General features: G+C 34.8%; 1 protein-coding gene and 2 long non-coding RNA genes across 4 annotated transcripts; 1 reads left to right on the top strand and 2 right to left on the bottom strand.

Annotated features, from left to right (window-relative positions):
* Nucleotides 1-30,181: 30,181 nt before the first annotated feature.
* LOC128234059 (uncharacterized) lies at nt 30,182-39,123 on the bottom strand. Of its 2 annotated transcripts, none has more exons than XR_008260858.1 (6): nt 39,072-39,123; nt 34,284-34,444; nt 31,800-32,020; nt 31,292-31,378; nt 30,562-30,703; nt 30,182-30,333 (listed from the first exon to the last, which is right to left on the bottom strand). It is a non-coding gene; the product is annotated as an uncharacterized LOC128234059 (long non-coding RNA). The 2 variants fall into 2 exon arrangements; XR_008260859.1 differs by having other exon boundaries at nt 31,866-32,020.
* A 6,169-nt stretch (nt 39,124-45,292) lies between these two features.
* Nucleotides 45,293-55,345, top strand: LOC128234058 (uncharacterized). Its single transcript, XR_008260857.1, has 3 exons — nt 45,293-45,489; nt 45,645-45,727; nt 52,949-55,345. It is a non-coding gene; the product is annotated as an uncharacterized LOC128234058 (long non-coding RNA).
* Nucleotides 55,346-63,040: 7,695 nt separating this feature from the next.
* LOC128234056 (uncharacterized) lies at nt 63,041-132,457 on the bottom strand. Its single transcript, XM_052948019.1, has 10 exons — nt 132,414-132,457; nt 131,540-131,634; nt 119,182-119,251; nt 108,101-108,433; nt 91,811-91,942; nt 90,130-90,225; nt 79,737-79,859; nt 77,997-78,023; nt 77,688-77,777; nt 63,041-71,034 (listed from the first exon to the last, which is right to left on the bottom strand). Exons 3-10 carry the CDS (start codon nt 119,249-119,251, stop codon nt 71,024-71,026), a joined length of 882 nt encoding a protein of 293 aa, XP_052803979.1. The 5' UTR covers nt 131,540-131,634; nt 132,414-132,457; the 3' UTR covers nt 63,041-71,023.
* Between the last annotated feature and the right edge of the window lie 11,722 nt (nt 132,458-144,179).

The raw sequence follows: 144,179 nt of genomic DNA, 5'->3' as shown, positions 1-144,179 counted from the left end.
CAGCCTCTGACGGTTTACAGACAGAACTCTACAATTTAATCTGATTAACATAAAGTTGATTCTTTTAAATTCTTTAAATTATTCATACAAGGGCAGTAATGTCAGGTGCGTCCAGGTTTCCTGCTACATTAATTGGCTGAAAAACGTCCTCGATTCGGTGAGTATTAACACAGTTTTCTATATGTTTCAACGATATTCTTTAGAAACGACCTTGTGTACCGAATGAAGAGCAATTGCTTGTTTACGATGACGCTTGTTTAAGATGAAAATTATGTGTGTATTAAAATATCTAGTGAAAACTATTCACGTTCTTACTAGGCTTAACGACTCACTCAATGCATTTCATTCTTCAAAACTATGATTTAAACCCGTTCTTTTCGTGAAAACCTTATTCGATACCTTTTGTTGGTCAATGATAGCATTGCTACTGTTTTCCGAGTGCAGGTAGCCAGTTTTGGTGATAAATTGGCAAATATAAGGAAATGCTGACTGATGCATTCTGTACCTTTTAAGAACCTAAGTTCATCACAAATCTGGTAAATCTATGACACATCAAAATAACCATAAAAGGCGTCGATTGTTTTCCTAATCCATATAGGTGTACTATAAAACGTCTAAGAAAGGTCATTTTGATCAGAACTCTCTGTTTAAAGTAGATCAGTCATTATAGTTTGTAGGTAAATAGTAAGTCGAGACTGATTAGGTCTTGAATTGAAATAGTGTCTACTGAACTTGAGACGAACTTTATTTAAGACGTTATATTGTTGACTGTTTCCTGAAGGTTGTCTCCCTTTTTAATTTGCCAAATTTAAACAACATGCTTGAAGACATCTGCTTAATTTATAAGGCAAACGCTTTCTTATCATAAATTTCAGTTCCAAATAACAGACATGCTGGGAAAGAACGCTACTAGTGTGATGTATGTTGGCAGATAAATGCTTCATGTTCATTCAATGAATTACATATACAGCAAAAACATCATCCATACCAGTGCCATGTGTGTAAAAGGTGTAGAAAGTCATTTTCGACTAAGCTTGATCTAGAGAGACGCAAAGAAATGCGGGATAAAACAATACAACAGTACTTTTGCAAGTTTTATGAAAAGTTTACCATGTTTGATGATTTCATGATTGATCTGTGAATTCCTATGGAAATTATTTTCAAACAAACGTTTAATATTAAGTGTCTGTCTTTTATAACAACTCGACTTAATTCGAGTATGAACAAACTCGTTTAAAAGAAACAACATCGTTAATTATGTTTAGTTATAATGTACGGCCATAATAAATATTACACATTATAAAACTGAAATATTAGATTTTACTATTGACGATATCCTATCGATATTATGAAAATATTGTATGTAAGAAATTAAAAGTACATTTAATTGCACATATGTATCTTAAACTATAGTATTTGCATGTATGTGTATATGATAAAATACAAGGAGACATTGACAGTAAAGTCGTCCTTGAGCATCAATACAGAGAGTACCAAATACCAGCATGCATATAATTATTAGCAAAGGCAAAACGCCGTGACAATACTGTTTACAATGTCCAAGTGATAAACAATTATTCCAACAGTAAAATGGGAACAGTGAGTTTGATTGATTTTAGTTACAACTTATGTACCTTTCATAACAATCAGAAATATACTTAACTGAATACCGTGTGAAAGGTTAGTTTAAAATTTGCACATCTTATAATAAGATATATTCAAAGTACGCATACAAAAAAGAAAATTGTTAAGATTTAATAATGATACATTTTTTATATCCAACAAATGGATACAAATAGCAATATAACTCTTTAAAAAATCAATGAATATATAAAACTGTTGTCAGTTTGGACACAAACTAAAATAAGTTCTAAATCATGGATGTTGGTGAGGATTGGAAGAATATTCTAAGGGCCGAACCTCATACATCACTTTGCCATTTTCGTCTTAAAGGTGGACACGACTCTTTGAAGGAGACTTATGTGCAGTAAATTAAAGAGTTTTACTATGAGTGAAGGTTCACAATATATGCTATCATGCTAATTTATTTTATTGAAATATTTAACAGCTTTTAATCAGTGAAAAGTAAAAGACACTATCCATATTATTTAAAAAATGTCATTTTTTAAGCCTTAATTCTAATAAGTCTATGAAATATACCTAGTTTATGTCAAAAACACTTGAAACACTTAATTAAATGAGAACCTGGTTCCTTGTCATCTTTAAGCGTCGGGTTTTCCGTCTTTTTAAGTCAAGATCGTTCTCTTTTTTATTGTTTCATTTTTCACTCCCTGAAAGTATAAATTATAAATCAGTACACGTTCATATTGTATTAACTTATTAACAAAATTAATAATAGTGTGAAAATAAAACCAGAGCTGAAATGATTGGTAATAAGGATAGTTATAACGTGGCTTAGATTAACCAGATTTGAGATGAACCTGGGAACCTGGACGCACCTGACATTACTGCCCTTGTCATATATTAATTGAAGCACATATAGCATTAACTAAAAATAAAATCAACATTCATAATAGATAATGGAATAGACGGGTAACGGAGTAATTATTTATAACTCAAATATTTTCGTGCAAAACATGCCTCATCAGTCTGATTATCATTATATAATTATATATATAAATAGCTGTTTTACCTACAAAGCGAATAGTATAAGAAAAATTACCCGGGACCAACTTTCTTCCTGTTTCTGCAAATTTAATTTTATTTTAATGTTTGTAATACTCCCTTTAATCACCAGTAGCTTTAAATATTGTTCACATAATTTGCATAGCATATGTCCTTAGCTGATATATCACTTGTTCTTAACTAGTATGTGAATACCATTTACTGATGTAAAAATGAATACAACAGTTAATAAAAAGCAGTTAAAAGGTTCTGTGCCACAATTTCACAACATAAAGTACCGACGAATAAACGACTTCCATTCATTCTTAATACAATAGTTTGATCTCATCCTAGTTTATATGTTTGACTTTGATAGTTTGCCATAAACTGAACTATTTGATAGTAAAGCATCTAATATTTACATTTTGACGGATATGAATCTTTATATCTATAGTCGAAGGATCAACTTTCGAGTAGCTATTATTGTATGTATAAAGCAAATGAATTTAGCTTTGACGGTAGCTTGAAAATCGGAATAATTATTTGATAGTGATATGTATTTGTACTCATTTATATGATAATTAAAGAACTGAATTGCGTTACATGTATAAACTGTAAATATTTTAAGGATATTTGTATATTTTCCTCTTGTCGTTAAAAATGCTTTCAAATTGCTTCCTATATATTTTATGCTTAATTCCGGGGCCTTCACACATCTTGTGATAGTATAAGTTATGTTGATTTTTGAGTGATATTTCATAAAAATGATTTTCCAATTGATTTCACTGATAGTTCAATATTTAAATCAAATTAAATTAGTGAATTGTATTTTGTTTATTACTATATGCTTCCTTTATCGATTTTATTTAGGTCATGTTTTACTAATCATTTGATATTGTTGGCTCGGTTTCTATCACTGCCGGGGGAATGAATTTACAATCAATGATTAGAATGATCAATTTGACATAAACCATGATATCTGATATAACATTAAAGATTCATGTTTTTCCAAACGTCAAGTACTTATTTTACAGATCCACATTATTTTAATTGTGGCCTCATCTACAAAGATGTAGACGCCTAATTTTCGCTAATATCTAGAACTCTTAAAGCAAACGAGTGCGTAACAATCGAATCACTAATGTCTGTCTCTAATGGTGAACACATGCATACTATGTATTACATTTAAAATTGGATCTTTCCAAATGCTCATAGATTTTAGGTATTCACAGCCCGATTTTAGTACAAATTTTGAAAATAGGATGGCACTATTATTTTACGTTACAAAGGACTTAACAGTTAGTAATGGATTCTACTAAATGGACATTTTCTATACAAAACTCCAATATGGATAAAAAATAAGTGTTGAAACACGTGTAAAACAAATTGAATATATCTAATGTATTGTAATTGAACATTAGCATTATTAATGTTGGATGTAGTTTAATCATGATGGTTTGGATGTGAAACCGATTGAGGACACAAAATGGAGTTTACCCTTCTGTTAAATCACACGAAGAAAGCTGATTGCAAATAGAGTTAAATGAATATAGTGTTCACATAAGTTTTCTATTTTGACACTTCTTAAGTGAGTTGTCTGCATAACATATGTAAACAACACCAACACCAAACCATTTAAACCAGGATATCAATAACAGTAAATGAACCTTACATCCAATGCAGCCAGACAGAAAAAACGTAAACCGTTCAATCGAAACCAAACAACCAAAAAGTAAGTATATGTTATGATCAGTATAGAAATGTAAAGGATATTCAAATGCTTATGATTAAAATGTGCAAACTCCATATGTTTTACGGTTTGGGTTTCAAACTTCATGCACTTATTAAAAGCGATGAAAAAAGTGCTGTGTATAATAAATAGAGTTGTTTCTTTATTTCAGTGTAAGATCGTATTTTATTTCACGAGTGTCATAGAAAAACATATGCTCACGAGTGGGAAAGCTAGGAGTGAAAATATAGTTTTTCTATGATCACGAGTGAAATAAAATACGATCTTACACAAACAAATATATATTTCTGTGATGCTTATTTTCGGAGTTTTTATTTTTTTATTATTATTTCTTAATTACCCCCTTTTTTGAAAAAAGGTGTTATTTACGCCGCTACCCGTGGGGCGCCCCTCACGCAAAATTATAGCTGTCAACTTTTCTATTTCCGGTTTGTTGGGAAAAAGTTATCTGCTATTTATTCTTATATTTTATTATTCGCTCGTTTTTTAGTGAACAGTAAGCTTTTATGAACAGTAATCAATGAAGTTTTGTGAGTGCACATATGTTCTAATAAGATAACGAAAACACTTTTATTTTAAGCGGGACATGAATACATAACCAAATTACTACGCCGCCTTTTAATGAATGAAAATTTGAAAGAAAAGCATGAAAGAAACATCTATAAACGATCTATAAACAGAACTTCACCTTCTTAGTTACTTTTGTTTATTTTCCCTAATCTCCCGTATGTTTTCTACGTACAATATGGTTTATCTAACAATGTAGGCAGTAACCTTTGTATTCTCGAAGCAATGAAGGCAGTAGGTATGTTCATATTTAAATTGTTTCCTAACGTGTATGCGAATAGGCATGTTACTGAAGCCGCCATACGAGTAACAAGCTTTGAAACATTATCCGAGTCTCTTAGTTTTTGGATACTATTAGGAGTCATTAGATGAAATTGTTATGATTTCACCTTGTTTGGTCCAAATTTAAATATAGACACAACCACTTATAAGGGAATACACGTTATTACCAAAGGAACATAGAGGTGTTTTTTTCAAAGGAGGGAGTGGGTCGTTTTTCATCCATACATACTCCATTTTAATCTTATTTCTTCAAGCAAGAAAACCACTTGCCAGTTCATATATTTAACACTGATTCTTTATTTCAAATATGGTTATACGTTAACATTAGATATTTTCAGAAATAAGCTTAAAATAATCGTTTTAGGGAACAGTTATTACACCCTAGTATATATTTACATCTCTTCGACCGCAATTCATCGCATGACAATATTCATGAAAAAAAAAATGATTTTGTTATTGTTTGTATTGTGTCAGCAGGTGCCGTAAAAATTAAATTAACATTTTAGAAAGTGTTAAATTATGATATGTTAAATGTATCGTTGCCATAAGAGTTTCAATTTTATGTTTAAAAGTGATTTCATGTGGTTGGTCTTTTCCCTCGTTATCGTGACGTCATTTGATAAAACGTTTCCGGGTACAGTCTGTTTGTTCTGTTCACAGAATGGGTAGGAAATGATTAGTGAAAGGTTTTCTTAGTTGAAATAAAGTATTCTTTAAACATTTCTTGAATGAAATAATGCACTTTTAGCGTAAATATAAGTAATTGATTGCAGGATTAATGTCATTATCAGGGATATGAACGCAATGTGGCTGGTCAAAGTACGCGTGGAGTCCACACACTTTGACCAGCCCAATTGCGATCATGTCCCGATAATGACATAAATCTCGCAATTCATTCCTTAAACAAGTATATGCAAAAAATAAACCTTTAGGTCATTTATATTTGTCACGATGAATTCATTTTGAATTAGTGGTGGGTTTAGTAGATTTTACAGGCGATCTCTGTAACAAGTTTAATGAAAACATGACTTAGAAAATGTATTTATATTTACGCCGTTTCCATTTGATTCGAAATAAGTAGTTTTGCAGATTATCATTTATATAAATATAATCGAAGCCATGCCGCAAGAAACCTATTCTCTTCGGCGGCTTTTAATTGTTTTTATTTGCCGTTTAATCGTATTCAAAATAAACTAATTTTCTCTGTAGAATATATTAAACTTTTGTTTTCCCGCCGTCCAACCAAAGTACAAACATGTGAACTATCTAAATGAAGAGCATTGTTAAAACAGTATTTATAATATATACTATCCATAACTTGGTTGTATTATGGACCTTTAAACAGTGGTTTATTGGTTCTTGGTTGTATTGATAGACATGCATTTAAACATATCAAAAATAAAAACAATAAAAGATTTAACTCTTAAACAATTAAAATGTAAGGTACGGTTTACGGCGGCCCGGCTTTGAGAATGACATCTGAGGAAGTGTAGTGTAATTGTATTATCCCTATAAAGCCGGAATTTTTTTTGGTTACACTTGATGAATTCCTCTTAAGGGAACAGCTTTGAATCTCTGGTCATTTTAATGGTTGAAGTTAACCCAGAAATTATCTCCCTTCAATTCTTATTTTTTTATATACATGACTGATAAGAAAAGTCGTTGGGATTTAGGTCTTGCTTGATTAAAGGTTCTAATTGATAATCTTGGCTGGTGTTCTATATTGGTAAGTATTAGAATAAATAGGTGAAGTTCATTAAATATACAATGTGTTTTATTAGATGTGGCATTTTGTGATTTTTTGTGAAGTCTATATATTTAAATATACAGTTGTTTATAATAATACATATAATATCACTAACGACCTTACGGCGTGTTATTTTTTAAAACATCTGGGAACAATATTTGTTTTATAAGATTTGAAAGTAAATCATTTCTAAGTTGAACCAAACCTAGTTTACAAAGAAATATGTTGTTGATATTTACACTCTTGAAGTCACTTACAGCAGTTTCAGATGATAGTGGAGAGGATATCAAAGTACTAAAAAAGGGTTACATGTCACTTAATTTTAGATTACAAGTGTATTTCACATAAATATACAAGTTTGTTCATACATTTGTTAAGATTATTAGATACTCCAATGCCTTTAAGGTATGGTATAAAGTATAAACTGAACACAACAATTCAAATCAAATCATAAACGTTTGTAACAGAAATATTATAATCGGAGAATATTAGAAAATAATCAAAGTTTAACTAGACCAGCATATGTAATCTACTAATCAATGGTTTTTGTATGTATCATTTAACCTTCTTTTTATTTTCTAATGTTGAGTGTAACAGGGAAACTTGAAGTTTACCACTGTTATGGCCTGAATGCTACCCTCCTCGTCTACAGGGTGGAGAAACAAGGTTACTTATTGGTCAAGTGTACGGTAAAAATGTTAATGAAAGGTTTCGATTCAAGTAGGTATTTAAATGATGCGATTCTTATTACCTGGATAATTTTTGTCATATAAATACCATAAACCCTGCAATAATGAGCACATTCCAACATTAAAAAACTTCGTTCGTCTGAATTTTAAATGCGTTCATTCTTTTATTTCCACTCCATTAATTGCGTAAGCTTCATATAGGAACCAACGTTAACTAATGAGTAGTTTTAGTAAAATTTATAATAACGCATTTAAGCAGCCGTCAGTGAAATACCAAGGATTCTAAGGATATTTACTAAAGGTTCCAAAACGTCCATGTTCTTTATCAATTCTGTTTTTATTCATTTTTCGATTTGAAATAGGTATTAGAATTAAAACCGTAGCCTCTGAAACCTATTCAATGCATACCACGATATTATCACCGTATGCATTGGGTACGGCTAACCCAAATTTTAGTAATATATGGATCAGTAGCCGTGTTTTATGCCGACATTTTTCAACTCCGAGAAATCAGATGGTCAAGATCTTTCAAATTGAGTTTAGGGAATTAGAGATTATATATTCGCAGCAATACTATTAGCAATCAGCGATTTAAGACATTATGGTAAACTAGGAACATCTCTATCTAAAGAAGGGTAATTAATCATTTTGAAAATTAAAATCATCACGTGTATCATAAAGATTTATATTCAGTTTATCTTTCCTTACTGAGTTAGGATAATTGAGCAGTGTTCGCTTAAGCGCTTCAAGATCATTTATGACAATTAATGATAGCATGGCATGACAACAATATTTTTTTTGTAAATTGTTTTAGGTAAACAAGTGTTTAAAATTTGTTTTATTTTTGTTTTTGTTTTTTTTTTCAATTAGGAAGTAGCCGAATTTCGGCCTCTGCTAAACAAACAAGGTGTAAGGCCCTGCACGCGGCAGAGGTCTAATAGGACATTAAAGGGACATGATCAGCCAAATTCAAACATAACATGTTCAGTATTTTATTCAATAATATAACATAGTAGATTATAATAATTTCCACAGGTCTATCTATGGCACAATGATGAGGCGTGATTACAGCATAACCTAGAACTTAAAAAGAACATAAAACAAGTTTGATGTGTAAAATAATCACTAATGTTTCTCTTAAAGCTACACTCTCACAGATTTAATGTTTTTACAACTTAATGGAAGATTCAAGTTACATAAAACATGAAAATGGATAGGAGATAAATGCGGTTTTATAAATTAAATATGTATTAAAAATAATACATATTTTTAATACAAAGACACAAATTAAAGACAGCAGACTGTCAGGTCAAGATATAGATTTGTGGAGACATAACCTCAAAGGCATACAAAGACATAAGACTGTGAGATGCCCTGTAGGTACATTTTAATGATTAAGAATGGCTCATTAGTTCCACAAACTCTGCCAGAATTTACTTCATATCATCTAACTATTACGTAAAATATCAGAGGTCAAATTCTTAGGCAAAACTAGCAAGTGCATACATTCAAAAGACACATAGATCATAATATATCCGCATTAAACACATCTTTTTAACAATTAATTTGATTTAATTATTACCTGACAAGATGGAGCTTAAGAATATGGAACTTTATAGAATAATAAAGCAATACTTTTCATAAAATCAAAAGGCAGCAACAACAGTCACAGTATGTTTTAGCATATGCTATTTTAAACAATCCCTCGATATGGTCCAACTCGTACCCTACACATAAAAAATACAATTTGTATTTAAAGATAAATTCAGGCTATACATAGTTTTATGGTTAGTTAACAGCTACAAATTTACAAGAAGTGACACTCTTATTCAAACATTTAACATTTTTTTGTTTTTTTAACAATGTATCTTCTGGTTTCTATTTCTATGTACACTCAATCCAAATCTTGACAAGGCAAATATAACCTTTTAAATAGGTATACTAAAACTTTATTTTTCTACTTAATCCAATAAATTCCATGTACATGTTTGATATTTTTCTTTAAAATAATAAAGATACTTCAAACGGGTTGCAGCCTATCCTCTGATAAGAATGCAATTGTTTAGATATAAGGCATGTATTTATCTTTAAAGTATCATTGCTTGGATTCCTTGCATTACATCTTTCTGTTAGTAATACAATGACACATGTTAAATTCTCTACACTTAAACCTGATTTGTTTTAAATTTTGAAATTAGAAATACCTCACGACCGTTTGAGTAGATAAAGCCATACAACAACAATTTAAATGCCATGTAATATGCCATCTGCCATAAAACCTTAATTAGTAAAGTCACAAAAACAACATGGAATAGCCCTAGGTATGAGCTTTACATAACACAACTAATTAATTAATGCATGAAATTCAGGCAGTTGTAATTTGCTTCATGGATTATATATCTGTTTTAAATGATTAAATATGAATATGTCCAATGATTCATTGGCTGAGACATGAGTATTAACACTTACAAGAGCTGTCGTAAGACAGACAGCTTGCTTGACTACGCCGCTTTGTCTTAGAAGTGAAAACAATAATGATGTAATATGTGCTTGTCAAAAGCAATAGAAAAATCAAATTAAAAAGTAAACAAGAATCGTGATGTGACAATACTTGTTTTTTTAATGATTGGCAGAAGAAATTCAGTTTCAACTGCTGTCTTCTATTATTGTAACAGTGAACTTGATCCTATGGGCCCCAAACACAATCTCATTAAAGTCTTCCATAAACTCTTCCTACATATCAAGTTTGGTCATAGTATGTCTACCATAACTTAAGTTATTCAATACCAAAAAGTGTTGTTTTTTTAGTAACAGTGACATTGACCCTAACTTGCTCTTCTAACTGAATTTCTTCTGCCAATCATTAAAAAAAATCCCAACTTGCTGCTAAAGCCAAAGCAGATGCTGAGGCAAGTAGTATAGCCCTCCTTATTATTCAAATAGTCCAGCTAAGGGCTATTCCATTTAAAAATATAACCACTGGAGGGAAGGCATTTATTTAGTTTTTATGCCAACCCCATACAAAAGCAAATTTGCCTTTTGGGGTGCAAATTAGCGAAAAGACACCCACCCATAAACTATTAAAATATCTGCCAAACCCGGTGGTTATATGTTTTAGAAGAATAGCCCTGTTAATTACACTTAATATCGCCTTATTACAGCTTTGTTTTTGAAATAAGACATGAGATGTTTATCAATGTATATTAGAGAGGTCCAATATCTACCATTTTTGTTAAGGTCCCAGTCTAATCAAGATTTTCCAACTGGTATGTACTCCCATATTTTATTGAAATGATTCCCTCAACACCCTTATCTCTGTTACTTAAAAATACAGTTGTCATAACAGAGCCTGTCCTCTTTAAGTCCACAATTGTGCGATTAAATTAAAATGTGATTCTGTTCTTTCTTCTTCAAACAGCATTCATCGTGATTCTTGGACATCTTCAATCTTTTGGAAATAGAAAGAAGACCTTCATAGAAATTTATTTCCATTTTCAGTTTGATGTATTTCATCATTATGCCTATTAAATAATTATACAAATATGATCAAATTATTATAAAGATGATTTTGATTTATGTCATCTTCATTGCATCTAATCCATCAACATTATACTATCCCTTTACAATTGACCTTTTTTTTAAATATATATAAATACTGAATGTCTTATAAACATTACATGAAAAAGTATCATGACTTGCACCCATATCTGTTTTAACTGTGTTTATATCTGAAAAGAGTGCATAAATTAAAAGCTTCACATACAAATTTGCTTCATGTAATAAAGAAATATATAAAGATGCTATGAAGACAAACATGCACTTATTATAAATGACTAAACAATAAACCAGTCCATTATTTGAATAATTAAATTTTGAGATTTATAATGTTCAGTGAACATTTAATGTATTGCACTATCTCATGGTTGTTTAACATGTTAACTTATTTAGTAATTAAATATCCAGTTAATAAACATATTATTCTTGGGGTTTTAATGCTGTTACTTTTGTTATTCAATTAAATGAAGCAACATGTTTTTACATGTCAACTCAGCCCATTTCTAAATTTACCATTACCTGGTATGTTTTAATTGTGTTGAGATGGATGAGGTTAACGGAGCAACGGATGATGGAGCGGCTGACTGTGATTGTTGACATCTCTTGGCTTCACGAACTGTTTCAGAAAATTAATTGAAATTAATTCTTCTTGTATATTTATGTTTGTTTCCCATTAATGTTTTAAAAAACAACATAATGGCATTGCTCTTAAAGTATAAAGCATGACAGCAAAAGCAAATACTATAAAATAAGCATTTATATGAAAGAGACAGTCCAAATTTCATTATATCTACACATCTGTAGGATTTATCATGAAAACTGGGCACAAAATATTTGTTCTTTATATCTGAAGTTCTTATGTGTGAAGTTAACTGTATCACATTGCAATCAGAATTTGACCCATTCTTCCTTTTATTACCACTTTTGCACAATGCAACCATGAGATGCCAATCTCCTAAGGGATTAAGCTCAATAATTTAACAGAAAAATTACAATTAATTGAGTTTATGTTCAGAACAAGAGCTGTCACTGAAAGAAATGTATGCTCCCAAAAAGACATCCTGTTCAATGACAAACGCATGTGCCAATAAATCGAACAATCTGCCTGTGCATGAAAAAGTTACAGCCAGGAGCCAACCAATGATAGTGATTATGCATACATGCACCTTTCCATTATGATTAAACTTGACATGTCACTTTTAGGTAAGGATCTAGGACAGGACAGTTTGCAAGGCAATTTTAAAATCCCACCAGGCATGACCTGCAAGGACCTATCACAATGCATATGTTCACATGCAGCATTCAATACTGATAAACCTGTGATGATCTGTGACTGTAGGGACATGGTTCTTTCATTTGATACATTATCTTTATGTACTGAATACATATGCCATGTAATCAAATAAAACTATGCCCTACATTGCTGTTTCAGTATTTGTTTGGAGCACACCCAATATCAATGCAAAATCTGCATCGCACATTTTTGCCCAAGATACATGTTTACAAGCGGGGCCATGTATAAGGCATTTTGAATACAAAAGTTGACGTCATGCAATAACATCATTATGTAAGTAAATGATTGAGCACATAAATGAAATGACATACAGAATTATCATACCAACATTTCAACTAGTTTATAATAGTACATGTTTTCCTACCACAGATTCTTTATGAAAAAGAAATTTAGAAAGTAGTGTTCATACATTTTGATTTTTTTTATCCAATGTTCTTTCTTACAATGAATGTAGTCAAATTATGTCATTGAAAACATGAGAAAACTAATGGGACATAAATCATTCAGAAAATGAGGTGCCAAGGACAATCCGTTAAAAGAAAGAAGTTTGGAAAAAATTAATATACATAGAAAAAATATGATTATTTCATGTGTAGTAATTCTTTTGCAAGGCCCAGAATCGTGCAATGCCTATCATTTGGTAAACAGCACATTTTTCTGGCTTGTGGGAAAAGGCCGTGACCCTGTACTTTTGTTTTTAACTAATATACGATACTTTAAAGGAGGTTGCGATTATCAGTAACTTCTATTTCAATGAAATTTGCTGGAGTTCATATTAATCAGAAAAAGAAAGATACAGAAAAAGAAATGTTATATACTTCAATACTCTGTGTACAACACTGATGATGATTGAATAACTGGTTATATACAAAACATTCCATATAATCTACATTGCATCAGGGACTCACCATCATCTTCAGTTTAAGGGCTTTCATGTGCTGCAGAGCCTTGACCTGTGCCAGCTGCTATTGCCCTTCTCACCATTTCTATCTCATTGGCTGCAGACATATTTTTTTAAGTCTGCTTAGCACATCATAGCCGCTTGGCTATTATTCTATGCAGTTATGACATTAAACTATCCAATGTTCTTCTTTTACTTTTGATGAAAGGTTCTCTTCAAAGGACAAAAATGATAATCACAATTCTAATTGAAAAATATTTATAAGTCATTACATTTATGTGTACCTTTTCTTCTCGCAAAAAGAAGTATGCACAGTTCAAACATTTATATGCTCTTAATGTTGTTACTTGGGATGCCTCCAATGATGGCTCAAGGCACCTGCAGAGGAACATACTCGTCAGAAAGAATATGCATTCGAAGATAAAACATTGGATTATACACTCTTTTTTATCTTACTATTTGAACCAAATATAATACCATAGTTTTATGATAAATATTAGGTTTATCTTTAAAGTTCTTCCAACATATATTTATCCATATAAAGCATATAAACAAGGCAACCTGTAACTTAAGGATTTCATAAGAGAACAGATAACAGGTGGGATTTTTATTGTTGCTTGTGATAAAATACAAGGTACTTAATCTGTTCTTAATGAAATACCTTCTTTTTCATCAGAGGTTTGATAATTATAAATCTAAGACAATGGTACACATTGCATTATCACTAGTGTACAAGAATGATAAAATATAGGCTATATCTCAAGCAACTCCAGTAATACCCCACCCCCCTAAAGATCAGCCAGTGTTATACACTAGTACCTCTTCTTGACTTTAAGCTGAGAACAGTCCTTAACTTTTTTTCCTTTTCTTCTTTATGTAACAAAGTTGTATTAGTAGTTTAAAATAAAATTAAGTGCACATTGCATATGCATTATTACAAAATATTTGAATTTGCTTGACATTCGATTATTTTATAGCCATATTACATCTACTATAGCTGTTAAATAGATACATGTGGTTTACTTGTAACATTTTTGCTACCAGTGATAATCAAATATATCATCGGCTTCGACAGGTTATAATTTTCACCTACTGTAAAACCATTTTCAATTTTGTGTGGTATGAATCTCATTCATAATCCATTGTATTTCCCACCTTTTTACAAATGCATCTAAATCACATCTGGAAAACATCCTTAAGTATACATTGATCAAATACTGAGGGCAATATATCGGTACTATTTTGCAAAAAACTTTGGTCAGTCAATAAAAATTGATTTGCACTACATCTGAGTGCAATTGTTGTTTGTATCAGAATTTTAGGCATTGAAGTTCAAACTCTATGGAGATTAATTATGTTACTACCATATATTTTAATGTTTAAAGTAACACTCTTATTCAAAATCAATACAAACGCATGTATAACAAAAATAAATTTTAAGTGATAAACCTTTATTTTCTTCCTAAATAATGCATTTATGGTGAGTGCTAAAGATTAATTGTGATCTACTATGGTCTCATTGAGATACTGTGATTTCTGAACCTTTCTGTTAAATTAATCTTGGTACTTTAAACATGAAAACCATTGATTCAAACATTTTTTTAAACATTTGGTATATTAAAACAATTGTGTTAATTGTGATACACCTTATTTAGGAGTAAGAGTGTGCATAGTTTATCATGCAGATTGTTTTTTTCAAAGTTTACAAGCAAACTTAAGAGAAAAACATACATGTACTTTACATAAATGATAAGCATTCTTAGGCTAGCAGTTAATATCCTTATAAGAGACTATGCTCATCAAGGTATATAAATGCATAGGAGTGATTAATGCATAAGAGTGATTTAAGCAAGTTAGCAACCATCTTTGATTTTGTCAAATCAAATATAAAAATCTCACTGTCAGGTAGCTTTGAATATAACTATAAACAAGAAGTTAAGCTAGACACAGGGACGGACAGTGCGATTTTAATTCTTCACTCTCGGGGGCATAAAAATACACCTCAGAAATCAGTGAGATAAAATTGTTTTTACTCTACCATAAGAACTCAGGCCAGAGAACATTTGGATTCCTCTTCCAAAAGAATGGCGGAAATGAAAGATGGTGTGTACTCTCCCTTCTGATGCACTGTATACATGAATGAAACATGTGTATTAATCATTGTTATCACTAACTTCATGGAACATGACTTTATGACTCATTACATATAAACAGAAGTGTGTTACAGTAGTTGGAGTGGTTATCATTGCTGATGAAACAACACTATTATGATATTCAAAGACAAGCCGTAGTCAAAAAAAATTAAGGACTGCCAGATTATACAGAATGTGTAATGGTTTTACATCTATCGGCATACCGGTACATGCCACATCTCCCGGCAGGGAAAAAAAGAAATTTTACCACAGGCAAAAATGACACATTGAAACTTCTTCTGTATTCTCTTGTTGTGTCACACAATGTGCAATTTTGTTATGAAACAAAGCAGTTGTGAATGTGAATATATATATATATATATATATATATATATATATATATATATATATATATATATATATATATATATATATATATTGACAATTATAAAAACAACCCATTAAATTGTGACCGTTTGGCAACAAAGCATGTTGGTCAGATAGAGAAAAAATAGATTATAACAGTGAATTTGCACCGCATTAGTTAAGGGTATATTCTTGTGAAAATTGAAATGGGGCCAATTTCGGCACAATTAAGATGAAAAACACTATTTATATGACCATAGAGAAAGTTTTTAATGAATCACCAATTGTTTGTATTTTGAAAGTCATTTTGAAACTCATTTTCTTTACAAAATTGCAGTGTCCATTCATTTTGTCTTAAGGCTTGATGGGATAAAATAGTTTTGCAACTGTACCATTTAATTGCTTTGAATATTTTTGCTTTCCATGTCAAATATTTATTGTTAACCATAGATGCAAATAAGTCATTGCCTAAACATAAAAGTAAGTACCTTAACTGGTAAATAATCCATTGAAAAGAACTTATATATTGATAATTGGCTCCAAATACAATCTCCTGTAAAATCAACATTGCCTTTGCGAGCATATCCCTAGATCTTTCCTACGACGTTCCATCCTGAACATACTTTGGCTTGCACCAATTTGGAAATGCGGACAATGGGCCTGTAACAATTCAAAACAAAATTTTACAACTATAATTTTAAATTGGCTTCAGTAGTGCATGCAAAATGGGGTGGGACATCATTTCAAGATCTATTCAAAGACACAATTAAATCAGTGCCTGAATGTACAACAAGGCAGTCCAAAGGACAGCTATATCTCCCGCTGTTGTTTTTTAAGGTATATATTGTTTTTTCTCACAACCTGACTGGTACATTAAATCTGACCAAAGTTGTAGATAAACACTGGTCAAGAGTGGGAAAATAGGAAATACAAGTTGTTTGATCGGTAACCTTAATATTCTTGGACATCTGAACATAAGGATATTTATTAAAGTTATTCATATTGTGTGTAGTGTAGGACCTTCAAATGTTAGATGTGACCTTGACCATTGAGTAATGGACCCGGGTCAAGGTCACTGCAAATCATCTCAATGAGGAAACGTTTGTTCCAGGTAATATGGTACTCCATTACTGCATAAGTAAGTTATACCCCGGACACGAGCATGTGTACTATGACATTTAAATGTCAGATGTGACCTTGACCATTGAGGTATGAACCTGGGTCAAGGTCACTCCACATCATCTCAATTAGGACAACATTTGAATCAAGTTATATAGTAACCCATCAATGCATAATTAAGTTATTGCGCGGACTTGAGCATGTGAACTCTGACCTTTAAATGTCTTGTGTTACCTTGACCTTTGAAATATGGACCCGGATCAAGTTCACTGCACATCGTCTCAATAAGGACAACATTTCTACCAAGGAATATGGTAATCCATCAATGCATAAGTAAGTTAAAGCCCGGACACGAAATGTTACGAACAGACGGACGAAGTGCATTCCTATAATCCCCTCCCCACTCTGTTGCGGGGGATTAAAAACAGAAACTTTTAAACAATCATCATTCAATGTCATTGGACTTACAAATTCAAAAATATTACCACTCAAGTCAATTTACAAAATATCAAGGTTCTGAGTATCGGTCAAAGTGGCTTAAATATTGGCATTAAGGACCAGACATCAGATGATAAAAAAAACCCAGTAATTTCACAATGTTCATGTCCATGTGAGCTACCATGAGGCAGATAATATATAATGAAAATGAACACAACAATTATGTCACATCAGCACAGTTAACCCATTTAGAAATAGCACATAATGGGTTCCCAGTTAAAAATAGCATGGAATGATATGACCTTGCAAGTCATGTGATCATTTCATATCTTAAACTGTCAACTTTAAAGCATTGTAGCAATTTGCTGTGACTTTCAGCAGAGTAAACCTTCTCTGTGTCTATGTCGTGACTAGCCTTTCAGTATACTTTCCAAATCTGTGATATTTATATAATATGCAAATTATATAGATGAAAAGCATTCCTTTGGCTGCCATTTTATAGCACCTGCTGACATTGTATGGAAACACCATACCTTATTGTACCCAAAGACAATATAATAATTGGGTATTGGAACCATGAGTTCACTGAACCATATAATTGACTTTTACAGCAGGGTAAGTATACAGCCTTTATGCAGGTATTGATCTGTAATTCAATTTTTTTTCCACAACAATATATAAAAGCTATGTAAGTTCTAGACAATATTCTTAATTGTGTGCAATTGTATCATCTGGTGTCCCTTTAAAAAAATAAATAGTTTCATATCTAAATCATGCTCCAGTAAGAGTACTTAATTCTTTTAGGGGTTGGATTTGTATCAAAGCTGTTAATAAAACAGAACTGTCATATAATGAATACCACTGACACCAAAATGCATGATTTAGGTGTATAAATAGTGTTTTAGTTTACTACATGTATGTCTGTTTTGATGGATTTCTGCTACTGTTTGGAGAAACTAGTTTGGTCGTTAGCTTGTAAAAAGTAGTTTTGAACATTGTTTCACTGAAAGCAATACTATCTTTTGACTTTTAAATATTATAACCCTAGAGGGTATTTAGCCTTTCTCGTATGCAAGGCTCACACCTGTCATTTTTCGGCTGTGAATGTTAACAAATTCACAGACAGTCTAAAAAACAGACATTTTTTTCAAGTATTCTGTTTGTCATGTATAGTTTACTATGGGAAATTCGTCCCTCAAACTGTCGGAAGACAAACAATTGTAAAGAATTTGAAAAAGATGATCACACAAGTTATGCACCAGTCAATTTTAACCACACACCCCAGGTCCGGGGGTAAACCGAGGATAGCCGGGGAAATGGGCCGTGTTTTTACCATCCAGGTGGCCCCGCAGTGCCGGGTGAATGCGGTGGTTTTCTCTTCATGCCAAAAATAGCGGGGACGTGAGTCTTACCTAGGCTCCCTGTGGTGCGGAGACATTTGGCGGGGATTTTACCATCAGTTCGTCTCCCCAGGGTGGGGATTTTACCAGGGCTTGGCTGGACTGAAAGTCGAAGTCCCTGCTATTCCCCTGACGGGGCGGGGCGTGGTAACAATTAACTAGTGCATTTTATGCCACTTCCATGAGACAGCATTGTCAGATTCGGAGGAAATTGTGCAGAGACAATGAAAAATACCGTCATGTTTACATGTAATTGTTTATATAAACAGTCACTGATAACAGTCATTGAAATTAGACTTGAAGATAAACAAGCCCGAATGCTTTATTTAACATAAACACCTTGAGACAACCACCTAAAATAGAAAATGATGAAATCAAAGCATGTGTATATACAGCGTTAATATGAATGAACAATCCAGAAAAAAACATTTTTTTTATTGGAATTAAGTGCGCAAAGAATCATAATAAACATACAGATTATTTGGATAGTGACTAAAACATGTATTGCATGCAGAGCTGAATACTTGCCTTGGTCATACTTGTGAAGTTTCAGCTTGCTTGTTGAGTACTTTTTTGAAAAAAAAATGCTTCTTAATGTTAATACGCTTAAAATCATAATGTAGCACAGGCGGGAATGACGTCAGAAGATTCATGGGCAGTTTTGAGGTTTTGCAGTTATGTTGACCTACCTTCAAGATATTTATCAATATAAATCATCTTTACATTTGAATTGCAATTGTTCCGAAAAACAACTTAAACAATAAATAATTTGAGTTAGTCTTAGTGTTTATTCAATATAGCATACGTATGAATTATAATTGTATGACCATGCATGTATTTTCGTTTTTCAAGTATTCGGTATATGTGCCCTCCATAGCATAATTTTAATGGTGATTTACTTTCCACAAAATGAGCGATTTTTTACATAAAAATTGATGAGATCGTGAATCTGTTGTCACATTAACCTAAGATGTTTCATACGAAAGTTTAACTTACAACAAAAGAAGTGTGAAAAAAACAGTTAAAAAGTGTACGGATTTGTAACCTTAGCCAGTATATAGTCAAAGTAAAAATAAAAAAGAACGAACAAATGAAAAACATCAAATATTATTTTGGCATTTGGATCGATGCCATTTTCACCGTTGGCTACATTAAACTCAATTCAACAAGGTATTTAAATTACACACATTTGACACCACTTGTCCTATCATACTTTAATACAAACATGTAACCAAGTATGCGTAAGTCTCGTTACCGGCAACACATTTCCTTCTAGCATTCGGAACTCCTTGCCTTTTTTTTCAAAAACAACCACGGATGTATGCCGGTACATCAGATAAAGCAGTTCGTATTTTTTAAATTATATCGCTAATTAAATTTAGTGTTTAGAGTTGTATTAATTGATCTAAGTTTAAATTGATTACCAGTGAAGTGTATTATTGCAAACATAATTAAGATTTCCAAGAGTAAAGACAAAGTTTAACTGCTAAATAAAATTACTACGCGATCTACTTGCAGCGGACTTAAACGTACCTCTTTTTGAGTATGTAAACCGTCCTAATACATCCGAGGTTGTTTTTGAAAAAAATGGCCGAGGAGATCCGAATGTTCCTTCTAGTTCTATGCAGCCATTTTTGTTTCAGTCAGCATCACGGTAGTGTAGCACCACGCATGCCCACACCACGTGACTATTCCATATATGGTCAACACCGAAAAACTTACCACAGCCTAATGTATACTATATGTTGTTTCAATGTATTATCATGAGTAATCAAATCTGGAATATAACGTATAGGTCCTTTAAGGCAGCATCTATACTAATTGATTAAATGCGAAGAAAAAGAGACAACTAAAGAAAACATAAAATGTTCGAATGAAAATATTCAAAACCTTCAATTAGGTCGACACAACTGTTTACACTTTGGACTAGTTGTTCGTTTGTGAACCCTATTAAAGCGATTCCTCAAAGGCGATAACTCTGAGTCTTCTACATCTTGCAATAAACCTTTACCCTATCGACACAAAGACGTAACGTTATATATGCAAACGTCAAATTAACCGGGACAGGTAGTACAAATTATTGGATAGTACCTAGCAGTTATCATTTTTAAATAAACAAAATATAATGTTTACTATATGTGTACAAAACTATTACTGATAAGAAAACCTAACGGTAATTCTCTCTCACCCATGCTGCAAATAGGACAACCCGACCGGTTTACAAATTTTACTGCCAAAATAAAATCACTTTTTAAAGTAAAATAAATTGATACGCTAATGAAAACAAAACGCCTTACAAATCAATAATTAAACTTAAAAGCATGTAGTTTAAACAAATACGTTGCCTGCTGACACATTACAAACAAGAAATGTTTTTCAAACATTATGCCCCCCTCCCCCTGAGAGCCATTGTGTCAGGATTATTTGGGCAATTGAATGAAATATGCATGGACCGATATGACAGCTGATTTGTCATTGACATTGGATGCCTTTGAGACAGTTTTAAGAGTATGAAAATTCAAAATGTGAGGATTGTAGGTACAGTTTTAATCATGGCAAGATGATGACTGTTATTTGCAGATATAAATGTATCCTCTTAACAGCAGGGAATAAGTAAATATGACGTAAGTTTTAATGATGAATATGAGTTAGGACATTGACCTTTGACCTAAAAACCCAAAGGGGCCATCAACTGGTCACCCCCAACCTAAATGTTAAGTTTGAGGGCCATGGGTGCAGACATTGTCGAGTTATCAAACAGACAAGCTTTTTGCGTTCAAGTACACTCCGACCTTGACCTTTGATTTGACGACCCCTTAAATCAATAGGGTTCATCAACTGGTTAACACTCGACCGTTTACCATTAAAGGTCACTGTGAACTTGACCTTTGACCCGATGACTCATAAAGTCAATAGGGGTCATCTACTGGTCAGAACTTCATTTTAAGTTTGATAACCATACGTCTAGGAATTGTCGAGTTATCACTCGGACAAGCTTTGGTCTAACAACGGGCCGACTGACCGACCGACATGTGCAAGCTATACACCCCCTCTTCTCCGAAGGGGGTGGGTGCATTACATGATACGCGATGATTTGCGATCTGAAGATTTTGCGTTCATCGAAAAGTATTCGCAATTGCCGATTAGCCATTCATTGAAGGAATGGAAGTTGAGGTGTAAACATTAAATGTTGAATTGGTTTTATGATCATCCAGGTATATGTGCCATGAACATGTTAGTGATGGAAAGCAAAAAAAGTTGTCATTACGTAAATGATTTTACAAACTGCTTTATTATTAGCCCTGATTAACTACATAAATGGCATAACACAATCTAAATTTTATTATAAAACTAATCATGTCGTTAGAAAGTTGATCATTTAATATAACTACAAGCGGTTTCTTGGTAGACGGACAAGGCTGTCAAATAAGAACGAATTATCAAACATAGTTGTGTAAAGCGGAATTCTTGATAACCTGTTAATGGCTTTGTTATGTTCTTCCCTTTGATGCCTGAAATTAATTTGCAGGCTCAACATTGACAAGAATTTCAGCGTTAAAAATCTAAATGTATAAGTATTATACATTTTATACTTATACATTTTTCACCTATCCATATCTAGTCAAGGGAAATGAGATGTAAACAATATGAAGCGATTGAATGCCCTTGTTTGTTGCAGATAGTCAGAGGTTTTAACAGATTGGCGAGACCACACCACGCAAACATATCTTGCAAGAGTCCCGGCAGCCATCGGTTTGAGCAGTGAATCAGCCACAACATTTCCTCACATACCTAGTTTGAAAATACGCATATTGTTAAAAAAACTGGATATATAAATGTATGACGGTATATTAGAAAGAAGTCGCCTTCCAAAACACACAACATAAGTATATTCAATGCATTCTAACATTGAACATAACGATATGCATGCCAAAAATGTACAAGCTGTCTAAGGATTTAGTAAACAAACATTATTAAGGCATGATTAAAAAAAATCACAAACGCCTTTGAACAACCTTCTTTGCACGAATATCTACATATTCTAGTTTCACGCTTAGACCATTAAACAAACACTGTGTTGGCACTATTTTTTTCGATATGTTTTTAAGCGTAGGGTTCACTAATTCTTAATATTTTTCTGTTAGGTTTCCCATTCTATTTTAAAAGAAAGTTAAGTTATTTAGGATGGGTCTTATTTACACCTTAATGACCTGACACGTTTTTTCATTGGCTAAGCTTAGTATTTCTAGGCGATATGAATTTGGGACCACTCATCAAAATCTCACTGTTTTCATAGCAACAGACTGGGACCTGTGCAGTTCTATATTCGCCTATAGCCCAGTTTTGACAAAGCTGCAATTTTAGGATCATGTTAGTGATCTTGTATACGCTGTGACCTTGATAGTGTGTTATAACATTGGACATTTGACCTTGAAAGAGAATAATCAGTTAACCTTGGTAGATAACTAACAGATGTGTTCTAGTTTGTCTCAGAAAGGGGTTTGTTACCTTAGCATGAAAAGACAGAATAAGACACTTGTTCAGGCAGGAAAAGGCAGAGTATTTGCTAAAATACGATTTTAAGAAGCTCCTGTACCTCTAAGTAACTTAGGTGATTATGATATAACATTTTTATTACGAGTAATACGAGGTAGATTCTCTATTACGTTTTCTTCGTGTATAAGATGGAGTACTTTGAAATGCAAGTATGGAGAACCTCAACATATTTGATTAAACTAGTTGGAACCAGACAAGCCTGTCTCACTTTGCTCCTTTCAAACGCGTTTAAGCAACCATCGAAAATACATACGGAAGTGATTATACCTTATTATAGAACATCGTTACCTTTCATGAAAGTGGAAGGAAAACGTCCTATATGTAATCGTCATTTATAGGGAAACTAGTGAAATATAATACGAAGTATGTTTAATTTTATTTAAATATGTAACATTGAACATAATTGGATCATAATTTGATTCAAAACATATACATCCAAATTTTCAAATAAATAACAAATATCCGTACGCTAATTCACAACAAAATGCCGACATTAAATTAACATACACAAGCAATTTGAATATTAGACCAAACATAATGCCTCTAGTGTGTTCCAGATTGGACCTATCACCTAGTTTTTGACCCCATGTGACCAACTTTTACAAGCGGTCGATATTTCATCGAGGGGAACATTCTGACAAAAGTTGAATATAAAAATTCCGAATAAACACGGACATAGCCGAACTTTGACGGTTTAATCAACTTTCTAGGTCGTAGTTACTCGGTCGTCTCCGGCATGCGTAAATTATTTAGACTGGTACCTTGCATTATCACCGATAAAATTATTGGTGTCGGGTCGATTCGGCCGAGATATCATTTCGGCCTGATCCTTTTCGGCATACTTTTATTCATTAATGTTTGCTTTAAATCGTGTGAATTACGCTTTGAACTTTCATTATATATCAGTTAAATTTAAATTGTGTTAATTTCATGTGTCAAATGCATAATTTAAACTAGTATTCACAATATGCCGTAAATTCTCACATGCTTATTTACTACCACAGCGTGTATATAAATCGTTTTCACAGAAAGTAAATTTCTAAAATAACGAAAGGCGATCAGTCAATACAAAAAATCGAGAGAATAACTTTTTTTAATTTCCTGTTTTAAACATTAGGCTAATTCGTTTTATATGACGTTTTGGAAGTTTTACACGCATCAAAACGGTAATTGACGACAAATTTTAAGTAAAGTTAAATAAGAGTTGATATCATTAACAAATCTTTTTTTTTTCATAACTAAAATTTATCCGTATAGACTTCCCCATTGACAATTGTCAACATGTATCCCTATAGACGTCTAATTAAGGTTGCAAACTGTTTGCTCATGAAAGATCTATGTTTGAAATGTTTACTGTATTTATTCTAATTATTTCCAACTATAACATACTAGTTCAAACTCTTGACACCACAAAAAAGAATACGGTATTTCTTCACACTTTTGCTTGTGGCACAAATTAGTACACTTAAAAATTCAGAGCTTCAAGCAAAAATACTATTACAAGAACCAAACAAATTAATTACACATAGATGATCATCATAATACAAATTTCCATACACAAGTAAATAATGTCTCTATTAGAACTAGAAAATATTACATTTCAAAACATGACATTAAAACTATAACACATTAAGACATTTATAACATGTCTAGATAATGTCTATAGATTGAACACATTTAGGCATTTAAAACATGACTAGATAATGACTTTTCAAGAACTAGAACAGCTTCGAAACATAACATCAAAATGTCTTTTTTTATAACTAAATTTTATCCATATACACTTCCCCATTGACAATTGCAAACATGTATCCCTATAGACGCGGCCTCCACGTCTAATAAAACCAATCATTCTTAAGAAAATATATAGCAATCTTACTGCCTTGTTGTTCCATATAATGTTATGGTGGTTTGTTTAAAACAATCCTGGTTATAAACATGATGAATATCTCTGTTAAAAAACACGCAATTAACTATATATTCAATATGAAAAGTGAAGTTAGATAAACACGTATATATTATATCTTAATTGCACTATTGTCTTGGAAAGAGCAGTTTTTTTGCATTTTATCTGCAAACCAATGATATATGATTGCTGACAAAAAATCAGATCGTAATTTTCATATTTCCGTTCGAAAATTAATGTTTTATGGCTTCTAACGGTTTAAGAAAAATGCATAAAACATCATTTTTTTTTAACTTAAATATAAAAATCTGCGATATAATTTTTTATCAGCATTCTAATATAATTGGTTTCCATGGATTGTCGCAAAATTTGGCTCATTCCAAGACAAAAAAAAACTAGAAGCGCCGCAATGCGACGAAACCAGGTTTTTGTTATGTGCAATCAGAAATTGTAGCCAATTAATTTGTTGTATGACTTTATCTTTACTTTTATCAAAAAGAGACGTAACTGAAAATTGCTCTAATTAAGTATCTTACGTGTTTAGTTTCGCTGCAACATTCATACTAAGTCTCATGTGAATATCTTTTACCTATTTTTTTGCATATGACAATGATTTAACTTTCTGCAAGCCAACATCACTGAATACCAATGACAATTTATTTTTACAAAGCAAAATGTTTAATCTGTTATTAACACTTTTATAAAATGCAAATGTCAATTTCAATGTAAATTCACTGTTTGCTGAGCAATATTTGAGAAAATGGCTTAACATATCCAAGTAACTAAGTTGTTGGGCAGAAAAAACATTTTTCTATTTTTAGGAACAGTGACCTTAACCCCACCTCCCAAGCTAGCTCTTCACATAAGCTACCTTCGCTCTAAGTTTCATCAATATCTATCAATGCTAACTAAAGTTATTGGACAGAAACCATTTTTCTACTTTAGTAACAGTGACCTTGACGCCACACCCCTCAAAAGAAATTCCAAGCTTGCTCTTCACATAAGCTACTAGTACCTACACACAAAATTTCGTCAATATCTATCAATCCTAACTAAAGTTATTGGGCAGAAACCATTTTTCTATTTATAGTAACAGTGACCTTGACCTTAGCTCCACCCCCCTCAAAAGCAATCCCAAGCTAGCTCTGTACATAAGCTACCTACACACCAAGTTTTATCAATTACTATCAATGCTAACTAAAGTTATTGGGGGGACACCATTTTTAAATTTTTAGTAACAGTGACCTTGACCGTAGCCCCACCCCCCTCAAAAGCAATCCCAAACTAGCTCTTTACATTAGCTACCCACACATCAAGTTTAATCAATATCTATCAATGCTATCAAAAGTTATTTGGCAAAAAACATTTTTCTATTTCAAGTAACAGTGACATTGACCTTAGCCCCTCCCCACTCAAAAGCAATCCCAAGCTAGCTCTTCACATGCTACCTACACACAAAGTTTCATCAATATCTGTCAATGCTAACTTCAGTTATTGGGCGGAAACCATTTTTCTATTTTTAGTAATAGTGACCTTGACCTTAGCCCCTCCCCACTCAAAAGCAAATCCAAGCTAGCTCTTTACATAAGCTACCTACACACCAAGTTTCATCAATATCTATCAATGCTAACTAAAGTTATTGGGCAGAAACCATTTTCCTATTTTTAGTAACAGTGACCTTGACCTTAGCCCCACCCCCCTCAAAAGCAATCCCAAGCTAGCTCTTCCCATAAGCTACCTACACACCAAGTTTCATCAATATCTATCAATGCTAACTAAAGTTATTGAACAGAAACCAATGTTTGACGCCCGCCCGCCCAACGACAACCTCATTCTAATAACCCGGTTTTTGTTGAAAACCTGGTTAAAAAGATGTCAAAACGTTCAGTCTGTGAGAGTGCAGCTTTAAGATCAAGGCTTTGCTTAGTCTTACATGTGACACAGGTCGATATCCGCTTGAAGAGTTTCCAAATCACGCGTCACAATTGTTCACAATGCCATGACGACGCATGCTCCAGCCATGTACTTGAAACATCACGCTCTTTTTTAAAAGGTAAATTGTAAGTCCACTCAATAACAGCTTATATGTTTGGATTTTTTTTATGTGTTTTGTAAGTACTAGTAAACTTGATATTTAATGTTCATCTTGAATACAACAAAATACAGCTATGTTATATTAATAATAAATGCAATTTAAATGAGGACAGATCACTAAACCAAACGTCATCCCAAGATTTGAAACAAACAACAATGAAGGACATAACTATTTAAGATCTGTAGAACTATAATGATCTAGGAATGTCAACAGTGAATTCAAATTATTACAGCCATGAAGTCATTTATAAAACAATGCACACAACTTTTAGTGACTTAACACATGCTTTAGGTAAAAATGAACACTCTGGCCCTTGAAAACACATTTCAGTATATTTTTATTCTAATTAATTTCTTGTACATTAAATTGTCAACAATTTTATGTGACATTAGTAATTTTAGCCTCCTTTCACATAATGTTAGAGATTTGTTAACGTTTGCAATTGTTTCGTGTTAACCATTTAATTTTCGCAATAATTATCAAGCTATCACGTTAATATTCAGGAAACCTTTTTGGTAAGATAATTATTATAATACAAAATACTAGCTTGAAAGTGCCCAGAACTGCCACGTGTTGCCTTCTTTTAGCTGCGAAACTTTAACTGGTTATCTAGTTATGCTTTGCAAAATCCACTTAACAAGTTACATACTCACTTGTTAACTAAATAAGATTCGTGTTACCACTTAAATCTATAAATGCATTTTTGGGCTTTTAGCAGTAGCTGGTTATCTAGTTATGATTTGCGAATTTATAGATAAGTGGTAGTTCATTTTGGCAATCTACAGAAAATGTAGCGAGCGCTAAGACATTTGGTGTTTGCACTAAGTTGAACCACTAGCTCTGCCCTTTATGTAGTCACGTCGTATAAGTTAAACCACCCAGGCGTTAGTTTTATTGAAAGAGCGTCAGGTAATGGTAAATTGTTGTGTCTTTTTGAATGTTTAATAAAAGCAAATAGAATTGATACATGTTTGTACAAAACATGAATGTTTCTGGTACTTTTCATTTAAAAATCAACAAACTGTTGATATTTAGATTATTAGAATTACCTAGGTATGCTTGCATAGTATAGAACTTTACTGGGATGACCTCTTTTAGTTTTTGTATTCATAATGATCAACAAAAGATTGCAACTTTTGGTACTGAATTTGTTTGATTGGTTGTATATTATAAAGAGCAATTAACGGGAAGAAACGAAACTAAGATATTTGATTACAGTCACAAAGATATTTCAAGTGTGCGCTGTCAATACTATTTGATAGCTGATACGCATCTATTTTCAAATTCAGCTTATGCCATAAGCTTCAACTGCCTTCAGACAATGGCACCCTTAACTTATCTTAGTAACTTAAAGAATGCGCAGAGGGCAGAGCCATCTATGAAAAGGTGTCAGCTCACAATGGGATTCTCTTCTTTGTTTTATGTAAAATTTCTCCAGTTCACCACTAAATTTTGTATTTACAGAACAGATTTCAGCTTTTACGCTTTTTTCCCACATACACTTTTAATATGAACACTGTCTGTTGATTTTACACCAGAAACCATATCAAAATAGTTTTTTTCTTCTGCTATCATCATATTTTACAGTCACTATCTATAATGTCCATGTGACACAGTCATGGCCGCATCTCTGGGGTCATCTCTGAATCCATCCACCCAAGAAGCAAGTTCTGCAAAACATTCATAATCACATTAATGTCTTCAAATATGATATAAATAATGTGAATACTTGAAAATACAGACAAGAATGCAATGTTCACATCCTCAAATGCTACCTAAGTGGGTAGAAGCATTGTTTAAAGAACTTCATGAAGGGATTCAACAACCGGAAGCATTTTGTTGTAGGCAGACAACTTAGGGCTATTCCAGTAAAACATATAACCCACGGGGGGAAGAAAATTATTTAAATAGTATAAAGGCGGGTGTCTTTTTTCGCTAATTTGGACCCCAAAAGGGTAAATTTGCTTCTGTAGGGGGGTGGTATATTTTAAAAGTGCCTTCAACCTGGAGATTATATGTTTAAATGGAATAGCACTTATGGAATATGAATCCTGAACTTCTTTATGTACATTAATACTATTACTTTTCCTAACGCTTTAAGTGTAAATATCTAAGACAGAAATACCCTTTTTTTCCTTTTGCTATGAAAAATTCTGAGAAAAAGACAGTGATACTCATTGATGGAATAGGCCCTCTGACGGCTACATTTTCTGAGAAATGGAGATCAGACTAAATTTGATGTTTCTTCAAATATGATTAATAGATTTACATGAAATAAACAAACAACGTGATACAGTGTTTGTGTTATACTTGTTCATTTCCATGATTTAGTCTCTACTCTCCATTCAAAATGTGTAATTTTGAGCTTTATGATAGAAAAACTTTGAATTTCAAATAAAAATCATGCATTTCCATATTTGAAAAATGATCAAAAATGTAAGTTATAAAATTTGATTTATTTTTAGCATATACATCATAGATATACAATCATTAGCTTCAAAATGGTGACTAAAGAAAAACAAAAAATCCTTAAAAGACAGTATTAACTTTCTTATCTCTATACCCCCACCATCTAACACATTTAATCTGCCCTTACCCCCAGTAAAGAATGAAAGGTCCACAAGGTCTCTTACAAACAATGAAATCCTGTTTACTTATCTGATTTTTAAAGCATTAAAAGGGCTTTCTAAACATAATGGAACAACAATTAGTATTTGGTCTCCAATGCTGTCACAGTTATAATTTTACTAGCCTGGAAACAGATAGGCAGAAGTTAAACTTGCTGTAAAGGAGTCTGATAATAATCCTGGCTCTTGTTCAGCTGGAGATGTCAATTCCACATGGCTGGAAAACTGGCCCGGTGCACTGGATCTACATCATCCACAGTATCTGCAAGAGGAGGGTGTAAATCTGAAAAAACGCAATTTTAATCAATTTGAGAAAGTTGTTATCCATCATAAGTAGTGTGCAAGTAAGTAGATTTTAAATCATCTGAATTTAAGTATTCTAAAGGAGACAAGGTTTAGTCTGGGATATAAACTTTAATTTTGATGCAGAAACTGTAAATTTTGCTCAAAGAAGTATGGACTTATAGCAAGTGCATAGATGGCTTGTAGCTCAGGTTTATAGCTTTAATACCTGAAGTTTGTAAGGCTATAATTGAGAGCTTTGCTGTAAACTGCAGGGACTGTCCCCATGAGCCTCTTGTCTGTGAGGGGAAAGGTGGCTTAGGTGACTGGTGGTACCACTCGCAATTCTACCCAAACACAACACAGAGCACCTGAAAATGACAGAAAATGACAATGCACTTATGGAAACTATACTGGAAATACGCCTCAGTACACAGGTATTTATGAGTGTATCAAATGACACTCCCACACAAAAATTGTAAGGCGTCCAATACAGCAGTACTGTCAACAATGCCGAAACATGTATATCTGTCATCATGAGCTGTGCTCTTTCTGGTGTCAAAGACCGCAACTGAGCAATTTAATAGTAATGTCTGTTCCGAAAAAAGCAACAACAATTACTGGGCAGCCTTTGTCACCCAGTGCACACCCAGAGCATCAAGTTACTTTACAGTAGCCTCATAATGTTCTAAAAGTCACAACATGTATCAGAAAGCTGTTAAAAACTGCACAAAGCAGGCAAATATTTGAGAGGAAAGAAATCTGGTAGAAGTATAAAAAAAGAATTATGCCAAAGGCAAGCTTGATGATTTAGGCCCATATTTAATGTGTTACTCAGTTACATGGCAGAGTTAATTTAATCAAAGTAACAACATTAATTGAGTTATGGCCCCAAATTAATTCACTTACACAAACTCACACTTAATCAATCAATCATTAATCAATCAATGCACACCCACCTGGAAAGCTATGACATCCTTTGGAAGAGATGAATTTTGCTGTCCAGTAGACCGTTGGTGACCTAACTTAAATGTCCCGAACAGCAACTGCAATTAAAAAACATGTTTACAGTAAAAAATGAAGATGTCCACATGAAAACTAAGCATAGTATTGCATACAATTAAACATGTTGGCTGGGGGAAAACATTGAAATCCCCATCAGCCAAACACAATTTGCAGCGCGGGTCCTTGGCAGTCCCAAGAATCTCTTCCCATACCATAGCGGCCTTGTATGTTTGTTCACACAGCTGATCCTTACAATACATTCTCAATTTCCATGACACACCTTATTGTGAATAAAAAACAAAAAACTACCAGGAAATAAATGGAAATAATAGGATTTTTACCTAAATTATTAATATATATAAAACTAATATTAGTGTCAAACTGACTGAAATATCAGAAATGGATGAACAAGACAAGATTAAAATTTTGTTTTTTACAAAAATTGTCAACTTTTCAACAAACCTTACTATTCTTTTGCACAGAGACTTGAAAGTATGATGCAGATCCCAACAGCTGCCCCTGGCTTACTTTAAATAGTTGCCTGTGGCCTCAGTCGTCTGCTGCCCGCCTGGCACGTGTACAGTTGTCTAGGGCTTGAATGGTGCGGGAAATCTTCTCCTGTAACCGTGGTAACATCTGTCGCAGCAGATGACTGTCACTCTCACGTGCACGATCATATAAATCTGAAGGAGATGTATTATTAACATTTTTAACTCACATTTTAAGTTTATAAAACTTTGTTTACAAACAAGAGCACTAGAGTGGATCAATATTCCACTTATAAACATTTTAAGTGATATTTTCACTAATGTTATTTAATAGTAACGTTTTTTTCTTTTCTTTTTTTGCGTTTGATATGTTTGTTAACTGTTTTATTTGATGTTAATTAATATATGTTTCATTGTTTTGTGACATCACATGCATATTATATGCCATGATGAAAATAAAACTTGGAACTTGTTTTAAATTGTATGCCTTGTTTAAAACACATTTGGAATTACTAGGCTAAATACTTCAACCACTTTGTACGGTTTGATATTACAGTTGTATTAAAGGGACTGTACACTAGATTGGCACCAAAAAAAGTTTTTTTCTGTAATTAATCTCAGGACAATTATCTAATCGAATGTGTTACGCTTTGATATCATAATTGTAAAAAAAGTACCAAAATGTAAAAAAAAAATTGTGTCGGAGACCGGGTTCGAACCCGCGTCGCCAAAATTGAAGTCCAGCGTATTACTCATTGAGCTACAAAGGCTTATGTTAATAGGGTGACATAATTAAGCTATACACCTACCTCGGTAATATCATGTGATAACACCGACTAGCCAATCACGCATGAGGAATGAATTCTACCTGGTGGACATACCCAGTAATCTTTTTTAATGGAAAAATACGAAAAAACTGCTAAACTTAAATAAATTGTAAACTATGTGGTACTTCAGTTAGTAAGTTTCAATGCATTGTACACATCGATGCCAAGTTTATGTCAGTTTTCGACAAATTTTTTTTTGTGCTATTTTATCATACGTGAGACAGCCCCTTTAAACCTGTTGTGGATTTTATGACAATAATTTGTTTGGATACCGACAGATTGGACAACGAAGGTGAAAACAATTTTGAGCCTTTGGCAAATGATTTACGAAATAATCACAGATAGATTTGTTTCATTAGACTATACAATGCAATCGGCTTTATTTATAAGTCTGTACAATGTCACTTTAAACAATAAACAGGAAAATCACGTCTAGAAAAGAAGAATCCATGAATGAAAAACGTAAAAAATAAGGTAAGGTCTCAGAATGTTTTAAACCAAAATGGCGTAGCATATAAATATACTTTTTTGGTATATAACTATGTTATAGTTCATTTATTAAATACTCATTAATTAGGTGATTTCATATTGACCCAGTTATATGCACTCAGTCAGTATTTGCCTTCGCCCTTCAGACTAAGGCCAATACAGTTGACCTTGTACAAATAACTGGGCTAATATTAAATCACCTAATTAATAATATTATAGTACCATGGTGCATACATAATTAAGGAATTTTCTAGCAGAATGGACACAGGTGGTCTGATATGGACAGGAGATGTCCAATACAACTTACTTCAGGGCACTAACATCATGCACTTGTCACTTTTGATAGGTCAATCAAGGGGCATAAGTTAACAATTAATAAAAGATTGCTTAACATTTCCATATTGCCACTTGTAGGCATAACTTAACAATTAATAAAAGATTGCTAAACATGTCCATACTGCCACTTGTAGGCATAACTTAACAATTAATAAAAGATTGCTAAACATGTCCATACTGCCACTTGTAGGCATAATTAACTTAACAATTAATAAAAGATTGCTTAACATTTCCATATTGCCACTTGTAGGCATAACTTAACAATTAATAAAAGATTGCTAAACATGTCCATACTGCCACTTGTAGAGTTTTAACCAAGTTTTGGAATGGACAGGGTTCTGCAGAAATCAGTATATTGTAGCAGGCTGTTCAACATCGTGATTTTTTAACAGAAAATAATAGTAATTGTTTTTCATTGTAAGTAATATTGGGTTTTAGCCGGCAAATATGTCAAGTATGTTGGTAAGTGTCATCATATTTAAGTTTTAAACAAAACAAAATAGTTACTTGACAGTCTTAAAGCTGCACTCTCACAGATTGACTGTTTTGGCAACTATTTTATTTTTATGTCTTGGAATGAGCCAATTTTTGCGTAAATGTTTGGAAACCAGTGATATAAGACTGCTGACAAAAGAGCAGATTGCAGTTTTCATATTTTTCGTTTGAAAATTGATGTTTTTATGGCTAAAAGCGTTATGAATATATTCTTATCAGGCTTGTTCAGGAGAATCTGAATTTTGAGGAAAACATAATTCTGATTAAATAAGATTATGTGAACAAAAACATGTTTTTAACATGTTACCTACCTGGCCAGTTTCAGGTCTGTGGACTTCTGTGAGAAATGCTTGTGGAATAGTTTCTTCTCAATGCGTGACTTCACCATGGAAACAGACTGCTCTAAATTCCGAGCATCATTGACAGACTTCTGACACTGGACGAAACTGATGAAATGTTCCTTGTTCCTCTCCTGAATATGTACATTGCGAAACATTGTTTAATAGATTCTTGACTTGTGAATAACCTGTAGAAACTCAAAGTGGGCAATTCCTTAATACAGAATTGAAATTACACAATGCTGTTATAAAATCTTGAAAACATGCAGAGAACAAGATTCATGTTCAAAAAAGGCTAAAATTCATTTTAGGGCTGACAGGCTACACCCCAAGAACCCCTTAACACCCAATGAGGGAGGACCCCAACACTCCCACATACTTTAAGGGATATACTCTCCTACTTAAAAATATTTCTACAACCCTGATTGTGTATCTAGAAACAGAATAAAATGATTTAAAGTTTCATGCGAATATCTTGGTTATTAAGTTTTGAACATGTGATATTTTTGCATGACCTTTTCCAACTATATAGGGGCGTTACTTTACAAAAATTAAAGGAAGAGTTATGGGACTTGCTGTACATGTGTCTAGTATTTCCTGCAAAATATGTGCCATGTTTCATTTGAATATCTTGAACATTTTTGAAGTTATAGCAAAAGTAAAAAAAAATCACAACAATGCCAACGACACCAAGGTCATGACAATAACTTGACTTTTTGTTTATCAAAACACAGATAACTTATAATGATAAAAATAGAAACTAAAAATGTGTCCATAGGACACGGATGCCCCCACTTCGATTTTTTGTCACAGAAAATAAGCCATAATGATTATTCAGGATAATCTGCACAAGGGCAAATCCTTTTCAAAAATTAGATCGGATAAGATATTTTTTAAGTATTGTTGGGAAATAAAGGGCCCTAACTCCTAAATGATTAAAGCGATTTCCATGGCTATCGAACTTGATCAAGGTATTATGGTCACAAACATGTGTTAAAAGTTTGGTGAGGATTGGACAAACAGTTTTCAAGAATTAGATCGGAAACAATCTTCGGGACGTATTTTTCAAGTCTTTTTTTGCAAATAAAGGGCCGTAACTCCTAAATGACAAAAGCGATTTCCATGGCTATCGAACTTGATCAAGATATTATGGTCACAATCATGTATGTAAAGTTTGGTGAGGATTGGACACATACTTTTCAAGAATTAGATTGGAAACATATATTTTTGAAGTATTTTTGGCAAAAAAGGGCCGTAACTCCTAAATGACTAAAGCGATTTCCATGACTATCGAACTTGATCAAGATATTATGGTAACAAACATGTGTTTAAAGTTTGGTGAGGATTGGACAAACGGATTTCAAGAATTAGATCGGAAACAATCTTCGGGACGTACGTACGTACAGACAGACAGACGTACGTACGGACAAGGGCAACCCTATATGCCGCCACTTTGTGGGGGCATAATAATGATAGCAGGTTATAAATTCTACAGTCAAAGGGAAGTCACTGAGATTTGCATGAGTTTTGAACATGTGATATTTTTGCATGACCTTTTCCAACTATATAGGGGCGTTACTTTACAAAAATTAAAGGAAGAGTTATGGGACTTGCTGTACATGTGTCTAGTATTTCCTGCAAAATATGTGCCATGTTTCATTTGAATATCTTGAACATTTTTGAAGTTATAGCAAAAGTAAAAAAAAATCACAACAATGCCAACGACACCAAGGTCATGACAATAACTTGACTTTTTGTTTATCAAAACACAGATAACTTATAATGATAAAAATAGAAACTAAAAATGTGTCCATAGGACACGGATGCCCCCACTTCGATTTTTTGTCACAGAAAATAAGCCATAATGATTATTCAGGATAATCTGCACAAGGGCAAATCCTTTTCAAAAATTAGATCGGATAAGATATTTTTTAAGTATTGTTGGGAAATAAAGGGCCCTAACTCCTAAATGATTAAAGCGATTTCCATGGCTATCGAACTTGATCAAGGTATTATGGTCACAAACATGTGTTAAAAGTTTGGTGAGGATTGGACAAACAGTTTTCAAGAATTAGATCGGAAACAATCTTCGGGACGTATTTTTCAAGTCTTTTTTTGCAAATAAAGGGCCGTAACTCCTAAATGACAAAAGCGATTTCCATGGCTATCGAACTTGATCAAGATATTATGGTCACAATCATGTATGTAAAGTTTGGTGAGGATTGGACACATACTTTTCAAGAATTAGATTGGAAACATATATTTTTGAAGTATTTTTGGCAAAAAAGGGCCGTAACTCCTAAATGACTAAAGCGATTTCCATGACTATCGAACTTGATCAAGATATTATGGTCACAAACATGTGTTTAAAGTTTGGTGAGGATTGGACAAACGGATTTCAAGAATTAGATCGGAAACAATCTTCGGGACGTACGTACGTACAGACAGACAGACGTACGTACGGACAAGGGCAACCCTATATGCCGCCACTTTGTGGGGGCATAATAATGATAGCAGCTTATAAATTCTACAGTCAAAGGGAAGTCACTGAGATTTGCATTTTTACCATTTCTCATGATATATTTGCCTCCCTTAAATGTTGAAATTCTCACTAAATTATCTTTTTTTAACTCGCCTGTTATAACTATTTCAACACAATGTTGATATCATATGGTTATTTCTATTTTAAATATTAAAAAAAACAATGAGTTGGTTTATTTCACATAATTAAAGCCTGTCTCACACAGAACACACGGCTTATACGGTTGGCCACCCGTGTCAACCGTACATACAACCGAACCAACCGTGGCCTTATCCGAGTTACACTTGGGCCATTCGAGTGTATCCATGAAAGCCGTGTATGATTTTTAAAACTTTTAAAAAACAGGCACGGGTGCCATGTCCGTGTATGATCGTATTAGCGATCGTACAAGACCGTGAGAGACCGTGTGAGACCGTAGGAGACCGTATATACAACCGCACATGAAGTCCACTCCACGAGTAAGCTCAACCGTGTCACTATCGTATATAAATCGTATGGAATCGTGTGAAACCGTTCCCAAGTCCTACATCCAACACCCGGATTAACACTCGAATGTCACACGATCACCGTACGATTCACACGAGTGTACACACGGTTTTATACGATCGCCATACGACCAATACGGTTTCATACGATCGCCATACGACCAATACGGTTCAAGTACGAATTATACATGGTCAAGTACGACCAGACACGGTCTCTACGTCTGTACAAAGCTTGTGTATGATCATACAGCACTCGAACACAACAGAAAACACAACTACCTGCTGCCACCTTGAAACAACAGAGTACTTGCTACATAATGCCTCCAAAGAAGAAGAAGGTCCCCAAAAGAATCCCCACCATGGAAGATTCTACCAGCGAGAATACAAAAAGGGCCACAAAGGCCCTCCGACCACTTCTCCTTCTGTTGGCTTGTTCTTGTCTCCCCTCACGCCTTCTGGCCAAAATAATCTCAATGTCTATCAGTCTTATCATGATTTCTAATTCCCTTATTCTGTCATCTGCCATTTTTATAACTTCTCTGTTGAAAGTTCGAAAATTTATGAAGCCAAGCCATTAAAACGAGTCAATTTATATCAAAACATACTCGAACAAAAGTTGGTGGGACCGTATGTAAACCCTGTAAATGTCCAGTTAATCGAGAAAAAGTCGTGTTTAATCGTACTAGGCCGTAACAGACCGTACTAGACCGTACTTGCAACCGTACAACAATCATATGAAAATTGTTTGCAAATCGTGTTCAAACCATGACAAACCTTGCTTGACCGAGTATATCCGTGCTTTGTTCGTACATACTCGTGCTACATTCGAGTCTAAATCGTACTAACTCATGCCCAGGCACGGTTGGAGCTCAATACTCGTACCAGTCAACCCGTGTATAACCGAGTATACCGTATTGGAACCGTGTGCCCAACCGTGTTCTGTGTGAGACAGGCTTAAATTGCCAACTTATTTTGTCTTCAGATTATGAAGTAGTAGTTATACTTCCTCTTTATTTCCTGGATGGGCCTCAAATCTGTGCATATGCACTATGACATAAACAACGAATATGCCCATTTAAATGTTGATGGTAAAAACTTCAGAGCCTTTAAAGGAAGTTTGGGTCGGAGTATTTCTCCCTAAAAATGGGCTAAAACTACCAAAAATTAGTCCTTGTAAATGCAAAACTTCCATAACTAGGATAAACTGCTACTAAAAAGCAGTATTAGATCTAGTCGGGGGGGGGGGAATATATGATTTTGAGTACATTAATTTGGAATGGTTTTCTTGCAAAATACTCATATGATACACAGCATGTGGAAAATAGTGGGTTTTTTTAGAGTTGATGGACTTAATCTTCACACAGAGATAATCTTCCAAAATTGACGGCAAGATAACATTTAGTTTCAAATTTTAAATAGTTCTGCAGGTATATATCTTTGTTAAGATAAAAAACTACACCCCTGATCTTGGTGAAAATGTGTCTGCATCAGTAAATGAACTCAGGTCTGTATTGATAAGCAATAACAAATAAAATATCAGTATTGTGCAAACTCTTATTTATTGGTTGAATAACTATGCTTTGTTCAAAATTACAAACTTTACCATAATTAGAACAAATGTTGTTTGTTAATGTGAAGTCAGGTCACTAACCTTGTACATTAATGTAAGAATTCATGTAGGAATGCAAAAATCCTTGGAAGTGTTTGTAGCTTTAATATATTTCTGATTGATACCTGCAAAAACTGATGTAGACTCTTGTACAAGGACGGCTGTCTGGCCAGATCCCTGACTTCACCACCATCATACTTGAACCTGTAAACACAATATTACAGTTACCAATGTTAGATGACAACTGATGTACACTCTTGTACAAGGATGGCTGTCTGGCCAGATCCCTCACTTCACCACCATCATACTTGAACCTGTAAACACAATATTACAGTTACCAATGTTAGATGACAACTGATGTACACTCTTGTACAAGGATGGCTGTCTGGCCAGATCCATGACTTCTCCACCATCATACTTGAACCTGTAAACACAATATTACAGTTACCAATGTTAGATGACAACTGATGTACACTCTTGTACAAGGACAGCTGTCTGGTCAGATCCCTCACTTCTCCACCATCATACTTGAACCTGTAAACACAATATAACAGTTACCAATGTTAGATGACAACTGATCAACACTCTTGTACAAGGGTGGCTGTCTGGCCAGATCCCTGACTTCTCCACCATCATACTTGAACCTGTAAACACAATATAACAGTTACCAATGTTAGATGACAACTGATGTACACTCTTGAACAAGGACGGCTGTCTGGGCTGATCCCTGACTTCACCACCATCATACTTGTACCTGTAAACACAATATTACAGTTACCAATGTTAGATGACAACTGATGTACACTCTTGTGCAAGGATGGCTGTCTGGCCAGATCCCTGACTTCACCACCATCATACTTGAACCTGTAAACACAATATTACAGTTACCAATGTTAGATGACAACTGATGTACACTCTTGTGCAAGGATGGCTGTCTGGCCAGATCCCTGACTTCACCACCATCATACTTGTACCTGTAAACACAATATTACAGTTACCAATGTTAGATGACAACTGATGTACACTCTTGTGCAAGGATGGCTGTCTGGCAAGATCCCTGACTTCACCACCATCATACTTGAACCTGTAAACACAATATTACAGTTACCAATGTTAGATGACAACTGATGTACACTCTTGTGCAAGGATGGCTGTCTGGCCAGATCCCTCACTTCACCACCATCATACTTGAACCTGTAAACACAATATAACCGTTACAAGATGTTAGATGACATCTGATGTACACTCTTGTACAAGGACAGCTGTCTGGCCAGATCCCTGACTTCTCCACCATCATACTTGAACCTGTAAACACAATATTACAGTTACCAATGTTAGATGACAACTGATGTACACTCTTGTACAAGGACGGCTGTCTGGCCAGATCCCTCACTTCACCACCATCATACTTGAACCTGTAAACACAATATTACAGTTACCAATGTTAGATGACAACTGATGTACACTCTTGTACAAGGACAGCTGTCTGGCCAGATCCCTGACTTCTCCTCCATCATACTTGAACCTGTAAACACAATATTACAGTTACCAATGTTAGATGACAACTGATGTACACTCTTGTACAAGGACGGCTGTCTGGCAGGATCCCTCACTTCACCACCATCATACTTGAACCTGTAAACACAATATAACCGTTACAAGATGTTAGATGACATCTGATGTACACTCTTGTACAAGGACAGCTGTCTGGCCAGATCCCTCACTTCACCACCATCATACTTGAACCTGTAAACACAATATTACAGTTACCAATGTTAGATGACAACTGATGTACACTCTTGTACAAGGATGGCTGTCTGGCCAGATCTCTGACTTCTCCACCATCATACTTGAACCTGTAAACACAATATTACAGTTACCAATGTTAGATGACAACTGATGTACACTCTTGTACATGGACAGCTGTCTGGCCAGATCCCTGACTTCTCCACCATCATGCTTGAACCTGTAAACACAATATTACAGTTACCAATGTTAGATGACAACTGATGTACACTCTTGTACAAGGAGAGCTGTCTGGCCAGATCCCTCACTTCTCCACCATCATACTTGAACCTGTAAACACAATATTACAGTTACCAATGTTAGATGACAACTGATGTACACTCTTGTACAAGGAGAGCTGTCTGGCCAGATCCCTGACTTCTCCACCATCATACTTGAACCTGTAAACACAATATTACAGTTACCAATGTTAGATGACAACTGATGTACACTCTTGTACAAGGAGAGCTGTCTGGCCAGATCCCTCACTTCTCCACCATCATACTTGAACCTGTAAACACAATATTACAGTTACCAATGTTAGATGACAACTGATGTACACTCTTGTACAAGGAGAGCTGTCTGGCCAGATCCCTGACTTCTCCACCATCATACTTGAACCTGTAAACACAATATTACAGTTACCAATGTTAGATGACAACTGATGTACACTCTTGTACAAGGAGAGCTGTCTGGCCAGATCCCTCACTTCTCCACCATCATGCTTGAACCTGTAAACACAATATTACAGTTACCAATGTTAGATGACAACTGATGTACACTCTTGTACAAGGATGGCTGTCTGGCAGGATCCCTCACTTCACCACCATCATACTTGTACCTGTAAATACAATATTACAGTTACCAATGTTAGATGACAACTGATGTACACTCTTGTACAAGGACGGCTGTCTGGCAAGATCCCTGACTTCACCACCATCATACTTGAACCTGTAAACACAATATTACAGTTACCAATGTTAGATGACAACTGATGTACACTCTTGTACATGGATGGCTGTCTGGCCAGATCCCTGACTTCTCCACCATCATACTTGAACCTGTAAACATGACAATTGATGTACACTCTTATACATGGACTGCTGTGTGTACAGCAGGTATGTCCAATAAACACTCTTCTCTTGTGGAGATGGCATAGCAAATAACAAACGCAGTCAAACAAGACTTCTTGTAACGTATCACATTCTGTAAGCAGTCCCAATTAGCTCGATATTCTCGAGGCTCAAAGTATTATAGCCGGTCCCTAGAATATCAAACCATCAAGTTTCAACTGTATATAAGAGCGCCAACTGTCACAACATACGCCCATACTAATTTTAGGAAGTTTCATGATACATGGTTGTACATTAAGCCAAATTTGGAAAGTGAAGTTTAGACAGTTTTTGCCAAATCAAGGGTCATAACTTTTGAGTGACTGAGGATGGTTATCAGACCTGACCAGGATATTCTGCCATTACACATTCTGCTCCAATTTGGTGATGATTGGAAAAAGGCTTCTAAAGTAATTGTTTGGAAACGACCATTTTAGGTCATTTTCTATAATTAAAGGGCAATAACTCTTCAATGACTGAAGCAATACAGCGGGTTATCAACCTTGTCCATGGTATTATGCCTGTTCACTTTCTGACCAAATCTGGTGATGGTTGGACAATGAATTCTAAAAGTATTGATCGGACAAAATCAATTTTAGGTAATTTCTATAATTAAAGGGCAATAACTCTTCAGTGACTCAAGCAATATGGCTGGTAATAAAACATGTTCATGATATTATGCCCGTACACATTTTGACTCAATTTGGTGCTGATTGGACAAAGGCTTCTAAAGTTATTGATGGGACAAGATCAATTTTAGATAATTTCTATAATTAAAGGGGGATTACTCTTGAGTGACTAGAGTGACATGGCTGGTTATCAAACTTGTCCAAGATTTTATGACCATACACATTCTGACCAAATTTGGTGATGATTGGACAAAGTCTTCTTTAGTTATTGAGAGGTCAACATATTGGCCACCGCTCGACATATGCCACAGGTAAAACTATAATACATTCTGTGCTATGAACAGCTGTATAAAAAGTTCTTAACAAGGCATATGCTACGTAATGTGTACACTACACCAAGCTTTGGACATAAAAATCAGAAAATAGTCATAGTTGCATTCTACCTTTAAAGCTAAAAAGTTCCTAACATCTTATCTTTCTCACTAATGAAGGTGACATAAAATAAATATTACCATAACTTTAACTTTTTTCAATATCAGTCTTCGTCATAACTGGGTTGCCAGAAGCCCGGGACAAGTAAATACTGTTTCGGGCAAGTCAATGTTCCCAGGTGGTTGCCCAAATGGGCAAGTGCATTTATCGGAAATTTAGATCCCTCTGTTTTCATAATTTCTTCAGCAACAATTCATAAATCCTGATTGAACGTTATTATTATATTTAAAATTGAGTTTATTACTAGGGATGCAAACGAATGGCAAAATTGATATTCGGTAATTCTTTCGATCGAATATTCGATTACCGAAATACGTATTTTAAAAGATGTAGTAAACTACTATAATTATTCGCTATAGAAATAGCTGGGGCATTTTAACCCTACTTTGTCTTAGACAGTACGCGCGGCAGACCCTGATTTCCCCAAGTTAGCCTTTGAAATTCTCCATTTTCAGGAAGAAAAAAGCAATACATTATAAACAAAAATCGAATAATTCAATTCCGCTGCCTTTTGTAAACAATGTGAATTTAGATGGATTCCTAGTCAAACAGAGTTTTGCCCCAATGGAGGTTCTTTCCGTAGGATGATCAGCCTCGTTCTGAGATTGACCTCTAAATTGACTAAATATAGATATGGAAACCCCAATCCAACTCGGTTCTAGTAAAATAAGTTAAACAAAAACATAAGTGTATATATCCTAAAATCCATTTAAAAGCACGAAAATTGTATCGAAACATGGAAACAGTTAAAAGCACATATGTATGTAACAATATTATTGTAGCACATGGCATTCATATCATCACTTCGATTTGCGCTATGTTGTACAGTAGTTGCAGCCAAGACAACACATTGGTGTTAAAGCCGATCCCTAGCTAGTTGTTGTAAAAGTAGGGGGACTTTTTATAGTACCCGGCGATTTGTCCCTTAATGACAAATGAAGCATGTCTAGTCATCACATTCACACCTCTGGCATAAGGGGCCGATCGTTGTAAAACCAAACAAACGAACTTTATAAACAACATCAATGTTGTAGGCAAAATGTGTTTTATTCTCTTTATATTTTGAACTTTTTTTGAATATTCGAATACCGATTTTGACATTCGAATACCAAACATTTGATCGAATATTCGTTTGCATCCCTATTTATTACCTTTGCACATTAATTGGTTGTTTTGGGCAAGTAAAACTGTTTTTGGGCAAGTGGTTTTCTTCAATTACTTGCCCGAAAGGACAAGTGCTGAATTTTTTTTAGCGCAAAGACTGCAATATGAACAGTTTATTATAGACCGTTTGTGGATGATTTTATAAAACGAAATGAAGAACTTTTCTAAAAAAATTTTAGAAACACAAGAAATTACTTCTAGAAGTATAATGATAATAGATGCTTGCGGTAGGAATTAAGTACTTCAGTATGTTTCTGTATTATTACACCACTATAGAAAGATAGATTTCAAAATTGTATATATGTATTATTTAAACTGAATGAAAAATTGTGGCATAACTGATTTAAATTGGAACGAAAGTTGTAAACATCGAAACAAAAATTGTTAAACACTGAAATGTTTGTTTCTATTGTTTTTGTTTTTTAAAAACATACTTTAACACAAAGCTTTCATTTATGTTGACATCTTTGCTATCTGATGCAGTAGCCTTTAGGATCCAATGCCAGGTACTTCTGCCCTCACTGTTCTATAAAGGAATAAAAACATGTAGCATGCAAAAATGACTCTTTGAATGTTCTTTTCTACAAACATACATAATTTTATTCCCCCCCCCCCCCCGACATCACCCTCATGCTTGACAAAGAAGGTGCCAAACCGATTATCTGCATGAGTTATGTTTTACTATCTAATATACATATTGGACGACCCCTCCAAATATGGTACAACTTCATAGTGGTAAGACTTTGTGTTGTTATGAAATCTCTTGTAATTTGCAGGACTTACTCTGTAGACGTAACAAGCTGTGTCACCCATTGCCAAATTGCAGCGTCTGGCCCTTTACACAACCTGAAAAGCAGAACAAAAATGTAAAGCATACTTTTGAAATCAGCCCATTTATTTTCAAAGCAACCATATTATTTTTACAAAACAATCCAAAAAACACAGGTACGTCAATACTCTTACTCATTTTGATGTCGAAACAATCCATACTATCATAACATCTTTTCAAAACGCATGTGAAAATGTCCTTATTCTTTATTCGTTGATACCAGTCACAAAACACGATTGTTCCGCCTTTTGCTGTATTTTAAGTGAATAACAGCGTGGGCTATTTTTTTTTAAGTATTTTGCACTTCATTATGTAAGATACAGAAAATACAAAAACTGTACCATATTCAAGGAAGCAAATTTGAGTTTGATTATGCAAGGTGTAAAGAAAAAGCTTCCATCAGTAAAGGGAATACAAAACTTAAGAGAATCACCAAAACTGTGATAAGGCCATCATAAGAATTAATCAAGCATAATGCTTGTACAAATTGTGGACTCTATTATACCAGGATGGGTGGCAGTTGGAGGGGGGAGTATGTTCATTCTATTTAAGGGTGATATGGTTATTATCTTTTTAATATAATATTATATGAACATCTACTAAATAGACATTGAGTGCTAACTAGACATTAAATATAAGGGTTTGTTCAAGAAAATCTTTATTTTGTTAACTGAAATTACACTACAGAAATTATCACCAACATCTTAGCAGCAAAAGGAACATACACTTTTAACTTCTACGGATATAGAGTGTTGCTGAATGGGACGACTGTAAGTTGAAGTGCATTTCTTGTGTAGTCCATTCTTGTAACTGCCTCGGTTAAGCTTGCTTTCTCTGTTCATCTTGGTTCTGAAAGCAATTATAAATTATTAAATACTAATATATTACGTGCAATGTATAATGCTTTACTACAAATTTGTAATATAACATACAAAAAAAGTTAAAATTGCTATTTAAAATTGAAAGAATCTTTTTGTGTCAATTGCAGGGCCAAAATCAAACCTTTTATCTTACTTGCTGAGAAGCAGTTTCCGACAGTTTTTATACGTTTTTATTGAATTATTTATATGTGTTTAAATACCTACTAAAATTGTTCACATTTTAGATAACTACAGCTCAAGCTGCTATTGTCGATATATTTTTCACACGTGTGACGTCACATATATATAGTGTATCTAATAGGGGCGCAAAGAGGGTACTTACACTGTTCTGATTAGCTTGTGATGAGAAGCAGTTTCCGACAAATCGAATGCGGGGCAGATTTAAGGTTTTTTGTGTGTTTTTATCATCTGTTTATTAAATATACTAAATATAAGGCTGTAATAAGAGAATTTTTTTTTTTTCAGCATTTACGAAAAAATTTAACCATTAAATTTATGACAGTCAATTCATACTCGAAATCAGGCAGACAATGATTTTTATATTCATTTCTGATAGAAACTTGTGTATGAAAACATTTAAGTGGATCTGGTTGCAAACCAAGCATGACACCAGTGTTTACAAAAATGTACCGAATGATCATCGCTTGTATATTAAGTCAATTTAGGAAAACCTTGTAGCTATTCATAGATATGCAAATTAAGTTCACACGCATGCGCATTACGCTGCCGGTGGTGATCCCCCACGTGCAAGTTTGTGTACAAAATGAAAAATACACATTAAACATTAAATAATATTGAAAGTTACTTACGTGTCTCGGTATGAATTTCAACTTTTGATTGCCTAGTTACCATATAGTTGAATTACAGTACCTTCTTTATGAACATCTAAAGAAAGTACGCGAAAAAGCAATTTGTCGGAAACTGCTTTCCGTCGGAAACTGCTTCTCTACCAGTAGGCTTCAAATTGTAAAACATATAAACTTTTTGGCATTAGAAATAGAGATAAATAATGGCTAATAACAGCTGAACAAAGCCCTGATGTGTTACAAACAATAAATGTTCATATACACCTACAAATAAATTATATCAAATATAAAATGGTTAAACACAGTTCTCACTGTTTACTTAAGTAGCATGCCCTGCCTCATTGACTTCTTTTCGCTCATTATACCCCTAAGTTTGTGTGAGAGTCAGAATTACAAAAAGCGACAATTTTAGTCATGGAAGCCTTAACAACAATATACCAAGTGAATGAAACTAACATGAACACTACACATCCTGAAATTACATAAGGGCGTTCAATAAACTTTACATAAAAAGTTATTTGCAGCTAGGATCTGATGTTTACCTTGTCTAATATCATAAATATAAGAGGGCACTTTGAGATTAGCAGTCCCCCAATAAAAATAAATGGGTTACATAAATCTATACAGACAGAACACAGACAGCACCTATTCCTACCCAGTTTGATTACGAACAGGTTATTTATGAGAACTGGGTTGCACTGGAATCTACTCGAATTCCATTCAAAATAAACTCACTAGATATATTTTCCAAAAGGCTTGAAGGGCTATTATTAACTATGCAATCATTATGACAGACAACTTTGGTGTAGCCACAAAAATGCAGGTTAGAGACTAAGAGAAACTTTGATAACATTTGGACATTCAACTGTTCAATGATTCATTAGTTTGCACGTAGTCAAGTAGTCTAAAATAATAGATGTGTTATACAGGATTATTCCAATCTCTAACGTCTAAACGGGTTTGTGCAAAAATCGGGTGTTTTGAAAAATATTAAAATTGTATTAAGCTATGATATTTATGGTTTTAAGGTTTATATTCATATTTTTCCATGTAAGTGAGAAGTTATTTTAAACAAAACAAGCATTTAATGCATTAAAACACATTATTTACCTTTCAAATAAAACGAAAGTTGACTGACACAGACAACAATTATGCCAAGCGGAACAACTCGACCCAATCGTAATAACTCAGCCACCTCCGACAAGCTTCGAGATAGACCTCGTAAATAAATGTACAAGCGTAACAACTCGGCCATGGCCGAAATGTTCTGATTGTTTTAAAACTGTGCCCTGAAGCCTTGCAGGTGCCCTTCATGAATATATTGATATGTTTTGACAGCAAGAAATGAAAAAAAAACACTTCAAACTCATAATTATTCGTAGGATATGACATTTTTATGTATGGAACTGATATAAAATAACGTAATCTGGTAATATTTCTTCTTTTTATGATATTTTTTAGATGCTAAATGCTTAAACCCGGAATCCCGATCGGAATAACTACCACTTTTGATACTAAACAATTTTTATGTGAAGGATTTGCCATATCAAAAATCGCAAAAAAAATCCGTAATTTGCGTAAATGTACAATTATTAGGACTAGTAGTCAAGCTGCCAAAACAAAACAAAATCGTCAAAATAATGCAGCAGTTTGCATGAACTACCTTAGGTATAACACACGAGCTGCACACAAGAAAGTAAGATTCAAAGGATAAGTTCAATCCTGAATTATTTTTGTGTTCGCCGATGTTGCACGAATGAAGTTGTCAACAAGGTTTCCTTGTTATTCTATGGCATGATAATGTCGCTGACAGGTACCACTCAATTTACTGACAAGCCGGATGATGTTGAAAAGAAATGATAAGAGCGGAATAACGGAAACGGCTCAACAATAAGGAAAGGTGAATTACTGATTTTGTCCGAATTTGCCGCCGGTTTTTTTTCAATTTTATTTAACCCAACGAAAAATCAACCTCAAGCCCGTTAACAAAAAAAATGTAATGTCTAGTATTCGGTTATATCCGGAACCCAAATCTCTCTGGCGGGGTTACCGTTCTTTACAGTTTTCCGACTTTTTGAAAAAAACAAACTCATTTATATAGAGACTGCAAGCCCTTTGGTTGTATGTCTGGTTAATAAGGTCCTTTTATCACTCATGGAATATACATCAGACGCGCAGCGTGCTGAACTCATTAACCAATGAAAAATTGAAAAATATGCAAAAATATTAAAACTTATCGCTAAAAGCATACATAGGATCCAATGACAACATAACTGGGAACCTGGGCATCGAGGTAGCTGAGGCAAAACCTTTGTAAATTGGTTACTTTAAGTAAGCTGGAAAAGCCCACAATGGTGGCAGCGAATGTCGAAAAGAACGGTTGTAATTTGCGTCCACTCGGAAGCTTTGTGACTCAGCTGTTCGGCCTTGGTCACATTTCATGTTAGCTTGCTTTTCAAGATTCAATGCAATAAAGCTCAAGATAATATATCTCTTATAAAGCTCTAGACGATATAATATGTCTGCGAGGATTTCTCAAATGAATTCCTTGACCAATATAATTGCAATTCGTAATTTTTGGGGGCATTTTCCGAGTTTTGCGATATCCGGTAAAGACAAATTTGTTTTCAAATGGGCCGCTATTTGGTTTCATCGTTCTTATTTTTCACCTTAGTGGCTTGGAGTTTTGCTATTTGTATACAAAATGGGTCTAAATCCATAGTAAGAAGTACTGTTGTCAGGTAAATCGGGTTACGGAATGGTTAAACAAAGCCTGAAGTTAATGTCTCCGGCCGAATTTGCACCAAAATCTGTCCATAGTTGAAGCGACCCTCATGTCACTGCTGTTGTTACTCGGTTACGTGATAATAGGTACCAAACATCAATAAGATCCATTCCAGAATCCATAATATTTTATTAGGAGGGGAATTGGGGTGCAATAAGTTTTGAGTTCACTCGTTATGCTGAGTGTTATGGTTGGACAGTTGAAGTGGAGTGTGTTAAGTCTAAAGTCCACTCGTTATGCTGAATATTCTGATAAGACAGATAAAGAATGTTTGTGTGCTCTCTGCTGTTGCCTTTCAGGCAAAGCAGCTGATTATTACGTTATGAAAACCAATTTCGTACTCCCAATTTGTGAGGAACGTTTTGGTATTGCTGAGCTAGCAGAAATTGAGTTATGACCCTTGGCTCTTCTTGCCTGCAAAGTTCATGAATTCCCAAATTACCAGGAGGGTTTGTCAGAGTATTCTGGATAAAGAAGCTGGGCTTATGACTTGCATGGATGAGTCTGGACTCCGGTTACACTCACATAGATAGTGCAAAGGTTGCCACGATGGGGTAGAAAAGTTACCCGGTCGAAGATGTTAATATTGTGCAGAGATTCGGGAAGTGGACAACATTGTACTGTCAAAAGCCCGGTATGTACAGTTTGTAACTAACAATGGTCAGGACTGTTCGGGAGGTTTTCGGGACCTGGGTAAGGCCTTCCACTGGGATACACGTAGAAATGTATTCAATTGCCTGTGTAACAGTGTGAGTAAGGGTATAACCAGGTTTCACTGTATGTTCAGTAAACGATTAGTTCTAGGCGATATCAAACGGGTAAATGAAGCCCGCGAACCCAGTAGACATGAAAGACATGGCGAGGTGATAGACGATTATCTATAGCCATAAGAGAGTTATGCTCATAAAATGAGTTCTGAAGCTCAGTAGAAACTAAACCAGAATAATGTTTTCTAGTAGTGTAAGATTAGCTTTAAGGTAGCACTGTCCAAAACCTTAAAGTAGTTCCAATTTAAACTTCTGTGTAGCGATGTCAGTTGTCCTACTAGCAGACTGTATTGTCTTACAATGCAGTCACAGCATTGCTGCACTGTAAAATGGTTACCCATCTTCTTTCTATGCTGGAGTCCCAACAAGTCTCTCAACTTTGTGAGATATGCTGTCTAACACATAGGGAGAAAGAGTGGGTGCTGCCCTCGCTGCCGGTGGCCGTTGCTCGTCACTGTCATCTTACAGGACTTTGTGTTACCAATATGGTAGTTGTGTGGGTCTCAAAGAATGCCAAGACTGAGGCAATGAACGTATGGATGCTTGCTGGAGACGGACTCTCCATTTTTCAGTCGTTGGTTTCTCAAGTGGCCAGAGTCCCGTTTCAATAAAGATTGTAAGGCTTAACATCGTAAAACTTCGCTTTTGGCGTAATTTGCGTTTCTATGGAACTATCTTTTTGGCATTTATCGCATAGATTCTGCTTGTTACTCTACGGGTTTACGGCAAAGATGTCTTATCATAACGGGGTCAATGACATGTTTATATGCTTATTTTTTCTTTCACTTGTAATTCGGTTTTAAAAGCTCACCAGTATCAACAATTAACAGTGTATTTTTATCCAGATTGGTTACATGTGTTTCTTTTATGTATAATAAATGTGTATCTTGCTATAGTTTCTCTCCTTGTATAAGCTTGGTTTTAATACAATTAATTTAACCATGTTTGCTTGCATGATTGTAGTGCTTAATGCATTTGAACTGGTGTTTTTGCTTTTCATTGCTAGTATGTCATATGCAAGTACCACACATATTATGCACATATTATGCAAATAGTGTCATTCGCTCACAGCTGATGTCTATGTTTAGGAACTTTCATTGTTTTATTGATTTTATTTCAGAAATCAAGTCAAAGGTCTATTTTTATGTCTTATAAAGGTTCAATATTTCGAAAGCACAATCTATATGTGTCATTTTTAAAATGTGTAGGTGTTCTGAGAGGTGTTCTTTCTTTCCGAAATAATATTTTATCAGATTTGGGTGCATAAGGCAATTGTAGTTTAACGCAAACAATTTAACAATATAAGAAATACTTTCATGTACCCCAATGTTTGACAGTATCAAATCAACACTGCATTTTGCCTTTTGGTGATTTATTTCATTCAAAGAACCATATTTGCGTGTGTGTATCAATGACATAAATTTAAGCCCGTATGAATCCCAATTTTAATAAAACCTTTTTTTTTTTTGGAAGCCTGAGCAAAACTTGAAAAGTCCTTGAGTTAAGTCTTCGAGCTTATCTAATTTCGGAAAAGTCCAGTGCATAGAAACTATAACTGTGGGTGTAGTATTGTATTTAGTAATTGCCCTTTCTGTATTTTCATATTTTCTTTTGTACGCCTTACTCGAACAATCTTTGAGGTATTGACTCCAAACTTCATATGCAAATAGATCTCATTCAGGAGAAGTGCAGTACACAGAAAACTTATCGCTGGCTGCAGGTTGTTTTAGTTATTGCTCGTTGTTAATTTTGAAGTCTTTGTGGTATTTACTTCAAACTTCATATACTGATATATCCCATTGAGCAGAAGTGCAGTGCTAAGGAACCACAACTCTGGCTGTAGTATTTGTTTTGTTATTGTGCTTTGTGACTATACATACTTTTTCCGAAGCATAACTAGAAAAGTCTTTGAGGAATTGACTTCATATACCATAGACAGATATATATCACTGAGGAGAAGTGCAGTGCATAAGAACAAGTACTCTTGCGGCAGTACTATTTTAGTTATTTTCCTGTTAATATTCATACTTTTTTGTCCGGAGCATAATTTGAAACGTCATTGAGGTATTGACTACAACTATATATATTGAGAAGAAGCACAGTCCACAGGAACCATTGCTTTAACTGCAAATTTCTTTTTTTTATTGCCCTTTGTTAAATTTCATGCATATTCTTTATCCTGTACATAACTTGAAAGTTTTTTAAGGTTTAAACTTTAAACTTCATATAAGGATATATCCAATTGAGGAAAAGTGCAGCACACAGGAACCATTACTCTGACTGCAAGACTTTTAGAGTAATCGCGCTTTAATGAATGTTCATTGGTATCCTTTGTTGTAAGGCTAATTTGAAACTGTAGTTAATTCGGGGGATATGGCTCTTGTTTAATGATTAATTCCTTACAAAAAATATCAAGTTTTATCTCGTGTCTTAACATAACTAATCTCTCAGTCCTTTGAATTCAATAGTGAACATGTGAGGAGTCGTTTTATCTTTAAAACCTACATATTTGGAGCCGTTTCGGTTCAGTCGGAATGCCTCAGCATATGAAGTCACATTAATCCAATAATTTACTGAGGTTTGGCATTCGGAAAAAAACACAAGCAAATATAGTACTGTAATTTAAGTGTTAATAACGGTTTGCTATGTTTATTCCCAGCGTTAGTGCAACTATGTTTTTTTTATGTTCTATGAAACACTTATTATCATACAGTTTTAAATATTTTATTTCTTGGTTGATACGATATTTTAGAGATACGAACCCTCTGCGATTACCCGTCCATTATCATCCAGACAGCGAGGAGTAGAAGGAGGCGATGGAGGGGAAGTAAAACGAAACAGGCCGTACAGTAGATCGAATGCTGGACAGAAAACGGAATTGAGATCATAAAAAATCGCCCAAAATCGGCGTTATTGGGCGGCGTTATTTTAACAGTTAACAATTAGTGTTTACAGTTTCCGCTTCCCTAGTAACATGTTTCATCCTGTGTTATATTTTGGAAAAAAAATAATAATTATAGATTGAACAATAATTGTTTGGTATCTTCTCAATGTCCCTCCTTCAGTTCATGGACATAATTCTTAATAACACCTTTCTAGAATCATTGGCACCAGTTCCGGAATGTATGTGATTCCTCCCGGAAATGTCTCATATTGTTCTAAGCGTTGTAAAATTAAAGCGGGACGACCAACAATTCTTTTAACATCATTTGCACCAATTATTTGAAGTCTGCAAGTGTTCCTGAAAGTGTCATAGACAGTTCTAAACGATATGCAATTGAACCGGGATCAAAGACTCAATATCATTGGTGTAGCAGACCGTGTTTAACGACGTAAAATTGAGCCCGGGTGCATTACAAATTGCAATTTACGTTATCGGCACCGTTTCCTGAAAGTCTGCGAATCATTTCTCAAAAATGTAGACTATTGGTGCTCAATGGTGCCGCTTCATTCTCCGGACAAAATGGCAGAGTTTCCGGTCACAATGACGAAATTTCGTTTTGGGCGCCTTTTTAAGCGGACTGTTTTGGCGGGAAACCAAAACCACAAGAAGGGAAATACAGCTAACAAACACCATACAACTAATGTGATAGCTAACAACCTGATGCAATATTAATACTTATATCATTATGCCTTCTTTTGATATAAATTTTGTTGGTCCTTATTCGTGTAAATTTATCTTTTTCATTATACTTTCTATGAACGCCATAGCTCAAAGTTGTTAAACGGACATAATTATTTTTATCTTTAGGAGAGATACCATGCTTGAGCATGCATCTTCATGGTGGTGTGAACAATTATAACGAGATGTTCAGGTGCGGAAATGAAAAGCGACTGTAAGACTTAGTGTGGCCTTGACCTTGAAGAAATAAAGATTGAGGAAACATGTGCTCTTTACGTTTGACCGATGTGAACATTTATAACGAATTATTCTGCGATCATTTGATCGGTAAATAAGTTCTGGTGCGCACTCAAAAATGGCCATTGACCCTTTAAGTCATGATGTGTGACATTGACCTTGAAGTTACCGGGCCGATACGTGCACTTTAAATGCCATTTCCGTGTGGTGAATATTTGGCCATGATAATTCTTAATCCTTTCAGCGGTTACAAGAGGAATCATTAGTGGACGGACGGACATCTGGGAAAATAGTAACTATCTGCAAAGCATAGGCTCACTGGTCTATGGGACATGAATACAATCATATTTTCAGATCGACGTAGTTCGAGTTTTGTCCCGTTCATTAATCACGCTGGATGTGTGTACATTATCAATCATATATCAGGAAGGAAACCTGTAACAGGGGACCATGACCAAATAGCTGTGATCGATTCTCTTGTTTATTGATTCAAATTGAAATGACTTGGTGCATTGTAAACGCCAATGAAAACCTATTCTCCAGTACTAAATAAATTTGTAACAAATCGTATAACTGTGGACGTGTTTGACAAAACTATCATTTTTTATTTTCATCAACACGTTTGAACTAACCCCTAATTTAAAATTTGAGTTAAGTTCTGCTCACGTGAATAATTAGGTGGTTTAAAATGTTTCCTTCCTGATTGAAAGTGCTACTTAGTTGACAGGTCATATTATACGTCCTGTTTGTGAGAGCTTCCTTAAATTTAAGATGCTAATCACTCGAAAACATACAAATACAAGGATGTAACTTGAATCAACTCTTAGATGATATGTTTCCTGATATAATTATTAACCACGCATATTTTACGGGAAGACTTTCAGTTAGTCTATGTTATAAATATAAAGCAGGCACATTGCATCAGGAAGAGTTTCAATTACTTTTATAAGAACAGAATCATCAGGAGCACATTTGTTTACGTGTTTTGTGTACTTATTTTTTCGTGTTTTTTTTCATGTTCATAACAGAGATTGTTTTAAATACAGATCTGGAAGCATAATGATTACACCGTAAAACTGCGTTTTCCCAATTGTTATACAGTTTTGGATGTTTGGTTTCGTAAATAGATAAATATATATACATATATACACTCTTACTGTTCTTTGTTTAACTGTATATATATATTTCGACAAACGCAACATCTTCGAAAACCGTCTGATAATAATGTAACAACTTTTGTGATTGGTCAAATGGCGTTTTGTCGATGTAAAATGCTTTTGACGTCTACAAAACAAGTGAAATCATTGAATCCGCCGCTGTTCAAACAGCCGAATAAATGCTTCTTTCAGTTATATTTGAAATGTTATTTTCAGCGTTATAGTTGAAATATGAAAGAGTAAATTTGTAAATAAATAATGTCAGTGCACAATGAACTGACCAAATGCTTTTATAAACCGATGAACCACAATACCAAAACAATCAATCCATAAAAAAATTGCTTTTTGCATTGTTGGGATATTTGCTTCTAATGGTATGTTTTGGTGGAACATAACCTGTGAGGGCGGGAAAATTGAATTACGTAATTTTAAAGATCAAACAGCTTTCTGCACTACATAAGTTATAGGATAACTAAGTTTCATGTCTATTTATAGCTTTACATATTGGTATATGCAATTTTTAAAATTCAACGACAGCCTCCATCATAACTACTTATAACTGGAGAAAAAATATGTTAAAAGTCAAGGGATTTCTCTCAGGCCCTCATTTAATAAAAACACTCGATTACTTTCGTTTTAGTTTGGCGTCCAAATACCAGTGCTGTGATTCATTTAAGTGTGCATTTTCTTCTAAAAATAAAACACAGCTTAAAATAGTCTTCGTGGCGTTTTTAGAATGCTAGTCCTTAGTTTGACAACATGGACTATCTCAAAACATTCTTTTCCAAGGAACCATAATTAAAACCTCCGACATACAGGTCTTTTGTGGATGATGTTTATGCTCCAAGACATCTGTGTTGATGCGTTTTATGTGTATTATGTTTCTGAGAATCATGGGTTAAAACAGAAACGGTTGTCTTGAACTATTTCAAAACACTTTGAGACGACCCCGAGCCGAGCGCTAGAGAATTGCCGTCTGATTTTACTTCCTTGTCCATATATGAGCAATACACCCGTTTCCGATATACAAAAGTTCAATGCCAAATTTGATGATAATTGCACTTGAATCAAGCTGGAAGAAATTTGAAAGGAATGTCGCCCATTTCAACTCAGATAATGTTTCAGTTATTAGACAGCCAAACTCCTCAGGTTTGATACCACTAAAGAGAGGCTTATGCTTCTTTCAACAACCACTTAGGAATAAGTTACCTGATAACTGTTCTATATACTGTCTTTATTTTACTTGACATTTCCTACAACGAACTATTATTATTTTATTACTAGCAGTGCTACATAGGCTTGGTTCAATCGTTTTCAGGCGATGTCTGTATTGGGCAGCTTAGTTTTTTTAGGTAATTTCTGTACATGATAAACCTCTTCTAATTGACAAATTCTAATCTTAGGGACATGACCAGCACAGGAGGTTAAACCCCGATTTAAAAGGAAATATATAAAAGCTTCAATACAATTTGGTTCTGATTAAAATGATACAAAAACGTGATGTTCAAGAAGGCTACACTGCTATAGTTGTTCACACATCAAGGCTATATCAATTACGAGCACGAAAACTGATTTTACCCACAAACCTCTTTTCTGATGGTTTTAGGAAGTTACCCACTCTATTTATTGACAATAAAATGTAAAAAATGGTCTTGTAAACTATGTTGGTTATCTTGTGTGTTTTTGTGTCTCCCGACTTATATATAAAAATCTGCGATCTGATTTTTTGTTAGCAGTCTTATACAACTGGTTTCCATGGATTTTCGCAAAAATTGGCTCGTTTCAGGACAAAAACTAGAAAGTTGTCAAAACGTTCCATCTGTGAGAGAGCAGCTTTAAAGTATTTAACCTTTATACATCTAGCCAATATCAAACGCCACATATCTTAGCGCTAGAAAGCCTTTCGGTTACGGGAAAGGTAAACCGACATCCCTCGGGCAGGGGCTAATTTTGACCCCAAGGGCTTAATTTGAACACTCTTGGAAGAGGGCCATTAGACAATGCTACACAAGTATCTAAGCTTGGTATTTGTTTTCAAAACTTTACTCATGGTCCATATTTCATTGCTGTAGCTTCGAAAAGAAGAAAGTTGGTCAAAACGTCAATCAAGATCGTCCAAACACACATTGATTTTTTGTTCACACGTTCCAAATTTCATTGCTCTAGCAATGAATGTCAAAAAGCCATTCATGGTCATCCGAAAACAACATTGATATTTGGTTTCAAAACTGTTTCCATTGGTCCATACTTCATTGTTGTAGCTTCCAAGCACGAAAGTTGGCCAACAGTTCAAAGTCAAGGTAAACAAAGCACAACATTGATATTTGTTTTCAAAACTGTACATATGGTCCAAATGTCATTGTTGTAGCTTTAACAATAAGAAAGGTTTTCAAAAGGTTACAGTCAATGACATCAAAGGACAACTTACGTATTTGTTTTCAAAACTGTACAGATGGTCCAAATTTCATTCCTGTAGCTTCAAAAATAAGAAAATATGGCAACAGGTCACAGTCAATGTTATCCAAGGACAGCATTCATATCTAACTTCAAAACTGTACACATGGTCCAAATTGCATCGCTGTTTTTTTTAAAAGCAAGAAGGACAAAAATTCACATTAAGGTCATCAAAGCACATCATTGATATGTTTTCAAAACAGTTCACATGGTCTAAATTTCATTGTCGTCGCTACAAATATAAGAAATTAGATAAAGAAAAAGGTCACAGTCAAGGCAGACCGAGTACAATTAAAAACTGTACACACAGACCAAACTTCATTACTGAAGCTTCAAAGAATAAAGTAAAATAAAAAAGGATGGGGACAGCTTTTACATTAGGGGCATAATTTGAACAAACCAAAGTCCATAGGAAACTTGTGACCCTCGGGATGGCCAACTTTTAAGCCTAGTGGCATAATTTGAGAGCAATCATATGATGCTACATTCCAAATATCAAGGGTCCGGGCCCAGCGGTTTCAGACCAGAATTTTTTCAAAGATTTCCTTGTTTAAGTAAATAAGAAACTTGTAAACCGGGGCCAGTTTTGACCGCTTGGACATCATTTGAACAAACTTGGTAGCGGACAAGTAAATGATGCTTCACGTAATTTTCAAAGATTTCCCTCAGTCTATAGAAAACATGTGCCGCCGATTAAAAAAATCTTGGTACAGGACCCATATATGTTGCTACATACCAAACGTAAAGAGTCTGGGTCGAGCTGTTTTGAACAAAAAGATTTTCGTAAAATATTTTCCTATATATCGTGATGTAAGACAGGTGACCCTCAGAGACAAACTTTTGATCCCAGGGGTTAAATTTGAATAATCTTGATATAGGACCAATATACAACATTACACACCAACTATCTAAGCTTTAGCCTGTATGGGTTTTGTCAAGGTTTTTATTTTTTTTTATTTTAAGTTACCATGGCAACCAGGGTTCTGCTTATTGTTTAATTGAACGATTTGAATGGGTACCACCCAAGGAACATTCTTATGAAGTTTCAAAACAATTGTTCACGCATTCTAGGAGATGTTGGGTCATGCAATTGCTGACACCGGACGCTGGACATAGACCAATCTCAATAGCTAGACCAATCACAATAGCTCATTTTGACCATTTCAATTGAGCTAAGAATGGTCTGAAATAAGAGCTTTCACTGTGAGTGGTGAATGCCCCGAAGAAGTACTCGAGTGCGATTCAAAGGTCATTTAGCAATTAACTGTGTGAATGAAGAATGGAATCGAGCCAGACGTACGGACCTTAAAGGTAAAGATAGGGGTGCGTACGCGACACGTTGTCTTGATGTGTCGAACATATGTGGCAAGGTATTCTAAAACATGTCCATGCAAGAGAAAGTAACAGCCTTGACACGACCACTTATACTCTCTGTCCCTATATGCAGCATCCCATAGTAAACAAGCACTACGTGTGACGTAGACTGCAGAGGTCGGTACACGGGTCGTACACATAATGCCTCATCTTGATATGTCGAACATATTTGGCCAGGGATTATAAAATCTGTTCATACAAGAAAGTTATAGCGCTGACACGACCACCTATGCCCTATGTCCTTATATGCAGCATTCCATAGTAAACAAACACAAAGTGTTACCTTGACCGTTGAGGTAAGGACAAGAGTCTTGCACGTGACACGCTGTCTTGGAATGTCGATCACGGTCAAGTTATTTTTAAAATCAGTCAATACAAGAGAAAAGAATCTCCCGGAAACTAGACATTGAACCGGACGGACGGACGGTGCTATTATAATATTACCACTTTTGGTGGCAGAAAAATATCTTTTTATGTTAACGAGACGAGGCTGAAGAAAACAAATAACTAGCATTTGATAATTTTAAGTGAACGATTAAGGTTAATGGCTTGATCATGTTTTCATTTTTGATATCCTGGTTTCCATAAAAATAGTGAGTATCCGCTGGAAGTGTTTAAACTGCAAACCAAGTATGAGGTTACTAGGCCCAAGTGTTCACCAGAAATTGACCTTAATACCTTGGCCATGACTTTAAAATCTCCCACCTGTCTTTCCAAGTTTGATGACACTGCCTCTTCAGTCATTGATCAGAAACGGATTTTCAGCTTGAAGTCAACACAACCTTGACCATTGACTAACACACCTCTCAAAATAAATGAGGTTAATCTAATTGTCATGACTAGACATGTCTTCCAAGTGTTAGGCCCCTAGATCCCAGCATTGTTCAGTTATTGATCAGAAACAGATTTTAAGCTAAAGGTCACCATGACTTTAACTTTATACACATTGACCAATTCATTTTCTGTTCAAGACAAACCTGCCTTACCAAGTTTGTGACCGAAGGCCAAGGTGGCTGCAAGTTATTGCTCGGAAACCGTGGGGACTATATTCGCCCCTTCAAGGAAATAAAATAACACGACTCAAGATAAAGAAAACTTTTATTAAAGAATCATTTATAATGCAAATATAACCAACATAATTGCATATAACAAATATTAAAATACTTATTGCACTGCAAACAATCAAGCCAACTACACACAAGCAATAACCAACACCTTGATATATAGATACTAATTTAATGTGCAAACTTTAAAATTTTGATCTTAAAATCAATGTTAAAATGTTATTCAAGATGGCTTCATATTTTTATGTCTCATATCACGCACTCTCTTAATGCAACAAACAAACTTCTAATGACACACATTTACGCGACTATGGCACAATGAAAACAAACATGGTAGCACTCAACACAATTCTTCATTGATAACAGAAAAGGCGGTAATGTTTTGATGTGTAAAAGCTTTTTTAAAACAGGAACTAATCACTAGAACAAATACTCTAGTTACAGAACAGCATGCAAGGGACAAACACATGTATTATAAATTGGGAAACACATGTATTATCTAAATATTTGACAGAGTCAGACAGAACAAACATTATTTAACATACACATATAGCGACATCTGATGTCAGGATCAAAGGAATAGCTAGATAGAATATATGCTTTATCGTGCATTTTGATAAATAGCTTATTACATGCATAACAAGTACCAACAAGGTCACCTCTATAAATCACTGATAAGGTTTTTAAACAACGCATTTTAATATAACACTATAAATATGCAGTTAACTCTGGCATGGAATGGAATATAAAGTATTCAGATTGAATGGGCATTTTTTATATCGAGGGAAAACCCCTTAACATTTCTACAAATATATTATGCTGCACAATGAATGCATTGTTTAGTGCAGATTGTAATTCAGTGTATCAATTTACTTCTTGAATAAAATAAACGGGGAAAATATATCTTCAATGCATGAAATGCATAATTAGTAACCACATAATTTACAAAACAAAAGGGTATACTTTTTTAACTCATGCATAACAGCTTAAAATGTACTTTGCTAATAATAAAACATGCATGTTTATATCATATATTACTGCACTATAAAGATGATATCAATGCACTATTAAGATAGGGCGTTACACTTCAAGTACATGTATGCTGTACTGTTTACTGGTTATCAATGAGTCATACACTTCAATTGTGACTAAATGTTAGATGAACGTTCCGATTCATATGATCATTACTATATATCATTCGAAATGTCTCGCAATCATAATAATCAATGTTGATTATGTGTACAATGCGATTGGATTCAACTCCCATGTATAATAGTATCTCATATATGTCAAGGCCACACTTAAAACATATTTCCATTCAAGTTGGTAAACACTTTTTTCATATCGTCAAGACACTGAGTAAATATTTATGACACTGGGATACCTAAGGTTGTTATTACTGATATTATTTTATTTGCCTTCAAATGCTTTTAACTAATTAGCATAAACATTTTGCATTGACGTAATTCATATGACATAATCGGATTATTGAATTTGAAGATTAATATTTTGCTAAAAAAATGTTCAACCCTGTGTGATGTTTAGTAATATACTTCACATGTTGTAAAACATTTTTCACTGAAGCACAGTTAGTAATGACAAATTCAGTATGCCTTTTATAAATTGCGTTTGGTTTCCGTTAAAAACCACCATGTTATAAAACAGCATATAAGGCTTTTAAAACATTCAGAGCATGTATAGCAAATAATAAACTTTAACCCCAATTACACACTTAGCCTGTCAGCTTTCAACTTATATACATACTTGATATAACAAGCATTTTCAGTGAAAAGATATTTTGTGCTTACAGGCATCATCGCAGTATGTTGGTTCATATTTATTTCAAGTTTCTAGAATTTCTACCAACTAGTTACTGAGAAATGGCTGTAAATGAGTTTTTCAAAAAATCAAGGGCAATAACTCCAAGTACAATTGACCAATCCAAAAAAAAAATGAACAGGCATCATCCCAGTATAGTAATTCATATTTATTTTAAGTTTCATGAAATTCTGCCAGCTAGTGACTGAGAAATGGCTGTGAATGTGCATTTTTCAAAAAATCAAGGGCAATAACTCATATAGAAATTACACAATCTAAAATAAAAATAAACAGGCATCATCACAGTATGTTGGTTCATATTTATTTCAAGTTTCAAGAATTTCTACCAACTAGTTACTGAGAAATGGCTGTAAATGAGAGTTTTTCAAAAAATCAAGGGCAATAACTCATAGGACAATTGACCAATCAATTTTTTTTTTGGACGGGCATCATTCCAGTATAGTGGTTCATATTTATTTTAAGTTTCATGAAATTCTACCGGCTAGTTACTGAGAAAACGCAGGTGACGGACGGACGGACGGAAGGAAGGACGGAAGGACGGACGGACAACGCCATTTCAATATCCCCCTCCCTATTTCATAGGCGGGGGATAAAAATGTTACGTACTTTGTTATACAAAATAATGGCATTCAATAAGCGTATGATTTATGGACATCACTCATCAAAGTTCAAATACTGGTCGTAACCAACCTGTCTACCAAATTTGATGACCCTGGATCCAAGCATTCTTTGGCTTTTGATCGGAAACGGATTTTCAGCTTGATTTAACACAATCTTGACCTATGTCCTACCGACCTCAAAATAAATAAGGTTCATTTACTGGTCATGACCAAACATGTATATAGGCTCCTAAGCCCCGGCATTTTTTCAGTTCTTGTCAGAAACATATTTTCAGCTCAAGGTCACCATGACCTTGACTTTATAACCAGTCACCCTTAATCAATTGTGTCCATCTGCTGGTCATGACCAACCTGCCTACCGAGTTTGTGATCCCTGGTTCTACATGAAGGTGTATGCAAGTTATTGATCGGAAACAGTGGCGACGTTTCGATTACTATATTTGGCCCTTTAGGGATTTTAAATAACGCGACTAAAGATAAGGAAAACTTTTATTCAAGAATCATTCATAACAATTACAAAGAAAACAAAAGCATGTAATGCAAATATAACCAACATTTTGCATATAACAGTGATATATAATACTTATTGAACTGCAAATAATCAAACCAAAAAATCAAAAAAAAACTCAAGCAATAATCAACACCTTGATATATATAGATAGGGCTACTTGTGAAATGTGCAACTTTTCAGGCCAGAATTCAATGCACATTTGATCGCTTTTGATCTTAAAATCAATTAGTGGTATTCAAGATGGTTTCATGTTTTTATGTCTCTGAGCAAATACTCTCCCAGGGCAATAATCAAACACATTACTTAATAACAAAGATTCAGATTCACGTTAACTATGGCACAATGAAAACAAACATGGTAGCACTCAACACAATTCTTCATCCATAACAAAAAAGGCTGTAATGTTTTGATTTATAAAAGGTTTTAAAACTGGAACTTTACACTTAAACGAAAGCCTTAATTACAGAACAACATGCAATGATCATGTATTATACATTTGACAGAGACAGTAAAACGATACATTCATAAATGCATATTTTATGTTAGGGTTAAAGGAATAGCTAGATGGAGTCATGATTCATGTCTTTTGATAAAGAGCTTATAACATGCAAAACAAGATCCAAAACGACCACCTCTATAAATCACTGATACGGCATTTAAACATTGCTATTTTAGTATAACCTAAAGATGCAGTAAGCGTGCTGAATATAAACTTGGCATTGGACTAGATATTGATGGTATGCAGATTGAAGGAGCATTTATCATTGGCTCTTTTTATTGTGGGGAATCCCCCTTACATTCCTACAAGTTACTGAATTTCAATAGTGCACAATTTATGCGTACTTTACTACTGATTGTAAACATATCAAATTACGTCCTTGATGACTTCAACAAATACCTTTTCTTTCTTCGTGTTTAGAGTATTTAACAAACAACCTTATAATTAACAAAACAACTCTTACATAACAACATGACTATATTTTGTTTATTATTAGATATACTCTGAACACGAAGAAAGAAAAGGTATTTGGTGAAGTCATCAAGGACGTAATTTGATATGTATTTTCATATCAGTAAATATTGCATTATTATTGCTTTCACTTCTGTCAAGTATAGGTATGCTTCTCCGTTTACTGTTGATCAATCACTTGAATTATGACCAATTGTTGGAAGAAACTTTGCAATCGATTACAATATACCATTTTAAATGAATTACAATCATTATATAATCAATGTTTACTGCAATGCAGATGGAATCATTTGTTATGTATAAAAGTACCTCATTCATTTAAAGGACACACTTCAAACATATTTGCTATTCAAAGGGGCAAACATTGTGTTTTTTCCTATCGTCAAGACATTGGATAAATATTTATGGCTCTTGGATACATTAGGTTGTGACAAGCTGATAATATTTCATTTGCCTTTCATTGTCATTTAATAAATCACATAAACATTATACATTATTGAATTTGAAGATTATGCTCACAAAATATTCAACTCTATGAGTGATGTACAGTAATATACTTCACATGTTGTAAAACATTTTTAACAAAACACAGTTAGCTATGACAAAATAAGTATGACTTTTATATATTGTGTTTTTGTTTCCTTTGAAATAGCTATCAAACAACAAGTATGGCATTTAAAACATTCCAAACAAGTGTAAAAATTAAAAATCTTGAAAGACATTAACAAACTTTAACTGTCAATTTTAAACGTATATACATACATGATATAATTATGTTATACACAATTATGGCACTCAATAAGCAGCACACAAATATATAAACAAACACTTAAACCGTTGTTGTACACTGTAAAAAGATTTAATTAACTAAATGAACAAACAGTAATCAAACACTTAAACATTTGTTGTACAATGTAAAGAGGTAATAAACTAAAAAACAAACAAACAGTAATCAAACACTTAAACCATTGTTGTACAATGTAAAGATGTAATAAACTAAAAAACAAACAAACAGTAATCAAACACTTAAACCATTGTTGTACAATGTAAAGATGTAATAAACTAAAAAAACAACAACAGTAATCAAACACTTAAACCATTGTTGTACAATGTAAAGATGTTACTAAAAAAACAAGAGGGCCATGATGGCCCTAAATCGCTCACCTGAGTAAAAGAGTTTAACCTTTGTTATTAATATAGCTTGTTTCTCAAAGAATATTGAACAAGAGCTGTCAAAGTATGTGACAAATGCCCCCCAATGTGACATTGATCTATGAACAAGTACATAAAAAGTTGATCTTGCCTTTATGTGTCAAAAACATATTGCAAGTTATATTAAATTGCCTCTGAGCATAGAAAAAAAACCAATCATACTAAATGACAGCCAACACTCTTTATGTCCATTGTGAATAAACACTTAGTGTATCTTTCACCTTAGAGGTAGGGACATGGGTCTTGCACACGACACGTTGTCTTGGTATGTCGAAAACATATGGCAAGTCATTTTAAAATCTAAATTTTTTGAACAATTTTGAAAAAGCACCAACCAAGGATCATTCCTATGAAGTTTCATCAAAATTGTCCAAGCAGTTTAGGAGAAGATGATTGTAACCAATTGTTGACACTTTTCCTTTAGGTTGCCATGTCAACCAGAGTTCTACATGGAATTAATTCTTTGAACAATTTTGAAAAAGCACCAACCAAGGATCATTCCTATGAAGTTTCATCAAAATTGTCAAAGCGGTTTAGGAGAAGAAAATGATTATAACCAATTGTTGACATTTTCCTTTAGGTTGCCATGGCAACCGGGCCAAACAAAATTATGTGAACAAATTTAATAGAGGTCCATGCAAGGACACTTCAAACCAAATTTGCTGAAGAACTATCAAGGGGTTCATGCGAAGAAAATGTTAAGTTTTTTTTACTAATTTTAGCTCTGGTGGCCCTTAAAATGGGCCAAACAAAATTATTTGAAAAGACCTGACAGAGGCCCATGCTAGGATGCTTCAGACTTGAAGATCCATCAAGCAGTTAATAAGATCAAGTTGTTTAAAGGTTTCTCTATTTTTTGCTCTGGTGACCCCTAAAAGGGGCCAAACAAAACCATTTGTACAAAGTTGAGAGAGGACCATGTAAGGATGCTACATATCAAGTATGGAGTCATTCTGACCTTTAATTTCAGAGGAAAAGAGGTTTAAGTGACAAGACAATGTAAAAACAAATGACCCCTGAGCAAGGCCAATTTGACCCCAGGACAATAATTTGAATACCTTTGGTGTAGGTCCACTAGGTAACACTATATACCAAATATGAAAGCTCTAGGTCTTATATTTTGGAGAAGAGGATTTTTAAAGTTTTATTATATAAGACTATATAAAAATATTGAAAACCTAAGCCTATGAACACGGGGCGTGGCCAATTTTGACCCCAGGGCTAAAGTTTGAACAATCTTAATAGTGGTCCGATAAACAATGCTTCATACCAAATATCTAAGGCCTTCGCCTTTTGGTTTCGGAGAAGAAGATTTTATAAGTTTTCATCATATACATATATAAGGAAACCCATGACCGCCCCGGTGGGGCCATTTTTTGACCCCAGGGCCAAAGATTGAACAATATTGGTACAAGTCAACTAGATGATATATCATGCCAAATATCTAAGCTCTTGTCACTACTTGATTTTACGTGTGTATCTATATATGTATATTTGTTATTAATTGTTGTATGTGGCCCATATTGAAAATTGGTATGTGTACTAAATATGTTATCCAGTTTAAATTAAGACGTTACTTGTCTTTGTGAGTTCGGAGAAGATTTTTTAAGTTTTCACTATAACACATATAGAGAAAACCCATCAGCCCCGGGGTGTGGCCAATTTTGACCCCAGGGCCATAATTTGAACAAACTTTGTAGAGGTCCACTAGACGATGAATCATGCCAAATATCTAAGGCCCCCGGGTGTGGCCAATTTTGACCCCAGGGCCATAATTTGAACAAACTTTGTAGAGGTCCACTAGACGATGAATCATATCAAATATCTAAGCCACGTAAGTTCAGAGGAGATGATTTTTGAAGTTTTCACTATAAACATACAGAGAAAACCCATGACCCCCCAAGGGGGCGGGGCCAATTTTGACCCCAAGGCCATAATTTGAACAATCTTTGTAGAGGTCCACTAGATGATGAATCATGCCAAATATCTAAGCTCTAGTCCAAGTAAGTTCAGAGGAGAAGATTTTTGAAGTTTTAACTATAAACATATAGAGAATACCCTAACCCCCCGGGGCGGGGCCAATTTTGACCCCAAGGCCAAAATTTGAACAATCTTTGTAGAGGTCCACTAGACGATGAATCAAGCCAAATATCTAAGCTCTAAGCAACGTAAGTTCAGAGGAGATTTTTGATTTTTTTTAATATAAACATATAGAGAAAACCCATGACCACCCAGGGGCGGGGCCAATTTTAACCCCAGGGCCATAATTTGAACAATCTTTGTAGAGGTCCACTAGACGATGAATCATGCCAAATATCTAAGCTCTAGTCCAAGTAAGTTAAGAGGAGAAGATTTCTGAAGTTTTAACTATAAACATATCAAGTATACCCATGACCCCCCGGGGCGGGGCCAATTTTGACCCCAGGGCCATAATTTGAACAATCTTTGTAGAGGTCCACTTGATGATGAATCATGTCATATATCTAAGCTCTAGTCCAAGTAAGTTCAAAGGAGAAGATTTTTGAAGTTTTCACTATAAACATAAAGAGAATACCCTAACCCCCCGGGGCGGGGCCAATTTTGACCCCAAGGCCATAATTTGAACAATTTTTGTAGAGGTCCACTAGACGATGAATCATGCCAAATATCTAAGCTCTAGTCCAAGTAATTTAAGAGGAGAAGATTTTTGAAGTTTTAACTATAAACATATCAAGTATACCCATGACCCCCGGGGAGGAGCCAATTTTGACCCCAAGGCCATAATTTGAACAATCTTTGTAGAGGTCCACTAGACGATGAATCATGCCAAATATCTAAGCTCTAGTCCAAGTAAGTACAAAGGAGAAGATTTTTTATTTTTTTAATATAAACATATAGAGAAAACCCATGACCACCCAGGGGCGGGGCCAATTTTGACCCCAGGGCCATAATTTGAACAAACTTTGTAGAGGTCCACTAGACGATGAATCATGACAAATATCTAAGCTCTAGTCCAAGTAAGTTCAGAGGAGAAGATTTTTTAAGTTTTAACTATAAACATATAGAGCATACCCATGACCCCCCGGGGCAGGGCCAATTTTGACCCCAGGGCCATAATTTGAACAAACTTTGTAGAGGTCCACTAGACGATGAATCATGACAAATATCTAAGCTCTAGGCCAAGTAAGTTCAGAGGAGAAGATTTTTTAAGTTTTACTAGAGAAAACCCATGACCCCCCGGGGCGGGGCCAATTTTGACCCAAGGGCCATAATTTGAACAATCTTGGTAGAGGACCAATTGGTGATCCTACCTACCATATATCAACGGCCTAAGCCTTGTGGTTTGGGAGAAGAAGAATTTTAAAGTTTTTCCTTTCCATTGCCATGGAAACCAGAGTTCTGCATGGATTTCAATTCTTTGAACAATTTTCAAAGGGGACCACCCAAGGAACATTCCTGTGAAGTTTGGATGAAATTGGCTAAGCGGTTTATGAGGAGATGTCGTTTAAAGTAAAAGTTTACGGAGGGACGGACGACGGACGGACGCCGGACAAATTGTGATCACAAAAGCTCACCTTGTCACTATGTGACAGGTGAGCTAAAAACAGTAATCAAACACTTAAACCATTGTTGTACAATGTAAAGATGTTACTAAAAAAACAGTAATCAAACACTTAAACCATTGTTGTACAATGTAAAGAGGTAATAAACTAAAAAAACAAACAGTAATCAAACATTTATACCATTGTTATACAATGTTAAAAGATTAACAGTATACCTTTTCTTGAAATGTATCAGTTTCTCCTCAAATTTCTTGGTTTATAATTCTGTATCTAGCTTAAAAAACTTGTGCAAATTCTTAACAAAATAGCTTCCTGTAGCAGCACAGTTAAAGTCATGTATGAAGACACATCATGAGCAGCAACAGTAAACTTTCAAGCAGGGTTAGATTCAAGTCCTATACATCATCATCATATATGGTAAACATGGACACTTATTCACTGTATTATAGCACAATAAAAGGTCATTTCAAAGGAATGTGAAATATGGAACAAAGCTTGATACATAACTTGAGTACTAAAGTATATGTAGCAAGTATGGCACAATACATTGCATCAGAATAAATAAAATATAGGCATATAAAGTAATATTTAAAACTCAGTAATACTTTTAAGCACAGCAAGAAATGAGCAAAGAGACCTCTAAGATCTTGTGGATGGATGACGGATCAATGTTTTACAAAGAAAATGCAACTGGAGATGGAAGCAAACACTAGTATATTGTTTTTCAATTGAGGAGGTTCATTGCTCTTCAATTATTAAAACCGGAGTTAAGGGCATTTACATACTTGTGCATTATTGTCTTGGGCATTATATGTATCAAGTTCAAGTTTCATTTGAATATCTTGCCCGTATTGCAAACTTGCGCACTTATGCTACCGAACGAACAAAGGCGAGACAGTACCTAGACTAGCTAAAAATATAGATCTGAATGATAAATAACATTACATGTACAAACGAGAGTAATGACATGAGGCACTATCATACTAAAGGATGATTAAAATGCTCTTGGTATAAAATGCTATTGCTTAACACCATACCAAATACACTGATGTCTGTATAGGAAATAAATACTTGATGATGTATTATACACTTGGATACCAAACTCACAACCAGATGACAACAATAATAATATTACAATGCTTTTTCAATAATTTCTTCATACAGTCAATAACAACCTTATCAGACATTCAGTAGGGGAATATTGCAGGTTACATTAGTATTGTATACCCACGCAATCACTCATCCAGTATGGAACAAATAGGTGAATTCCACACTACCAGGTCACCACACACAAACATTCTACATAATGACTCCACATTTTATGTTTTGTACTTGAGATGTATTTAGGAGAAGTTTTGCAAATATGAATAAATAAACCACCGTGGTATGTACCATCAATGAGTAAAGTTGATTCATGTGTACTTTTAATATTGAAGTTTGTTTGAGCATTTACAAAGACAGGGCTGTTTTGTGACATTTCATGTATTACCCCTAAGCATACAAGGGGAATAATTTAATTACAATAAATCATTTTGAATTTGGTAGCAGAGTTAATAGCTAAAAATTTCCAATTATATTATATAAAACATGAAAAATTCAAACTTAAAATATACATATTTTTCAGTTATATACCATGCTGCATGACTTTTTTGCCAAGGATTTATATTAAGACTAATTGTTAAAATCACAAAATGCTATGGCACATACATCTTGTAGCTTTATGAATAAGTTTAATCTTTATTAGTAGTATGTGTAACACAAATAAAATTGCAGTCATTGCTAAATAAAATTGCAGTCATTGCTTTATCAATTACCAATCCTATTATGCTCAGGCATATTCTTTTATCTCTGAATACAACAAAATAATAATATGCATTTAATTATGCCAGCTATATGTAATGGACACAATTGAAGGCAGTAAATGTTGTAATATATTTATTTCAATAACATATATTTCCAATATTAAATTAATTTTAATATTTTTCGGTAACTATGCATCAAAACTGTTTGATGTTTGATGAGACACTCATTCTATTGATTATTATGCATCATGTTTATTCTACTAGTATAATTTTGATGAAAGTCATCAGAAGTTATATCACAGTATGCAGACTATCAAACTTATTTTTCCAGTAAGTTAAAACCATCATCACCACTTGCTAGAGTAGGTCACTCTAATCCTTGATTTTTTATTTTTTTCCCTACTTTTCTTTACCTCTGCATCTTCACGCCTGTCCTGACAAAGAAATACATATACATAATGAATGTGCTATCATCATACAAATTAATAAAATGGCTGTTAACCAATGCTGGATGTATCCCTTTTTACTAAAATCATCTTGCCATGGCCTTTCTTTAAACACAGTAAGGCTTGTTTTCATTGATAAACATCATAGTGTAATAATTGTGTCATCTGTGTTTGTGTCATTTAAACATGTCTTTTATTGATTGAATGTTAGGATTTGATCCTTTTGCCGCTAAAAACTTGTTAAAGCTCATCATAGAATAGTACCAAATAATAAAAGATTTGGTATTTGTGTAAGTCATCTTTTTCTAATACAATTTAATCATACTCATATATTGTAAAATCATGTAATTGCTTTTCTTTACAGACTTGAGTCTTTCCAAAGAATATAAATTATATAATTTTAAATACACATATACAAACAAATAGCACCATATTGAGGTACAAAGTCTTTTAAAGCGCAAATAAAAGAACTTTTCAAACAAATCAACAATAGTTAACTGATACTTTTAATCAATTATTTTAACTCCTCTTGAATATTTACCCCCCCCCCCCCCCCCAGACAATACAGTATTTTCATTAATAAAAAAGAAGTAATCAATGTAAGATATGATTTGTACAATTATTCAAATTTTGGAGTCCTGCGGTGATTTTGTTTTGGAATCATTTCAAAGGGGTTGAGAAAGAATTCTGTTAAAATTATAGCTAAGAAAACAGCAACATAACAAACAAGCTTTTGTTAATTTTGGAAGATTGTAAAATAGGTCATTTAATGTCAGAATTCAGTTGCGTTAAATATCTAAACAAAACTCTACTCAAACTGCAATATTTACACATCAACTTCCATTCCTTAAATGAACTGCCTTTCGGCAATTGCGTTCATCAATCGATGAATGCAACACCTTCCGATATGTTCCGATCGCAAATCATCGCATAACTATATACATGAAAACTATTGATCTTGTTATTGTTTGTTTTGTGTCAGCAGGTCCCGTAAAATATCAATCAACATTTTAGAAAGTGCTAAGTTATTATATTTTAAACGTTTTGTTGCCAAAAGTGTTTCAGTTTTACGTTTTAAAGTGATTTCAAGCGGTTGATCTTTTCCCATGTTATTGTGACGTCATTTGAAAAAAAATGTTTCCGGTGACAGTCAGGTCGTCCCAATTACAGAATGGGTAAGAAAGGATTACTGAAAGGTAATCCGAAATGAAATGAAGTATTTCTTCAATGTTTCTTGAATAAAATAATGAACTATTGGTGTAAATATAAGGAATGAATTGCGGGGTTGGTGTCATTATCAGGGATATGAACACAATTGGGCTGGTCAAAGTACGGACTCCACACACTTAGACCAGTCCAATTGCGTTCATACCCCGATAATCACATCAACCCCGCAATTCATTCCTTAGGCCACAACAAATTGATCATTTGTTCTACGGATTTTGCCCAAAAAAAGTAGGAGCGAGCGAGCGAAAAAAAAATAAAAATACTTTTTTTTAAATTTAAGGCAAATCAGAGGCGAGCGCAAGGCGAAAAATTAAAAAAAAAATAAAAAGTATATTTGTTACCAAATTTATCATACAATTATGTCAAGAAATGCTTTTTAATTGCAAACATATGTTCAGTTATTAATGAAAAGGTTTTGATTGTATCACAGTGACATGTAAATCTGTCTCAATATTTAACAAATGGCAATAAGGTCCAGTGCTTTACTATTAATTTTAATTTAAACGTGGATTATTGTAAAGACAACATTCCTCATAGTAACATACAATTATTCGAAGACCAAAAAGAAAACTATTGTCCGTAACTTACTATTACAAAAAACAAACATTTTAGACTTGTAAGAGTTATTCATGATTTGAGTATTTCTAAATATTGGGTCAGGTCTAAATTTGAACCTCTTGAAGCACATGATTAAATTGGTGTCAACTACTAGTGACTTTGACATTTCAGAAGATTGAAAATGTAAATAACACAGAGAACATATCTAAAAAAGACACTATGGATTAAATTGCGGGACAACATAAATGAAGCAGTATCAAACAAATCTGCAAATGTGGCACCAGTCATTATATTAGAGCAGGTGGTGGAATAAAGATATTTCCCTTTAAAGAACCCGCCTTTACCCCGAACCTATGGTTTATAGGTCCGTGCCTTGAAAAAGAATATCATGTCGGCCTCCATAGCTTCAATGCCCATAAGAAACAGGCCACTTTAATTACAGGCCATTTTATACAAATGGATCAAAGAAAACAAGTGGATAAAAACGTAGAATTGAGAAAATTAAAACAGTCATTTTATTTATAAAAGGTTTTATTTTCTGACTTTACTGATGTTTTTTTTATACTGTCCATGTGTATGTTATGCACTAGTCAATTGTAACCACGCCCCAAGGTCCGGGGAATAGCGGGGACTTTGATTTTCAGTCCAGCCAACCCTGGGTATATCCACTAGAAGGTAAATACTTGGCCCATTTCCCCGACTATCCCTGGTATACCCCAGGACCTGGGGGGGATGGGGGCGTGGATTGACTGGTTCATAAATTCAATGTACAGGCTGTTCTAAAACATTTACAAGTCCTACTATTTTTATCTGTTTATAACCATTATGATTATATGAAAACTGAGAAACGCATTTTAGAAAATTTAAAAAATAACTCACCAAAACATGTTCAATTGTGTTAAGTCGTGTGTCCGTGTATTTTAATATAAGTTTTGCACTCAAAATCCGATTTAGTTATTATTTAACACAAAATTTTGAGTACAAAACAATGAATTATTTAAAACACACATAGATAATTATTGCCTTCGACGCTGTGAAACTGTTGTTGTTTACTGAAGACTGTAATCCATTGACTTTGACACTGATTTTCATTTAAAACGTGTATTTTACATTACGAAAACTGAAAGTAACCCGAAAATTAATACCGGAAATAAATAACAACGGTGCGTCCTGCAAAATATTCCCGACAAAAAAAACTGTCAACAAATATCGGCTGTTTTGCGGTTTCCCGGACCTGATTTTGTCCTGACACGAGGAAATTTTGCTCGCGAAGAATGTAAAGCATGGAAATACCTTCAAAAAAGGCGAAGTTGACGTTGAAGGATTAAATTCTTAGTGAAAGAAATTCAGAAAGTAGAGGAAATTCAGAAGTAAAAAAAAATAAATAATATGCGCGGCCAAATAGTAAGTGCGGGCGCAAAAAAAGAGTTTTTTTTTTTTTTTCGTTTTTCGAATTTTAGGTGCGGCAAATCCGACGAACAAATGATCAATTTGTTGTGGCCTTATATAATTAATCTCTAGATAGTATATTTCAGGTCATATATTTCACTCCTTAATCAGCAAGCAATACCCTTTCAAATGATACCAAATTGTACATGGGGGTCGCCAGGTATCCAAATCCAGCATTATTCTGCATTGTACATAGGATACCTTAAGAATTCATTTTTCAACAAGCATTATGTATCAAATTCTGACTTTTTCATTTGCAATAAATAAAAAAACTTTGTACACTCAACAACTATTTTCTCCACTGATGTAAATCCATTCAATAAGTCTTTATTTCAACCTGAAGGCACAGATAAAATCGATGTAAGATTTTCATTACAAATATGACACTTTTATGACATTGTCTAACATTTTAAATCAAAACAAGAGATGTTTGTCAAACATTATGTCCCCCCTGATGGCCATGTTGTCAGGATTATATGGACAATTGAATGAAATATGCATGGACCGAAATGACAGCTGATTTGTCACTGACATTGGATGCCGTTGAGGCAGTTTTAAGATTATGACCATTCAAAGTGTGAAGATAGAGTGTTATGACCATGACCTTTGACTCTATGACCTCAAAATCCATAGGAGTCATCAGCTGGTCACCAAAAATCTAAATGTCAAGTTTGAGGACCATGAGTGCAGGCATTGACAAGTTATCATACAGACAAGCTTTTTTCATTCAAGGTTACTGTGACCTTGACTTTTGACCCCTCAACTAATAAGGGGTCATCTACAGGTCAGACACAACTCCAAGTCAGGTTTGAGGGCCATGGGTGCAGGCATGGTCGAGTTATCACTCGAAACATTTTCGCATTCAAGGTCACTGTGAACTTGACCTTTGACCCAATGGCTCCTAAAATCAATAAGGGTTATTTCCTGGTCAGGCCCAACTTCCATGTCAAGTTTGATGATCATAGGTTCAGTCATTGTTGAGATATCACTGGGAGAAGATTTGTTAACTTTTTTGTGTTAAAAGTTACTGTGACCATGACCTTGGCCTGATAACCCCAATGTCAAGAGGGGTCATCTACTGGCCTGGCCCAACCTTCATGTCAAGTTTGATGACCATAGGTCCAGGAGTCACTGTGACCTTGATGTTTGGCCCGATGATCCCCCAAAACAATAGGGGTCATCTACTGGTCAGGCCCAACTTCAACATCAAGTTTGATGACCATAGGTCTTGGCATTGTTGAGTTATCACTCGGACAAGCTTTATAATTATTTTACCATTAAAGGTCACTGTGACCTTGACCTTTGATCCAATGAGCCCTTTAATCAATAGGGGTCATCTATCTGTCAGGCCAAACCTTCAGGTCAAGTTTGATGACCATACGTTCAGGAATTTCTGAGTTATCAGTCGGACAAGCTTTGGTCTACCGACGGACCGACCGACCGACATACCGACAGACATGTGCAAAGCAATATACCCCTCTTATTTGAAGGGGGGCATAATGTTTTGGTCCAGTGTATTAAACATTAGGCTAATAATTATGTAGAATAAAAATGATAAAAAAATAAATAAAGGATCATTATCAAGTTAATATAAAAACAAATAGATATGTCTTAACGTCTTTGTATTTAGTCCTAATTAAAGATGCACTCGTATTCAAAATCAAAACATACCCTTGTATAATAAACATCAGTTTTGAGTGATCAACCTTTAACTTCTTACTAAACAAGAGATGTTTGTCAAACATTATGCCCCCCCCCCCCCCCCCCCCCCCCCCCCCCCTGAGCGCCATGTTAAATCATAAGGGGTCATCTACAGGTCAGACACAACTCCACGTCAAGTTTGATGGCCATGGGTACAGGCATTGTCCAATTATCACTTGAAACATTTTCGCATTCAAGGTCACTGTGAACCTGACCTTTGACCCAATGACTCCTAAAATCAATAATGGTCATCTCCTGGTCAGGCCCAACTTACATCTCAAGTTTGATGATCATAGATTCAGGCATTGTTGAGATATCACTGGGAGAAGATTTGTTAACTTTTTGCGTTAAAGGTTACTGTGACCTTGACCTTGGCCTGATGACCCCCAAAGTCAAGAGGGGTCATCTACTGGTCAGGCCCAACCTTCATGTTAAGTTTGATGACCATAGGTCCAGGAATTGTCGAGTTTGCTTTCAAGGTCACTGTGACCTTGACCTCTGACCCCTTAAATCAATAGGGGTCATCTACTGGTCAGGCCCAACCTCCAAGTCAAGTTTGAGGGCCATGGGCGCAGGCATTGTTGAGTTATCACTCGGGCAACCTTTTATCGTTCAAAGTCACTGTTACCTTGACCTTTGGTCCAATGACCCCTAAAATTAATAGGGGCCATCTACTGGTCAGGCCCAACCTCCAATTCAAGTTTGATGGCCTTGGGTGCAGGCATTGTCGAGTTAACACTCAGACAACCTTTTACCATTCAAGGTCACTGTGACCTTGACCTTTGGCCCGATGACCCCCAAAAACAATAGGGGTCATCTACTGGTCAGGCCCAACCTCCAAGTCAAGTTTGAGGGCCATAGGTGCAGGCATTGTCGAGTAATGACACGGACAACCTTTTACCATTCAAGGTCACTGTGACCTTGACCTTTGGCCCGATGACCCCCAAAAACAATAGGGGTCATCTAATGGTCAGGCCCAACTTCCATATCAAGTTTGATGACCATAGGTCTAGGCATTGTTGAGTTATCACTCGGACAAGCTTTAAAATTATTTTACCATTAAAGGTCACTGTGACCTTGACCTTTGACCCGATGAGCCCTAAAATCAATAGGGGTCATCTACTAGTCAGGCCCAACCTTCATGTCAGGTTTGATGACCATACGTCCAGGAATTGTTGAGTTATCACTCGCACAAGCTTTGGTCTACCGACGGACCGACCGACCGACCGACATGCCTGTGCAAAACAATATACCCCTCTTCTTCGAAGGGGGGCATAATCATGCATTTTTGAAAAATATTCATTACTTATAACACGATTGTTACCGCGTATTTAATAGCTAAATACGCAAAAATATTAAAAGATTGGTGAGTGCTAAAAGATTTACTGTGATCTACTATCGTTTCATAAGGTAGAAATACCATGTTTTCTGCAACTTTATTTCAAATTAAACTCGGTATCCTTCAAAAGATACATTTTTTCGACATTAATTCATCCTTTTTGGTATCTTTAATCATTTGTATTAATTGTGGTAAATCTATTTTGAGAGTAAGAGTGCATCTTTAATGTTGCAAAAATGTAAGTAATCAGTAAAATGTTGTATCTTCTTCACTCTTGAGTCCTTTCTTAATAGAAACCAGTATTATTTTTAAAGCTTTTCAGCAACATTTAAGCTCAGGACCTATTCCACTAGAGCATTTCGCTTACCTTTTAAAAAGGCAAGTACTGCAAGGAGAGATACTGCCACATCTCCACCTTTAACTACAATTCCAAGTATGAGGTAAACTGGCCAACAATCTGAAAAACAATTTAATCGTACATTTGTATTATACCTTAGGTAACAGCTGTTGTAAAATTACACAAAGCAACACTAGATATTCAATGTCAAAAGACAACCTTTTTAAGAACTGTTATGATTTGATGGTGGGAGAGCAATATTTTAGGCAACAACTTGTTACAAAACATTCTCTGTAAAAGGAATGAAAGCATTAAAAAAACAATTTTGCAAAACCATACCTTCTTTGCTCGAGCCATCTTTGCATACTGAAAGAGAGGAATCTATAAATTGATAAATTGTATAATTTTCAATTTGAAGAATCAGCAATATAAACTAAAATAAAAGATGAGTATAAGATATGTTCACATAGTTACAAATATGAACACATATAACTAGGCATATACAACAAGAAGTTGAAAAACAACAACAAACAAGTTGATAAAGCTTAATATTTTTTTATTTAAAAGAGATTGGCACACATGTTAGGCACTGTAGGCTAACATGTGCTTCAAGTTTGTGAAAAAAATGTATAATAACTAGAATGGGCTTTTGAGCAAAGCGCATGTCTCCCCCGAAGGCTTAGTAAACAGACACTTACCATAAAAATGCAAAGGCCTTCAAGTGCTGCTGTTTCTCAGGGAAAAAACGGCAGGTCTTTTATGGACAAAAAACAAAATAAACAAAATGCACGAAAGTTGAAATGAGACGCCAGTTATTGATCGGAAACGGTTTTCATCTTCAAGCCCTTGTGGACTTGACCTTTGACCCAGTGACCCCAACTACTGCATGACCCTTACAAGCATGCAAAGTTTGGAGACTCCAGGTAAAGCAGAACTTAAGTTATTGATTGGAAACCGTTTTTCATCATCACTCTCTTTTTGGACCCAGTGACCCCAAAATCAATACGGATCATCTGCCCAAGAAGACCTACCAGCATGCAAAAGTTCAAGACTCAAAGGCAATAGGAACTCCACTTATTGATCGGAAACCTTTTCTTATGTTCAGGTGTCTGTGACCTTCACCTCTGACATAGTGACCTCAAAAACAATGCGGGTCTTGTACACCCGAGTAACATCTCTACAATTTTTGGTAAACATATGTGAAAGATATTACACGCAAATGATTTTTACATGGAAGGTCACCACGACCTTGACTATTGACCTTGTTACCCCCAAAACAATTGGGATCATCTAGACATCATGACCAACCTCACTTCAAAGTTTGGTGAACCTAGATCAAAGCATTCTCCTGATATTGCACGGAAATATTTTTTTACATTAGAGGTCACAGCGACGTTGACCTTTGACCTTGTGACCCCCCAAAATATAGGAGTTTTCTAAACCTCATGATCAACCTCCCTACCAAGTTTGGTGAACCTAGGTCAAACCATTCTCAAGATATTGAGCGGAAATGTTTTTTACATTGGGGGTCGCCGCGACCTTGACCTTTGACCTAGTGACCCCAAAAACAATAGGGATCTTCTACACCTCATGACCAACCTCCCTACCAAGTTTGGTGAACCTAGGTCAAACCGTTCTCAAGATTTTGAGCAGAAATGTTTTTTATATTGGGGGTCGCCGCGACCTTGACCTTTGACCTAGTGACCCCAAAAACAATAGGGATCCTCTACACCTCACGACCAACCTCCCTACCAAGTTTGGTGATCCTAGGTCATGCGGTTTTCCAGTTATCGATCGGAAACGAAGTGTGACGTACGGACGGACGCGACCTTGACCTTTGACCTAGTGACCCCAAAAACAATAGGGATCTTCTACACCTCATGACCAACCTCCCTACCAAGTTTGGTGAACCTAGGTCATGCGGTTTTCCAGTTATCGATCGGAAACGAAGTGTGACGTACGGACGGACTGACGGACAGGGCAAAAACAATATGTCTCCCCCAGAGAGGGGGAGACATAATAAGTATTTAAAGCTTAACACAGTAATCTATAAAAATTAACAGGAGATATTTCACATACCTAGGACATTGTAGAGAATCACAGCAACAATGCTGTACACAAAACTGAAAACTACCCAACATATCATGCAAAGGTGGGCTTTGGCACACAAGTGTTTAGCTAGCCATTGTCTTGGTTTTTTAACTGAAAATATGCAAAGTAAAGACAATAGATTATAATTACAAGTTTATAAATGGCTATGGTATGCCCTTGGTCTCCATCAGGGCTAATACCCTCTCAAGAAACTCACTCATCTGCATGAGAAATCAGCTCACTTCAAGGCATTATGTTCTTTCAATCTTAAACAAGAATATTTTTACAACCTTATTATTTCTTTAACTTCACAGGAGGTATGAGGGGACAACATTGACCTCTAGGTTAAATTTATGACCACCTTGGTTGAGGATAAGTAGCTGATGCCAAATATCTACGCCCTATGGCTTCTGGTTTTGAAATTGAGAGTACCGTGAATGACTAGTTATAAGACACACTTTTTCCCCTCAGATTTCGATCTAAAAAAATGCATGCGTCTTACAACAGTAACAAGCTTTTGACACTTTTTTCTGAAGTTGATTTCAGTCCGATTTTGTCTTTCCAGAGAAATGAATGATGAACAAACTGGTTTGTTTACGTTTTTTAGAATGGAATATAACTCACATCAACTCGATTGAGTTAAACCGAGTTTAATTGACAGTTGAAGATCGGGATACGGTGTAATTTAATAAAACGTTCATATTTTAGATTTTCATTACCAGGTATTCATAAAATTATTCAATATTATTTTGTATAAGACTATAGTTAAAAATGCATGTAAAGATTCTGAAGCATAGCTGTGCACTGTCGAAATATTTTTGTCAGTGGTATGATAAGGTGTGATAAACTGGCACTGTCTTTAAGCAGGTTAACATACCAATAGTACAAACTGTTGCGATAATAGTCTTGTTTTTATCGCACATTGCCACATTCTTGTCACTTTCTAGTATGTGTTAATATTTTGATAACAAGCAATTGCAGGAACAATATATAGTTTTTGCATTACAAAACTTCAGTCTTGACAGCTTATCGCTTATGGTACACCGTCAGAAAGACTATTTTGCTTTGTATTAGTATTGCATGGTTTAAAATAACCATATCCATTTTCACAAAAAAAAATCGCCAGGGTCAACAAACATGGTGGCAAATGGTGGCAGACGATTTTAACATTTTTTTATTGCGTCCTAAAACCCATAACATAAGATTAAATTACTCAAGTTTTTCACAATTTTTCTTGCATGTGTCTTATTACCCCTATCGTCTTGTAACCAGTCATTTACGGTATACAGAAATTTTAGTGATTTAAAGATTTTTTGTATGTATATATCCAAATGGCTTCTCTTTACCGTTTTGACAATTTTTACCACAAGAAGGATAAAAAATGCAATTAAAAAATGCAATAAAACGGAAAGAATAATCTTAATTCAGCGCGCTCAACGTCATTACCAAATTTGCATATCACGCGACTTCATGAATACCTAAAATTCTATGTAGCTATAAAATTAATAATCTGCATTGTTTAAAAAGTTTTTGATTTAAACAGTTTTCGTGGTAATATAGTTATATTATAGACTTATTTCTTCATTATTTTACTCTATGAAATCGAAATTGCAGATATAAACATTTGCTGAAGGGTTCCAGCTTTTAACACTTCTTAAGATTTACCACACCGTATTTTGACATGCACAAAAAGTGCATTTTACAAAAGCATGAGTGAGTACCTGTCTGCGATTTTTTAATTAACAACAATGATGTTATGATCCGCCCACTTACCTATCTCATTTGCATGGAATTTTGTGGGTATTTCCCATACATTTCTTTTAAATAAAGCATCGTGTGAACCTCATCAAACATTATATGAGGCCTTTACCCTAAATAGCATGCTGGGACTACCACAGTTGAATTTATAACAAGAGGGCCATTATGGCCCTAAATCGCTCACCTGAGTAAAAGAGTTTAACTTTTGTTATCAATATAGCTTGTTTCTCAAAGAATATTGAACAAGAGCTGTCACAGTATGTGACGAATGCTGAATGTGACATTGACCTATAAACAAGTACATGAAAAGTTGATCTTGCCTTTATGTTTCAAATACATTATGGCAAGTTATTTTAAATTGCCTCTGGGGCCGTATTCAATTAGCATCTTAGTGAATATTTTCAACTTAGTGAGAATTTCATAATTTTTGACATCAGTTATTTTAAATACCCACTATTTTTCATCAGATTTATTCATATGCATGCATAGTTTAGACCATTTTCTTGTTTATTTTCATATTTTTGGTGTCCAAACATTGTTCGTTTTCTTGGCATTCAAGTCAGAAAAAAAGGCAATTTTTCACTAAGTTGAAAATTATTACTTAGATGCTTATTGAATACGACCCCTGAACATAAAAAATAGTACCACCCATACTTGACAGACTATACTCTTATGTCCTCATATTCAGCATTCCATTGTGAATACACACTTATGTATCTTTCACCTTAGAGGTAGGGACCTGGATCTTGCACACGACATGTCGTCTTGGTATGTTGAACACATGTAGCAAGTCATTTTAAAATCTGTCCATACAAGAGAAGGTTACAGCCCGGACACGAAATCCTATACTCCATGTTCTTATATGCAGCATTCCATTGTGAATAAACACTAAGTGTGACCTTCAACTTAGAGGTAAGGACACGGGTCTTGCATGTGACCTGTCATCATGGTATGTTGAACACATATGGCAGGTCATTTTGAAATCTGTCCATACAAGAGAAAGTTACAGCCCGGACACGACAACCTATACTCTATGTTCTTATATGCAGCATTCCATTGTGAATAACACTTAGTGTGACCTTGACCTTAGAGGGAGGGACACGGGATTTTGTACGCAACACATCACCTTGAAATGTCAAACACATATGGTAAGACATTTTAAATTATGTCCATACAAGAGAAAGTTTTACAGCCCAGACACGACAACCTATACTCTATGTCCTTATATGCAGCATTCCATTGTGAATAAACACCTAAGTGTGACTTTGACCTTAGAGGAAGGGACATAGGTCTTGCACGTGACACGTCTTCTTGGTATGTCAAACAAATAAATTGTGGCAAGTTATTTTAAAATATCTCCATACAAGAGAAAGTTACAGCCAGGACATGACAAAATATACTCTATATTCTTATATGCAGCACTCCATTGTGAATAAACACTAAGTGTGACCTTGACCTTAGAGGTAAGGACACGGGTCTTGCACACGACACGTCGTCTTGGTATGTCGAACACATGTGGCAAGTTATATTAATATCTGTCCATAAAAGAGAAAGTTACAGCACGGACATGAGATATTGAGCCAAACATGTGTACGGACGGACGGACTGATGGACAGTGTGATTTTAATATGCCCACCTTTGGGGGCATAAAAACATACTGGTCAAACACGTTGCCTGGATAATCACTGACAGGACTTGTCACAGTTTCCTGCACACTGACAGGACTTGGTGAGTGACTGCACACTGACAGGATTTTGTTCAGTTGCCTGCACACTGACAGGACTTGATGATTGACTGCACACTGACAGAATTTGATTCTCACCTGCACACTGACAGGACTTTGTTCAGTTGCCTGCGCACCACACTGACAGCACTTGGTACAGATACCTGCACACTGACAGGACTATTTTCATTTGCCTGCACACTGACAGGACTTTGTTCAATTGCCTGCACAGAGACAGGACTTTGTTCAATTGCCTGCACACTGACAAAACTATGTCAAATTGCTTGCACACTAAAAGAACTTTTCGTATAGATACACAAACACCAAACAGTGCACCATCCAAGAAAATCAATAAACTGCCTTAAGCTCTAAAAATCAAATATCAGGTAATAATCAACACCTTCAATTATTATTATTATTATTATTATCATCACATTCACCCATCTAGGACAACATTCCTTCAAATGATAATAGTAGTACTTTTCTTTATATAAGTTATAAGTGAATAACACTATCCACACAGAAGATAAGGTTGTAGCATCTGCATGAACAATAATCTACATGAAAATCAATGGAAAAGTCGGATCATGAAATTTATTATTAAGTAAAAATGAAGTTTCTTCTAAAGAATTAAGTGTATATAATAATTATTTGAAGCTATGAACCTAAAAAAAGAACAATAATTACCTCAGAAGTGACTATGTTGAAGACTTAATAAAATTTAAAATCTATTCCCTTGTTACTAAAAATAGAAAGTAGTGGAATCTCCAACAAAAAGGGAGACCATATAGCAAGACTTGCTGCCCTTGCTTCAAGAGTAAACTTTACATAACTATCAGATTTTAACAAAATATATTTCTAATGAACTTCAAACCCACGGGGTGAGGCCAATTTTTTTCCAGGGGCATAATTTGAATAAACATCGTAGATAACCAATCGGCAATGTTACACACCAAATATTTAAGCACTAGACTTCAAAGTATTTGCCATAAAAAGTTTTGTTATTTTTCCTTTAGGTTGCCATGGCAACCAGAGTTCTGCATGGAATTCATTTCTTTGAACTATTTTGAAAAAGCACCAACCAAGGATCATTCCTATTAAGTTTCATCAAAATTGTCCAAAGGGTTTAGGAGATGATGATTATAACCAATTGTTGACGCTTTTCCTTTAGGTTGCCATGGCAACCAGAGTTCTGCATGGAATTCATTTCTTTGAACAATTTTAAAAAAGCACCAACCAAGGATCATTCCTATGAAGTTTCATTAAAATTGTCCAAGGGGTTTAGGAGAAGATGAAGATTATAAGCAATTGTTGACATTTTCCTTTAGGTTGCCATGGCAACCAGAGTTCTGCATGGAATTAATAATTTTGAAAAAGCACCAACGAAGGATAATTCCTATGAAGTTTCATCAAAATTGTCCAAGGGGTTTAGGAGAAGAAGATGATTATAACCAATTGTTGACATTGTCCTTTAGGTTGCCATGGCAACCAGAGTATTGCATAGAATTCATTTCTTTGAACAATTTTGAAAAAGGACCAACCAAGGATCATTCCTATGAAGTTTCATCAAAATTGTCCAAGCGGTTTAGGAGAAAAAGATGATTATAACCAATTGTTGACGCCGAACGACTGACGACAGACCCTGTACATAGACTGATCACAATAGCTCACCTTGAGCACTTTGTGCTCAGGTAGGCTAAAAAGGGATAAGAAACTTTAACACAGAATTTTGCCTCAATATTTGACCTAGTTTTTGACTCGAGGAGACCCACATTCCCACTGATCTTGAATATCATGTTGATAAATATTCTGAAGATATTCCTGGAAGATTGGATAAACAATGTTGAAATTATGAAAGAAATGACATTTTTATGCATGCACTGTTACTTAAAAATATCATGCCAAGAGATATTCAGACTGAGTTTCTTGAAAATTAGTGATGAATTCATTTTTTTTCCTAATATTTTTTTTATATTTAACCTCAGATGACCCACATTTCCAATGTTCTTGTAGATCATGTTGACATGTATTTTGACCAATTTTCATGAAGATCAAACAAAACCTGATGTATTTATGACATGTAAAAACTTAAAATGAAATGACACCTCTGAATGTCTATATAGAACTTCTGGGGGCCATTCCTTACCCCATTGGCAGGATTTGAAAAAATCTTGGATCTACATGTCTAAGATCTAAGGGCTAGTTGTATTGGAAGATATTTGACTAAAAAATATATAGCTTTAGCTGTCCTTTTGTTCACTTAACCAGATACACAGTCAATAGAAGGAAGCTTCAGGTCATGTTTTGAAAAAATCAGCCAAGCAGTTTAAGGGAAATTGACAAATGCGTTTAACAAACAAGAGGGCCATGATGGCCCTAAATCGCTCACCTGAGTAAAAGAGTTTAACCTTTGTTATTAATATAGCTTGTTTCTCAAAGAATATTGAACAAGAGCTGTCAAAGTATGTGACAAATGCCCCCCAATGTGACATTGATCTATGAACAAGTACATAAAAAGTTGATATTGCCTTTATGTGTCAAATACATATTGCAAGTTATATTAAATTGCCTCTGAGCATAGAAAAAAAACCAATCATACTAAATGACAGCCAACACTCTTTATGTCCTCATATTCAGCATTCCATTGTGAATAAACACTTAGTGTATCTTTCACCTTAGAGGTAGGGACATGGGTCTTTCACACGACACGTTGTCTTGGTATGTCGAAAACATTATGGCAAGTCATTTTAAAATCTGTCCATATAAGAGAAAGTCACAGCGCGGACACGACAGCCTATATTTTCCTTCAGGTTGCCATGGCAACCAGAGTTCTGCATGGAATTAATTTTTTTGAACAATTTTGAAAAAGCACCAACCAAGGATCATTCCTATGAAGTTTCATCAAAATTGTCCAAGCAGTTTTATATGAGGAGAAGAAGATGATTGTAACCAATTGTTGACACTTTTCCTTTAGGTTGCCATGTCAACCAGAGTTCTACATGGAATTAATTTCTTTGAACAATTTTGAAAAAGCACCAACCAAGGATCATTCCTATGAAGTTTCATCAAAATTGTCAAAGCGGTTTAGGAGAAGAAGATGATTATAACCAATTGTTGACATTTTACTTTAGGTTGCCATGGCAACCGGGCCAAACAAAATTATGTGAACAAATTTAAGAGAGGTCCATGCAAGGACACTTCAAACAAAATTTGCTGAAGATCTATCAAGGGGTTCATGCGAAGAAAATGTTAACTTTTTTTTAATAATTTTAGCTCTGGTGACCCTTAAAAGGGGCCAAACAAAATTATTTGAAAAGACCTGACAGAGGCCCATGCTAGGATGCTTCAGACTTGAAGATCCATCAAGCAGTTAATAAGATCAAGTTGTTTAAAGATTTTTCTATTTTTTGCTCTGGTGACCCCTAAAAGGGGCCAAACAAAACCATTTGAACAAAGTTAAGAGAGGACCATGTAAGGATGCTACATATCAAGTATGGAGTCATTCTGACCTTTACTTTCAGAGGAAAAGATGTTTAAGTGACAAGACAATGTAAAAACAAATGACCCCTGAGCAAGGCCAATTTGACCCCAGGACAATAATTTGAATACCTTTGGTGTAGGTCCACTAGGTAACACTATATACCAAATATGAAAGCTCTAGGTGTTATATTTTGGAGAAGAGGATTTTTAAAGTTTTATTATATAAGACTATATAAAAATATTGAAAACCTAAGCCTATGAACACGGGGCGTGGCCAATTTTGACCCCAGGGCTAAAGTTTGAACAATCTTAATAGTGGTCCGATAAACAATGCTTCATACCAAATATCTAAGGCCTTCGCCTTTTGGTTTCGGAGAAGAAGATTTTATAAGTTTTCATCATATACATATACAAGGAAACCCATGACCGCCCGGGTGGGGCCATTTTTTGACCCCAGGGCCAAAGATTGAACAATATTGGTACAAGTCAACTAGATGATATATCATGCCAAATATCTAAGCTCTTGTCACTACTTGATTTTACGTGTGTATCTATATATGTATATTTGTTATTAATTGTTGTATGTGGCCCATATTGAAAATTGGTATGTGTACTAAATATGTTATCCAGTTTAAATTAAGACGTTACTTGTCTTTGTGAGTTCGGAGAAGATTTTTTAAGTTTTCACTATAACACATATAGAGAAAACCCATCAGCCATGGGGTGTGGCCAATTTTGACCCCATGGCCATAATTTGAACAAACTTTGTAGAGGTCCACTAGACGATGAATCATGCCAAATATCTAAGCTCTAGTCCAAGTAAGTTCAGAGGAGAAGATTTTTGAAGTTTTAACTATAAACATATAGAGCATACCCATGACCCCCCAAGGGGGCGGGGCCAATTTTGACCCCAAGGCCATAATTTGAACAATCTTTGTAGAGGTCCACTAGACAATGAATCATGCCAAATATCTAAGCTCTAGTCCAAGTAAGTTCAGAGGAGAAGATTTTTGAAGTTTTAACTATAAACATATAGAGAATACCCTAACCCTCCGGGGCGGGGCCAATTTTGACCCCAAGGCCATAATTTGAACAATCTTTGTAGAGGTCCACTAGACGATGAATCAAGCCAAATATCTAAGCTCTAAGCAACGTAAGTTCAGAGGAAATTTTTGATTTTTTTAATATAAACATATAGAGAAAACCCATGACCACCCAGGGGCGGGGCCAATTTTGACCCCAGGGCCATAATTTGAACAATCTTTGTAGAAGTCCACTAGACGATGAATCAAGCCAAATATCTAAGCTCTAGTCCAAGTAAGTTAAGAGGAGAAGATTTCTGAAGTTTTAACTATAAACATATCAAGTATACCCATGACCCCCCGGGGCGGGGCCAATATTGACCCCAGGGCCATAATTTGAACAATCTTTGTAGAGGTCCACTAGACGATGAATCATGCCAAATATCTAAGCTCTAGTCCAAATAAGTTCAAAGGAGAAGATTTTTGAAGTTTTCACTACAAACATATAGAGAAAACCCATGAACCCCCAAGGGGGCGGGGCCAATTTTGACCCCAAGGCCATAATTTGAACAATCTATGTAGAGGTCCACTAGACGATGAATCATGCCAAATATCTAAGCTCTAGTCCAAGTAAGTTCAGAGGAGAAGATTTTTGAAGTTTTAACTATAAACATATAGAGAATACCCTAACCCCCCGGGGCGGGGCCAATTTTGACCCCAAGGCCATAATTTGAATAATCTTTGTAGAGGTCCACTAGACGATGAATCAAGCCAAATATCTAAGCTCTAAGCAACGTAAGTTCAGAGGAGATTTTTGATTTTTTTTAATATAAACATATAGAGAAAACCCATGACCATCCAGGGGCGGGGCCAATTTTGTCCCCAAGGCCATAATTTGAACAATCTCTGTAGAGGTCCACTAGACGATGAATCATGCCAAATATCTAAGCTCTAGTCCAAGTAAGTTAAGAGGAGAAGATTTCTGAAGTTTTAACTATAAACATATCAAGTATACCCATGACCCCCCGGGGCGGGGACAATTTTGACCCCAAGGCCATAATTTGAACAATCGTTGTAGAGGTCCACTTGACGATGAATCATGCCAAATATCTAAGCTCTAGTCCAAGTAAGTTCAAAGGAGAAGATTTTTGAAGTTTTCACTATAAACATATAGAGAATACCCTAACCCCCCGGGGCGGGGCCAATTTTGACCCCAAGGCCATAATTTGAACAATCTTTGTAGAGGTCCACTAGACGATGAATCATGCCAAATATCTAAGCTCTAGTCCAAGTAAGTTAAGAGGAGAAGATTTTTGAAGTTTTAACTATAAACATATCAAGTATACCCATGACCCCCGGGGCGGGGCCAATTTTGACCCCAAGGCCATAATTTGAACAATCTTTGTAGAGGTCCACTAGACGATGAATCATGCCATATATCTAAGCTCTAGTCCAAGTAAGTTCAAAGGAGAAGATTTTTGAAGTTTTCACTACAAACATATAGAGAAAACCCATGACCCCCCGGGGCGGGGCCAATTTTGACCCCAAGGCCATAATTTGAACAATCTTTGTAGAGGTCCACTAGACGATGAATCATGCCAAATATCTAAGCTCTAGTCCAAGTAAGTTAAGAGGAGAAGATTTTTGAAGTTTTAACTATAAACATATAGAGCATACCCATGACCCCCCGGGGCGGGGCCAATTTTGACCCCAGGGCCATAATTTGAACAAACTTTGTAGAGGTCCACTAGATGATGAATCATGCCAAATATCTAAGCTCTAGGCCAAGTAAGTTCAGAGGAGAAGATTTTTTAAGGTTTCACTATAAACATATAGAGAAAACCCATGACCCCCCGGGGCGGGGCCAATTTTGACCCAAGGGCCATAATTTGAACAATTTTGGTAGAGGACCATTTGGTGATCCTACCTACCATATATCAACGGCCTAAGCCTTGTGGTTTGGGAGAAGAAGATTTTTAAAGTTTTTCCTTTCCATTGCCATGGCTACCAGAGTTCTGCATGGATTTCAATTCTTTGAACAATTTTAAAAGGGGACCACCCAAGAAACATTCCTGTGAAGTTTGGATGAAATTGGCTAAGTGGTTTATGAGGAGATGTCGTTTAAAGTAAAAGTTTACGGACGGACGGACGGACGACGGACGGACGCCGGACAAATTGTGATCACAAAAGCTCACCTTGTCACTATGTGACAGGTGAGCTAAAAATGGACAGTGGTCAAATTACAGCAGACAATGCGAACTATACTCAGGCACAGAGACTGTCCCATTACATGTGAATTTAAATTGAAACAAATACATTTATAATAAAAAATAACATCATTTGTTTCATATTTGTACATTTTTAAGCCTCATTAAAATAAGAACATGATCATATTTACCTGCAACTATAACAAACAAGACCACGGCTCCTGATACAATACTCAAGACAATGAAGATGACTGACCACACAATTTGAAGGACCTTACACTTGCAAACTGAAATGAAAATAAGAACATATTATATTTTAACTTGCTCATTTGTCGTGGGATGAGCCGCACCTACAAATGGAAAAAAATAACATAAATTTTGCGCCAGTGCATGTTGATTGGCTGCACATAAGTTATTTTGTTTACTTCCCAACTTTTACCCATTTCCTTCGCCTAGAATTTTAACCTACAAGGTTAACTTAACTGTTGCAGCTGCCTTGGTTAAAACTTACAATTATAAACAAATTACATACAAATACTAGAAACTCCAAAATGCTACAAAACCCGGTTTTTGGACGGATACCATGCAACTTTATGACAGACATGCATCATTTGGTGCTTGGCTTCAAAGCTTAAACAGAAGTATTTAGGAGTCAGTTTTCAATTGAAGTGCACAACTATACAATGCAGATAAGTCATTACCAACGCAAGTTTTTACTACGCAAGTCAAGATATCTGATTTTGATTACATTTTTTTGAGAAAATATCAAGCTGATATTTTGTGAGTGTTTGATATGAAATCGTATCAACTTTTATGCTATTTCAACCATGTTTAGAGGGATCTGATCTGAACAATGTATGATTACACGTACTTTTCAAGCAAAACTACTCGGCAAGCTTTCCGACTATCACAGGTCTGACTATCCCCAAAGCCAAATATACAATATTTTTCCCAATTGGACAAAAAAAATCCCAATCTGAATCATTTAAGTAAAATTAATTGTGGTACCTCAGGGACCTGAAAATGAAATGGTGCCAACATACGCATTCAAGTGTCCTAATGAATGTCTTGGTTGTTTAGGGAATCTGCCGGTTCACCAAATAAAAACAATTTGCTACTGTGATAATTTTATATTTTTTTGTTCAAATGAATTTTTTTTTTTACAAAACTCTGCTATGTTGATTAATTACCAATCTCTTGAAGTACATAGCAGACGCGCACTGCCTTGAATGTAGTAAAGCCCGGTCTCCGGGAACAGTGAATGTCTTTGTTGGAACACCATGCATTTAAGCACTTTAATGATTATCTGATGTGAAAAAAATACTGTCGGCAATAAATTTTATAATAATGACAATATATTTTTAAAGGCCAAAATTTCAGACTGGTTCTGAATATTGGATTTTAGTATGACTGAAGAATTCTGTCACAAATTTTCACAATGTGAATTCTATCATTAACTTATAGTTTAGTTTAACTGATTTCCATTTTCATGATGACTGGCTACTCATAAGCAGTGCTTCAGAGCCATTTCCCCCTAAAATAATCGATGAGGAAAGCTTTTACCAGGTAATCAATTTTTGTGGTATGTGTCATATCCACTGTCAGAACAAATTCTGTGTGCAGTTAATGATGACATAAATTTAGGCACAAACATTTAGTAAAATAGCTTTTCATTTAACCTTGAAAATTCCCTAATCTGATGCTAAGTGAAAAATTATTTCTAAAGCAGTTAATTTCACAGTGCAAATTTTTCCAATTTGTCATATGGTCTTTTTCCCCAAAATCGTGGGAAAAAGCCCTGACTGTCAACCTTTGGTGGAGAAATACATTCACACCATGAAAATAAGAATACATGTAAATAAATATACTTACTGCATTTGGTTGAGTCATCTGAATCTGGAATTGTATCCCCTTTACATATGCATGTGTTGGTTGTTGCCTGGCAATCAAAGTTGTTGACCTCACATGTTCCACACGTAGAGCCACATGGATCATTGTAGTAAACTTAAAAAACAAAAGATGTTTGTAAAATAGTATGCCCTTAGAGCACTTGTCAAACATATGCTAGATATACTTTTGTTTTTTAGGATAAATGTGTTACTTACTTTACCAAAGAAATATAAACCTCTGAACTTTTAACCCATAAATCAGTGAAATGAATGTTCAAAGACTTTAAGTCAATATTGTTACATACTTATTGTGCAGACAAAGGTTTTGAAACAACATTGACCAAGACCTTGAACTATATTGACCGCAAAACATTACTGGGTAAAATGGGACATGCCATTGGCATAAAATGAGCAAAAATAAAATCCATCCTTTGGGGCAAGCACATGTCAGAAACAAGATGGCCCTATTTTGCTCACATGAGTAAATCTTTGTGCTATAGACTTGTTGATAATTAAAGGGCAATAAGAGAGGTTTGGCTTCTCTGATGTATTATGCCCATTCACATTCTCACCAAATTTTGTGATGACTGGACAAATGCTTAAAAAGTTATTTATAGGACAAGAGAAATTTCAGGTTATTTCTATAATTAAAGTGCAATAACTCTCGGGTTAACTACAGCAATTTTGCTAACTATCAAACACCTTCATACACATTCTGACCAAATTTGGTCATGATTGGACAAAGGGGTCAAGAGTAATTGATCGGACTACAAACTGGATGGTGCCTGTCTGCCTTTCCATACACCATAGGTGGAACTATTATATGTCCAGTTTTTTTAAACAGGCTTGTAAAAACATGACAAATATGTATTTGTTTAACTAAAACTCCGATAGTCGGATGTCTCGCCTGACAAATTATTTAATGTCAACATTATAGCTGTTAGTTGAAACAGCTGAAAATTAACAAAGGGCAATAACTCTGATATGGAAGCAAGAGATACAGTTTTCGTGCACTGCACTTCCCCTCAATATGATCTATCTACCTAACTCTTATAGTGTTTATGCTCCGGACAAAAATTAACAACTCTAAAAATATATAAGCAAGAGTTACGGTTCTTGTGCACTGCACTTGCCCTTAATGAGATCTATCTACCTCTTAGGTTTCAGGTTGATACCTCTTATAGTTTACGACATATGCCCTGACAAAATTTAAGCTTGAAAATTAACAAAGGGCAATTACTATAAACATATAGATGAAAAAGTTATGTTCCTTGTTCACTGCACTTGCCCTCAATGAGATTTATCTAGCTATGAGGTTTCAAGTTGATACCTCTTACACTCTTGAATAAGCATGAAAATTGACAAAGAGCAATTACTCTAAAACTAAGAAAGCAAGAGTTACTGTTATTGTACACTGCACTTGCCCTCAATGAGAACTATCTACATATGAAGTTTCAAGATGATAACTCTTTTATTTTACAAAAATGCCCTGGACAAAACTTTAAGCATGAAAATTAACAAAGGGCAATAACTCTAAAAATATGGAAGCAAGAGTACCAGTTCTTGTGCACTGCACTTGCCCTCCATGAGATCTATCTTCATATGAAATTTCTAGTTGATACCACACAGTTTACGAGATATGCCCCAGACAAGTAAAAACGGGACGTGGATGCCCCTGCCGCTAACAAAAGAAACCCCTATATGTCGCCTGACTAGGCGACACAAAAATATACAAAGGGCAATAACTCTTACAATATTTAGGTTGGATTTATATAACTTGTCAAAAACAAAAGGGCCATGATGGCCCTAAATCACTCATCACAAAACAGTTTAACCCTTGTAATCAACAGCGCTTGATATTTGTTCTCAAAGCTGTATATCAACAGCTCAGATCCAAATTTCAAAACTGAAGCTTCAAAAATAAGATGTCAAAAAGGTACAATAAAGTCAATCCACAGCATTGACATTTGTTTTCAAAACTGTACACATGGTCAAAATGTTATTGCTGCACCTTAGAAAAAAGGAAGTAGGCCAAAAAGTCACAGTCAAGGTCATCTGAAGACAATATTGATATTTGTGTTCAAAACTCTACACATGATCCAAATTTCAGTGCTGTAGCTTCATAAATAAGAAAGTAGGCAGTGAGAGTCAAGGTCAACCAACCACAACATTGGGCGTTTTTGTTGATACCAAACATGTTTCAGTTTGGTTTCAATGGTTCAGATTCTAAACCGGTTTTTATAATTTTGCTTGAAGTAACAAATACATGTTTTGTGAACAGTTTCAACAACAAAGCAGAGCATACCAACTGATATATTAACACACACTTATTAATAGTACCTTTTTCATTTAGCTAATTTGCCCATTGTAAGGCATTGTTATAAAAAAACATTGAGTTTCCACAAACGTGGTTGATCAATTACTGCCATGTTGTTTTCAAAGTAACTTGTTTTCGGATGGAATGAACCGACAAACCCGATGATACAACCTCCAGTAGGGGTTTCAATAGTTTAAAAAACTGGTTTCGGTTTTTGTTAAAAAATCCCGAAAAACTTGTTTTGGTTTCATTTGAAACTGTTACAACAAATACACAGTTTGTGAAACCAAAATAAAACCGAAACCAGTTTATTACCAACACAAAACGCCCATTGTTATTGGTTTACAGAATTGTTAACAGTTGGTCAAAATATCTTCGCTGTAGTTTAAAAATAAGACAGTAGGTCAAAAAGGATGGAAGCGAGTTTTGACCCCAGAGGCATAATTTGATTATTAAAAGCAATTGTGTAAGACACATGAACGACGAACAGCACACCATCCAATAAAATATATAACTACTATAGATCATGAGGATTTGTCAAAAAATACTTATGAAAAGCCTACAGTATCATTGTCTCATTTTCAATCCAACACAGCATGGCTGCCCATCTAACCACGAAAAATATAAGATTGTACAATTACAATGGTCTACATGTATTTCAATGGAAAAGCCTCATCATTTAATTAATCATTGAGAAAAAAATGAAATTCTTCTAGAAACAAGAGCTGTCACAGTATGTGACGAATGCCCCGGAATGTGACATTGACCTACGAACAAGGTCAGTACATGAAAAGTTGATCTTGCCTTTACGTGTCAAATACATATGGCAAGTTATTTTAAATTGCCTCTGAACATAAAAAAATACCACTCATTCTTGACAACCTAAACTGTTATGTCCTTATATTCAGAATTCCATTGTGAATAAATACTAAGTGTATCTTTCACCTTAGAGGTAGGGACATGGGTCTTGCACACGACATGTCGTCTTCGTATGTGGAACACATGTAGCAAGTTATTTTAAAATCTGTCCATACAAGAGAAAGTTACAGCCCGGACACGACAACCTATACCCTATGTCCTTGTATGCAGCACTCCATTGTGAATAAACACTAAGTGTGACCTTGACCTTTGAGGTAGGGACACGGGTCTTGCACACGACACGTCGTCTTGGTATGTGGAACACATGTGGCAAGTTATTTTAAAATCCGTCCATACAAGGGAAAGTTACAGCCTGGACACGACAACCTATACTCTATGTCCTTATATGCAGCACTCCATTGTGAATAAACACTATGTGTGACCTTGACTTTTGAGGCAGGGACACGGGTCTTGCACGCGACACGTCGTCTTGGTATGTGGAACACATGTGGCAAGTTATTTTAAAATCTGTCCATACAAGAGAAAGTTACAGCCCGGACACGACAACCTATACTCTATGTCCTTATATGCAGCACTCCATTGTGAATAAACACTAAGTGTGACCTTGACCTTTAAGGTAGGGACACGGGTCTTGCACGCGACACGTCGTCTTGGTATGTGGAACACATGTGGCAAGTTATTTTAAAATCTGTCCATTAAAGGGAAAGTTACAGCCCGGACACGAGTTATTAAGGCCGGACACACGGACGGACGGAAGGACAGACGGACGGACGGTGCGATTTAAATATGCCCACCTTCGGGGGGCATAAAAAAAGAGATAATATTTCCCAATATATAAACCTATGAAAACAAGGCAGTCCAGAGGATGGCTTTATCCCCTGCTGTTGTTTTTTAGTAATATTTTGTTTTTCTCCCAACCTGACTGGTACATTGAATCTGACCAAAATTGTACACAAAATATATGAACATATTATAAAAGTTCATATTGTGTGTAGTGTAGGTCAGATCAATGTCAAGGTTATTTTGGCTAAAAAAAATGGAAAATGAGTCTTCGATTTATAACATTGATGAAATAACAAGCCTTAAGTATTTTCGATAAAGTAATATGGTAATCCATATGGCGCCCACATAAGCATGTGTACTCTGACCTTTAAATGTCTCATGTGACCTTGACCTTTGAAATATGGAGCCGGGTCAAGGGTCACAGCACATCGTCTCAATGAGGACAACATTTGTACTAAGTAATATGGTAATCCATCAATGCATAGGTAAGGTATAGCGCGGGTAAGAGCATGTGTACTCTGACCTTTAAATGTCTTGTGTGACCTTGACCTCTGATGTATGGACCCGGGTCAAGGTCACTGCACATCGCCTCAATGAGGACATTATTTGTACCAAGTTATATGGTAATCCCCCCATGCATAAGTAATTTATTGCGTGGACATGAGCAAATGTACTCTGACCTTTAAATGTCGCGTGTGACCTTGACCTTTGAGGTATGAACCCAGGTCACAGTCACTGCACATTGTATCAATGAGGACAACATTTGTACCAAGTTATATGGTAATTCATCAATGCATAAGTAAGTTATAGTGCAAAACAACCTTTCTGACAAATTAACAGGATATTTGGGCTGAAAATGTTACATCTAGAGTGTTAATTTTTTTCCATATTTGGGCTCTGTGACCTAGTTTTTGACCCCAGATGACCCATATTTGAACTTGAGCTGGAAATCATCAAAATAACCTTTCTGACAAATTTCCAAGATATTTAGGCTGAAAATGTTACCTCTAGAGTGTTAACAAGGTTTTTTTTTCATATTTGGGCTCTGTGACCTTGTTTTTGACCCCAAATGACCCATGTATGATCTTGATCTAGAAATCATCAAAACAACCTTTCTGACAAATTTCCATGATATTTGGACTGAAAATGTTACCTCTAGAGTGTTAGCAGGGTTTTTCCATATTTAGGCTCTGTGACATAGTTTTTGACCCAACTTATTATTTTTTTAGGTCATATGACCTAGATTTTGACCCTACATGACCCATATTCAAACTCGTCCAAGTAATTACTGGGACAAAAATCCTGTCCAAGTTTCGTATCAACTGAGGCAAAAATGTGACCACTAGAGTGTTAACAAACTAAGTGTTGACGGACAATGGGCATTCATTGATCCTAATACTCACCCTCAGCCTATGGCTAAGTTGAGCTAAAAACTTGTGCATTGTTCTGTGTATTATATGGACAAACATTTACCCCCAGAATTATGATTAAAAACTTCCCTGCATCCTATCAATAGTATTAGGCTTAGATTTTACTATTTTCAGGCTTGATAAAATTGCTAAATTATCATTTAACAGAGAAATATTGGAAGAAAAAGTGTAAGATTTCAGAGGGATGTACTCACATATATGGCCTGGTATGAGATAAAAAAAAATCAGGATTTTAGAATGTAATTTTCCGATATTTTATGTAGCATGTTCCAGTATTGAAAATAAACAACATGAAAACTGTGAATGGCTTCATTATGCATTGTCAATGTGTAAAGGATTGAAAAACTTCCTGTGCCTTTCAATTACTAGTGTTCTTTGTTCTCAATTGTAACCAGTGCCAAAAATAAAGCTATGCTTAAAAAAAAGAGAACTTTTTTTCACTTCGCTTTTTTTAAAAAAGCTTCGCAAAAGGTGCACTTTTAAAGGAAGGTTAGCAAAAGCTGTGCTTTTTTAAAAAAGCTTCGCTAGAGCTATGCTTTTTTCTCTAAAAGCTGTGCTTTTCTTTCGAAAGCTGTGCTTTTTATTTATGAGGGTGTTTTTTTTTTTAAATGAAAGCTTTGCTAAAGCTGTGTTTTTTAAAGCTTAGCTAAAGCTGTGTCTTTTGTTTATGGTAAAAGATAACCTGTGTCTAAGAATGACTCCAGCCAGCCAGCTAGCCAACCATTTTTCAAGTGCAGCCTTTAAAAGACGAGCACAACTTCTGCTAAGCTTTCTTAAAAAGCACAACTTTTGCTAAGCTTTTAAAAAAAAGCATAGCTAAAAAAGCTCAGCTTTTTTGAAAAGCATACCTATTGCAGCCACTATTACACAATGATTAATCACCTGTCCCCGTTCATTGGTGTTTGAATTTAAGGCCCTCAGAGGGTGATCAGTCAACCAAAGAATTAGGAAACGGCGTTCCCCAGAGGGGTTAACTCGAGAAACTCTGCAGACAGTTGATAAGAATCTACACTAAAGTTATCTTTTTTTTATTAAAAAAATTCAACTGCTTGTGACGGCAACAGTAAATTGCTATTATTCTTTATCCTCTGCCCATTTTGCATGAAGTTCAGCATGAATGAAATCGTAATTCACTATATGCACATGCATCTTATAAACATGTTTTGCTAATGACTGAATACAATGATAAACACATTTCACCCGATAAAAGGCTTAAAAGTTACTAATTACACATTTTTGGGAAATCAGGAGATCAAACACGTCTTCAAAGTTCACAGCACATGGTTGAAGGCCTTCTTGCCTCGTTTTTTTTTTTTAAACTTTCTTAAGACGTCTTAGCTATTTTTAACCACCAATAATAATGCACCTGTCAATTGTAACCTGTGATGGCCCCCTCAGATCCCAGGAATAGCAAGGATTCTGACTTTCGGTCCAGCAAAACCCTGGTAAAATCCCTGCCTTATGAGGACAAACTGAAGGTAAAACCCTCACAAAATGCCTCCATGACAGATTACCAGATTGTGACATCGACCAATGATATACTTTAAGGGTGTTTCTCGTAAATCTGAAAGGTCTGAAGTGTGCAAGAGGGTGGGAAAAATACAACAGTGCAGGTAAAAAGGGGCAACTAGGCGGTGTCTTAAAAGGGCAGGGCGAGCCACCTTTCCATTCTGCATTAGCTAAAACACTTTACTTTATATTTAACCAACATCATGGCTGATGCCTTTAAAAGCTCAAATGGCATTATGTCTAACCAACATGGCTGTTGCATTTGCAAGACTAAATGGCATTATGTCTAACCAACATGCTGGTGCATTTGCAAGACTAAATGGCATTATGTCTAACCAACATGCTGGTGCATTTGCAAGACTAAATGGCATTATGTCTAACCAACATGGCTGGTGCATTTGCAAGACCACATGGCATTATGTCTAACCAACATGGCTGGTGCATTTGCAAGACCACATGGCATTATGTCTAACCAACATGACTGTTGCATTTGCAAGACCACATGGCATTATGTCATGGCTGGAGCATTTGCAAGATCACATGGCATTATGCCTAACCAACATGGCTAGTGCATTTGCAAGACCACATGGTATGTTTATCCAACATGGCTGGAGCATTTGCAAGACTACATGGCATTATGCCTAACCAACATGGCTAGTGCATTTGCAAGACCACATGGTATGTTTATCCAACATGGCTGGAGCATTTGCAAGACTACATGGCATTAAGTCTAACCAACATGACTAGTGCATTTGCAAGACCACATGGTATGTTTATCCAACATGGCTGGTGCATTTGAAAGACCACATGGTATGTTTATCCAACATGGCTGGTGCATTTGAAAGACCACATGGCATTATGTCAGACCAACATGGCTGGTGCATTTGCAAGACCACATGGTTTTATGTCAGACCAACATGGCCAGCACATTTGCAAGACCACAAGGCATTATGTCAGACCAACATGGCCAGCGCATTTGCAAGACCACATGGCATCATGTCAGACCAACATGGCTGGTGCATTTGCAAAACCACATGGCATTATGTCTAACCAATATGGATGGTACATTTGTAAGACCACAGTTATTGCATTATGTCTTACCATCATGGCAGGTGAATTTTCTATACAATATGGTATTATATGTAAACAACATGGCTGGTGGCCTTATGTCTAACCAATATAGCTAGTGCATTTGCAAGATCCATTGCATTATATCTAAGTTACATGGCTGGTGCATTTCCAAGACCACATGGCATTATGTTTGTGCCATGTGATTGAAACTCCTCTATGTTTGACAACAATACAGTGTGGGTCTTGCAAAAGCAACATTGCTAATTTTACATGCCAAATACATACGGCAAGTTATTTTAAATTGCCTCTGTACATAAAAAAACACCACACATATTTGACAACCTACACTCTTATGTCCTTATATGCACCTTTCCATAGCCGACGTTTAAGCAAATGACAGTCTGAGTAAAATGACATCACATCATATTAACCTTAAATGAGCAGGTTTTTTATCAATGATACTTCTACTACTACTGCTAGTGCTACTACTACTACTACTGCTACTACTACTACTGCTGCTTCTACTGCTGTGGCTACTGCTGCTGCTACAACTACTCTTACCACCACCACCACCACCACCACTTTCACCACCTCAACCACTACTACTTTTACTACTCCTACCACTACTGCTGTGCTGCTGCTGCTGCTGAAAGTGTTGGGAGAGGTAGAGAAACCATAGGACCCTGAAAATATCAGTCTTATACATTGTATTCTTAGAACAAAAGTGTCAAGAATAATCAACATCATTGTAGACGCCTTGGTTCTAAGAACATGACATAATAATGAGTGCTTACTAGTGACTACTAACACCAATGATGATATAGAAGTTTCTGCCTGGAAATTTGATCCTCCCTAGCAAATTTTGTGTAAATACAATTGTAATGGTCCACTGTAGGTAGCAGATGTGTTTTCATAGTATAACATTCTGATACAGACAGAAGTATGTTCATTATGTATGTTTACTTGGTTGGTAATATGCAAATTAGCAAAGCCCTGGCTCTGTGAGGATTGAGAATTTACTGTATTTAAAGACCAGCCAGCCCCTTCAGGGTTGAGCATGCTTTCCTCTGAAGGGATCTGGAGGCCTTGTTGGTCTGGCACGTTACGGCATAATAACTGAATAACAACATCAGAAGTAATTTTACCTCCAAATCGTCTATAGATAACTGAAATATTATAGTATGGGTATCATGAATGCTCTGTAAAATAAGTGCAAACGTGCAGCATGATGATGATGATGATGATGCGGATGAGGATGATTATGAGGATAATGAGGACAGTGATGGTGAGGATGCGACGGCGATGACAATGTTCATAATAATTTTCAAATCAAAATGCGAGGATGACGACAACTAAGGAGATAATGATATATATGATGACACAACCGCAATCATGATAACATAATACAATATTATAATGGCCACAACTAAGATGATGATAATAAAAATAAAAATAATGCAATGATACTAATTATGATGCGATGATGACGTCAATGATGCTAACAATAATATGATGCGTAATTGTTGATGATGATGATGTGAATTGAGAGTATTTCATTTGGAAAAAATGTTCGAAAATAGTGTTTTGACTGGTAGGTGTCATTGTATAAAGACATTCATAATTTAATCTTTATTTTTTCTACATGGCACATTAATAAATATTTCCGATTAAAACTATAGCCAATTAAACGATCTCATTTTTTTGCCGTGTACTCTCCTTGCTGCATTTGCAGCAATGTTTTACTTGAATCCTTCAGGGAATGATAATCTGGATTTTCTATTTTGATATGACATTGGTGTTTATGAAAAGTTCAAACATGGACTTAAAAGTGTTTTTGTTCTTTGATTTTGAAAGCATGACATGTTACAAAAATATCCCCATTGGTTGAAATAGTGATTAATTTTATGTTTTCAGGCTAGCTATAGTGAAAAAAGATTTTGGGCTGTTGGTTTTGCCCAGTAACCAGCCCAAATTCAGGCAAAGACTGCTTGATTGTTGATTGTAAAAATTGAGTTAAATTGAAGCTTTTTTATTACGATTTTGGTGTGATTTTGTGTTGGAAGGGATGGGACTTCCGATCTGAGTGACTTTAGTGATATTGGGATTGTTAATGACGAAGATGATGTGAAATTGTTTGATTTAAACATAAAAAAAAAAACATATGAAAACATTGACAGAAATCACATCTATGACATTTGCATGATTTGGTGTTTGTTTTTTTGTTGATTTAAAGGTGTTCCAGAAAAATTGGGGGACAGAGAGATTCACTGCAATGTTTCCTTAATAGAATACAAAGAATGGTGGTCTGAATGAACAATATAACCTGAGGAACACAGGCCATAGCTGTACTGCCTTTGATCAATTAAACTTTTATGTGGACAAGATTTCTGGGACCCACTGGTTCAGAGGAAACAAACTGCTAATTGCTGACTAACATAAATTTTCATAACTTTTTGTAAATTCAAAATATTTTTATAATTCTTCCTGCATTTTAAAGATAGATAAAGATAGATTTAGAAACTTTTAAACATTGGATAATGTGCCATTAGAAATATTTAAGATTTTAAGGTGTGATTTTTTGCTTTCCAAAAATTTTCATTGTCATGTGTTTAGCTTGCAATAACTAATTTATTAACAAGAGCTGTCACAGAGATAGCGCGCTCGACTATTCCGCCGCTTTTCAATGTAAGGATTGAAACGTTTTGGGGAAACATGCATGGATCACTGTTAGATTAAATTTCAATGCAATACATGGTGTGCTGAGATATTAACATAAATGTGGTTACATGCAAAATTTTAACGAGAATTTCTAAGTCTAATAATAAAGGGCCATTATTTGCAAAATACAGTTATCTAACTTGGTTATTCAATTAAGTTGGGTGGTTGAATACCATTGTATAAAGTCTCAATGCAATACATCAAATAGTTGCTGAGATATTATCCTACGTGTGCTAACATGCAAAACCTTAACCAGAATTTCTAAGTCGCATAATAAAGGGGCAAAAATTATATATTATAAAAGATAGAGTTATCTTACTTGATTAAATAAGAAGATTAAATAGATGGGAGCCTGTGTGTAAAGTTTCAATGCAATACATGATGTATTCGCTGAAGTATTGACTTAAAAGTGGTTACATGCAAAACCGTAACCAGAATTTCTATGTTGAATAAAAAAGGGGCCATTATTTGAATTTAATGCAAACTGGAGTTATCTTACTTGGTTATTTAAGTAGATTGGATGGTCGAGTACCATTGTATAAAGTCTCAATGCAATCTATCAAGTAATTGCTGTGATATTAACCTATGTGTGCTTACATGCAAAACCTTATACAGAATGTCGAAGTCAAGTAATAAAGGCCCATAATTTGCATTATATTCAAAAAAGTGTTATCTGGGAATACATATCTAATGTTTCAATGCAATACATGATATATTTGCTGAGATATTGACTTAAATGTGGTTACATGCAAAATCTTAACCAGAATTTCTAAGTCGAACAATAAAGGGCAATTATTTTGCATTAAATGCAAACTAGAGTTATCTAACTTTGTTAATTAAGTAGGTTGGATGGTTTACTACCATTGTATCAAGTATCAATGCAATACCTCAAGTAGTTGCTGAGATATTAACCTATGTGTGCTTACACGCAAAACCTTAACCAGAATTTCTAAGTCAAATAATAAAGGGCAATTATTTGCATTAAATGCAAACTAGAGTTATCTAACTTGGTTAATTTAGTAGGTTGTATGGTTGAGTACCATTGTATCAAGTATCAATGCAATACCTCAAGTAGTTGCTGAGATATTAACCTATGTGTGCTTACATGCAAAACCTTAACCAGAATTTCTAAGTCAAATAATAAAGGCCTATTATTTGCATTATATTCAAATAATTGTTATCTAACTTCATTAATTTAGTATCTTAGATAGTTGGGAATACATATCCAAAGTTTCAATGCAATAACTGATGTATTTACTGAGATAATGACTTAAAGGTGCTTACATGCAAAACCTTAACCAAGGTGTGACGCCAACGCCGACGCCAGGGTGAGTAGTATAGCTCTCCTTATTCTTCGAATAGTCGAGCTAAAAATCACTTGCTAATAAAAATGGCATAAACATGTGAACATTTTTATTACCTTTCCAAATATGTAATCTTCATTGGGTCTTATACAAATTATAAAGAAGTTTTTAGTGTTTATCATTCGGAGCTCCTCGGCCATTTTTTCAAAAACAACCTCGGATGTATATGGACGGTTTACATACTCAAAAAGTGGTACGTTTAAGTCCGCTGCAAATAGATCGCGTAGTAATCTTATTTAGTAGTAAAAATTTATGACTTAACTCTTGGGAATCGTAATTATGTTTGCAATAATACACTTCACTGGCAATCAATTTAAACTGAGAGCAATGAATACAACTCTTAAACACTACATTTAATTAATGCTTTTATTAAAAAAAATACGGACTACTTCAACAGATGTACCGGAATACATCCGAGGTTGTTTTTGAAAAAAATGGCCGAGGAGTTCCGAATGAGTGTTTATACAACACAAGGGTCATATACAGTCAGATGACTTATCAGTTATTGAAAAATGTCCAGATATTTAAAGATGCACCCTTACTCCCAGATCAGACTTACCACAATTAATAATATTAATAATATTGTTTTAATATTCCAAAAACGATTAATAAATGTCAGAAACAATGGTTCTAATGAAGGAAACCATGTTTAATTTGAAAAAAATGAGCATAAAACATGGTATTTCTACCTTATGAGACTATGGTAGACCATAGTTAATCTTTAAGCATTCACCAATCATTTAATATTTTTGCGCTTTCTGCTTTTAAATATACAGTTACAATCTTGTTATCAGTAATTAATATTTTCCATAAATGCATTATTTAATAAGTAGTTGAAGGTTTATCAGTCAAAATTGATGTTTGTTATACATGTGTATGTACTGATTTTAAATAAGAGTATCATATCTTACTGGGTCTCAGTCAATGCGAATGTTCATCAGACAGTCGGACATGTCCAGTATATTTCCATTTTGACTGACAAAACAGAATGGTCGTTCACAATGTCCAGTGAAAAATTACGGTCAGCACTGTTTAATTTTCGGAAAATATATTTCAGTTTCTATTTGATAGTTTTCAATAAATGTTCAGTGTTATTTTTAACTATAATTATATCATGATTATTCAGGGTGTTAATCTGTGTATCACTATTTGTAAACCCCATCTTGCACATGTTTTCGTAAAAGCCGAAAATACAAAAAAGGTTCCGATTTCAGCTTGTACTCTAATACTTGACATAATATTACGGAAATGTTCGCATATATATCAAAATTCCCTATGTATTTTTTCGGCAAAGTGGTTCCTGGCAAAAATATTCATTTCAATATGATTTTGAATGTACTGTACACTCATTCTGCTCTGTTTAACATTATCAATAACAAGAACTCTACTTTCTTTTTTTGCATAAATGTTGTGTCTGATTTTGACTTGTACTGTAGAACTATTCGTTATATTTTTATAAACATATGGTATCTTTAATTTAAAGATGAATTAAAAGACTTAGATCTAGCTGCTCCATGGTTGGACGAACCGGAGGAGGACTGATAATAAATATAGCTTTTTTGGGAGGAAAAAAATTATGACTTAAAGATCCAGAATATTGATTTTTTGTGTGTTGATGGTAGTTCTTTTTTAATTTATAACAGTTGGACACCTTTAACCAAAAAAATCTAAACAGGTAAACTTTTAGTGTTTATCTGTCAATGCGCAATTGTTGTTTGGGGTCTTGAAAACAAAATGGGTTAAATTGAGCTGGTGCTTTGCAGATGATGACATCTCAATATCATAAACATTTGAGGCAAGTTATTAACAAATTCCTACAAGGGACTCAAAGTATAGTCACATGACCCATGACCTCAAAGTATGACCTCAAACTTGAACTGAGCTGATTGTAATGTGCACTCTGCAGATTGTCTCAATATTGTGAACATTTTGTGGGTAGTTACTTCAAAATCCGTCAATCAATTCAAGAGATATGGAGTAGACACAAAATATAGTCAGTGAGATTTTGTCATGTGACCTCTAGTGTGACCTTGACCTTGAACAGGGCTGGTTGTAACATGCACTCTGAACTTTGTATAAATATTAAGAACATTGCTTCCAAATTAAATATTTCCAAATCCTTCAAGCGGTTCAAGAGATATGGAGCGGACCCTAATATAGTCATATGATCTTTGACCACTACCTGTGACTTTGAACAAAAACATTTGTGGGTATATAATTCAAAATCCTTCGAGCCATTCAAGAGATATGGAGAGGATACATTATAAATTATAGTTATATAATTGATATATGACCTAAAATTGACCTCTAAATGTGACCTTGATCTTGAACCAACTGGTAACATGCAATCTGCACATTGTCTCAATATGGTGAACACTTTTTGGAGTTATTTCAAAATCCTGTAAGCTGGTCAGGTGATATGAAGTGGACACAACAATGTAGTCATATGAACTTTGACCCTTAAGTCTTACCTTGCCCTTGAACCGACCTGGTTGTAACATGCCCTCTACACATCATCTTAATATAGTCAAAATTTGTGGAGTTTATTTTTATTTTTTTAAAGTTCAAAATGTTCACTATTAACCCTTTACTTCATGTAAACCTAAGCCATTTCAGGCTGCCAGTGTATGGCTTATCAGTTCATATCAGTACCCTACTTCATAGGAGATTTTTGATATTATTGGAATTTTAACCCTCATGTATTACAAACCTATTTTCTTAGTATTTCTTTTGGTTTAATCAATAAGTCATCAATGTAAAGTTTATAGAGAATTAAATTTCCAATCCAGTCATATAAATTTTATTTTGTTATCTAAATTATTTACGCATGATATTCATAAATAAACAGAAAAATATGTCAAATTTGATGAAAATTAATTTTTATTAAACTTTTATTTATCGAACATAACACAAAATATTATATAAACAACATATTTTTATAATTCATTTAATGCAACCTGAATTGAAACAAAGATGGACAGAATTAAAAAATAATTCACAACAAAGAAGCACGGTATATTTATATATATGAAACAGAAGAAAAAAAAAAGTTGATCAACAGTCACAGTACGTATAACTTTCGGTTATTAAACAATACAATGAACAGATAAAGTTATTATTCAACTACTAAATGAGGCCTGCATGTTGTTGTTTTCTAAATTTATATCGTTTATTGCATGTCCAGGTATTGTCATTTGGGTTTGATTTTAAAAATCCTCATTTCTCGTATCCTTGTGTGCGTGACGCCGAGGTCCGAATTCGCCATCTCGACGTCGTACTCAAACTAATTTTAATCGAAGTCAGAATGTTCCGATTCGTCAGACAAACACTGAAATATAAATGACATTATTCAGGAATGTTGTTTTAAACTGAAGTTAACAAGGGCAGAAATTAGCTCTACATTGCATTCTTGTGTATTCGAAAACACGTGTTTCAACAGCTGATCGATGTTAAATTGGGTCATGTCAAAGTTTAACAATAGGTATAGTCATTATTTTATAACACATTTGTACTTACTTTCAATTTGTAGAAGCAGATGCGCATTTTTATGACCGGATTAGCGAAACAGAAGTGACACATATGTCCCATATAATGATTTATGGCCTTTGTTTATACAAGCCAGATGATTTTTTGTTTATCCAACATGGCCGACATTTTGACACGTTTTCGAACCATGACCTGTGACGTCAGGCGCGTGATCAATAAAATATAGTTGTATTATTGGTAGTTAATTATAACTTGCAGTATTGTGTAAATTTCCACGAGGAAAACGAGAAAGGAATGCCCACAAACCTGCGCAGTCAACGTTTTACGCATCTTTGATACCAGTGACCTTATTTCGCGATTTTCCGAAATTCTTTAAATAGTAACATAGTGTTTTTTTTAGTGCATTGTATTTATCGATGTTTATACTTCATGAATATGAATTTATAGCGAATAAACAAGCATCAGGTATGAAAATAAATGCCCCTACATTACGAATACGTAGGATTACGTATCTATGAAGCTATGGATAAAACGTTAAGATCCGTATCTATGAAGCTATGGATAGATAAGTAAAATTGCGTATCTATGAAGTAAAGGGTTATAGATGCTTTATAATTATCTAGGAATTATTTGAGGAAAGAAGTGGTTTAAATGGAAAAAGAATACGAGCCTTAGTGGTCACAATTTGTTCACTAAAAGTAGAGTAAATTCCTTACCTTCATGCTCAACAGTTATCGAAGAAAACACTGTTGAATCTGTTCCCAACTCACACTTATAGGTTCCACAATTACTTTTCTGGAAGCTACCGATGACATATCTAAAGTAATTCAAGGATGCATCAGATGTATCTACAGTATACGAAGAAGTTGGTGTACACGTGAAATCTCCCATAAATACAGTGCATGAACCAAGAACAGTTCCATCCTTATCTGCTATTGAAACATAGGTAGCTTTATCACTGTTACTGCAGGTCAATGTCACCGAGCTACCAGTCTTCACCACATATGTATTGTCTATGAAGCTGCCAGATGCTGTCAGGTTTACTTCCCCTAAAATTAAAGTTAAAAGAAACATATAGTGAGACAACCAATAACTGCAATTACAACAGGGTAGCAGCGCAAATATAGTTATTAAGAATTTAGGCAAAATTTGATAAGAAACCACTCGGTCCTTAAATAATAACTCTCACTGAGTACCCTTCCATTCACATTCTGAGATCCAATGAAAAAAAATCTCTAAAAAAATGATATACAAAATAATTTTATTAATTGTTATATTTGTATTATTTTTTTTTGCAAAGCACTTTATCGTCAACACAGTTTGTAAATATCTCACAAACACATGGAGTAATATAGAGCAAAGTAGACTTGTTCTGATGTCCAAAGATGAATGGACGGACAAGACGAGGTGTTTCCTGTTAAACCCCAACTACCAAATGGTGGGGGTATAAAAAAAAGCATAGTTACAGTTTTTAGGTTGAAGCTGCTAGTATAGGCTAGCAGACATTTATTACCAATTTTAAAAATGTTCTGTCAATCTGCCGTTGGTAGATTTTGATTTATTCAATTGAAATCTACCATTGGCAGATTGACAGAACATTTTTTTAATTTGAAAAATTATTGTTCACACGTGCGTTTCAACCCCTGAGCTGTTAACTGCGGTTGTTGACAACCTTATTTACCTAGCAGTAAAAACTCTATATGCGACCACCCCGTTTCCACAATCAACCGCTAATAAGACGGATTTTTGTTTCAGACCTGATCTTTTAACTCTATAATTCAATGGTCGTAAATCCTGAAAAAACAGGCACCCTGTTATTCAGTAATCATGACCACTTAATCCAATCCCTTTTAATTAATCACATGTTAAATTGTTCTGTTAATGCAACCACAGGCAATTTGCTGATATGTACTTTGCATGTTTGTGTTCACACCTTGATTGACACCCAATACAAAGAAGTTTACAACACATTTTCCGGTTAAAGGAAGGTTTATCGACCACTTTACAACAAAAAGGAGCAGCTTTATGATAGAGGTCAAGATTAGAGTGTAAAACACAGAATTGTTTGATAATTGAAAGGTTTTTGATAATGATTTAATTTGATTGTCTGAATAGTGGGGTTTAATTTACTGTACCAATCTGCTCTATTAGCTATGGAGCTGCGTTCTGAATTAGCTTGCTTAAGTTCCAAACAAGATGTCGGCATTAACAACAATACATGTGATATTAAATATTTTAAATTGATTCTTATTGACATACCACTTCAAAACATGATACCTAAGGAAAAATTAACTTTATCAGAATTAACTTTATCAGTTGGTGAAGTTGTGGAAGATATTAATGCTCAGCTACATAAGGATAAATATATTTCTCTTCTGAGAGGGACAAGAAGTTCAAACAAACCATAATGTTGCAAGTATGACCCTAATTAGCTCAAGCTTGAGGCATAATAATGTTTAAAGTGGTCTGTGTGTGCATGTTTATTTGTAGAGTTCAACTGAAAAATTAACAACAATTGAGCATCAGCATTTTGCAGAAACTTATTCTTGGTCCTTATGAAATATATTTCAATTAGGTACTAATTGCCAGGAGTTATACATAACTGTTACGATTATGGACAATAATCCGGCACTCACAGTATAATTTTAAATGTCCAAATACTGTACCGAAAGCTTTGCTAAAACTTTATTTCTGTTTAAAATATTCTGCAGTAACTTTTTGTGCAACTATCTTTAAAGGACAATTTAGATTTCAGTTTTATTTTTCATTTATATTTATGTTCATCTTTAAACAATGTTTCAGCTTAAGTCATGGTGATCATTATGTGCCAGAAGTGTGGTGAACGTAAGATTGTGTAGAGCCCAGCAAAATTGAAGTCATCATAAGCTCAATTGGTCCCGTGAGTTCAGGAAGAGCTTCTTTACATATGCAGGGACCAATTCTTCCATGCAAGGACTTACAGGTACCAAATTATTGTCAAGGAAGGCTTGTCATGCAGTACTTAAAGGAGTCTTATTATCACTGTGTGGGAACGGACACCAGATATAGCTCTGAAAAGTGATAAGTAAACAGACAAATATGCAGTTGTTTTTCTTTACCAGAGGTAAGATCTTGCTGTGTTAACGCTTATCCACCGTATCCCCAAATGAAACAAATGTTTCAATTAAAAGCTGAATGCTACATTTGGCCTATGGTGTACTTTATAGTGCTGATGATTTAGCAGACCATAAAAAATGTTACTTCAAATATGAGATGATCACCTCAAAACTCACAAAATCGACAAGTATTGTTAATTTTAGGAAATATATCGAATAAATAAAAAAGCTGAATCAAAGGATTTTACAAGAATAAGTTGAACTTTTTTTATTATTAGAACTGGCAATGTAACTTTTAAACTGTTAAAGATATGCCCTTAGAAATGTTCACAGTATTGTACTGGGGATAGCGGTATTATGTACTGAGGATATTTTAAAGTTAAGAAATGTGTATTGGGGATAGCATGTAAAATGGGACAAAAAATGATAGTAACACTGTTTATATCAGTGTGTGTATACCACATAATACATTAAGTCATATAGGCTAAGTCGGAAGGCATAATTTTGCTTAAAATGAAGACTTAAATCAAAGACAAATTTTCTTTTACAACACCATTTTCAGTGTTCTGCCAAGGACGCGCCCTTGCGCCATCGGCGCAGAAAAAATCGGGATGGCGCAACGAAATACCTGTAGACGGGCCGATTGGCGTGCCCGTTTTTCAAAAAGCCGTTTTGACTTAATCGAATTTTCGAAGAGTCATTTTGACTTAATCGAATTCTTTTTCAGAAGTTTTACAGCACAGCGTTCATTCGATAAAACAACGATTTTCATTGGTCCGTATACGTGTAACTATCCAATCGCGAGGGGTAGTACATTTTTTTTACTAAATTACTGAGAAAAAGAAAACAACTCGAACTATGTTTAATTTCTTCACGGTTCCTGAAGCGAAGAAACACAAAGCAAATATATTGGACGGCACTAATAATACCGCGAAAGACATTACTCCCCAAAACAGTTCAATAAGCGAAAGTGACTGCATAATAGCAGAAAATTCTAATACATTGCCGGTAGATAACTGCGATGCTAAAGCTTCTGCAAATCCATCTGACAAGAAAAAAAGTGAAACAAGGTCATTCCAGAAAAGATGGCTCTCCAACTTTTCCTGGTTGTTGTTTGATGAACAAACTCAATCTATGAAATGCACCATTTGTTTAAAACATAAGAAAAGTAATGCACTCACTACTTCTGAATGTAAAAACTTTAAAACTAGTACATTGACAAGACATGCATGTGGATGTTACACCATGTATATAATGGGTAAATAAAACACTCATTTACAAGTTTTCATTTTTCCCCTGGCAAAGGTCGTGGCCCTTCACTTTTGAAAATGGCCCCTACTTTTCATGACTGCTGGGCCATTCGGCCCCATCTTTTTCAATCGTTGGCAGAACACTGCCATTTTAAATAAAAACAAAGGACAGTCCATGCGGCTTAAAGAGCCGCGTATTTGTTTTATTATCTAGATTTGATAAGGTTTGTCGAAGTCTTTACTGTAACTAATGACCTTATCATTGTTTCCAAAATCATGTTTTGACAGAGCTCCCTCAGACTGTGGGATTGTGAAAAAGTTTGTCGAAGTGTTTAAGAAACTTAACTCTCAATCAAACTCTGGTAAAGCAGCATTGACTGTGCAATGTTTCATGTAAAATGTTGAAGAAATAATGAAATTATCTTTGTTTTAAGCCTTTTTTCAAATCAAAATATTGCCTTTCGACGTAGCATTTATGAAACAATCTGTCACGTGGTATACACACAAGTGTATATACACAAATGTCTATTTCTAACTTCCAAATAATCTGCAAAAAGTGAAGGTACAATTTGATAAGAAATTATTGAGCAATCTTTAGTTAACAATGATTTTGATCCATGTTCTCCTAAAATGAACGCATATATGCAAGCTGCGTAAATATCAGGGATGGTCACAATACATAATTTCTCAATGAAGTGAACAAGCAGAGACCATTAATTCTGTTATAAGAAATAGCAACATTGACCCAAGCTTAGAAAAAGCTTCAGGTGTTCCATATTTGATCACAATATCTCATTCCTTACTGATGACTTTCTGTGCACAAAAACGTCGCTACTTGATTAACAAAGCAATACCATGTATGTATAGTAAACACCACATAAATTATACGGCGGTATGTTTTGTGTTCCTCAATAAATCAGATTACCAGCGTATCTCAATATTTAAATATTTGTGACTCAAACGTTGATGCTTGTGAAAAACACATGATGGTTAACTAATCTATTTGATTGAAACAGTTTTTAGTACATACAGATACAAAAAACAACAACATTTTTTATCACATCCCTCAATACGTACAACATCAAACAATTTCCACCGAGCTTGCGTAGAGGTAAAAGGCCGTAATCATTATCACAGTCTCGTTATTCTAAATACATCATTACTATCCTCAGTCCACTTAATTAAGCTATCCCCTGTGCAGTTATTTATTTGCTTCATGAGTATCCCCAGTACACCATCAGGTCATCAAAAACAGTATGAATATCTCTGTAACAACAAAACATATCGTATTGATATTTTACAATACTAGATGCTGTAATTACAATAAATAATCAATTCAGTTTTATTCTTATTTTCTATCTGTTGTTTTATGTTTGAAATCGTACCACAGACCTGAACATTTGTGAGCGATCATACACCTTTAGGCAAGAATTGTGCTATAATACAAGAGAAGAGACACATTTCCATCATAGTCGTATATTGCACAGGATCAAGCTATTCGAAACTCTTCGATTTTGATAAATATATCACCATCAAAAAAAAAAATGATATAAAACTTACCATGTGTCAAAATCAAACGCTTATCGATTTATCACTTTTTGAGCTGTATCCAGTGTCCGTTCCCCCACAGTCATTATGCAGGTTGGACATTCAACTTTTTTAGGCTAAAATTCATCTACTTTAATACAAGCCTCACTCAGTACCCAATTTATTCCCATGAATTATAACAAGAGGCCCAAAAGGGCCTATGCTGTACTGGCATGGCTTTTGTGGTCATATCAATCTACAGCATGTATGTATGGGTAAAAGGCAACAGACATATACTTTATGTTTTGTGTTTGGGTTACCTGAAAACGTAGCACGTTCAACATCTGAGCCCAGAAAGTATTGTAAGCAGATTAGTTGCATGAACTATTTTAATATGTGCCAAGTAAAAGTCATCTGACAAAAAAAAATTGCTTTCAAAACTGTACTCATAGTAAAAATTTCTGTAGTTTTAAAAGTTAAAAAAGTTGGTCAAAAGGTCAAAGTCAAGGGCATCATAGGACAACATTGATCAATTTGAACAAACATTCACAATCAACTGTGCTGAGATGGATGCACGAACACACAAAAAGATTTTCAAACCTTTCCAGATTTATGTTTACCAAACCTGTGAACCCTGGGTGTGGCCAGTAATGACACCAGGTGCATAACTTAAACATTCACAACCAATTTTGTTAAGCTGAATGCGCAAACTACAGAACTTAAAGCTAAAAAAATGGCCTTTGGGCTTTCAACAAGAACAAGGCAGAGTAATTCACAAAATCAACTGCAGAAGCAAAAAGCAAATTGTCTCTCAAAATCCTAGACTTGCAAATTGTCTCCCTTAACTCTAGACTTGAATTTACATGTACATGTTAACTTGGCTAAAAATAGAATTTGCTCATGCAGACCTGGCTAAAAAAATAGAAAGCATTTCTTTAAAACTTTCATGGCCCATAATCTAGGCATTTATGGGCGGATCTGGCTGGTTTTCGAAAGGAACAGAGCTCTAATAAATATCTAGATACTGTACAAGTTTCATCGCGATACAATCAAAACTGAAGACTGTATCGTGTTCACAAGCAATTGTTTACAGACGCACGAACGCACGACCGCACGGTGCACATACTACGTACACATTACCATCGCATAAGCTCTTCTGGCCTTTGGCCAGTAGAGCTAAAAATGAGAAAATTTCGGACCGATTTTTTCGACATTTTTTGAATTTGAAATCGGTCTGGCATGGTCAAAATCAGTCCAGAACGGCAAATTGCCGGTTTTTAGAAGCCCTATCTCCTACAATATTTAAGTTGGAGTTTCATAATTTGTCACAAACCAGATGACCCATATTCAAATTTGAGCTAGATATCAACGAAAAAACATTTCTGCCAAATTTCCAGGATATTTGGCTGAAAATGTGCCTCTAGAGTGTACACAAGGTTTTTCCATATTTGGACTCTGTGACCAATTTTTTGACCGCAGATGACCCATATTCAAACTTGAGCTAGAAATCATGAAACAACCCTTCGGACAAATTTCAAGGATATTTGGGCTGAAAATGTTTCCTTTTTGAGTGTTAAAAAGGTTTTCCATATTTAGGCTCTGCAGGTTTTTTTTCGGTAATTTGGGAATATGACCTATACCCGTGAGATTAGGAATTTTGACAGCAATTTCGGCAAAATTTGGAAATTCACTTTAAATAATTACAAAGGATATAATTCATATAATACTATAATGAATAACATTGGTATTTTCAACATAATATGCACTGACTCCATTAACACCTTACATTGTTTAATCCCTTGTTTTAACTCTTTGGTTTGATTAACAAGTTCTTAAAAAAATCAGAGACAATTCAATGGGCTTATCTTCCTCTTAAATTGGATACAAAATCTGCTGTCTATTAAAAATGATGACTTTCAGACTCATAGAGAGAATGGACTGAATATATCAATATTTTTAATTTATTCCAATTTCCAAATAGTCAGACTTGTTTGCAATTGATAAAAAAAACAAATGAATGAATTTTGTAAAATTTCATCAACATGTTTCCTTCGGCATTTATCAAAAAGTAAATACACCATCATTATAATGAATAAATACTTGGTCATTTCACCCAGTTGTCTACTTTCAGTTTCACTTCTTAGTTCTGTCATTTTCCGATATTGGCAATGAAGGTCAATGTCATGTATGTAAACTTGTAGGTGAGGCATGACAAATAACAGCATTGTCTATTAGTTATTTTAATACCCTTATGCACCGAATAATTTACTGTCAACTTTAAATTATTAATCCTTTTGTTGACAATGACACATGTTTTTAACACAATGTTTTTAACTCTTTGGGCGTCTTTGGGCGCTTGTTTCCAGGATGGAATCGAGTTGATTCGGAACGTGTAACTCGCGCAAAACGCCCTAACAACGGGAACCGGTAGTAGAGTTGTTCGCTGTAAATCATGCACGCATCGTTCTTAACTTTACTTTCTGCCATTTTGTTATCGTGTAGTTCTCGGTCCACCCGGTTTGTAGGTAGTGTGGAATTTTGACCCGAGAACAATGTTCTTGGGCCTTGTTCGTGTTGTTAGGGCGAATGTATCTAGGATTGGACACAGAAGAACAAGAAGAACGAAGCGCCCAAAGACGCCCTTCATTTGCTACAAATTGCTCTCTGAGGGGATAAAAATACAGTTCAACCAATGAAAATCCAACTTTCACCATGACGTGGATATTACATCATTGTATGTTTCTGTGAATAGACGCTTGCATGTAGGGGAAATAACTGTTTTGTTTATATTTTCATCTTCTTTTTTTCTTATTTTCTTTTGAAGTTTTAGAACTCCAGATTGGGAATTTTTATTGGGGGACAAAAAAGATACTTTTTGCCATTGGGAACATGACCGAATACAGGCTACATATATTGCCCCCCAAAAAACCTGCTCTGTGACCTAGTTTTTGACCCCAGATGACCCATATTCAACTTTGAGCAAAAAATCAATACAACAACCTTCCTGACAATTTTCCAGGATATTTGGGCTGAAAATGTTACCTCTAGAGTGTTAACAAAGTTTTTCCATATTCAGGCTCTGTGACCTAGTTTTTGACCATAGATGACCCATATTCGAACATGAGCTTAAAATCATCGAAACAACCTTTCTGACAAATTTCCAGGATATTTAGGCTGAAAATGTTACCTCTAGATTAACAGGGTTTTTCCATACTTGGGCTCTGTGACCTAGTTTTTGACCCCAGAAGACCCATATTCAAACTTGTCCAAGTAATTACTGGGACAAACATCCTGCCCAAGTTACGTGACCATTGAGGGAAAAATGTGACCAATAGAATGTTAACAAATTAAGAGGGGATTTTATACTGACGACAGACGATGAACATTCATTTTGAAACACCACGGTCGATCTTATATGTCAGTGTTGTTGTTGCCTTATGCCAACTTAGTTAAACCAGAAAGATCCATACAAGACAACAACCTAATACAGGGGTCGATGTGTGAGAATACTGGCAAAATCCTTTTTCTGTGAGCGTCGTGTCATATTCAAGGAATTTGTGGGCAATCACATTTTGGTTGAAGTCATTACAGTAACAGTTTTTATAACATTTGATGGTTGACTTTCTTTGATCTGGTTTATTTAAACTAACAAGACAGTTTCCAGGTGCACATGTGTATTTCTAAACTGCAATCCAATAAATTGTGTCCTTTGATGTCATAACAAGTTCACAGGTAAGTGTTTGTAGTAAATTGTCTGAATAAGAAACTACCTTGGTACATTGAGTAAATGCAACATTGCCTTTACATGTCAAATACATATGGCAAGTTATTTTAAATTGCCTCTGAACTTTAAACAAAAACCACCCATATTTGACAACCTACACTCTTATGTCCTTATATATATGCAGCATTCCATAGTAAACAAACACTGTGTGACCTTGACCTGAGAGGTCATAAGGGACACAAGTCTTGCATGTGTCACATCGTCTTGATATTTCCAAAACATGTGGCTTGTTTTTTTTAAATCTTGACAAAGTCAAGCGATATAATTTTGGCTTACTGTTGCCACATGATGTATTACAAAATTGATCTTTCAGATAGTAACAGATCACACGTGACTCTCAAATTGAGACTCAAGGGGGGATTTTATCAAACGTATTAAATCTATTTCATGTTATTTTTCTTAAATAATTTAAATGGCAATATTATATGATTTCAGGTGCTGTGCAATGCACTTTGTATGTGACAAACATTTTGCTCACAATAGACGAGACCGCTAGCAGACAGAAAAATTGGAAGTTACAGAGACATGAAAAGGAAAAAGATGAAGAGCAACCCGATATCCAGTGTGACCCTAAAGGGGCTTGCAGAGACTCTATTTTATTATAGTTTGTTGGACAAACCATATGTGAACTGTAGTACTGGAGGTTGGGCGGATGCTAGAAAACATTTGTCTGTTCTTGTCTGCTCTTGCCGCCTGTTTATTTTTATTTAGTGAATATCTTGAACAGCAGACTGTCAATTCTAGTGTCAATAAAGGGCAACTACACCCACTTTGCCATGTTCTTTATTCTTTTCTGTAGGTGTTGACATTTTGAGAACAAACCCGTAAAATATAAGGCTTTTGCATAACTAAACTTTTCATTCTCGAAAGGTTATCATTTACCATATATACTGTCAGAAAGAAATCTTACAAATTGTCATAAAAGGTACTTTTCAGTGCCATCCAGCTACAAATTTTAAATAATTTGTTATAAAACATATTTTGCTTTGTATTAGGCCTAAAAAAAAAATACATTTGGTTCGGGCTACCTACGGAATAGGCGCCGACCCTAACGTTTTTATACTCAGTTTGAAAAAAAAATAATGAAAAACTAAAAAAAAAAAAATTCTATTTTTTTTTCTTTTTTTTTTTTGCTTTTCAATATGTAGTTTAATTAAAACCTTAATTGCTTATATAGAAGATAACTTTAACACCATTCTCCAATGATGAAAATGACATTCTTATATAAAGCCTAATAAAAAAAAATTAGTAAAAAAAAATAAAAAGCCTCTACCCTACCTATTTTTGAAAAGGATGTAACCCTAACCAAACAAATTTTTTTTAGGCCTTAGTATTGTATGGTTTTAAAAATAACCATCGCCATTTTCACAAGAAAATCATCACTGTCAACATACATGGTGACCACGGCAGACAATTTTGACATTTTTTCTATGCGTCCTATAACCCAAAACATAGATTAAGTGTTTTTCTCGAATTTTTCACAGATTTTTTGCCTGTGTCTTATACCCCCTATTGTCTTATACCCAGTCATTTACAGTAGGCTAAAGGAAACAGCCTTCACAGCACAATTTTTTGTCTGTTATTTATACTTTTAAACTGGTGCAAGATACTATATGTAACGGCAATGCAGGATAAACAGGAGATTATTTGGCTGATTTTTGTTACATGAGTTCAAATGACAATTCCGTCACAAATAATGGACCTCATTAGAGAATTTTTTTACAAGAATGTGAAATACAATATATATCCAGATCTGATTAATAGAACAAATGATTTATAAGGATGCTTTTGAAGTTTATGTAACCCTTGTGTTATCTTAACATATCTTAACATATTCATTTCAATCATCATAGGCCTGACAACAACATTGTGAATGTTGATGTTGTGCTCCAGATATGATGACATAGTTGTTTTGAAATTACCAAAAATTCTGTAAAATACAACCAAAATTTATACAAACTGTGCAAATAAACATTTGTTTCCTGTTATAAAAAATATCATGAATTGTTTTAAAGTTATATTAAAAGTCTATTTAATTTTGTATCTTAGACCCCTTATATAAATAAAACAATTATAGAACTTCCCAATTTTCCTTCTTAATAATTTATTATACTGCTGATAAATAAAGCATGATCTCAAACCTGAGACTGTGTTTGCAACTAAAGGTAACAGCAGGTAGCATAGTATCTCTTTGATTGTTGCCTTCATCATCTGAAAAGAAACACAAATGAACATCTGAACTCAATTGGACTTTGAACAACTAATCTAGTCATATATTCATGCCAAATACTACATTATATCATGTCACCTCTCTTTTTTAATTTAAGGCAAATAAGAGGTGAGCGAAAGCGAAAAGCAAAAAAATGAATATTTTTTTTATGTTTTTTATCAAATTTGTCATACACTTATGAAAAGAAATGCCTCTAAATTGCAAAAAAAGGTTCTCAGGTATAAATGAAAAGCTGGTGATTATGTATTACATGAAAATCTGTCTCAGTATTAAACAAATGGCAATAAGATCCAGTGCTTCACTATTAACTTTCATTGCAACAGCAATTTAAATGTGGATATAGTATAAAGACAGCATTATTTTTATTTTTTTATCACCTAAAAAATACGTGAACTAATGACAATTCTACAGCCATTTAAAGGTTGATTAAATTTTTGACGATTGTGTTTGTTTCAATATGGCTCCCGCTAAAAGGTAACGTATATATAGAGGGCAAGAAGTGCTGAATTTCATCGTGAATGACAGTGACAGTGATGATCGAAAAAGTTTGAATTTGATTCGGACATGCCTGACGGGTATTCGGATGTCAGTTACAGTGAAAAGACAGTTTGCAATCAGTCATCTGCACCTGCTACAGCTGTCCAGGTAGAAAATTCAGGTGTGTATTTTTAACTTCTTTGTTGTTTTGCTGCTTAAATAGCAAATTTGTTGTATTTTTTGTAGTATTTTTTCCTTCAAAAATATACCTTTAAAGATTTATGCATGTTTGTTTGTATTTTGCTACAGAGTGTTTATTTAATTCAAGAAATTTGCTATGCATGTTCTGTAATAGAAAAATAAAGTTTGGCTCAAAAATGAGAACTACTGGTATTCCTGTAACTTCAATTTTATTCTTGTGTTATCATCAAACTGTATCAGTGAGTAATGCATAATACATATACTGCACAGAACATTTATAAATAATATTGCAAATTAAAATTTCAGATTCCTCAACAGCTTACCATAAAATTCCTGTCCCTTTGAGGCAATGAGGGCGTGTTCCTGGTAGAGGCATTGGTCATGGTTGAGTCAATATTCATGGACAGTACAAGGCGCTCAATATAAACCTGACTGACAGTCCTACTTGCATTCATGCCATACCAATTGAGCTCTATTACCATTCACACAAAAAACATCAAGAAATCAAAGTTAGAATTGTGTATAATTTGTAAATATTAGTCAAAAAGAAAAACAAATACTGTCAGAGTGTGTGATTGGAAAAAAGTATGAACCACACTTTGTGTAGCGAATAAATGTTTGTACATTTTTTAAATGATCATGTGAATATTTAAACTATAAAGGGGATATCATGATAGGACGCTTTTCTGGTGACCTGACTATGATATCGAGTTTGGTGTGTAAAATTAACACATACATATTTATTCACCGAACGAGAAGTGATGCTCAGGTCACCAGAAAAGCGTTTTATCGTAATATTACATTTATTATATACCTGCCTAATTAATTATTCCTTTTTATTTTTCGGTTTCAATTCGATTTAAATTTACCGCCATCTGTCAAATGTGCGTATGAATTTGAATGTGTTACATAGTTTTGTGTAATGAAGTCAAGGGAGGCTACAACAGCAAAACGAAGTCAGAAGTTACAGAATTCACTTTATTGAGCAAAATAAGAACAAAATATTTTATGTTTTAGCAAAATTTACAAATTGCTAATATGAAAACAATTATTAAATGTCATAAAACAAAAAACAGAACAACAAAAAGCAGTACTTATTTTACGAGTAAACACTAATCATCATTTCATACATATGTACAGACGTAACGCGGCCATTTTAAACAAAGTAAATATTCGTGGGATTTTTTGACAATCATAATATGCAGAATTGAGGGAAGTTCGTGAGTCAATCGCTATTTCTATCGATGACGCGAATTTGCCTTCTACTTTGTATTGGCGAGCTGCTCATATTTATGATAATATATATAAACATGGATAATGCAACAATTTATGAAGTTTGAAATGGCAAACAACTAGTTCACTGAAGCATAGTAACATGTGTGAAGTAGCTGTCTAGATGGATTGGTGTATATGTTAATGCTTCTGGAGCGTGGGTCAAGTTAAATAATTTAATGTATTTAAAAGTTGACAGGTTTTACCAGTTTTTTTGGTCACGCTATCTTCTAAGCAACGTGAAAGTAATTCCGAGACTATACACACGGTACTCGCACGATACAGAATCAGAAACGACAGTATCATGATACGGATTTTTCAATACGGCTTGCTGTATTTTCACTGTTGGATATGGAAAAGGAATTTGATAGGCATATAATAAAAATGGATATCATTCAAATGTAAAATGTATGAGCTTATCGTTTTTTTTCTTTGAAAGATATATATAATTGCATATTTTTTGTATTTTCTTGAAAAAAATAATTTGCTATATAATTATTAAAGTTTACCCAATCAGTATTTGCAATACGAAATAAATAAAAGTGTTGTTTTTGTAAATATGTTTATGTTTTTTATTTCTCCAAATTTGAACAAAATATCTAAATATATAAGGAAAATGGTAGGCGTTAAATTCTGAGAGATCCTGAATAAACTTCATCGCTAGCTGGAATTTAATGTGGCATATATGGCACCGAAAGGGTTAACAGTAGAATGTAGGTATTTTGTAAATTGGTAATAAACAACACTGAGCAATTGTCTTTTATTAGTGTGATTGGAAACATAACTGGTAACAACTAAATGAATGAAACTGAGTGTTTTAAGCTACTGTATAGCTTATAGTTCACATTACAAAATAAAACAGAATTTCAAAATAAACACATTTATTAAACTAACACATATTTTAAACTAACAATGACTAGATCAACTATATATGACATGAAGTGATAAACAAATTGATCATTTATTGACCCTATGATGCCTTTAACATCGCACGACAGCACAAATTCTGTAATGTATCCAATAATGTCACCATCTATCTCCGACGATGATGGTGGGTTTAAATAATACAGAACGTTGATACGTTTGACTGAGTCGGTAATACCTTTTCGACCTCTTTTTCTTGACAAATTCATGGGAAAGCTTGCATCTGTCTATAATTGTATACCATCGTATTATCTTTGGAAAGCCTCTTTAGTCAAACCGAGGTATTCGATTATCCGGTTTGCTCCCGGAAAATGATCGACCAATTTCGGAAACCATGATTTATTTTTAACAGAGTTAAATAAATTGACCGAAACAAGTTTGCTGAATAATAGATGAAATCAGTTTCCAGCAATTGCGTTTTCTATGATTTTGATTGCATATTCACGCAAAGACGCATCTTATTAATTTTGTTACTCTGATTTCAAGTAACACGAAATTGTTATTCTATTAAAATACTGTAAGTGGATGTCAGTTCACACAATCAAGAATATAAGCTGGGCAAAATCGGCGATTACCATCTTTGTAACAATGACCGTGGGAAATGGGGTAATACAAAAATATGTGGGGATGCAAAGCATTTTACACCAATTCAACAAATACCAATAATGGGAACTTTCTGGATATAAAATTATAGAAAAATAATAAATGATTTTTTTTTAACCATGGCTAAAACTCATTTGACTATCATTTTTCAAATGACCACAAAAATACACCCCTTTCATACATGAGATAGTCCAATATGACGTTGACAGGTTATTTGGCCCGGTGCTTTAGAAATGTTTACCGAGTCGTAAGGAATACCAAAGCCGTTATTGACTCTTTACCAGAGAATTTTTTATTGGACACAACAATTTATCAGATTCGGTGGAAAAAAATAAAAAAAGTAACTTCGGTAATGGCATTTGATTTTTTTTCTCCTTTTGGAAAATTCCAGTCGGCAGGTTTGTTAATCAATTCATTTAAAAATGCTGGCCTAATTCCCTGCTGTGCATCTCCAGTTTATTGCACTCGATCAGGTGTCACTGTGAGTAGGGGCAAATTTATGTAGATGTCTTGTGGGAAGTTTTAATTCAGTGCAAGCAATAAATGCTATTTATACAATCACTTTATACGAGACAGTCCCAAGCCTGTTTAAAGTGCGAAGGGTCTCTGTTTAAATGTAAAATAAAAACAAATCTGAGTTATAAATCTGAACCATTTATTTGTTGTATAAAACAAAAAATATTTTAGACAGCATCAGTTCTATCTTTTAAAGTTGGTATCAAAGTTAAGGATTCTTTTAATTAATAAGATTGTATCTTTTCAATGGTATTTAACTATCTATTATATTTTAAAAGGTTATCAGTTGTCCATTTATAAAGAAATTGTTTCCATCATGTTTTTATCATTGAATTGAGAAATTGAGAAATAATAATAATAGTAAACTATGAAGATAAAAAAGGAGTTAAGCATTCACGATGCTTAATATTGAACTTAATATCACTGATATGGATTTCATTGTTAATACTGACAATCTCTGTCTGTAAATACAAATTTTGTATTTAACACAATATTTCGGCACATTTTTTAACCCTTCTTACAAAAATTCGCTAACAAGAAATAAAAACCGTTAAACAACACAAATACAATAGTCTTGATATCTACGATCGGCAGTCATACAGTCAATAATATTTGTCATCTTAAGCAAATATCTCACAATGACCATTAACCAGTTGTACAAGTATAATTATTTACCCAAGTTGTACAGGTACATACACGGGTGTGTCAAGTTTGTATGGAACTGATCGCCCCCGGCGTAGATCCTGTCCAGTTCTTGGTCATCAACAACCTCTAAGATGTGTGAAGGGCCTCCCCACTCAGAATAATGCTGATGTTAAAAATCGCTCTCTTTTATTTGGTTATTTTTTATGCTTTTGACAGAGATTTTAAAATAAGCAACATCTTCCGCCATCTGAAAATTGTTTGCGTAATTTGTCATTGTTGTGAAATTAGTATAAGGTTTAATAACACTAAATGTTATTTTCTATTGTAGATCAAAGAAACAAGTGGCGGAAAAAATAAAAATAAAGTTAAGAATTTAAATCTTTTCTTATTTGGGTTTTGCAATATATATATTAAGGTATGGCGCTCCCGTAAAATGGTAAATAAAAAAACTCTGGCCCAAATTCTGCAAGTTTTTATTACATTAATTATTCGGCGCTTTTAAAAGATCACAACTCTATTTCATTTTATTATATAATTGAATCAATGAGTGTAGCTAAAATGAATTATTTCTTTTCATTGAATCTATTCCACAAATATCACATTAAATAAACAAAAGATTATGATCATTTAACCAAAATTTACTTTACTCAAGATTTAAAGATTGTTAAAAGTGTGTGATTTTAAGAGGGCTGTCAACCTATAAATAAATGTCAATTATTTGATTATTCGTTCAATCAAATTCACTTATAATTCTGTCTTTTAAACATATTCAAAGTGAAGTATTTTTCTTTTTTTTCAAAGTCATAGTAGATTATTGTGGACATTGTTACTAGGCCTGTTGATACCAGGATTTCTTAAGAGAATATTATTTCACACGGTACCTGCAACCAGGCAGAAAAAGCTGGTATCAATATGAGCCGGTGTCATAAACTATGATACCAGCTTTTCCCAATATCGATAACGGGTTTTTGTACCACCCCTATTTAGGCCTTTCCAGATTTTATGACATTTTTAAACTGCAACATTTATACCTCAACTTCCATTCCTTACATGAATGGCCCTTCGGCAATTGCAATTATCATCCAATGAACGAAACATCTTCGTATATGCTTGGATCGCGAACATTGTGTAGCATGGAAATATACCTTAATAAACAAGAGATGTTTGTCAAACATTATGCCCCCCCTGAGCGCCATATTGTCAGGATTATATGGACAATTGAATGAAATATGCATGGACCGAAATGACAGCTGATTTGTCGCTAACATTGTATGCCATTGAGGCAGTTTATAGATTATGACCATTCAAAGTTTGAGGATAGAGTGTGTTATGACCATGACCTTTGACCTCAAAATCCACAGTAGTCATCAGCTGGTCACCAAAAATCTAAATGTTAAGTTTGAGGGCCATGGGTGCAGGCATTGACAAGTTATCACACAGACAAGCATTTTTGGTTCAAGGTCACTGTAACCTTGACCTTTGATCCAATGACCCCTTAAATTAAAAGGGGTCATCTACAGGTCAGACACAACTCCAAGTCAAGTTTGAGGGCCAGGCATTGTCCAATTATCACTTGAAACATTTTCGCATTCAAGGTCACTGTGAAACTGACCTTTGACCCAATGACTCCTAAAATCAATAAGGGTCATCTCCTGGTCAGGCCCAACTTACATGTCAAGTTTGATGATCATAGATTCAGGCATTGTTGAGATATCACTGGGAGAAGATTTGTTAACTTTTTTGCGTTAAAGGTTACTGTGACCTTGACCTTGGCCTGATGACCCCCAAAGTCAAGAGGGGTCATCTACTGGTCAGGCCCAACCTTCATGTCAAGTTTGATGACCATAGGTCCAGGAATTGTCGAGTTTGCTTTATAGGTCACTGTGACCTTGACCTCTGACCCCTTAAATCAATAGGGGTCATCTACTGGTCAGGCCCAACCTTCAAGTCAAGTTTGAGGGCCATGGGCGCAGGCATTGTTGAGTTATCATTCAAAGTCACTGGTACCTTGACCTTTGGCCCAATGACCCCTAAAATCAAAAGGGGCCATGTACTGGTCAGGCCCAACCTCCAATTCAAGTTTGATGGCCGTGGGTGCAGGCATTGTCGAGTTATCACTCAGACAACCTTTTACCATTCAAGGTCACTGTGACCTTGACCTTTGGCCCGATGACCCCCAAAAACAATAGGGATCATCTACTGGTCAAGCCCAACCTCCAAGTCAAGTTTGAGGGCCATAGGTGCAGGCATTGTCGAGAAATGACACGAACAACCTTTTACCATTTAAGATCACTGTGATTTTGACCTTTGGCCCGATGACCCCCAAAAACAATAGGGGTCATCTACTGGTCAGGCCCAACCTCCAAGTCAAGTTTGAGGGCCATGGGTGTAGGCATTGTCGAGTTATCACATGGACAACCTTTTACCATTTAAGGTCACTGTGACCTTGACCTTTGGCCCGATGACCCCCAAAAACAATAGGGGTCATCTACTGGTCAGGCCCAACCTCCAAGTCAAGTTTGAGGGCCATGGGTGTAGGCATTGTCGAGTTATCACATGGACAACCTTTTACCATTCAAGGACACTGTGACCTTGACCTTTGGTCCGATGACCCCCAAAAACAATAGGGTTCATCTACTGGTCAGGCCCAACCTCCAAGTCAATTATGAGGGCCATGGGTGCAGGCATTGTTGAGTTATCACTCGGACAACCTCTAACCATTCAATGTCACTATGACCTTGATCTTTGACCCGATGAGCCCCAAAAACAATAGGGGTCAGCTACTGGTCAGGCCCAACCTCCAAGTCAAGAATGAGGGCCAAGGGTGCAGGCATTGTCAAGTTATCACTCGGACATCCTTTTACCATTCAAGGTCACTCTGACCTTGACCTTTGGCCCAATGACCCCCAAAAACAATAGGGGTCATCTAATGGTCAGGCCCAACTTCCATATCAAGTTTGATGACCATAGGTCTAGGCATTGTTGAGTTATCACTTGGACAAGCTTTAAAATTATTTTACCATTAAAGGTCACTGTGACCTTGACCTTTGACCCGATGAGCCCTAAAATCAATAGGGGTCATCTACTGGTCAGGCCCAACCTTCATATTAAGTTTGATGACCATACGTCCAGGAATTGTTGAGTTATCACTCGGATAAGCTTTGGTCTACCGACGGACCGACCGACCGACCGACCGACCAACATACCGACATGCCTGTGCAAAGCAATATACCCCTCTTCTTCGAAGGGGGGCATAAAAAGTTGACCTTGCAGGTTTTAATTTTAGGTCAAAGAAATCCAGAAAATCCATAGGGTAAATTCAGAAGTAAACAAAAAAATCCGCGCGCCAAATAATATTTGCAGGCACGAAAATTATTTTGTTTCGTTTCTCGATTTTGAGGTTCCGCAAATCCGACTAGCAAATGATCAATCTGTTGTGGCCTTCTTTAGGGATGCACCTATATTTTGCAAATTCCATAAAACTTAATGTGTTTTTTTATGATACAGGTTTTCAAATTTAAATATTTCGATCGGGTATCATAAAAATTAATTTACCCAAAATATGAATTTCATAACATTGGCATTTTTTTATACAAGTGGGACCCCTTCCACATGTTATACCTCAATAATAAGCAGAACATCATTATAATTCATATGCCATTTCATGGCTTGTAACTACTTCCTCATTAAACTTTAGATCTCATAGACTAGAAAATTTATATATAAAAAACCTTTGATAATAAAATCAGACATCTTTATTAATTTAACAATCAAAAGATGTATTGGCATAAATTCTGTAATTGTTAATAAATATGATGATGATGATGATGATGATGATGATGATGATGATGATGATGATGATGATGACGACGATGGCGACGTCGACGATGAAGATGATGATGAGCTGGTAAGTGAAACCTGCAAGGGAAATTTGAAGTTGTTAGAATGAGTTCTTAATTGACAATGATGACTTTGAAAATATGTTTTAAAAGGTTATACTATAACCCTATAAAAAATAAAGATACAATGTGGTAATATGTTTTATTTCTTAACAGATCACCAGAAAACTTGCATGCATTGAGAACATTGGGTTGCTCATCAACATGTCCATCATGAGTAAATTATGTGTTTCTTTAATTTTTTTATATGACTTTAATTGTCAATTGAATCTCATATTTTTATTCTTCTCTACAACCCTGATGAAAAAATGAGAGATCTGAAAAAATAAAAAAGGAAGCATGCATGACCCTAATTTTTAAAAATGTAATGATAATCCACAGTAAAACAGGCGGTCGTTCGAGAACCGGCGGTTGCTCGAGGTCGGAGCTTGGTCCCAAACATTTTTCCTTCTATTTTCATAAAAAATATACTGACGCTGCATTTAAACCGAAATAAGTCGAGGAGGCAAGCACAATAGCCGGTCCCAAATACACAAATCTTGCACAAAAACCTTATGGCTCCCTCAAGGTCATAACTTCATATAAGTATCTATCATGTGTTTCAGGTATGGATAGAAAAATCCGACCTTAGGGCACGCGCGTAAGCCGGTAACGAGGCATGCTGAGTTACCGGCCACACAGCGTGCCCAAGGGTTGGAATTCAATCCGGACCGGAAAAACATGATAGATATTTTTTCTTGCATATCTACAATTATCAATATGTGGAAAAATTGACTAGAAAACATACTTTTGTACATTTCACCAAAAAGTGTGTGCGACATTGTTTATCAGTGATGTCATACAGCGCAGTAATTTTAAATCACTTGACGTGAAATAGTTCCTTTAAAAATCACGTTTTTAAGATTGTTTATTTTAAATTTTAATTGAAGTTTTGCAAACTTATAAATCTTCTTGTGCTTTATTGAAACTGCATAATATACTTTTCATAAACCATACAATAAATAAAATAGTGACGCATTGTTGCACGTGACTCATCTTACATGGGGGGTGTAAGACAGGTTTTTCCAGCACTAGTCACATGACCGGAAACACACGTCCGATATGCAAGAACACTTTTTCCCATACGCATGATCCAAAATAAACACAATTGCAAGGTGTAAACATTTTTGCAAGTTGTAAAAAATGGGATGAGGTGTGAAAAACCGTTTACCACTAATAGTTGATAAGGGCATTTAAGAAGATAATTATGAGTTTGAACAGTTTCGCGAGACAGGCAAGATGCGCCAATCATCAATCCTTGATTTTGCAAAATCTGACTAATGCCATAATATGTACTGTCAAAAATGTTGCTTGTTTAGAAAATGTGCTTTTGTAAAAATAAACATGTATAACTATTTATTATAATTGTTTTGTCTTATATATTTAGTATACATATTATTTGTTACAGCCTTCAAACATATGAACGCTTTCCACAACACAACACATAATCGGTGTTATAGTAAACAGTCGATTTGATGACTTCGTACACTGAAAGATATTTCATAACAGACTGGAAAATTGAAACTTGGGTTGATCGAAACATCGGTTCACTCGAGGTTTCAGCTCGGACCCCAGCGTCCGCAAGCGATCGCAGTTTTAGTGTAATAATACTTCCTTTTTCCAAAAATCACTGGTTGTATCGCAAGAAGCTTATCAAAACAGTCATCAGAAAATGGATGCAAACTTGAGGACCAAGACCTGTAACAGTCAACCCCTTAAAATGTATCCAGTTGAGAAAAGAAAAGTGTTATATCTTTGTTGGTCAAATATATACCAATTATTTTTATGTTTTGTGATTTTTCAGACCATTGAGTTGGAAGTAACAAAAAAATGGAACATAATGCAAGCGGTTTCCACTAAATTGCTTTGTTTAAAACAGTGCCAAATATGGTGTAAAACTGTTAAAAAAACACACTCCAAAATAGTGAAAGTTTTGCCACTAATTTTCAGCTTTGGCAAGTCAAATAATTAGTGAAAATCACTGCCATTGGTTACTTTTTAGTAGTAAACGGTAAAAAAAAATGTTCCAATACTTCACGGTAAAAATATTACACTCATTTCCATCCCTTCAACTTTTAATCCCTTTTTTGCGGAACGTAGAATGCTAGCATGTGAATTCAATTTTTGTCTTAAAATCAAGTTTGGTGATTATAAAAAAATTATAATTGATTAGCCCCGGCCGCAAAACTGATAATCGCTGAGTCAAGCATATAATTGCGAAAACCCTGCACTAATGTGTTACTATATTTAGTAATGTAAGTATTGATTAGAGGATAATACAACGGCCCGAGACATACATGTGTACAGTCGAACCTCGTTATGTTGACTTTTTCGGGACCTAGTGGAAAAAGTCGAGATAACGAAAAGTCGACTCATCCGAATTACAAAAAATATCACCAATCCCAACACGTTGGGTTGTCTGATGTTTACATCCACAATTGAACGGTCTTGTTAAATATTTTCATCGTGAAAACAGCAAACTTATTATTGAAAAAATAAACAAAAGAAGAATTATTTGTGTCAAATTTATTTCTTTTGCGTTTATGGATCACTCAAAACACATATAAAACCACAATTGCATACATTTGTACATTGTAAGATTTTATACCGGGTCCTTCTCTGAATCTTGGGTGTGTAAGCTTATTTATACTCGCACTCGGGCCTTGCCCATTAGGCGTGTGCTCCGTTAAGATTGTTAGTGATTTTAGGTTTTTGGAGCATAGTGCACAGACAGAATGTAACCCTGGTTAGAACTACCCTGGTTCATTAACGTGCGCCAGTGTATACTGTCACACAGGACCCCCATTTAACGTCCCTCCCGGAAGACGATTAGTTTGTTTTTTAGTGATGCGACGTGGGATCGAGCCTGCGACCCCTGGATTATTATTCAAGTGTGTTACCTCAAGACCACGGATCCGCCACTGATATCTAATCAATAAAATGTTCATGTTTTATACAATACCAAAGAGCTTGAGCAATAAATGTCTCTTTAATTAAATACATAAACAAACAACTTTAATTATTTACACTTACCAATTACATTTTTGTATCCCCAAATTATGACAGTTTGTTATATTGACATGCACGGTATTTTGCGTCATGTCGCAAACTGTCATAAATATTTTCACACCTACGTCTCAATCTACAGTTCGACATAAAGAACATAGGAAATGTGTGAAATTTGACCACTGGGACTGAAAAACGAGGTCGACATGGCGAAAAAGTCGAGATAAAAAAATCGACACAAACATATTTATTTTATATAGAATAAGAAGGAATAAATTCGGGACCGGAAAAAAAAGTCGACATAACCCGAAAGTTGACTTATCCGACGTCGACATAGCGAGGTTCGACTGTAGTTGAAAATAAATAACTTATCATAACTGTTACACATACATACATGTAGACATTTCTTTTCGCAGAGGAGGTTTTTTGACAACAATAAGTCAATTTTGTTGGTATAAAAAGATTTGATTGAAATGCCAGTAAATTTTAATTATTTAATTAAATATAAAACATGATATATATATATGCAATAACGTTTTTTTTTAATAGTGACCAAGAATGTAACACTCCATGCCACCTACTGAAGAGTGATTAAAATGGGGTTCTTCTTAGTCCTAAAGGAGGTTTGCCATACCGTATTTAAACCTTATTTAAATCTGTAGGTAGCTCAGTCAATCAAGCACTTGCCTTGTCATCTAGTGATCCTGGATTCCAGCCTCGGTCTGGCTGCACATTCTTCTCACCCTGTGACAGTATATGAGCCGCATCGCGCGATTTTGGGCCTTCGGACATAAATATTACAAATGAAATAATCATTAATAAAAAATGCCAAAAATAATGATTTTTCTATGTTAGTCAATTTCTTCGTAACTTCTTTCTTTTTAAGGTTTGTCATTGGTGTGTCATTTTCTCGACAGTTTATGACCATTGGTTTACTCATGTTTCCATAGCAACCATGGATCTTACGCAATTTAAGTGGTATCATTATGACATTTTCAGAATATCTTCCTGAAATATCATTTCATTAAAATACCTTAATACATTGTAATAGCAAAAATATGTCCGAAGGCCCAAAATCGCGCGACGCGGCTCATATCATATTCACTGGCAGATCCAGGAGTGAGGGGGGGGGGGAGAGAAGTGCCCCACTTAAATCGCCCAAGTTCTCTATTTATTTCAATTTAGGAGCAAAAAGTAATAACCACGCCCAAATGCACCATTTCAGACTAGAAATTGATATAAACTTCCTTTGTGGAATACACCCCAGCAAAAAGATACAACACATAAGAAAATTTATTTCACGTATAATATACATAAATTACAACACTAGTTCGCAGCGGTATTTTCTGACATATTTTCCAACATATAAAGGTCGCTTCTGTGGGAGGGCGCAAGTCAAAAGGTTAATCCCCTAAGTTACGCCCCCTTTAACGTCAAATTAGCAAGTAGCCATAATATTCACAATACTTTGAAATACCTCCGCTTCGGCCTCATATGAATTTTCCTAAATAATAACAATATTATACCTAATACTGTTTAAAATACGCGTTTATCAACTAACCTGTTAGGCAGTATATATTCCTAACACATAATATGCTTGCCAACGTAGTATTTATATATGTTTAATATAAGTAGCACGGCAAATCTACTTAGATTCGGTTTGATCTGTTTCAGTTATCTACGGTGTACGATAGGGTCCAAAAGTGCAAAATGTACAGTATGTACAGAGCGCCCTTAATTCTTTACTGCAACCATATATTATCGTTGCATCCATATCGATTTTAAGCTTATACATAGATGTGTGCAACCATAAAGTTCTATAATGATGCATCTCAGAAAATAATTAAGGCTGCCATTTACCGCAATATAAAGTATGCATCCATCAACGGCCATTTCGTTCTTATCACACAAATAAAATGAGCATACTGTATAGTACAGTACAGCCTAGCTTGTACAGTTTCTAAGATTTCGACATTTAAAGCAGTATTAAATTATATATCCAGTATAAGCGATCTTTAAAAATAATGTGCTGCCACAATCACCAATCCTTTGTACATAACGAATTTTGCTATTCAATGCTCTTTATGCTTATTAAAGACGGGTAAATGATAACAAGGAACATTAGCTATTTTCCGACACACATACATAAACCAACAAAACATAACAATCATGACTGAACTGCAAGTTGACTTTGAAAAAACGTCAGATGGATTAGAGAACTGTACTGTAGACAATGATAATATCAACTATTTCACCCGGCTGAACTTCCAGTCAATACGCGCACGGTTTCGTAGTTGACATACCACTGTAAAATGATATTGAAGGATATAAATTAAGGAAAAGAACATAATTTTATTATTTTAACTGGGACTTATAACAATCCTACTCCCAGATTTTATACAGCAAATTTGTAAGTAGAAATAAAACTACAGCATGATAAAGTAATAGTTTGTTCCTAAACAAAAAAATCTTTTTCTGTTAAATCCGTACTGTAATTAATTTTCAATCGCGCTACTAACAGTAATGAAAATTGTGGTCTTCAAAGACGCTAGTTATGCAAATATCAACATTTGAAGGGTTCCAGCTTTTGGTATTTTTGTTTTAACACTCCTTTTGATTTGCCACACTTTATGTCGTAATTAAAAAAAGTGCATTTTACAAACCATGAGCGAGTTACTTTAAGACAATGCATGATGCTTTCTTATTTGAAACATCATCGAAATGATAGTTTATTGTTCAAATTTATATACAATTCATTTACATCAATAATATGTTAAAACATATAGAAACATTATGCTCAGATTGATTCTTGACTTTCGGTGAAACAAAAGCACTAGTAGACTAATGATCGTTCTTATTGGTCAGAGTAATTTAGTGACCTTTTGTACACCATAGTTGTTGGGATAGTCAACTATCGTAAAGTAAACCGTGAAACTGTTGACTGCAACCCGGTTAATTCTCCGTTACGACTGTGTCGTAACTGGGACTAATCCTACTCCCAGGTTACAACTATAAAGTTTAAATAATGTATTTGGCAACTCGCGTAATACCGATCACTCACTAATTAACGAGTGAGTATCCTAATATGTACTGTAAACGCCTTGTGGTGGTGGTGTTAGTAGTTTATACTCCGGGTCCCGGCGTGAGCACATTGAAGGGTCCCAGAGTGACAGTTCAACCACCGCACACCTATCCTGGGCGGTGAACCAGTACTAGGTGCCTTCACTTCTGCAAGGAACTGACAACTTCTGTACATGCCAGGGGCAGTGGTACAGTGCGAATGGTCGTAGAAAGGATTTCATAACCAATCACAACAGAAGTGACCTGGTCCGCCCAGGAATCGAACCCGGGTTGTCCGATTAACAGTCCAACGCTCTACCGACTGAGCTAACCGGGCGGACCTAGTAAACGCCTTGTATAGCAGTCAGGTTAATTTATACCGGTGACCTGCGGGTTGATTGTCTCTTTGGAAAAATCCAGTGTAGCAAAAGTGCATTGCTTAAATTTTGTTGCTGTTGATATTGTTTATAATGTTTTGTTTATAATAAGTGATATTTATGCAATACCATGAGCATGCATACTCATTTTGATTGAGTAGTTGTATTTAATGTACAATGGAAAATTCAAAGATTTCAGAAACATTGTCCCAAAAACAACCATTTTCAAATAAAAGACATTTTAATTGCTATTCAGAAATAAACTTATAATGATATAAATGGATTGCTTATATAATTTCAGTTAACTGGTGTTTAAGATTTATCCCACTAACTGGTTTACATCCAACAGTAAAATATACTTATAAGTGCATAAATACAGTGAAGATAATTTGTATAGATAGATAGATAGATAGATAGATTTATTCGTGCATATACATGTCATAGTAACAAACCAAATATCTCATAAAGTTATAACACAGACTGATTAACAAAGTATAAGTGATGATATCTATACTAAAGCACAACATCATTAGAATGCTTTGGATACATACGTGCGTTAATAAAGATTTAATTCAATGTGACAAATATATAACACAGGATAACCCATTCAAGTTATTGAACTTATTTCCAATGTGGTCCTTATGACAAATATAATTATTTGCCAAGATCTCAGTTGTAAGCTGTTTAAATTAGGTTTTCTTATACAATTAGGTTTAAATGAGTATACATAGTGAAACCTAACAGACAAGTAGTCAACATCAAACGATAGCACATGTTGGTATATTACTTACTCACTCAATATTTATTGAGCACAATAGTCACTATGTGTATAAAGCTGGGTAGGGCTAGGACGGTTAGGCCCCTCGTCCTTTTGCAATCGATTACAACCTCGGATTTATAAGGGCGATTTACAATATCAGGAATCTAAATACATTTGCAAGTAGATCGTGTAGTAATAACTAGTAAGCAGTATAACTTAATGACTTTACTATTGGGCATCTTAACTATTTATGCAACAATACACTTCACTAGCAATCAATTTAAAATCAGTTATACAAAATGAGGCCAGTATTCCAAATGCTTCGGTGTTTGTCAGACTGGTATGTTCTTTTTTGCAACGTGTTTATTTGGTCAAGATGCTGAAGAGACAACACAACAGAAGAGATAGTGTACGATGAAAAATAGGAATTGCTTACTTCTAAAAAGAGTCTTGGTTCTTTAACGTGCCCGTTGTAAATCACCTATACAGGCGCAGTGTTTACCTGAGTTTAACCTTTACAGACGATAAAGTTTTCAGTATTAACACCCATAACCGAATGTCATGCAGGGACGAGGGAGTGGTACCATTTGCACTGCTGACTGTCACGAGCGATGGTGTATTGCGTCAGAAAGGCGGATGGTTACCACATCTTAATTGCATTGGGCTGCAAAGAGCAGCGTTTAGGGTATGTTATAATAAAGGTCACTCTTATGCATTTTTGCACATGGTTGGGTTATTTATAACGATTTTGTGGCTGGCTTTTACTTGTAGTTCTCATTGTATTATTGTTTGGAATGTGATGGTTTGACATAGTGCAACAATTTTTGATAATCTACTGGAGCAGATTTGTGGTTTATTGAGCGGCTTAGGAGCTTTGGGATTTCCTGTGTACATGCATCTATTGATCAACTATTGGGCTTGCTTATGCATAAACGTCAGATGCTGGACACTAGAAGGGGCTGCAACTCAGTGGGTTGTTATGCACATAAAGCAAACTGGGGTTTGCTGGTATCCTGAGCTAAGTTAGACAATGCCTTTTAAGCCGTACATGTTTTTGTTGTACTATTTACAAATAGTATAGATACTCATTTTTATGCGATGGTAATGTGTACATAGTATGTTCGTCCGTGCGTTCGTGCGTCTGTAAACTATTGCTTGTGAACATGATACAGCCTTCAGTTTTGATTGTATCTCGATGAAACTTGTACAGTATTTAGATATCCATTAGAACTCGATTCCGTTTGAAAACCAGCCAGTTACGCCCATGCATGCCTAGATTATGGGCCTTGAAAGTATAAAAAATCCGTGCGTCTGTAAACAATTGCTTGTGAACATGATACAGTCTTCAGTTTTGATTGTATCTCGATAAAACTTGCAAAGTATCTAGATATCTATTAGAGCTCGGTTCCTTCCGAAAACCAGCCGGTTCCGCCCATGCACGCCTAGATTATGGGCCCTGAAAGTATAAAATAAAATCCGTGCGTCTGTAAACAATTGCTTGTGAACACGATACAGACTTCAGTTTTGATTGTATCTCGATGCAACTTCGACAGCATTTAGATAAGCTCGGTTGCTTTTGAGAACCAGCCGGGTCCGCCCATACATGCCTAGATTATGGGTCTAGAAAGTATAAAAAATGCTTTGATTAGCTTAGTCTATTTTTAGCCAAGTCTTCATGAGCGAAGTCAATTTTTAGCCAAGTTTACATGTAAAGTCACAATTGCTTATGCATGTTTGTTCAAATTATGCCCCTGGGGTCATTACTGGCCACGCGCCCGGGTTCACAGCTATGCAGCTATGCAGATCTTCGCTATTTTGAACAAGGCTTAATTTAGTGGTCCACTACCATGGTTGTTCAAATTATGCCCCTTGGGTCAAAACTGGCACTGGCCCGGGAGTCAAAAGTTTCCAAGAGACTTTAGTAATATTTTCAAAATCTTCTTGTTTCAAACCACAAGGCCCATACCTTTGATATTTGTTGTGGAGCATCATATGATGACCGTCTAGCAAAACATTTAAAATAAAGCCCCTTGGGCAAAAGCTGGCCCCACCCCTTTTGACTTACTTTCTAGGCCCTCTTGGGTCTCTTCTTGTTGGAATGAAACATATCTTTGAGCAAGGGTGGGAACAGATAGCATAGGAATGAACACACTCGCTAAAACAATCTGAGCTAGTGTGTGGAAACAGGGTTGAACAAGGTCACTTAGTCTTTTGGATATTATTACACATCATAAATTGTTAATACGTACTGTACGAATTTTCTTTCATTCTACAATGAGCCCAGTAGCCAAACACTAAAGAGGAACAATGTTATGGCCTAACAGAAAGTAAAATCTACACCTTGTTTTCATTTGTAACAATTAATCCGTTTTCACCATGACAAAAATAATTTTGATGATTATTATTTCATATATTGTGACTTAAGGATAGATCGAATCCTGCTGCCAACCGCTGTCTAACCGTTTTTATAATCTTAATCTTTTTTTTTTTTTCAGTGTTTAAGAGTTTATTTTACTTATTACTTTTATTCTTGTTTTTTTTTCTGCTGAATTGTTGTTAAAGTCGTTTTAGTCATAGCTAGGCCCTGGCCTTGTTAGATGCGGCCTTCGGGGAAGCAGGTTTACAATTTCCAATAGACGAGTGTATGGATATTATTTAGTTTGTAAGAAAAGTGACTACTTATCGTTAACACGTTTTTTCGTCTTTCCTTAAACTATGTTGTAAAAGGACCGTTTTGATGTTCATGAACAGACAAAACATCGATATGAAATATGTCACTACATGTACAAAGAAATGTAAGCCATAACGAAAAACATTAAACTATTCGCTGCCTTTTCAATTAGACTGGTAGCTGGTCATATAATAATAATAAGTGGTTATTTTCCTTTGTCAACGGCAACCATTGTGCTTGAAAATTGCTACATAGTCGGCGCATACTTGTCGCATGCTTTAAATATTAAACAAATAGGGTACAAGTCCGGCGCTTAGTATAATGTTCAGATTACATCAGACATTAATCAGCTTAAAGAAGTTGATTACGTAACTTATATGCCAAATGACGTATTGTTAGCCATTCGGGTGGTGGGGGATACACATTTATTTTAATCTCTAATATGTTTTTGACAGCATGGTGTTCTCTTTATTTAATTTGTTTTAACGGGGTACGTATATCAATTCATGTCACTTCTGCTTATGTTCTCCAATTATTAAAACGTTTAAACTTATGTACTCGAATTAAGAAGAAAAATATGTATTACCTCTTTAACCTAGTCAGCCACTTCTTTGATGTAATGCATCAACATTCGTCTTGTTCTGTCAAATCACATTTACTTCTGATAGTAATAATTTGTTTCCATCTGCTTGGACCGTGCCCCCAATAGAAGGTATTTTGAATGTTATTTTGTTGCGATTGAAAAAGGGAGATCTTTCCACACAAAAAGTACATACATGTATCTATAAATATCCACAGCCATGTTTTATCCACATTTATATTTAAAATGATACTCATGGTGATTATTAATTGAGTGGTTCAGAAAATATGATAAATTAAATAGAGGCATAGGTTCGTTAAACAATTTCTTTTTTATTGTTAAATTAAATGTTAAATATGAATTATAGTAATTAATTAGGGATAGCAACAGTAAGTAAAATCGGTAATTGAGTACCCGGATAATCTTCCGATCGAGTACCGAGCGAGAAATCGAGTACTCGTAAAAAATTCGGAATAGACATGTTTATGTACCATGTACGTGTGTCATCGTAATATTGGCCATTTTCATATTCAAATAAGTGTGTAATTATGTTCTTCAGCAGAAAAATTAATGAAAAGAAAGAGAAAATGTTGTTTCAATCTCTTCCTTTTTGGATTGTCATTTTTTATTTCATTTTCTACGTAAAAATATCACACACGTGCAAGCGAAATTACAGGTATAATGTGCATGCGAAATTATAAATAATTACAGGTAAAAAGTAATACCACATCATGAAATCAGCATATTAGCAACACTCGATCATAATTAACTGAACGAAAGTCATTATATCTATTGCTGCTTCAACTGCAGATAAATTGATATGTGTATAAACTATACACGCCTTGCTGATAATAACGCGCTGAGGACTTTGCTGGTGCATCTTGTTTAACGTATGAATTTGCAATGCATGTTTACTCTATACAATACTATGTAAGAATGAAATTTCTTCGTTTTGTAATATGTTCACCCTTACAAATGATAAATTTTATACAGCAAGGTTAATGCATTGCCAAAATCAAGGCGTGTAGATTAGAACAAGTTTGTGACCAACCAGATCTATCCGGGGCCGAGATATGCAATTAAACAGGGACTAAAAGATGAAGCTAAAGCGCGCTCATGGTTTCATGACAGCACACCACAGAGTCACTCCACTAACCTGCCATGATGTAATTCTATAAATTAAATATGGCAGCTTCCAATTGTCTTGAATTTCAAAACTGCCGTCCAATGTCATGACAATTCAGTCCTGTGAGTCATTGTTAAAGTTGAAAAGTGTTACAGGACACGAGATCCTGTAACTGATCAATGTTCCAGGACCTCCCATAAAGATATAGCATTGAATTATTTCACGACATAACAAATCGCATTGCTGATATAGTTTAGCCCTTTTATTGATTAATTTTATAATACTTGTATATTAAATGTATATCTAAAAAAAGAAAAGAAAGAACACATACAACGCAATAGTGCTTCACTTAAATGTAGCAATAAAAACAGGAACTTGAATGATATTTATGGCCTAAGCATAGTATATAGGCAATACAGAACATTGAAGTATTTTGATTAAAGTAACTGTGGTAATATCAATTTAAAATTGAAGTTAATCTTAAAGTATTGCGCTTTTTGCGTATTACGTCATTTAATACAAATTGGCCGACATTACACAGCTACATATAGCATAGCGAGTTTCGGTTTTCGCGTTTTCAGTGTGGACATACCACGTGGTTTGTGACGTCACATTTAGTTATAACGTGAAGTAAAATACCGCTCGACTCATAAAGGATTATCGCTGTAAGTGTGTTATTTTTATATCATTTTTTTTAAAACCTAGCGGAGGCTAAGCGGAAAAATGTACACTACACTCGGTTACTAACCGACATGTTGAGTAATTTATAGTTTTTTTCAAAAATCGTGGGCAAATGCTGAAAATGGACAAAATATTGTTTGTTATGACGAGAAGCAAATTACGTTTCTGGTCCAAAAAGTTGTTTATATAAATATTCACCATGTTTGCCTTAAAACGGAAGTCTGCATATTTTATCCTCAGGATATATACATACCTACAAATAAGGCATACAGTATATAGAATTATCAAATGTTTGTATTTTGTTATGACGAAAAGCAGTTTACCGGACCTCTTGATATTTTATCGAATTAAACATCGCAATGACTGATGTTACCTCACCAATACAGACAGTATCTGGTCATACACTCTCAACTTGTACAATGACGCTTCACCAAATTAAGTAAGAATTGTCAAAGAGCCATTAAAAGGTGAAGTTCGAGCCAATATAAAATCTTACATCCAAATAAGACGAAGTAATTTCAAAGTGAATTCTGGAGTAAATAGATACACGTTTTCTGCTTAGGGTATAGGGTGATCAAGTTAAGTCTTCATGCAACCGGGCGTTTACCCAGTGCCATTAAACCGGATTTATGTTTAAACATTTTGCTACTGAGCTTGTTTCTGTAGCTTTTCGCATAAAAAATCAGTTTGTGCGGTCGCTGGAATCATCACAGAGGGTAATTGTGGTGGTATATTTTGGCAACATATTGAAGCATATATATAGATTCTGCCGTATGTTGAGTGTTTCTGTTATTTTCGTAGCAGTCAGAAAGTTACAACAGGGCTACTATTTTCAGTTTCAGTGGGGTTAACGACAAATATTGATTCTTGGGATTTACTTATCAATCAGCGCATTAAGTTAGTTCCTTATTCCTTTTTCTTTTGCGAATAAGATCCTTATTCCTTATTCAAAATGATTATTGCAGTTATGCATAAAATCACTTCATTGTAATGTGTTTTGTGAATAAAACAATGCGCGAAACTAGCAAAAATCGAATAAGGAATAGAGAACTAGTTCCATAGTTCTTTTTCAAACTCGAATAAGGAACAAAAACGATGAATGTTCAACTTTTTAAGTAATATTTTTTTATCAAATAACTATTGTAATATAATGATATTATTAACGTTATTTTTATGATATAATTAGCTTTTATTAAATGGATATTTGTCTTTCATCTGATTATTTAGCAATTATTGTAGAGCATATTTGATTGTTATTGAATGCGTAAGTGGTTGACAGCCGACATGGTACAACTGCGCAGTAATGCATTAATTGTCATTTTAATAGCAAAAACGTGTGTGCTTTGGGTGGTTAAGCTGTCACATTTGCCTCATATTCTTGGTATTTAAGTTGGATAATTTCCCTGTGAAGTAGAGAGTCCGGGTGAAATCCGGGGTGAGTCCGGTTTGGTCTTGAGTTAGGTTTGGGTAATGACATAGAAAATGTTATATTATACCTAAAAATTATATTATTATATTAAGAAAGAACATTTTAAATAAAGAATGAATATTGGAAAAATTGTTGGTTAATGAGTTAAAGTTCTAGAAAGTTCTGGAGAGTTATGTGGCTCTTACGCTAGAAGTGGTCTTCATAAAGAGTTTGCAGAAATGCATCGTCTATTCAAGAGAAGTTTTGAGCTTATAGGTCTTTAAAAACGTACCAAACTCCGAATAAGGAAGATGAATCTTGAAAACGTCAAAAAATAACTTACACGTTTTTAATCACTTTCGACAAAGTATCTATGAAGAAGTGGTCTATATAAAAGGTTTGCAACATTGGATTGGAACATTATATCAATAGTTTGAATAAATACATTGTCTAATTTAGCGGGATGGAGTGCTTCATATGATAAAAAAAATGTATTTATAAGTAAAAAACGTTGAAATTTAACCGTTTCTGTTCCATATCTGAGTTTGAATAAGGAATAGGGACCAGTTCCTTATCCCATAATCGACTTATTGTGCGTTATAAAGAACTTGAAGCACTTCATCGCACTGAATTAGACAATGCATTTCTTCAGAATATTTGTTAAGATCATTGTGACATTGATATTTCGTCAAAAAATGTCCCAATTAAGCACTTTGAAAATGAGTTATTTTTCGGAAATTCTGTTCCTTACTCGGATTTTGGTACGTTTTTAAAGCACCTTAAGCACAAAAATCCCCTTCATTGGACAATGCATTTCTGCAAACTGTTTTAGGTAGAATATGCATATTTATAGTTATTTGATCAAAAAAAGAATTACTTAAAAGGTCGAAAATGTACTGTTCTATAGGGAATAAAGAACCAGTTTCTTATTCGTTATTCAACTTATAGCGTGCTACGAAGTAGTTGAAGCACTCCACCCCTCTTCTATAGACAATGCATTTACACAAACACTTTGTTGAAAACAATGTTAACCGGATATCTCTTAAAATATGAAGAAATTAGACACTTTGTTATTGAGATCATTTAAAGAATTAGGTTCCTTATTCGCATTTTGGAGCGTTTTTATAACACATTAAGCAATTACAATTACATTTTCTTGACTAGACAATGCTTTTTTGCAAACGTTTTATGACGACCACTTCTGCATAGTTATTTCAAGTTTGAATAAGAAATAAGGAATTCTTTATTCCTTATTCGCAGTTCTGTGTATTGTTAATCACGTTGAGCCCAAAATAACGTGTAACATCAGCGCAGCCTCATAATGTTGACCAATGTTGCATAGCCAATCGAAATATAGATGAAGAAATGATAATTCTAACACTTTAATATGTCTGTTTTTATTTTGTTTGAATAAGGAATAAGGAACCAGTTCCGTATTTAGTTGGAATAAGGAAAAACGATCAAGTGACATGTTCCTTTTTTCATGGGTTGCTTTTCTGCCCCTGATTTCTTGTCATAAATGGGCAGCTTATGGAAAATACTTCTAATGTTTTTTCCAGATACTTTTTGTCTTTAACGGATGCAAAAGAAAAGAGAAAATAAGAGCATTTTACAAGGTAGTTGAATAAGGAATAAGGAACTAGTTCCCTAATCTTTATTCGAGTATTTCTTTTTGCGTGCATTTTTTTTTATTTAAAACGTTGTTTCATTCTTTTGTTTCACATTACAATAAAGTGAGCTTATGCATATCTACAATAATGCATAAAGAATAAGGAACTCGAAAAAGGAATAAGGAACGAACTTATCATCCATGTAAAATACTTGTGTGTAGCCCCTGTCAAACTCTGGAGGTGATTCTTCTTGGGTGTTCGTTCATCTGCGGAATGTCAAGAACAATCCGGAAATGTTAATTTGAAGTAGGATTAAAGTTTACAATTTTTTTTATTTAATCCTGACTGAGCCGAGAAAAGTGGTTGACAGGCTGTATGAGAAAAAAACACTATCTGAATACACATTTTTCATAAAAAATCTACTGTACAATAAAAACCAAACAAAAAAGAGATGGATTATCTGTCCGAATTACAGAAGGTCAGAATTATTGTTTATCCAATTATGTTATTATTCGTTTGTCTATGCATGCTTGTACGAAACAAATACAAAAATATTTATGATTTCTTACCAAAGCATGGCCAGGTGGATTGTAATCTTTCCTGTTCATCATTCTAAACCACTTCTGTCTCCTGACGACATTTTTCGGTAAATAATGGAATTTAAAAGTGACAATGAAGGTTTTTGTCACAAATCTTACAACTCAATAACAAATCGTAAACATAAAGCTGAAGTATTCATTACAGTTCGCTCACATTCCGTCGCGAAGCTTCCAAAATGCGACGGAGTTTGCAAACCGAAATCGGTTCCAGGCATTAGCGAATGTTAACCACATATCAAACGAAATTTTATGAACATTTCCTGAAAAGAATGCATATACTTAAACTACTGATTTTTATGGACAATTCTTTAGACTAGAGGACACTTACTGTGATCGTGACGCATTTTAAACGTATCATTATTATGCACTATCAGGAAATGTCATACTCTGAGCGTTTTTTTCAGGGTTAATTATATAATGGTATTAACAACATGAAATGATTTACAGAACAATGG

The sequence above is a fragment of the Mya arenaria genome, chromosome 5 (genome assembly GCF_026914265.1).
Source record: "Mya arenaria isolate MELC-2E11 chromosome 5, ASM2691426v1".
NCBI lineage: Eukaryota > Metazoa > Mollusca > Bivalvia > Myida > Myidae > Mya > Mya arenaria.
This window is presented reverse-complemented; position numbering and strand designations above follow the sequence as displayed.

Bases quoted from the DNA above. Each gene is read 5' to 3' on its own strand.
- LOC128234056 (XM_052948019.1), bottom strand. From the start codon at position 119,251: ATGATGAAGGCAACAATCAAAGAGATACTATGCTACCTGCTGTTACCT. The intron at 90,226-91,810 runs GTAAGTATATTT...TTTTCATTTCAG, and splicing joins AGATGACTCAACCAAATGCA to TTTGCAAGTGTAAGGTCCTT. The intron at 78,024-79,736 runs GTATGTGAAATA...CCTCTCTTTCAG, and splicing joins GATTCTCTACAATGTCCTAG to TATGCAAAGATGGCTCGAGC.